General features: G+C 40.9%; 2 protein-coding genes across 2 annotated transcripts; one reads left to right on the plus strand and one right to left on the minus strand.

The window, feature by feature from the left end:
• Window positions 1-33,764: 33,764 nt before the first annotated feature.
• On the minus strand, window positions 33,765-47,428 carry rdh8a (retinol dehydrogenase 8a). The gene is made up of 6 exons (XM_077559799.1): window positions 47,090-47,428; window positions 42,813-42,974; window positions 38,269-38,448; window positions 38,056-38,149; window positions 35,044-35,227; window positions 33,765-34,963 (listed from the first exon to the last, which is right to left on the minus strand). Exons 1-6 carry the CDS (start codon window positions 47,193-47,195, stop codon window positions 34,736-34,738), a joined length of 954 nt encoding a protein of 317 aa, XP_077415925.1. The 5' UTR covers window positions 47,196-47,428; the 3' UTR covers window positions 33,765-34,735.
• A 15,822-nt stretch (window positions 47,429-63,250) lies between these two features.
• col5a3a (collagen, type V, alpha 3a) lies at window positions 63,251-121,363 on the plus strand. The gene is made up of 67 exons (XM_077559061.1): window positions 63,251-63,502; window positions 79,801-79,968; window positions 80,463-80,673; window positions 81,483-81,645; window positions 86,590-86,712; window positions 88,121-88,501; window positions 89,721-89,837; window positions 89,908-90,021; window positions 90,117-90,170; window positions 90,262-90,303; window positions 91,185-91,247; window positions 91,553-91,627; window positions 91,761-91,844; window positions 91,944-92,000; window positions 92,104-92,157; window positions 92,297-92,350; window positions 92,453-92,506; window positions 95,765-95,818; window positions 95,969-96,022; window positions 96,444-96,488; window positions 98,978-99,031; window positions 99,109-99,153; window positions 99,308-99,361; window positions 100,340-100,384; window positions 100,702-100,755; window positions 102,339-102,383; window positions 102,560-102,613; window positions 103,163-103,207; window positions 103,331-103,384; window positions 103,464-103,571; window positions 104,359-104,412; window positions 104,676-104,729; window positions 104,825-104,869; window positions 105,040-105,093; window positions 105,275-105,319; window positions 105,453-105,506; window positions 105,632-105,685; window positions 105,848-105,901; window positions 105,976-106,083; window positions 106,351-106,440; window positions 106,561-106,614; window positions 106,751-106,858; window positions 106,953-107,060; window positions 107,323-107,376; window positions 107,583-107,636; window positions 107,723-107,830; window positions 107,910-107,963; window positions 111,315-111,368; window positions 113,829-113,882; window positions 113,946-113,999; window positions 114,090-114,197; window positions 114,290-114,343; window positions 114,657-114,710; window positions 114,796-114,849; window positions 114,954-115,007; window positions 115,106-115,213; window positions 115,302-115,355; window positions 115,505-115,558; window positions 115,619-115,726; window positions 116,224-116,277; window positions 116,385-116,420; window positions 116,775-116,828; window positions 116,918-117,194; window positions 117,400-117,512; window positions 117,590-117,658; window positions 117,733-117,966; window positions 119,473-121,363. Exons 1-67 carry the CDS (start codon window positions 63,427-63,429, stop codon window positions 119,617-119,619), a joined length of 5,547 nt encoding a protein of 1,848 aa, XP_077415187.1. The 5' UTR covers window positions 63,251-63,426; the 3' UTR covers window positions 119,620-121,363.
• The last annotated feature ends 6,680 nt before the right edge of the window (window positions 121,364-128,043 follow it).

The raw sequence follows: 128,043 nt of genomic DNA on the forward strand, positions 1-128,043 counted from the left end.
GTTTAACGGCTGTAATGCATATGCCGAGTCTGGAGTGGCGCTGTTGCGCAGCCACAAGGAGTTAACGGAAAGCGTAGAAGAAGACTCAGCGAAGAAGTTGAACACTTTTTTTTCTAACTTTATTGCAATCTACAGAACAAACATGGCTTTGCATGTATCAAAACAACATGAAAAAGACGAACACAGGAGAAGTGACAATGGAGGGCGATTCAAGTTCAACACCGCTTGTTGAACGTGGGAATAAATAAAGAAGCTAAATATTTTTCTGCAAAAGCATAAGCAAGCTAAGGAGGCTGCGCAAAACGACTACGACGCGGCTGACGGTTCGCGTGCAGACACGCGAGAATTGGGGCATACGTCATCAATCTGTGACCGTCATCACTGGAGGAGTATCCTGCATATGGTGTCCAGATGGACGCGTACGGGGCGCGTTTTGAAATCTTTCCACTCTGAAGCCCGGTTTCAAAAGTGATTGGTTTCAAGCTCCAAAACTGTGCCATTGTGTGGACGAAAGGCCTAAACCAGGGGTGCTCAAGTTCGGTCCCCGAGAGCCCCTATCCAGCCTGTTTTCCATGTTTCTCTCAACTAACACACCTGATTCATGATCAGGATTGTTGTCAGGCTTCTGCTAAGCGTGCTGATTAGCTGATCATTAGATTCAGCTGTGCTGCAGGAGAGAAAACAGGCTGGATAGGGGCTCTCGAGGACCGAACTTGAGCACCCCTGGCCTAAACGGTAAGAAACTTGTGAGGATACATTGAAACTGGATTTCGTGTGGACGGGGGCCTAAATCTTAACGCTAGGTTGGCTGGCACCTGTTCCTTTGAGGAAGAAACTAGCCTTGGAGTCACCTGTTGCTTATTTTTGTTTTGCGCTCGTTTTGTGCAAGCAAGTGCAGCGCATGTCATGGGAGCTCATGACTAGCAGGTTTCTCACACCAATTGCAACCTCCGCTGATTCCAGATGTCAAATGGAAAAACACAAAAATATTGTTATTAGAAGCTGCTGTATGTTGGATTAGACACACTACATACAAACATACAGCAATCAGTATGTTTTAAACTAGCAAATTACATTCATTATGGTTGTATCTGTGTGAGTTTAAATACACTTATTTACATTTTTGCGAACTTGCGGTACTTGTTCCAATTAGTTTAGTTTTTTTGCCCTATTTATGTATACAGTAGTTTTCAAATAATAGCTTGCCCTACATCATACACATAATGATGGTTCTTATCTACAATCTATTTCATTGCATGCTCTAAAAGTAATAAAAAACAACTACACAGTCACTATATATTGCTAAAACCTTTGCATAGTACTCTATACAGAATACTGATGAAAAAAAACAACTAAAAAAAACATTGGATCTTGTTAGATTGTGCCATCGTACCTATTCGACAATTCGGAATTGATCTTAATATTGCTCAGCTCCTCTGTCAAAGAGATAACAATTTAACCATGTATTTGTTCTTGCTGTTGTAGTGCAAATGTGCTAAAGGGATAGGGCTAATGTGCTAATCAGGGAATCTAAAATATTAATGCTCCCATCGACAAATACTCTAAGATAGCAAACGTATTCTTTTTCACAATATCAGTCAAAATAAGCATGATTCTTTTATTCAAGCAATTTTGAATGACATCTTTATGGGATCTCGTACTGTGCAGGTGTACCTAATGAAATGCCTACTATCATATTTAAATCTCTATGTCATAATACAGAGTTGCAATTGGCTGAGTGTTTCACACACAGTGACGCTTACGGCTTGAGGTTCTCACAGTCGTGTTGGTGGAGGACGTGTTAAGGCAAGAAGACCCTCCAGGATCCCAGATGTGGTCCACACTCTGCTCGGTGCCAACCCCCTAATTACACCACGGACTCTGTTGTGGGAGCTAATTACTAGGAATGGCTGGGTAACTCAAACCAGCGGATGGATGCCACTTGATTTATTCAGCCTCGGCTGTCTCTGTTGCGCATGCATGCACTCTCCCCACACACATCGCAGGCAGATGCTACTGCAATAACATTTCACAATGTTTTGTCTGACTTGACAAATGCAGGAACTTATTGGACTAACGCACACAGGAAAGTTCCCATTTGGATGTTTTTGCTGTTGTCAGCACACCAGCAGAGTCTTGTAATTGTGTGAATCTTAAGACTGAAGGTCAGATTTCCCACATAGAGAAGGCAAGCCATCTTGGGGGTCTCTTTGACCTGCACTCCCATGGACGTGCTGTTTCGACAGCTTGTTCTAATTCCGCCTTGCTCGCAGAACCCCTGGAGGACAAACAGGGAAGCGGAAGCACCGTGGTCCCATATTACTCCAAAAAGAGCAGCCCAAGGGGAGCGAGGAGGAAGAGGGTCAATGCAATCATAGCCAATCTGTATGCACGGGAGTGAGGGGGTCACAAATCAGACCCACACCCTCTCATTTACCCGGGAATTCTTCTCCCTCGGATAGGGTCTAAACTCTTTGTGGTTTTTACGCAAATTATTTTGCTGTCTTTCTCTTTTGAAGTTCTCGGGGGCGTGGGGAGGGTTAATTGGGGGGGGTTGTCTACTTTCTGGGTTTCATTTCTTCATTCACAGTCATACATTCTACATACATACAATATTTCCATTTGTGCTATTTCTGCAGAAATCCTAGCTTGGTCTCTTCAATATGTTTAAGGGGGTTAGAGGGAATTCATTGATATTTAGAAGTTGGATACATTTTGATGGGTTTGGGTTCTCGAGACACACCTCATGATTTCATATTTGGCCAATCAGGGGGTGGGCTAGACCCCCCTAGACCCCCCCAGTTCACTCACATGTTCGAGAATTACAGTGTATGTATCAAACACATTTAGGATGCAGTGATACCAATTTTGCCTACATTTACCTACATTTCATATTTCATCGATACCAAGATACCATTACTTGATAATGCCATTGCCTTTGCAATTGTGATGGAAACGTGTTTTATTTAAATCAAATATTGTTGAAAAGCTTAAACTCAACAAATATTCAAATGTTTTTTTAAAGTAATAACTTTTCGTTTAAGACATTTTAAAATCCAACTGACTGTTTTTACAAACAGTTTTGCTCCACATTGCATTGAAATGTAGCCGGTAACACAAGGTATTTCAGTTATGTGGTGTCTGAGTATGATCACTAGAGGGCACAATATTAAACAAGTACATAGAGAAGAGATGAAGAAGAATGTAGAGATGAAGCACGTTGAGTCTGCTGGATACAGGTCAGGAGTACGGCTAGCAACTTACATGTGTGTATTAAGTGAGTAAATAGACATACACTACTTCTTGAGAATAGCACAAGTTATAAAATAACGCTCTGAGATTGTGACGTGAAACAGAGCAATAGCTAACTGGTACTAGCCAGAAAACAGTTAACCTGGCCTTTTCATTTTTCAGCAGTCTGCATGTCCTGTGGCACCTTACTGCCTCTCACAGTTTAGTCTTGGTAGTATGACTAACATTTGGCATATGGAGGAGAGTTTGTGATGCGTATGATGTCATATGCTTCCAACTTTGTCTAAACAGTTCGTCCAAGGCCCCTTTTCAGTTCCAAGTGTGCGATGCATGGTCCATGAAGCCATGCTTGGATGATTTTCGTTTTGAAGATGAAACACCTTTTGGATGTAACTAAAATGGTGTTCTGAGCAAGTGGGCCCTCTCTCAGGTCCAATCTGATTGGACCTCACACATGTTATTAACATTCCAATAGAAGGTCTTTCCAGAAGACTGGAAGTTCTTGGTGGATTCCATTTTCACGTCCTTTGTCAAATGAACGGTTGTTTCTATCTCCTTCTGCTTTAACAAATCCTGTTTCATCCTACCACTGTATTTCCTGGCCCAATAGTTTGTTCAAAGCAACAAGAAATCCCCACCCCCCCATGGCGTTTGATCCCACAATGACAGCAACACATGCAAAATGGTGGTTTGGCTGTGGCCTCATGTGACTCAGCCTGGCATGCAACATATGGTAATGTTTTCCATGTCGGACCGGGCACCACCACGCCTCCCCTCAAGCATGCCCCACACTGCATGCAATCAAGTGTAGCTTTTTGGTCACAAAATGAGCCCTCAGCCCTGAGTGAGGTGACTCCGTGTGGGAAAAACTGCTCGATACGACCCGGATCAATGCAGGAGAGATAACAGTGTCCACTGACCTTGGCTGACATGCGTGGAAATCCTTTATTCGTGTGTGAGAATGTCCTCGTTTTGTCCACCAAAATGAACAGCAGCAAGGTCGCCACTGCAACAAGCTACTTCTGTGCCCCTGAAAAAATAAATAAATAAATGATGTTAGGGAGTTAGGGTCAGAGGTGCAGAACAATTAAAGTGGCAGTTTTCTACTAATGTGGCGCCCTGTGGCAGTAAAAGAAAGTTTGAATTTACTTGCTGCAGCTTTGGAATAAATAACACATTTGGCCAGGAAAAAGAAATAAAAACACTGCAAATGAACTACAAACATTAAAATTCCTTTTTCAACATTACAACACTAGCCTGACATCGATCATTTGGATCTTGATTAAAATAGTTTAAAGTTGTCTTCTGTTGGCGTGTTCACAAGAACCTTCCACTGAGAAGGATCTGTTTTGTTTTGTTTTACTTAGAGGAGAAAATAGGCCCAGGGCGGAAAAGTATGTTGAAGCAAGACAGATTAATGACAGAGTCACTTGTGGTTTGCTATGAAACCAATGAAATCCGAATTGTCAGTTCATGCTTAAAAATAGAAATTAATCCTTCCTTTCAATAAAAGAAACTGAATCAGGAAAGTCTCTCTTGCCTATTCTTGCCTACTAAATACTACTAACTACTATTCCACTCTTGCCTCTCTTATCTATTTTTTCCTGAGAGAAAAATCTTGACAAAGCTCACAAATTGTGAATTTTTAGCCCATCCCAGTCGTTTTTTGCAACGTTCCCATCCACGCTGGCTGTGGGAACCAAGGGCACAGATAGCAGGATGTGGGAGCATAAGACAACCAAGTGGGGTTAAACACATAACACGGGGAGGAAAAAAGGGGGCTACGAGAGGGATTAGCACACAACTTCACCAATGATCCTTACTGTGCGTGTGTTCCAAAGTGTGTTTCAGGAATCATAAGGAGATGGAAGGATAAGATGATCTTCCACCTACGTAATACTCCACTCAGCCATGTCAACATGATCACTATCTCTTACTCAAGTGGCAATAAACCTCTGTCCGTACTAGCCTACTGTCATGTTATGTTAAGATTCAACTGTACAGAGCTGAACTACATGTACAGTCTATGGAGAGAAATATTAGGGCAGGAAGTGAAAATGGAAGATATGTTGCTTCTTTTTTTCAATTTCCAAGTCTTTTCAGGCAGATTTATTCATGTACTATTGTGTGTTATTGCACACAAGTTTTTGTCAGTAGCAACTTTGTTGGCAGAATTTTATCTACAGTATAAAAAAAAAATTGTACAAATATTTTCTTCCTCTATATATGTGTTTCTGCACATATTTCTTGTTATTCTCTTCCCTTTGTTAACCCAAAGAAGTCTCCTGACCGAAGAAGCAAAAGCATGGATATCCAAAATCCATTCCCAGACACAACTGATGGTTAGAGTCCAACACCCGATCAATCACTTCAGTGATTGATCGGGTGTGTTCCAAGAACTTTTGTCTGTTTACAGTATGCGAAGGAGAAAAGGTGCTCAGTGCTCAGTAACTGGAATGCTTGTCCTCAACCTTGGCGTTTCTCATCCATTCTCATCAAGCAGCACCAAATTCCGTTGCATGCTGTTGTGTCTGCACATATATAGCACACGTGACATACCGGAAGAGGCATCACGAGTGTGTGTAAAGACACAGAGAGAGGCAATAAGGCATATGGTGGACAGAGAGGAGTAAATGCTGGAGTCTGTTTCAAATCAATGAAGATCCCAAATGAGGCAAGATGAAAAAAGTCAGTGCCATGTGCATAGTCGACTCATGAGCTTCTGCAAATGCCCTCGTTGGCCTTTGTGGTGGTTGAAGTGGGCGACTGTGTGTGGTCTGCTTGCTGGAGGATGGAGGAGATTTTTACTCTCTTCGACAGGCAGACACGCACACACTCTCAGATGAACACAGTGCAAAAGACACACAGGGCTAATAAACAGGGCTTATTTGATCACGCTGCGGCACAGCAAGCCTGTCAAGCTTCCTTTTGTCTTAGCGAGGACACTGCCGCCTTTGCCGCCTTCACACAGACGGCCGTCTTACCCACTGGCGATTTGGCCAAGGGCTCAAAACAGTGTAACAAATCCACAAAGAAGAACATGGGCTTAACCGTGGCGAATGCTAACGTTGGGCTTCATTTCTCTCAGTCAAACAGCTGCATGAGACGCTTGTGCAACACGCTGGTGATTGGCTGCTGTTTGCGCCACATGGTCCACATCACTCGGCCCATGACTCAACTCATGAATCGCCGGAACCAGGAGTTTATAGTGGTGCAAAGTGCAGTATACATAGAGATAACACCATCTAGTAAACATGAAGAAAAGTGGAAATGAAATGGAATGGAAAGAGGACCGTCCTCTACAATGAAAGATCAATAATTGCCAAAATGTACACAGCAAATCGGTCAGTGTTAAATTTCCAGTGTTGGACCAAATATGCAGTAAGCAGTGCCATTTTAACATTGTTAGGATAAAAAGTTAGACTGTCATAGTAAATTTCCTTTAGTGTTGGGGTGGATGTTGGGTGTAACCTGAATAGCACTACCTTGAGTGTTAAAGTGACCACACCCTCATTTGAATAGCGATGCATCCAGTTATTGTTGCTGGGGCGTCATGGATCAGTGGTAGAGTGGTCGTCTCCTCACCCGGAGTGCGTGGGTTTGATCCCAGGCCAGTGTGACTGTCAAAGTATCCTTGAGTAATATACTGAACCCCCTGTTGCTCCTGATGCCGTGTCATCAGTAGTCAAAATATAAAGCGCCTTGAGGGTCTCGTAAGAAGGAAAAACACTATTGTGGCTTTCACACCAATAAGCCAAAGGGCTTAGAATTCCCGATACAGACAGTTCCTGGTCTTAAGAGGTTGTGTGTAGCCCACTAGGTTGCGTTCACACACGACAACAGTGGCAAGGTAGTTCATTCAAATGAGCCTACTTATCAGTCTCACTGATGAGACCTCCATGGTGTAGGAAAGAAACAAGCTGCACTACCCCTTCTGTCCAGCAGGTAGTTGGAACAAAAAAAAAGAAGCTATATGTAAATGAAGTACCATTTACCAGAGTTACATTTTTAACACTGACCCTAGAGCAATACACTCATAAGTTATGTGTAGTTTGGCAGAATTAAATGTTTAACAGTGACACTAGCGTAGAGTACTTTCAACACTACTCGGTATTTACCAGTGTAGATTTTTTTTAACACTATACAGCGTTGGAGTAACACTGGATAAGTGTGGAAATAGTAACATGTTGAAAAGTGTCGGATTTACACTCATTGGTGTAGACACGTCAACACTTTTCTCGTGTTAGATAGTGTTAACACTCTTAGTGTTAATCTAACACTGGTCATTTTGCTGTGATTACTTCAGTTTCCTGTGTCCATGTTTCCATGTTAAATGACCTGCTTTAAAGCAGAACAGCAATCATTTGAATAAACCAAAGTGGGATAAACACAAGGTAAGACACCAGAGCCCCCAAACCAGTCATCTGCCGTAGTGGCAAGACTAGCATTTGGACTGCTGGAAAATACAAAGAAGACAAAAAGTAGTTGTATAAGAAGTTGTCCTTGTCCTGTTTCTTGTGGTTGGTGACTTGCGGCATGTTCTACAAACACTCATCACAATCAGTTGTCTTCTATTTCTGTCCAGTAAACATGTGAGTTTCAGACTGCTTCGTAGTGGCTATCGTTCCATTTCAAGTCACAGTCATAGAATCCGTAGACCGGCTGAACTCGGATTGTTGACTACATAGGCCTATATGCTGTAAGGATTTGTGATCACAAATATTGAACAGGAATAAGTTATGTTTGTTGGCCCCGTCCATTTATTCGAGCAGATCGGCAGTAAAGTTGCTTTTACTTCTTTCCCGGTTTGCAATAAATAAATAAATAAGCAGGAAGAATTTTTTTCTGATATTTCTTCTGGGAAGTACTTTGTATAAGTCAGTAGCAACAATATTTTAGAGGTGATTATTGGGCCATTGCTGGCTGTAATCAGAAAGAGTTGAAAATACTCACATTTAGCCCGAGTATCAGTAAGTGCGTACCAGTTTGCACTTTACCAAATGACTAGAGCCCAGAATTGATTCTAACTTAACACTGGTGTCTGATCCTCATCCAAGTCTTGTAGTTTGTGGAAATTCATAATGTTAAGAAAAAGAGTTGCAAATAATACACCCAACAATGTCAGAAACAAAAGCAATTATTGGACAAAAATGTCAAGACCTATGTAGTGCAACACTTATTGTGTTACCAAAAAAAGATACAAGCGAAGCAAGCATATTGTTCCTTTGCGCATAAAGAGTATTCGCTGTGGCTTTATTCACCTCAATGGACCCTATGGCCTTCCTCTTGTGTTTCCCATAAGCTCATCTAAGACCCATGCTGACTAAAGGAAGACGCATCGCTTCATTTGTACTTAACGTATTCTGGTTGGAAAGGCTCCAACTGAGTGTCAGACCTGAGGTTCTCTTAATGAAATACCGGTTTGCTGAATCCATCTTCCAAATTCTTGAAGCCGGAACCCGGCGTTCCTCTTTGGTTTTCAGGAAACTCTAAACTGAGCCCTTGGATCGGGTGCAAACAGCGCAGTTATTTCCCACAGTCGGGACTGTACAGCAAGCAGCCAGAGCCAGATATCTGACACTAATCACTCATTAGAAGTGTAATGCCATTGTGCAGCAGGCTGGTGCGAGGAACAGTGACAGCTGCTGCTACTGCGTCCAACTCGCAGATTCTAGGAACGCGTGAACTTCCCCTAAAGATGAGTGGTTGTTTTTTTCCACGTCATTTGACTTTAGACGGCTGCTTTGTAAAAAAAAAAGAGACAGTGGTCAACATGCACAAATGGAGGCGACACATACGTGACATTACTGATCATCAGCGTGAATATCAGTTAAAACTCGTTTTTAGTGTGTCCTTAAAACGAACCATGAGGAGATTTGATGCTTTGGTCACAGATCAGCCTTGAGCTGAACAACATGTCATGAAAGTGGCATTCCGTGAGTGTCTGGAAAGAAGGGATCAGCGCTAAGCTAAAGGGGGTGGTTTTTGCAGAGGTTTTAATGCAGCACCTGTTGGGCCCTGGATTCTGCAACATCGCTGTCTGCGCAGCTGTGCTTCCGATCTCAACCTCAGCCAAGATATAGTCATAGTCATATCTCTTCTTTCTGGCCTCTCTTTTAACCGCTCGCATAACAATGGAACTGCTCTATGGGCGCTCCAACCTCAATCTAGCAATACGGAACACAACTGCGGCCGGTCCAGGAATGCAGTTCAGGAATGCGAGAATCAAGAATCCTGGATTTCAAAACATTTTGTCGCGAGTAGAAGTTTGAGGTGTCATAAATAAGTCAAAACAAACCGTAAACTCAGCTCTGTTGTTTTTTTCCACTTTCAGAGCGCTTTCAACAAACAATGAACCAAAGGCTTGTTTCTGTCAAACTTAATTGACTGATGGAAAACAATGTAAGTGAAGGGGCCGTCTACATTTAAGCCGTTTTAGCCGATTAAGTCATTTTAGCAGCCCGACAATGTAAACATTTGGAAATGCCATTTGTTATTACAGACGCTCCCCTACTTACGAACATTCGAGTTACGAACAACGGTACATACGAACGTCTGCGCGCATGTCAAAAAAATGTTCGGAAAGAGATGCTGTAAGTTAGATTTTGTATTGCGCACCTTTTTCCGAGTACTGTAGTGCTTCTTTCCGCCGCTAATACCGACGCTTGGCGCTGTGAGAGCTCACCCAGCATTGGAGGCTCAGCAACGTGTCGAGGAGGAGGAAGAAGAAGAAACGCCTGTCGCTCATAGATAAAGCCATCGCACTCTTCGAGCAGCAAGACCCAAATATTGAACGTTGCACAAAGGTTGCAAATCAATTGAATGATGCCATACAGTGCTACCGCATCATTTATGATGAAAAAAGAAGAAAACTGTGCAATCGTCGTTAGATCGCTTCTTTCGGCCAGTTTCTAGTAAATCCTCCAAGGAAGATACTCATCAACCCTCATCTTCTTCTCCGCGACCCTCAACTTCTTCCTACATTGAAGTTACGGAGGAGGAAGTAACTTTTGAAGCCCATTCCAGCGACGACGAAGAACCTCTCATGATATAAAATCCTCCTCTTCCTCCTCCTCCATCAAATCCTTAAGCATCGAGTACATCTTCCAAAAGTAAGTTAAACTTCATTTTATTTATCTTATTACGTACATGTACATACTGTGTGTGTCTCTCGCTCTCTCTCTCTAACATACGTAGTACAGTACTGTACGTATTCTCTTTAAACATTAATTATAATACAAAATATAGCACTGAAGCAACTTACGAACAAATTCACCTTACGAACGATCGCTCGGAACGTAACTCGTTCGTAAGTTGGGGAGCGTCTGTATTACATTTCTGAAGCAAAGTCTTAATTTCCAAACATGTTTATTCTCCCCACTCCATTCTTGTGATTATTGAACATTTTGGGTATACAAAACAAAGACAAATAATGTGTACGATATTTGGTTGTTGTCATAGAAACAAATGCCTAGTGTCTACTCAACATACCCATGTATTTATTTCCTTCTCTTAAATGGAAACTAGCCCCTAGCAGGTCTCCCTCAGAGCCTTGAGAGAAAAGTGTGAGCGATGTGACTTTAGGCCTCTGGGCAGTCCTTGCAAATGCCCATTTATAACCGGATTGGTCCAAACAAGCAGAGGAAGCAGGACTTGCACTTTCCCACAGTGCTGCAGGAGGCCAAATGCGACTTCTCCTTTATGACCACATGGAAAAGTGCACCCCCGCTACGAACACACAGAATGGGCGGACTGGTGGACCGTGGCCAGATAACACAGGCCGACTGGCTCTCAATCTGATTAGCCAACTTGAAGCTAGCCACGCATGCTGATAGTGGCTTACTGTATAATAAAGGCTTGGCACTTGTTTTGGTTGTTTGCTCCCAAGTCTTTACCAGCTGAACTCCCAGAAAGAAACCAGCCGTGGTATGATTCATATCGGCAACTACAAGACATGTGGTGGTGTCACATGACTTGTCAATTTTAGGATTTTTAGGAACTTGCTTGCCTTAAACTAAGGACCATTAAATAACACGAATTGTGAATGTGTTATTTAAGCTACAAGTACAGTACAGATACTGAATGCATAGTGACTAACGTACGATTATACTCTATGTTGTGGTTCGGCAAGATTGTACAACTTGACTAACTTACTGAACAAGTAATGACTTGACTCGACTTTCTTGAAATTTAGTAGACTCCATTGGTAGTATGGTGCCTGCTGTATTTTGCGTTTGATACTTATTTTATTAACTTATTTACTTACCTACTTATTCATTTAATAATATGCTTTATTTACTTATTTATTACCCACTAAAGATATTTATTCATTTATTTTTTGTTTTACGTGTCTTTATCGAATGACTGATTTTTACTCCACGTACAGCACTTTGTACTGTATGCAGCGACAGCTGTTTTAAAGTGCTTCATATATCATTGAGTTGAGAAATTTAGTTAAATTTGTTGATAATTTAAATCGTGGAACTAGTCTTACCAATTTATGTTTCTAGATGACTTAGTCAATAGCTCTAGTGACTTTTTTCCTAGTTTTTTTTCTTCTTTTTTCTTTCGAGTATCTAGTGTGAGAGACACAACCAGTTTGTCATTGGTCGTGACTTGGAAATAATCATTTCAACCACCTCCACAAAACAGGACGTTTTTCATTAGATACTTATATTTATATTTATGGCCTATAAGTGATTTTCAAATCTATTTTAAAGTGATTTTTTACCGCTTCAGCATACGTTAGTCATCAACTACGGCACGTTCCAACTTGCCTATAAATTCAGGTTTTGTCGACAATATAGGATCAAAACTCTTGTACAGCCCTTGTACAGATTTAAATGATGGCCATTTCAATGGTGCGTAATCACAAAACTGGTTGACTGCAGATTTCAACTCAATAAAAGGACAAAACGGGAGGTCAGTTTGGGAAAGGCGTGTTAATTATTCTCTCTGCCCAAACATGTCCAGGTTTGAAAATATTGCTCTTTACTGTGATGTTTTGTTCCAAATTCTATTCTGACTAAACATTTTTTTTAACTCAGTCACTGTGTCAGCACAGTACCTGCTATCATTAGTTTGTTTTCTAGAACCAAAAGCAGTCCAGCCGTATGCTACCCAAATCAACATGAGCTCTCTCTTCAATACCCTTGTCTTTGAAAGGCTACTTAGAGGTTTTTAGCTCCACAACAGCCACATGTTGTCATTCCTCATGTTGAGGTCCTATGGAAGTGGTAACCTCTGAACGCGAGTGAGTGACAGGAAGGAACCGAGTCCTTTGAGAGGATTTACTGCGAATTAACACGGTGATTGCCACGATGTGCTGCCGAGGACCCCGTACAGACGGGCGTATTACGTTTCAGACACGCACACGTCCGGATAAATTACAGCGGTGACGCTGGTCGTCGGTCACATCTGTCAACTGGGTTCCTTTGAACTTGGATTTGAACAAAATGCATGATGCCAAAAAAAGAAGCTGCATCATATTTCACAAGGAGGATCTCTGTTTACAAATCCAGATGGCATTCATTTACAAGCACTGTATGGATGAGATCGGGCATTTAGCTACATTTCCTGATTAATAATAGGGAAAATTGACAAGCATTTATTGTTATTATTTTTAATGGGATGGGAGCGAGTGATCTGTCCAGATGTTGTCCTTAGCCGCTTTCATGTTCTTTAGAACTAGTTGAGACGGACGCAACAATCTACTGTATTTCACACAATTTCTTAAGGTTAATTCAGCTATTCATTTCTCCATCCATGTTTGGGTCGTGGGTAGGCTGAAGCACATCCCTGTTGACTTCAGGCAAGAGAACTGGATTTGAACCTATTCCATTTGGTCATTTGGTTTCATTCAATTTGAAAAACAAATGATCCAGGAATTGAAATAACATAACTAAAGTCATATTTCTTTGAATGATGCGAGTTGAGAGAATGATGCAGCACGCCAATTCTCCTGAATCCATTTGGAGGGCAGCTGTGTAGCAACAACGGTTACCATCCAGCTGGCTCCAAGTCTGGGAACCGGCAAGGGGAGCTAAGATGCACTTTGGACCATTACAAGCCTATGCATGATCTCGCCCTCCCTCCCGCTCTGTTTGTCTGCTCCTTTGCTTCTCTCTCTCTCTCTCTTTCATTTCTTTCAAATAGACAAAAACACAGCAGATCACCCTGCATCGTCAATATAATCAGCGGCTCTGTTCCAGGCCTTCTTCCCCAAAAATTACAGCGCCATGTGGCGCAGGATTCCCACATGAGAGAGAGCGGCATGCGGCGAGGGCTGCATGTTCCGTTTCCTGCAGATTAACTTTGTATGCCCCGCTCTTTTACTGTGACAGGCTGAATCAATCCAATGTAAATAAGCATGCGTAACCTTCAACAAACACATGCCCCCCTAAACCCACCCCCTCTCTTAGTTGAAAGTGAGAGATTTCTACCAGTTGATGTAAACTTCCCGCGCTCTCCCCCTAAGATCTCATGCTCGCCTTTCCGACGGCGCCCGGGCTTCACCGACTTTGACTTCCCACATTTAAGAGTTACTAAAAAAAAAAAGCATCTTCAAATTGCAACCATAAGTTTCCCTCCTCTCACGCTCTTTCAATTAGAACGGGGGTCTCATAACACTGGGAACAGTTCTGTTGCCGATGCAGTTCCAATTTCGCTTATCTAAGGCAGGGAGAAGAGGCGGCATGCAGTACCACTGTATGGGATGCATGCCGAGCGGGTAAACAAGAGGAGGCTCCAAGGGGGAACCTTCAAGGTCACACTCGGACTCATCCACACAAAGAAGTAGATCCACTTAGGGAAATCATTTCCTCTTAGCGTTGACAGGATGGGAAGACTTGGGCAACAGTGAAGCACCACAAGACTGAAACTTGAAAGACACCCCTTAGAGTGGAGCCCTCCGCCAAGGTTGAATTGATAAGAAAAATGGAAGATAACATCATTATAAAAGCGGAGTACTGTATTAAGGAGAAGGCAGAGTTACCGAAGTAACTTTTTAGATAAATTGTGTTTGTCTGCGTAGTTTTAATGCAACATACTTTACCCAAATAGATTGACCTACATTCCACTTGCTACTTTCATCTGTATCGTTCTGTTGAGTTTGAGCAAGATTTCTGTTTTGGTTGTTTTTGTTTTCCCAACAATCAGCGGTGTTTGACTCCAATTCGCCAATCAAATGCTGCCAGGCAGTAAAGACATCTGAAGTCTCTGTGGCCCCACACTGAAGTGCAGAAACAGAGGAAACTACCATAATGTAAGGTTGTAAAGTCAAGACAATTTTTTTTTTTAACTGGGTTTGCCTTATATGTTATTTTACAAGATTTAATCCATTATTGTTAAAGAGCCATTGTCGGGCACAATCAGTATCAATCAATGGGCATCAATCAATAATATATCAGAAGATGTTAATGACCAGTTATTCAGTACAAATCCCCCATGCGCATATTTACTTAGATTTGTACCAAAATTAAAAGTTTTTTTTTCTCTGCATGTTGCTCTCCTCTGCAAAGTTTCCTAAAAATTGCTGTTGTTGTTTCTCAGCAATCCTGCAAACTAACCAAGAAACCGCGTCAAACTTTGTACTTAATAACAATCTTTGTGTTGGTGTGCAGAAATAAAAAATCACACTTTTATCAGTTTATATATTTACACTACAAGTTTTATCTTACCCAGGAGGATTTTTTTTATTTAAATGTTGCGGTTTGGAACTTGATCTCTGTGAGATAGTCTGACAGTTTATCCTTCATACTCATCCCTGCAGTGTGTGTGTGTGTGTGTTAGGTGTGTTATTGATGGACTTTCATTCTATGCCGGCCCATTCAAGGGGCCTCTGTGATAAACCTGACATCAGAAAGATGACACTATAACCACACGTCTTATCTGCAGTGCAAGTGTGGAAGGCCCACATGAGGGTTCGTGTGTGTGTGCGCGTGTGCGTGCCTGCGTGCACTCCTTCATGCGTAAAGGGACCAGGGCCAGAAAAGGTATCTTTGGTCACCGTGACAGATTAGACGGAGACGTCAGGGCCAAGAGGCAAGGCCAGAATACAGCTGGATAAACGTTGCTGGTTTCATAGGAGCTTGTCTAATTATGAGCTTTCACTAAATTTCAGATGTGGTTTGCTGATGCGGCCCAAACATCTGCCTCCAGCGCTTTATGCAGAATAAGCATTTGGGCATGCCGTGCCTCTTCATTCACTGATGACTCGGGAAGTGTTCTCTATCATAATTTACTCCAAGTTTCCATAACATATTTATAGTGTCATTAGGAATAAAATAGATGAAATAACCCTAATGTACATTCAGACTTCAAAAAAGCAAAAGCCTATTTCATAAATTTGATTTAAATGTACACTGGGTGGACAAATTTAGCTTGCAAATTAATCTGAAATACAAAAATGGTTCTTTTTTTAAATGTGTTTATTATTATGGTTGCACTTTGCAATAGTATACTGTATAATGGCACGGTATCGTAAGAACAAGTTATAGCAGTTCTTATAGCAGTTCTTATTGTATTGTTTTGTTATCGAGAGTCCCACCAAATTTATTGTTCAAGCCTCTATAATTTATGATGATTTCTTATGATTCTCAACATGGGGGTATGATGTAACAATTTAAAAAAATTGTAAATAATAATAATTCATTAAATTTAAAGAAAAAAAAAACTAAGGTAACATGGTGGCTGACTGGTGAGCAAGTCCGCCTCCCAGTGCAGAGGACGTGAGATCGAGTCCGGGCTTCAGCCTTCCTGGGTGGAGTTTGCATGTTCTCCCCGTGCTGGCGTGGTTTTTCTCCGGTTGCTCCGGTTTCCTCCCACATTCCAAAGACATACGTGGCAGGTTAATTGAACACTCCATCTATTGTCCATAGGTGTGTTTGTGAGTGTGGATGGTTGTTCATTCGTCTCTATGTGCCCTGCGATTGGCTGGCAACCAGTTCAGGATGAACCCCGCCTACTGCCCGAAGCCAGCTGGGATAGGCTCCAGCACCCCCTGCGATCCTTGTGAGGACTAAGCGGTTAAAAAAATGGATGGATGGATGAAAATCAGCAAGATCAAAAGACTTATATCTGGTGTACATCTCTCATAAAATATGATTTGACACATATCTCGATTTAGGGAGTGTGATACAATTCAAGGATACAATCATTTTATAATGCAATGATTCGATTCAGTTTGTCAAATCAAGACAGATTTTCTGATTCAAATCGTTTTTTTTTTTTTTTATACCCTTGGTAATGACAATTAGGGTGTAAAAATGTAACAGTTTGTTGAAATAAAGTGCAAACTGTGGAAATATGGGAACACAAAAGTCACAATGCTGGTCTTCTTTTCCAAATGAGCGTCACAAGAAAAACAAGCATGAATATTTGCTATTGATTTCATTGTGACAAAGAAAAACATAGCGATGTAACAATTATTGTAGAAGTCTAAGATAAAGTACATTCAATAATTAATTGACTCAGTCGACAAGTTTATTTTATAACATCTTGCCAGGGCCTGCAGTAGTGCCACAAGTGTCACCAGTGTCACTGGCAAGCTCATACATGTTCCATCCTCTGGCTGCACATCCGCATGAGGGTCTTAAAAGATGCCTGCAAGTATATTGAACACATCACTTTGGTACTTATATACACGTGCTAGATCCTTGCTCTTCATTAAACGTTTGGGCTTCATGCACTTTCTCAGTAACGTCAGCCAAATGAGGTCATGGTGCTGAAAATGCGCTTCCACGCTGCACTTCCATGAGCGCTTGTTGATTTTGGCGGGCGAGTCCTTCATTAGAATGAATCCAAATGGTACTTGGAATCAAATGTACTCAACTTGTTCGTGCTTGTAAGTTTCGGTGTCACACCCACAATCACAGTAGAAAAAAAAAATCAAATTACAACCTCACTCTTGGCCTCCTGCAGCGGGGTTGTGAGAGCGGAGTTTCTATGCCTGGGGTCTCTCCCACGCCCCCGCCCGCCATCGTAATTTTATGTTTGTGGGCATGCGCAAACCACAGCAACTTTGAAGGGGGGGGTTAAGTGTGCGTACACACCTTTCGCAATAAGCCTCAAAGGTTGAATAGCAGTCAGAGGTACAGCAATATGAGTATGAAAGAATGTCCAATTCAATGACTGTACAGTCGTGCAGTCGTACCCCTCCCCAGCTCAGTTTAGACTCAAAGGCCAAAAACAACTGGACAAGACCCTCTCTTGGGCTTTAATGATTGAGAGGAAAGAATATCAAAAATAAATACATGAAGTAACCCCTGAATTTTTGCGTGGGAGAGTTCAAAATTCCCCAAAATAGTCTTTGGTGGGGCTGCTGGAATGGCGGTCTGCATCCTTTCACCATACAAGGGCTTGTTCTGTGGACCCAGCTTCAACCTCCACGACACTGACCACTCTCGGGCCACAACCACTCAACTCTCTTGTTCTTGTTTCCCTTTTACAATAACTAGACACAACATGAGGAATACAATCTCATGACTACCAACATGAGCGCGGATTTAAGTGTGATTGCTAATAACGTCCAAATGAGAAGACATATTACGACCAATTGACTAATTCTATTTTAATTGTTTGCATTGGATCTCCAGAGACTTTGCAGGTGCACCTTATGAAGTATCTGTTAATTGACTGCTGGTAGACATGGGAATGTCTTTATTTCAACACAGTGTCCAAGATTCACAATTTTTTGTTAATTAAGGAGTGATCCAGGGAGGTGTTTGACCAGACGCTGCCTAGAAAATTGAAACACTCCCAAACACAGCAGACCTACTCGACAATAGAATGACTCACAAGCAGATGCTGATGAAGTCCAGACGCACTTGCTTTTCGTCACGTTTATCTGGCTGCGGTGTCGCTGCCCTCTGAAGCGCTTTCTTAGGCTTTGATCGCCATTTTCTTTCCGTGTTTTTCTTCCTCTACCTTCTTCCAGTGCTCCTTCTTTTTTTTTTTTTTTTTACTGGAGAGCTCAGTATTGTTCATTCGATTTGACATGTCATCATTGCTAGCCTTTTTTTTTTTAATATATATATATATATATATATATATATATATATATATATATATATATATATATATATATATATATTTTGTATGTGGGTGAGTATGTGTATGTGTGCGTGCGTGCGTGCGAGCATGTGTGTATTCATTAGTTCACCTAAAACCTATTAAAAAAAATCCCATACTAATAATATAATATAATAATAAATTGCCAAATGCAGAAACATCAATGTAAGTTATCACGATGTGGTGGCTCTCGCTAACAGGCAGAATTAAGTAACCAGAATTAGGTTAAAAAATTCTATATACGTAGACCATGTTTCTATAAATTTTGATATTTGGTTTTTATTTGAGGCAGATATTTTTGCCATTAAAATGTGATTTATGAGGAGGTTAGACCATTGGTCGATATTCAGAGTTTGTTTAGTTTTCCAATTGTTTATGTGGTAAGTCAGTTGTTGTTAGGTCACCTAGCAAACACAAGTTTGGAGATAAAGGTATCCTACAGTCCAAAATAGCGGAAAGTTTTTCTAAGACTTTAGTCCAAAAATACATAACCGGAGTGCATAACCATAAAGCATGAACATAAGTGTCTGTAGTGTTTTGTAAACATTGGAGACAAATGTCGGAGTCTGAGAGTCCCATTTTCTTCATCATATATTGAGTACAGACGCTCCCCTACTTACGAACATTCGAGTTACGAACAACGGTACATACGAACATGTCTGCGCGCATGTCAAAAAATGTTCGGAAAGAGATGCTGTAAGTTAGATTTTGTATTGCGCACCCTTTTCCGAGTACTGTAGTGCTTCTTTCCGCCGCTAATACCGACGCTTGGCGCTGTGAGAGCTCACCCAGCATTGGAGGCTCAGCAACGTGTCGAGGAGGAGGAAGAAGAAGAAACGCCTGTCGCTCATAGATAAAGCCATCGCACTCTTCGAGCAGCAAGACCCAAATATTGAACGTTGCACAAAGGTTGCAAATCAATTGAATGATGCCATACAGTGCTACCGCATCATTTATGATGAAAAAAGAAGAAAACTGTGCAATCGTCGTTAGATCGCTTCTTTCGGCCAGTTTCTAGTAAATCCTCCAAGGAAGATACTCATCAACCCTCATCTCTTCTCCTCGACCCTCAACTTCTTCCTACATTGAAGTTACGGAGGAGGAAGTAACTTTTGAAGCCCATTCCAGCGACGACAAAGAACATCTCATGATATAAAATCCTCCTCTTCCTCCTCCTCCATCAAATCCTTAAGCATCGAGTACATCTTCCAAAAGTAAGTTAAACTTCATTTTATTTATCTTATTACGTACATGTACATACTGTGTGTGTCTCTCGCTCTCTCTCTCTAACATACGTAGTACAGTACTGTACGTATTCTCTTTAAACATAAATTATAATACAAAATATAGCACTGAAGCAACTTACGAACAAATTCACCTTACGAACGATCGCTCGGAACGTAACTCGTTCGTAAGTTGGGGAGCGTCTGTAATGTATGTTCTGTGAATAATTTTATTTTGGATAAGTTGTAAATTTGTGTTTTGTCATTTTAAATGCGTTTTCACAAACTTGAATCCAAAAGTCAGATTCCGGACCTATAGACAAGTCTGTCTCCCATTTCGAGATGGGTAAAGACATTTTATCAGTATATGAAAGTAACTTATATATTTTTGAAAGTTTTTTTGTTGCTGTCGGAGAAAGCTTGTTAATATCTTTAGCTAAAACAGGCGGTTGGATCGTACCCCGAAGTGTTGGAATTTTTTCTTTATCATATTTTTAACTTGTAGATAATGTAAAAAAATTCCGTTTTTTATTTTGTATTTTTGGAGCAAGGATGTATATGATATAAACAGTGCTCCTTCTTGTCTAGCAACACAAACAGATGCAAAACATCAGACACAAGATCTAATAAGTCGTTTGTTCCTAAAAAGCTGCTGCATATACCGGCAGAGACTTCTATCAAATCAATGGCCATGTTACAAAAACAAGACTTCCGTGATAGAAACGTAAAGGTGCTAAACACGACTGCCAGCGACCACCTCCATCTACATAACACACTGAACAAAAGGGTTCACGCATACTGACAATCGGGCCTACTTTCCCGATCAAACCTGAATGTTGGATGTCTCTAAAAGATGATCCTGAGTGATTACTCGATGGTGTGGTTGTAACATTCAAAGCCCAAAGCCAGGTCAATAGAGCTTATAGATAAACGCAATTGATGCCCGAGAAGGGGGACTCGTAATAACAATCAGGTCCGGCGCAAACATAATCAGCTCCTCTGTGATTGAGGTTTTCCAGAGGAGCCGATCCGCGAAAGACGCATCCAAGTGATACAAAAGCATTTGGAGTCGGACCCAAGCAAAATAGTCGGTTGGCACAAGAGGACCGTAATCCCCTCGAGTTCCTCAACCTTCTAATCTGCAGACGTTTAGTAGTGTTGGCACGTCTCTCGAGCTGTCAGATCAGCAGCTAAGGGAGGGAACTCTGGATTTAATTTGCGCAAGGCCTTGCCAGAACCCTGAGAAAGAAGGCAGAGAGAGAAATGGAGCCTGTACTATTTAGTCCGTGTTCCGGTTGCATGTTGTGTTTCTTCAACTTACACTTTGTATGTGACAGCAAAAAAGAGGCAGCGTAAATCTTCCGGTGGTTCACAGTGGAAAAAAGCGTCTTAAGTGTTTATATGTTTCAGTGCGTGGGCGTGTGCCGGTGAGCGTGAAATGAAAAGTTTATTACTCCGTAACGAGCACCCAATTTCTCAGCACACAAACAGCAAACCCTGCGAAGGGAAGTAAAACAACACCTCCCGAAACAAATGAGCCGCAATATTTCTAGATGGAAATATTTTCTCACTCTCTGGTTTTTGTGTCCGGACTTGTGCAGGAGCAGTGTGTAGCCGCCCGTGAGTTGTGGGAAGAAAGTGACAGCTAACGGTGGTTTCTGTCGAGTATTTCAGGTTCCGCTCCTGATGCAAGGAGAGTCAAGTTTAGGCCTGTCCCTCTTTCTCTTCTTCTTCTCTCCGGCCTTGAGAACCAAAAAACCACCGGAGGCTGAGTGGCTTGCCTCAGAGCGTGGCAGCTTCTGCTGCAAGCCATTCCCATCCTGCTCATCTGTTTATTATTTTCCTGTGCGGGCTTGTGCCTTTATGAGGAAGCGGGGGGAATAGGTCAGGATGAGGGAATACTCTCCCATGTTTTGTTGACAAGTCTTCCAGAGACTGACTTGATAGGTTTGTGAAAGAAACCATGCGTAGGGTCTGATGGGAACTGAAAAACATGTGTTGTCCAAAAGGAGGTTTCAATTTGCACTGTACAGCATTTTCAAATGATTATGCCCCGTAGGATATAGAAATAAACCTCCTAATCAATCACATCAGCACGAAAGGCGGCTTTGTGAACACTGCACAACAGATAGCCCAAGCGCACGGCACATGGTATTCTAGAACACTTCAGGTCCTTACAGATGAGCTACACTGGGGAAGGTCCTTTTTCTGTTCCAGCATGGCTGTGACTCAATGACTCCAGTATCTGTCCAAAGTCTTTGCATTATAGAGCGGAAGCTGTTGGAGCTGGATCCATATTTGTTCTTTATTTTCACTTCCTCCATGAGTAATGTCCACATCTATTACTACTCCTCACTGATGCAAATGTATCACAGGGGTACAAATGTACAGATTTTTAACATCCAATCAATTTTTAGCGCGTTGTAGCTCAAGCTTTCTTACCTTAAGGTGACCAGATTTTCAAAATTCAAAACCGGGACATTATAATTTAGCTGGAAATCTAATGTACAATAAATTCTTATAGGAACGATTAATAACAAATTAATTCGCTAGTCAATCTGGTGTATGCTTACTTATTACTTACGTATTAATAATGAATGAATGATTAACGGTTTTACCATGTCAATTTGTTGAGCCTGACAGTTTTCAAAGCAGATTGGTAAAATAAAATGACTTATAACACATCCCACGTCACAGGATAATTGCTCAGGATAAATAATCTCTCAGAGACATTCAGCAAACAAGCCTTTGCAGACTTTGACTTGAAGAGGAGAAAAATTATAACAAATTCACTTGATTTTTGCTATGTGTGTGCCTCATTTTATAGAATCTACCAGTGACTGACACAATTATGAGCCTAACTGGAAGGGGTGTGCCCAAAAAATAGATTCTCATAAGAATTGCGATTCTCATTTAGTATGATTCAGAATCAAATGTCCCAAAATCGATTTTATTTAAATTATTTTATACTGTCTTGCCTTTGCCTGTGTGTGCCTTTATTTGGAGCGCTGTTCATGTTGTACCCGATTTGGCCACTTAGGGGCAGTGTGGTTTCACGCGGTCTAATACACTGTTAAGTTGTAGCCACATTAGAGAGTAGAAGGAAAAAGTCACGATCAAGTTATTCTAATAAAAGAAAAATTATTTTGAGGGATAAAAGTGCTGCGAGTAGGGCGCTAATTAGCATTAGCGTGTCAGACTGGAGTAGATCATTACAATTCCTTGCACATCTATCAATTGAAGCAAGAATCATTGTCAATCAAATCATTTTGAATCAAAAATCATTCCTAATCGAAAATCGATCCTGAATCGAATCGCAGACCCAAAAATCTGAATCCAATCGAATCGTGAGACATTCAAAGATTCCCACTCCTAGTAACCAGCACCTGAAAATGCGATTGTAAGGCTTTAATACTAGTTTACAGCTGGGAAAAAAAGCGCAAAAATATTTCTAAGACTCTCCAAGCATCACCATCACCATCATCATCATAAAACGATCACGCTCTTGCCTTGTGTACTTGAACACCTTGTAGTGCATGACTGGGAAGACAGCTGTTGATGTATCACATCATTGTTCTCAGCATGAATAGCGTATGAAATCCCCAATGCACTTCTCATAAGTCTTTCTCTGACACTTTATGACGTTTTTGCCTCACAAGAGGAGGTGGCGGCGCATGTGTAGACAGTTGTTTTCACTGCTGCCCTCGGGGCTCCTGCATCAGCCATACGTTTTTATGTGCAACAGAGTGTGGGTACTCCACTCCGGCGCCCTCTGACCTTCCCACAGCTTCAAGAGGGGAGGCCTTGTGACAGAAAAAGCCAGGACCCACACACGTCCTCTCAAAGTCACATTCCAGGGGACGCTTTTCCCACCGCCGAGCAAACACATCGCTGTGTTCGCTTCTGGCTTACGTTCAGGGGAGTGGGTGATCTTGAGTGGGGTCCTGTACGACACTCATAACCGATCTGACCTCTGGCAAATGCCACAGCTAGTCTATTCTGTACAGGTCAGGGGAAAAGGCAGAAGGCCTGCATGTGGGAGAAAAGGACCTTGCCACTAATATGGAATTCAAACTCTTGGCTTTGATTCCACAGGAAATACTTGGCACTTGCAACTGTCCATGTGAAAAGCTTTTGCTGCATTTATTTTTTCAACTTTAAATGCCGAGTGTACAATTTTAAATGTTAAGCAGACAATTCAACAAAACAACAAAAAATATCAAATAAATAAAAAATTAAGTATTTTATTTCATTACTCACTCGGGTTGGCTGATCTCACATTCCACAGACTATGTTTGTCCAACACCTTATTGTTTTTAAAATTCAATTCTATAACAACAAAAACAACAGGAAACGTTTGAAATGCAATGCAGAACTGATCATTTATATCACTATAAAGCAGCGCTTCTCAAATAAGGGACACATGTGACCCCAGGGAAGTTTTTTTTTTTTTTGCCATACGAGAATAAAGTGTAATTGCACATCCATTACAGTAGGTGGCAGTGGCACTCCAATTGTCAGAGGAGTGTTAGATCTTGATATGATACTAAAGTTCGGGCAGAGAGTTTGGGGGGCCAAATATTTTCTTCCTCCTGTGGGGTGTCTCAAAACACAATTGAGAAGCACTGCTATGAAGACATCAAACATCTCTTGTACAAATTTGGTGTACCTAATATTATGACCAGCGAGTGTACCTGGGCTTGTTCACTTTATGTTAAAATCAATACATACAACTTAATATTTAGAGACCAAAAAAGTTCTCATTAACTCATTCACTGCCAATGACGACTATAGACGTCAAAAATTCATGTGAACTATTTCTATTAGTTTAAAAAAAAATTCATTTCATTTCATTTTTTATGAAAACCTAGATTTTTTTTATTGTACATTTATAACAGATATAAAATTATCATGCGATTAATTAATAAACGGCCCTTATTTTTTATTTATTTCTTAATTAGGCCCGTCAGGCAATTACATTTTTTTAAATTGTAATTAATCACATGACTTCACTAGTTAACTAAAATTTGATATCTGTTCGAAATTTACAATTTTTTCCCCCTAGGTTTTCATACTCTTGTTAGCAAAAGTGGGAAAAAATGTTAAACCAATAGAAATAGTTTAAATGAATTTTTGACATCTATAGCCGTCAATGGCAGTGAATGAGTTAAAATGCGCAACCTGCATTTTCTCCTCATCACTTCATTATTTCCTGTGTAAAATTTTTTAGCGTCCTTTGGCAATATATAACATCTTAATGCACGTGGAGATTCTACTTTTGGCTTCCTTTTCCTTTATCAAACAATGTTGAACCACTTCAAGATGTTGAGTAAATTATCCTCCTTATGTTGCGGCATTTCCTCTGAGGAGGAGTTCACTTTAGCAAAGTTGTGCTGGGATTGCGGCTTGGGGGGGATATTTACACCATGTCTAATAAGTGAGATATAAAAAAAAAAAAAAATTAACTAATCAAAACTGAAACCAACATACCACATTCCAACAAGTGAAGGGTGAAAAAATAGAAGTAAAAATGAGCGTAATCTAATTTGCTGTAGTTAAAAAGACAGACGTGAGGGGGGTGGCAGATAAGGGCTGAGAGGGAAAGCGGCCAAACGACAGAGGAGTGTTTGTCTTCTGATTAGGCCCAGCCAAATGGAGGCGGCGCACCAATGGAGATAACCAACAAAGACGTCTCTTCACTGAGGACAAATCGACGAACATCTTTTCACGGTCAATAGATGGAGGCATTCTTTTGTTTTGATGAGGGGACGGGGTAAGGGAGTAGGAGGGGGCGAAAAATCAATGGACGCGCCACACAAAGATTCCCTTCATCCCGCTTGCAGTGGAGGCCATGATCAAAATATGCGCGCTGGCTGCACAGCATGCACCAAAAACATTTTCATTGCGCTTCAAGTGCTTGTCGAAGCTTCAGATGTTCAAATAAACATCGGAAGACCTTTCCGGCTACACAAAGATGCTGAGTTTATGGAAAAAGTTCAAAACAATACTCCAATGGTGCCTTGTACTGTATAATGAACTAGAGAAATGGAGTCCTTTTGGAGGATTTTTGAAGGAAAAAGGTGTGTGTGTATTTAGGGGGTGGTACTTCATAAGGACAGTCCAGGTGTGGCGCTCGGCTCTTGACGTTTGCCAGATATTTAAGGGGGCGTGTTGATGGTGATGGGCAAAAATGCTGAGGGGTGGACGGAACTGGTGTTTGAGAGCCCTGGAGGTGGTGAAAAGCCTACACTACACTTCCGAACCACCCCCCACTGAACTCCCCGAGGGACACGGTCGAACCTCCAAAACATGTAGACTGATTGAGGACCTTTCCGAGGGTGTCGAGCTGGTCCATATTTTCATGGCTAGGACGGAAACCACAATGCTCCTCCTGGACACTCTACGGCCCCCCCTTCTTAAAAATGGGGGGCCGCCACCCCAGTCTACCAGTCCAAAGGACCATCCCCGATGTCCATGGAATGTTGTAGCTGTGTGCCAACCAGGACAGCCTCACAACATCCAGAACCAATAAGGTGGTGGCTCATGGAGCTAATGCTGGCTCTAAATTATACATAGGTGAGAATGGTTGCTTGTAGAAATGAAACAACTAATCGATTCAATCGATTATTAAATTAGTTGCCAACTACCACAGATGTCCGTTTTTCCGTGTTTAGAATCATTGTGCATTAGGGCAAGCCACTATGTGGCAGTAATGAGTCACGGGTGGTTGTAGGCAACCAATAGGGCAGGAGAAGTAGCGATTAGCCAATTAGCTTATTTTGCATCACGTGATTCGGCGGAACACTCACTGCATTAAGCAAGATAGCAACGCTTGGTGAAAATGCTCAAACAAAGAAGAAGAAACGTGATAATATTGGAACTTTACAAAACAAGTCTTCTTAACTCATTCATTGCCATTGACGGCTTTAGACGTCCAAAATTATTTTAAACTATTTCGATTAGTTTAACATTTTTTCCACTTTTCTTAACAAGAGTATGAAAACCTAAAAAAAAGGTTTTATTTTACATTTAAAACAGAGTTGCCTGATGACCTAATTTTTAATGATCTTTTCTTTTTTTAAATAATCTTTTTCCAAAAAAGAAAAGATTATTAAAAATTAGGGCGTCAGGCAATTATTTTTTTAATTGTAATTAATCGCATGACTTCAATAGTTAACTCATGATTAATTTTTATATCTGGTCTAAATGTACAATATTTTCCCCCTAGGTTTTCATACCCTTGTTAACAAAAGTGGGGGAAAATGTGAAACTAATAGAAATTTTTGACGTCTATACCCGTCAATGGCACTAAATGAGTTAAGTATGGGAGCATTTTTTTCTAAATCTTTCAAAACGGAGAGTGACGTGCAAAATATGCAAGAACGAGCTGGCTTGGCATTGCAGCATGACTTCTCTGGGGTTAGCACGTCAAGCGTAAACGTTGTGTGCATTGAAACGGAGGAAGATAAAACCTTTATGGGGCCTTAAGTTGCTCATCCTGTAGCCAAGACTACAATTTGTTTGCAGGTGGTTATTGTAATCACAGAGCTTTTCACTTTTTACTGTTTACAATGATGAGCGATGTTCTTGACTGTTTGTGTTTAACTAAACTTAGACTGACTGCATATTCTCCTCTTGTTAACTTCACCTTTTTTTTTTCTTTTTTTTTACAGCTTAATGCAGTCGTTCATGCCATGGGCACCTTATTTGAAATTTAAAGCATTGTTTACAGAGTTTTGTTAACAAAGCTTGACGTATGTAAAAGCTTATTTGGTTCCTCCAGTTTTGCTGGGTTTACGAAAGGATTTTTTGTGTGTGAACTGAACGCTTGCTTGCTTTCTGAAAATATCTTATTAAAGCAGAGGGTGTAATACCGCCATGGTGAAATTAATGAGAATGTTGATGTAGGCATGTGCAAAATTGAACAAAACACCACTCCAACTATATTTTTGAAAAGAATATAACATAACAAATCGAATAAAGGCAAAACTCAGAAGTTAACAACAATCAACTAATCGAAAAGATAATCAACCAATTAATTCATTGTCAAAATAATCGTTAGTTGCAGCCCTAGTTGCTTGTCTATATTTGTCCTGTGATTGAGTTCGGGGTGTAACACTGCCTCCGGCCCAAAGTCAGCTGGGAAAGGCTCTAACCCAAAATGAATGGATAGATGGAATATTGATAACGAATCAGCAATGGTTTGTGCTGAAAAGTGCATTACTGTTGGAAGTAATGGAGAGTACAGACGCTCCCCACCTTACGAACGAGTTACGTTCCGGACGATCGTTCGTAAGGTGAATTTGTTCGTAAGTTGCTTCAGTGCTATATTTTGTATTATAATTTATATTTAAAGCCTATATAAGTATATTGAAGGTTTATATAAGTATGTTTAAGGCTTGTACAAGTAACCTGCATTGGTTTGTACTGAAAAAAACTTTTAATAAAATGGAGAGAATACGTACAGTACTGTACTGTATTACGTATGTTAGAGAGAGAGAGCGAGAGACACACACAGTATGTACATGTACGTAATAAGATAAATAAAATGAAGTTTAACTTACTTTTGGAAGATGTACTCGATGCTTAAGGAGATGATGGAGGAGGAGGAAGAGGAGGATTTTATATCATGAGAGATTCTTCGTCGTCGCTGGAATCGGCTTCAAAAGTTATTTCCTGCTTCATGGGGGGCGTTTCTTCCTCCTCCTCCTCGCCACGTTGCTCAGCCTCCAATGAGCTCTCACAGCGCCAATCGTCGGTATTAGCGGCGGAAAGAAGCACTACGCGCAATACAAAATCTAACTTACAGCATTTCTTTCCAAACATTTTTCGACATACTGTACGCGCAGAAATGTTCGTATGTACCGTTGTTTGCAACTCGAATGTTCGTAAGTAGGGTCATAATAATAACAATAATAATGTCATACTCCAGAGTCCAGACTGATAAACATTTCAGTACAGCACTGACCATGTTTCCGTCATTGTGGTACTTTTTATCTTCCAACAAGAGTTTCAGGTGCAATATTACACTGATATTACATCACTGTTCAGGATAAAAGTGCAGCATCACATTACCCGGTATCAGATGACATTGTTTCCCAGCCTTGCACAATTACTTGTAATTCTCTTGTTGGGTAATGACAACGCTGGCGCACGCACACGCACACAGGCACACGCACACACACAGGCACACACACACACACACACAGGTTTGTTTTACTATCTTTGTGGGGCCATCTCATTGACATAATGCATTTCCTAGCCCCTTCCCCTAACCCCAACCATCAAAAATGATTGCCTACCCCTATTCCTTACCCCAACCTCAACCATAACCCAATTCAAACTTAAACTCTAAAACCAGGTTTGGACCCTTAAAAAGAGGTTTAAACTTGTGGGGACCACCAAAATGTCCTCACGTGGACGGGTGGGCCCCTCAACTCTGTGAAATTCCGAAATGTTGGCCCCGCTATGTGACAAAAACAAGACCATACACACACACACACACACACACACACGCACGCAAATCACAGCCGCGGGATCTGAGAGCAGACTTAAATTGTTTGTGTTCTGGTCTGAGGAGAAAGGGACCGAGCTAATCACGTCACGCTCGCCTCAATAGTATTTCTGTCTGACAAACAATGTGTGTGACTCATCTCTTTTGAAAAATGTTCCCAAACGATCTCGCGAACAAGCGTCTGGACTTGGGACCGGAGCGAATGACCCTCCCATTTCTCGCCGTGCGTGAATAAACACGTTGGGTGTGCAAGAGGTCAGCGCACAGCGGAGGTAAAGATGGACAGAGGGGAAGAGAAGGCAGACAGACAGTGGAGTCCGTCGAGATGGATGTGCTCAGTTTGCTTCTCCCCGCCGCCTCTGTTGCTTTAATGGATGCCACAGGACAACTTGGCCTTCTCCTTGTTTTGACTTGAGAAAGACTTATAGTGGTCCCCTTATACTCCATATTAGGTCAATGTATAACACAGCTTCCTCTTATGAAGTGAATGTCATGATTTTGTACCAAAAATATGACAAAGCTCTTCTAATAGTTTAAGGCGTGAATACGTAGCTCACATTAAAAAAAGGAACATACAGCACCTTGATTAGGGGATGCAAACAGTCTGATAAGGAGCGCATACGGAGCTCGTAGTGATCTCACAGTGACACAGTTGAGTTGTGGCAGGTTCCGTCTCAATTCACATGAAACCATCATACCTTGTTAATGTATTGCATACAGTGTAGGGAGTGCATACACAAGCACAAAACTGACACTGTTGAGCAGTGTTGATTTCCAACCAAATAGTCACAATTTGGACACACCTTGAGTACATACAAATATTGTGGTGATAATTGTTGAGCTGTGGCGAGTTCCGACTCAACTCACATGAAACTGTCGTGCTTCGTTAGTGAGAGGTCGCACTGTTGCTGTTAAGCCGTGTTTCAGTTCCTACTAAATTGTCATGAAACTGTCAGACTTTAATGGAGTACAGACGCTCCCCTACTTACGAACATTCGAGTTACGAACAACTGTACATACGAACATGTCTGCGCGCATGTCAAAAAATGTTCGGAAAGAGATGCTGTAAGTTCGATTTTGTATTGCGCACCTTTTTCCGAGTACTGTAGTGCTTCTTTCCGCCGCTAATACCGACGCTTGGCGCTGTGAGAGCTCACCCAGCATTGGAGGCTCAGCAACGTGTCGAGGAGGAGGAAGAAGAAGAAACGCCTGTCGCTCATAGATAAAGCCATCGCACTCTTCGAGCAGCAAGACCCAAATATTGAACGTTGCACAAAGGTTGCAAATCAATTGAATGATGCCATACAGTGCTACCGCATCATTTATGATGAAAAAAGAAGAATCGTCGTGCAATCGTCGTTAGATCGCTTCTTTCGGCCAGTTTCTAGTAAATCCTCCAAGGAAGATACTCATCAACCCTCATCTTCTTCTCCGCGACCCTCAACTTCTTCCTACATTGAAGTTACGGAGGAGGAAGTAACTTTTGAAGCCCATTCCAGCGACGACGAAGAACCTCTCATGATATAAAATCCTCCTCTTCCTCCTCCATCAAATCCTTAAGCATCGAGTACATCTTCCAAAAGTAAGTTAAACTTCATTTTATTTATCTTATTACGTACATGTACATACTGTGTGTGTCTCTCGCTCTCTCTCTCTAACATACGTAGTACAGTACTGTACGTATTCTCTTTAAACATAAATTAGAATACAAAATATAGCACTGATGCAACTTCAAAATTTCACCTTACGAACGATCGCTCGGAACGTAACTCGTTCGTAAGTTGGGGAGCGTCTGTACATACAATACGGATCTCGTGGTGACAATGTTGAACTGTGGCGAGTTCCGACTCAACTCACGTGAAACTGTCTTACCTCATTAACTCATTCACTGCCATTGACGGCTATAGACGTCCAAAATTGATTTTAACTATTTTATATATATATAACATTTTTTATTGTACATTTAGAACAGATATAAAATGTGCGATCAATTGTGAGTTAGCTAGTGAAGTGATGTGATTAATTACGATTAAAAAAAATGATCGCCTGACGGCCCTAATTTTTAATCTTTTCTTTTCTTTTTTAATCGCGTCAGGCGATTACATTTTTTTATTGTAATTAATCACATAACTTCAATAATTAACTAACGATTAATCACAAATTTTATATCATTCTAAATGTGAATATATATATATTTTTTAGGTTTTCATACTCTTTATTAACAAAAGTAGAAAAAGTGTAAAACTAGAAATAGTTAAAAAAAAAAAATTGACGTCTATAGCCGTCAATGGCAGTGAATGAGTTAATGGAGAGCATACAGTTTACAGTGCGCATACAAAGGTTTGTAGTGACACACAGTTGAGCAGCTTTGATTTTCTACTTAATTGTCACAAACTGACAGCTTGTTTATGGAGTGCATGCAGTTTAAGGAGTACATACGGAGCTTGCAATGACACCGCTGGGCTGTTTTGCTGCCAATGAATGAAATAGTTGCAAATAAATAATGAGCTGCTACACCTAATCACTTTTTAAGGAAATATAGGATGATATATCTAGACTGTCTTTTGTGACGATATACCGCCATGTCCAGCAGAATGTCAACATAACATAAACATAACAAAAAGTATGATTTTTCTACTAAATGCTGATGAAAACATCTGGCTACCTCCAGTCACATTCAAACCTGACCTGCACCTTCTTTCTGCATGCACTTTGAATGTGAGTGATGCAATACAAACGTGAAGCTATGTCTGCTGCTGAGCCATGCTGACCTGGGATCAGGCTCAAGCACTCCGTCTAGACAGCCGCTCCTTTTAATGCTGGCATCCCCGAGCGTCGCGAGCCTTTTCTCTGCCTCGTCTGGGTCCGAGTTATCCGAGCCTGGTTCTCACAATTTCCTGACCTTGAGTCTTTGTTTTTTAGGCCATCCCGTCCTGCTCATCATCTCTCTAAAGCAGACTTAGGTGAGGTGCTCCTATAGGGTGACAATGGCTGAAATGAGGATGCTGGGAAGTGGATTAACCAGCAACACAAGCGAGCAGGCCAATTGCGTGCACGTTAAATATTCTGCCGGCATGCCAAAGACAAATATGGAGGCTCCGCTCTTTATTATGTGGACGCGCTGGTAAACAAGTTCACATTCAGCTCTGTGAGTTTAGCGCTTCTGTACATGTGACAGGGTGACAATACGGAGGAGACCTCAACATGACATGCTGCCCTCATTATGTTGCAATTAGGCTCTTGATTGTGAAACAATGGTTTGATGAGCGCCCGGTTTCAATGAGACTTCTCTACATCTCCTGTGTTCATTCAATTAGTAAACAACTCTTCCATTCAGGCAGCCCAAATTCCCACTTTCCCAAATCCGACCGACAACCCAACCCCCCCCCAATGGGACCCTGCCCTTCGCCTCCAGCGTCCCAACACTGGCATCCTCAGAACCCTCGGGACAAACAAGACTCCCCCGACTCCCCTCCCGCCCCGAACCTACTCCTACTGCCGCAGCCCCCTCCCGCACACACCCATTTGATTGTGATTGACAGTGCCTTTGTTCCATTGTGGGGAGCTGTCGCCTCTGATGAAGACACATACACAGAGGCGAGGAGCTCATTGTACGGCGCGCCGAAACAACAGGTCTGCGACCGGTTGCGTCGTCCTCTCATGGCGACGGCGACCGTGTGTGTGAGCGTGTCACGCTTTGGGTGCTACAGGGTGTCACGATCGGGACAAAAAAAAGCCTGAAGCGGGGTCCCGGTCTGGTGGGCTGAGGCGGCCAGCTGCCGAGGGGAGGCTCGGGGCCCGGCGGTGCGTCTGAGGAGGCCGTCATTAGGGCGCACCCCTCCTCGGGGATGGGAACCAGGTCACATTCTCTCACACGGCACAAAGCGGGGTGCATGCCCGAGAGGGGCGGGGAGTCCGAGGGAGGGGGGGTTTGATGGGTAGCGGGCCATGACCTCTTTATATCCATCAACAGATCACTAACTTGGCCCACGGCCGTGCACATAAAACGCATTCACACACACAAACACATGCTAATGGGCATGTGCATACGGACAAATGCTAAAAAGTTTTTCTGCACGAGGCCTCTTAGCCGAGAACTCAACTATGACGTTTTTGTTGACACTATGCACCTTCACAATAGCCTACATTGTTTTATCAAATCAGGGTTAAGATTAGATTTATTTTACGAGTTGAAAATGTAAGCAAGAGAGCTACTATCTTCAGTTTGCTTCTTTTCTCCGTAATAGAGCTAATAGCTATCAATGGATACGACAGTATAATGTTACCACTTAAGTTAGTTTGGAATTCACAACAGCTATTTCATGATCTACAACAGCAAATCCAACGAACGGAATAAATTAGCATACAATTATTTGAACTCTTTATCTGCTCTTAAAGAGCATATTCCATTTGATTGTAAACTGTATCCACTCAACTTTCTATTGGTATTCATGATTTTAATTGAATCATCAGTGACGTTTTGGCAGTGTTTATGTTCTGAGTGCCCAGAAAGGAACCCAGAAGTATAATACTATATTCACAAAACATGACTATGGTTATTATTGTATATGAATTGCAAGTGGATCTGTCCACTTGCTGGTGACTCTCTGGGGGAAAGGCTGTGAAATACTGCCATCTATCGCTTATAAAGGAGCTTCACAGCAAACTGGCCAGTCTCATGTGCCATGTTGACAAATATGCTCGAAAAGGGTAAATCAGATTTTTATTTATACAAAGGAAAAAATCTGTATGAAAATTGTATGGATATGTGATCTACCTTTAACTCATTCACTGCCATTGACATCAAAAATTCTATATTAAAATAATTTCTATTAGTTTCACATTTTTTCCCCACTTTTGTTAACAAGAGTATGAAAACCTAGATTTTTTTTGTTGGTACATTTAGAACAGATATACAATTTGTGATTAATTGTGAGTTAACTATTGAAGTCATGCGATTAATTATAATAAAAAAAAAAGATCATCTGACACCCTTAATTTTATAATAATAATAATATAATAATCTTTTGTTTTTTTAATTAGGGGCATCAGGCAATTTTTTTATTATTTTTTTTTATTTAATTTACTAACCCTAACCCTAAACCCTAACCCTATTGTAATTACAATGACTTCACTAGTCATTAACTGACGATTAATCACAAATTTTATATCTGTTCTAAACATACAATACATTTTTTTCATACTCTTGTTAACAAAAGTGTAAAAAAATGTGAAACTGTTAGAAATAGTTCAAATGAATTTTTGACGTCTATAGCCGTCAATGGCAGTGAATGAGTTAATAAGCCTTGAAATGCAACAATTGATCAAAATTTGTATTGTACAGCAGTTATGACTGACGTGACATTAGGTATGCCACACAATAAGATTTATTCCTGGTATGCTAGGCTATACGTTAGCATTATTATGACTTTAAAAAAATTATTATAATAATTACTTTGCTTCGATCTTGCGGCTGAGTTCACCGTTGTGCTTAGTCGAGTGTCCGGAGGATTTTGCCCGTTTCCTAAAGTTCATCCCCTGCTGCAGCGATGACTAAAGCCCTGGCTCTTAATCTTCAATAAAATATATTTATGTATCCGTGCATGTATCCACTGTCAGATCAAGGTGCCTTTTCTTTGCCTAATGACTGATTGCCGGCGAAAGAGGGTGATTGTCCTCAGTTAGGCGAAAGGGTGCGTCGGCGCAGGCAGCTGCACGTCAGGCACTTGAGGATGCTCATGGTGATGTGCATGAGAGGTCCCAAATTAAAGAGCAGGTTGTAGAAGGTGTTGACCGACAGCCCGCCCGTCTCGTCGGCGTACTTCAGGGCCACGATGGGCGTGTACAGGCTGTTGGTCAGATTCCTGAAGCGGGGGCTGCTCGACTCGATCACCTTCTTAGTGCACTGAAGGGGACCGAAAAAGCCACATGGGGTCAGCGATGGGATTTCTGCCACAATCCAAAAAGTACAACATTCTTACTCACTTTGGCTATGTCCTCCGCCGTCTGACCCATGGCTTCGAAGATATCTATAGACGACGGCAGGTAAACGTCTTTAAAGTAACGAACCGTGTCGGCGTCCACGCCCGGGTACTCCATCTTGGCCACATCCTCCATCATCTTTGTCTCAAACTCTGTGTGCACCGGACCCGGCTCGATCATCGACAACCTGACAAAGGATATACATGGAGGAATAAACAAAGGAAAAGAGAGTTGGGAAGGGATGAGTGCTTGACTACATTTTTATCAGCTTAATTGCTGAAGTGAATTTTGAACATTTACGGTTCAACCTTTGCAGATTACTAGGACGTGGGTAACTAAGAATACAGAGGGACGGTACATACAAAAAAATAAATTAGCAAGCACAGTGGTATACTTTTTTAAGTGAAATTGGGACAGTAAGTTAAAAATGAATTAGGCAATTATGCTACTAGGCTAACGATATGTTACATGTACAACCAATCTTTTAATGGGACCGTGTGAAGATCCCCCCCATTTTTCACTGTTCCTTCATTTTTAAAACGCACTATTAAATTAAATCACATCAACGTAAATTTTTAAATGTAATTGTAGGTCTAGTAATTGCTAATTATATTTCATGTTTCAGGTGAAGAACTTAGCCAACGTAGTAATTGGTGGCAGGCTTGCGAGGTGTGGTCTCTCTGAGGCACCAAAGTGCGCGTGCTTCAAAATACACACGCTTTGAAGTTAGATTTTTGCATTCTATTAGTTCACAACTAGATGGCCCTAAATTATACACACTGTCTGTTTAAACAATACTTAAAGCAGTCCTTCTCAAATAGGGGGCGGGCCTCATGTGAGAATAGTCTAATTGCACATCGACTACAGTAGGTGGCAGTAGCGCTCTCATTGTAGGAATGTGCCCAAGCAGTATCCATCCATCCATTTCCACAACTTTAATAAAGTTACTCAGTAGATTTATGTTTCTATGTTAATTTTCTTTAATGTTAATAAAGATACAATGTTATGCAGTGGTGCACTTACATCAATTTTACAGACAAATAATAAAAAATATTTGCGTGTTCCTGGTGTGGGGGTGGGGAGCTTTGCAACAGAAAATAATTGAGAAGCACTGACTTAAAGGGAACATAACTGTGAGCAAGCCGTTCAAAACTTGACTTGACCTTATAAAAATATCGCTAGTGTCGAGCCAAAACCTCATACGTCACAGTTTTTATAAATTTGATATCATTACAAAAATCCAATCTATGGGTCAGCCTAGACGTGTGGGTGCTATTTGTGCAAATTATTGAACAATCTAAAGTGTTGCAAATAGCTTGCTCTCTTTGATGATGCAATGTTAATGGTTGAACAAACATGAAACGTGACAGTTTTGGAGGTATAAGGGCCTGATGCCAGCAATATATACATTTTACTTACAGACATTGCATCATAATGCACATATGAGAGGATTGAGAAGGACATTGTTCCATCAGCCATACAGAAAGTCATCCTACCACCTAAACTGGGTTGGCAAATTAAACATAATACATTTCGGTAGCAACACACTAATAAATAATGTACTCTAAGCGTAAAACTAAACTTGACAAATATACACTTACGGATATTACATCTTAAAGTATGTAATTCACACAGAGAAACATTCTGTCAGATGTGCATGTTAGTATTGGTGACTGGTATCGCAGCCTTCATGACACCTAATTAGGCTTGGGGAGTAACGGAATACATGTACCGCCGTTACGTAATCAGATTGCAAAAAAAAAATATATATTCCATTACAGTTACAGGAAAAACATGCAATCAGATTACAGGTACATTTATTAAAAATGGGGATTACTGCGAGGGATTACAATTTCTACGATGAGAGAGACGGCAAGAGAGAGAGAGAGAGAGAGAGCGGGAGTGAGAGAGAGATAAGGACTGAGTGAGAGAGAGCACGTGCACGCCCGTGCGAATGTAACCGTTGCTACATGTCGGGGAGGTGGGAACGAACGAACCGACTAGTCGTGTCCTCCACATGCGGGCAGTTTGAAAAAGATTCATGGACGGGAAGAGGAAATGGCGACCGGTATTCACTGGAACTTACTCGGAGCAAAAGTTTGAGCTGAGAGTCCAGCGGCATGCTACGCGCTGTAGCTTCTTGCTAGCTAGCCCGCTAGCCTACAACCATAATGTGAGTTACACCTTACAAACAAATCTTCCTCCCACCAATTCACTATTTAAACATCATATACAACATATACACGGCTAAACTTGTGACTGGGATAAAAGTTTATATTGCAGTTGATGTCACGCATCGTCATCTTCATTGTACCTATCTATCTATCTATCTATCTATCTATCTATCTATCTATCTATCTATCTATCTATCTATCTATCTATCTATCTATCTATCTATCTATCTATCTATCTATCTATCTATCTATCTATCAATCAAACTCTGAGTTGTGGTTGCTTTCAGTGACAGTTCGAAAACAGCATATGGCCATCAATCAATCAATCAAACAATCAAACAATCAATCAATAGCCTACATGCTTTTTAATTACACAAGGATTTTTGCTATTTGTAGGCTGCCCGGGTCCCTATCACCCGCAAATAGCAGGGGCACATTGTATAGAATATATATTGTGGTGGTATTTATTTTTATTTTGTCTTCATGAGCATACTCAATATTGGAGTAATCCAAAAGTAATCCAATTACATTCCTTTAATATTATGGTACTTGGATGACGTTACTAACTACATTTTTTAGAAGGTAACTTGTAACTGTAATGGATTACATTTTAAAAGTAACACTCCCAACCCTGCACCTGATACATTGAAATGAGTATTTGCCTGATACGGACATCTGGTAGTCGTACCTTACCAACACAATTGGTTGTACACAATCACATTGCTTCCTTATCCAATTGCAATCACTCTACAATTTCTCTCTCTCTCTCTCTCAACACAACGGGTCAAGTCTAGCAACCCCCCCACCAAATAGAGGCTTCTTAACAATTCACAGACATTACCTGACGTTGAACTTCATCAGCTGCACGGCCATACTCTCGCAAAAGCCCTCCATGGCAAACTTGGAAGCCGTGTAAACGTCATTGAACACAACTCCTGTTCCAGGACCAGCAAAAAATAAATACATAAAAAAATTGAAAAAAAGAATTAGTCCCGTACCAGATACCATGCAAATATTGATCACAGAGGAGAAAGCAAGATCAATAGACGCCTACCCTGAAGTCCCATGACGCTGCTCATGACCACGATGTGTCCGGACCGCCTCTTCTTCATGTCCGGCATCACCTCTTTGATCATGCGTACGACGCCAAAGAAGTTGGTCTCGAACACTCGCTTCATCTCATCGATGCTGATGCTCTCCACCGGGCCCAGCAAGCCCACGCCTGCGTTGTTTACTGTCGGCGTCACAAAAAGGATTGCAGTGAAACTCGACTACATGTTGCTCCTCCTTTAGCTTTGCTAGATGCTACGAGATGCTGCCAAAGGAATATTGTTAATTCACAAATCGCAAGAGTTTACTGTCAAACTATCATAAAACAAGAATACTATTTTTCATACGAAAAAACACTATACCATTTTTTTTTTAGAACAAAGTAATGGCATTTCCATATATTTGAATGGGAAAAGATGATTTGAGAAGCGCTTTTAACTAAGAGCGTGGTTGAATAAAACACATTCCCATCACACACTGTAGGTGGTTGTGGTTTTCTGGGTGTCTTCATTGAGACTACCACAAGAGGTCAGCGTAAAAGCACAACAAAGCAGTGTGACGCAACGGCAGGCTTTGACAAAGGCCTTGTGGGTCTTGAGTAATGAGGTGAAGGGGCTTTGGACTTTGCACAAGATGCAAGCAGGCTTTTAAACAGAATCTTTATACGCACTCAAGCCTTAGCACATGATCTGACTTTAATATTAAAGAGCTTGTTTGGTGCATTAAAGGACAACATGTGTATTAGACCTGCTATACTGACCCTATTTCCTCATGTTGTTTGTTGCCACTACATTTCAGAGAACACATTGTGTGTGCTGGGGTATGGATGGATAATATAGATTTTAATTGTATGGAAAAAAAATAGTTGTGATCAAGATATGTTAAATAAGCCAGTGGCGGCTTTGTGCAAGCGCCATTCCTTTGCAGTCTGGACAAAGAGGAACATCTCTTGCTATGGAAGTGAGCATTGCACTCTCAAGAAGTCTACAATAAGACCACAGAAAAACATTCGATTGTTGCTCAACATTTTTGAAAAAAAAAAAGACTCTGGAGTGGTTTGAAAAGTTGCAACATTTATCAAAAAGTGTGAGAAGCATGCTGTTATTTTGTACCCTTTGTGTATTCAGAGACATCTTCTTAAGACAGCTAGGAATTGTTTAAAAATGTAAAAGAATTGCATCCATACCGTATGTCTCTTTTTCAGTGGTGCCTTGATTCATTTGTCTCCACATTCCTAATCGTTTCCAATTGAAATTCATAGAAATGCCATTATCTCATTCACCCCCAGCCATTTTTACTGAAGCAACGCCCTTCGCTCTGTTTTACTGGATTTTGACTGATTTTGCAAGGCCCACAGAATATTGTGTTCCATTGCTATAAAAACATGGAACCTACCCAAAGAAAGATTAGAGTCTCTTTTTTCCAGGAAAAAAATTCTATATTTCTATCTGTTTCCATTTTGCAGCAATTAGCATTAGAATATAGCTCAGTTTCATCATTATTCACAAACCTGGTGAAAACACTGGGGAAAAGAGCTTGTTGCAACATGGCCCTGGTTGATCTCTTATACTCTGCCGCCAACTGCTGGCTTTTTTTTTTGTAATAACTACCATTGCTTTAAGCGACCTCTTCGGGTCAGAGGCTGCATCAAAACCTTCTGTATGCTCTAGCATAAAAAAACATAAAAAAGGTATAAATACGTTTTTTGGGACCATGGCAATGAAAATTTTGAAATATAACGTTTTTATATGTTTTTGGGAGCAAATGAGTTCTGTTAACCCCCCCCCCCCATTTTTTTTTTTAATAAAATAAAAAACAAAAACCCAACATTTAACCTTTAAATTTAAACAAAGTTGAATTTGAACAATTGGATCTAAGACTGACAGATGGATATCCTGTTTAGGCCCCCTGAGATCTAGGCAGGCATTTTCCAATCATATTGCAGTGGGGTTTGTCCCGCCTAGATTTCAATTGGGATTCATAATGTCTCTCAGCGTTAATATTAGTCGTTCTATGCAGAGGCTAAAGAACACATGACTGTGAGTACTGTTCTCTGTCTACATATCTGACTCCAATCGGATTCTTCCTCAAATCCGTTTTTTAGGGCTGACTGTCCAGACTGTTAAAAGCAAGTGTATAAATCACACATTATTGATCCATCTGACAGGTTGCTGTAGCAACGACGTCAAAAGGAGGCGGCACCCAGCGTGTGTAGTTTGAAGTCATTGTGATGCTATTTACTGCTCTGCTCTTTTTCTTTCTTTCTTCTTTCAGACGACAAAAGAGCCATCCACTTTCAATCTAGATGGGCTAAAAATGGGATTTGGGCTGCCAGTCTGAACAAGGTCTTAGTTTGAAGATGGCGGGACCTTGTTTGATTTAAAGTGGAAGTCAACCTTAAACATTTCTTGACAATAATATATTCTATGCAGCCCCACTGATCTAAATATGGTATTCTGGTTAATATTACATTTGTGGAATAATAGTTATGAAGCCAAATCCAGCCGTTTTTATCCATCTCAGGGGGCGGCCATTTTGCCACTTGCTGTCGATTGAAGAGGGCATCATAGTTGCGCAGGGCTCAGACAGGCAACGACCAATCACAGCTCACCATTTGTTCTTGTTTTTTGAAGCTGCGCTGTGATTGGTTGTCACCTGAGCCCACAGCAACATTGATGCCGTCTTAAGTCGCCAGCTGAGATGGATAATAACGGCTTAATTTTGCTGCTTAAACTCATATTCTACTAACGCAATATTAACCAGAATATCATATTTAGACCAGTGGGGCTGCGTATAACATATTATTGTCAAAAACAAAAGTTGGGGTTGACTTCCCTTTAAAAAAGGTGTAATTCTCTTTGTTTCATGTTTAGTTTGAGTGCACACTTCAACTGGGAGTGGCATTAAACAGCCTGAAGCCTTTTTTTTTTTAATGAACGGTTGACTGTTTGCTTATTGTGAACTTTTAGTTACCTTCTCTCGAAATTAAAATCCAGCTTTACAGATGGCGTATCAAGATGTAATTACAACCACCGGGCGGTTGCATATTTATTTTTCAGTGGAGGGTGGGAAAAAAAAGTGTCTATTTGAGGTGCCGTTTATTTATTCAGGTGGACCATGAATTGAAGTACTATGCTAGGAGAAAGATTCTCAAAGTGTGGTACAAGTACCACTAGTAGCACTTGTGCTATGTGGCCTCTCTCTACTAGCACGTGAACTAATCTTGTTCTTTAAACCTTTAAAACATGAATTGCAAACAAACATATTAGAATTTAGTTTCTAGCTGTACATATACTTATTTCATTTTTTTTGCAGTACAGTACTTATTTACTTTCCATGTACATAACTTCAACTACAGTACTATATATATATATATTAGGGATGTTAGAAAAAAATCGATTCGGCAATATATTGCGATATTACAGTGCGCAATTCTCGAATCGATTCGATATGTGGCCGAATCGATTTTTAAACATAATTTTTTTATGGGAATATTCAACATGTCTTACTTAGGGTTAGGATTCACACATTAAGCATGGAAGAATGTTATATTAATGGAACATTAAGCCTTAACTCATTCACTGCCATTGACAGCTATGAATGTCAAAAATGCATTGAACTATTTCATTTAGTTTTCCCACTTTTATTAACAAGAGTATGAAAACCTAAAAATTGTTATTGTACATTTAGAACAGATATAAAATTTGTGATTAATCATGAGTTAACTAGTGAAGTCATGCGATTAATTACGATAAAAAATTTTATTGCCTGACGCCCCAAGTTTTTAATAATTTTTTTTTTTTATTCATTCACTGCCATTGGCGGCTATAAACGTCAAAAATTGATTTGAACAATTTCTATGTATGAGTATGAAAACCTAGAATTTGTTTTTATTGTACATCTAGAACAGATATAACATTTGTGATTAATCGTGAGTTAACTAGTGAAGTCATGCGATTTGTTACAATTAAAAAAATATTGCCTGCCCCCCCCCTAATTTTTAATAATCTTTTTTTTTATAATGAATTTATGGCAGTGAATGAGTTAATATTTTATTTCAGTGCTGTTCAAACATGAAACAGACTGCAACCTGTTTGTTAAATGCAGTGGCTCAGTTGTAAGCCTCTATTTTCAGATAAATAAATACATTTTTATACAAATCTTACAGTGTACATGTACAAGTTTACTGATTAGTATTTTCGAAATTTGATTTAAAAAAATTTTTTTTTAAATCGCAATAATCAATTTATAGATTCATATCGGGAGTAATCGGAATCTAATCGAATCGTGACCTATGAATCGTGATATGAATCGAATCGCCAGGTACTAGGCAATTCACACTCCTAATATATATATATATATATATTTTTTATTTTTTTTATTTTATTTTTTTTACAGTTTTAGCCAATAGGAGGTGTCTCACTGTCAACAAGCTCCTTTTCTTTTGGGTCATCAAATAGCCTACATTGCTGGACGACCTTATCAGATGTGCTCAAATGATAAATTGGGACATTGTGCAGATGTTAGTCATGCAGGCGTCCGACTCACTCAAGATATCAATATGACGGTCCTTCACGCTGTTAATGCACTGCTTGACAGATTCGTCGCTGCACACGTCGAGCGGCAGCAGCACCAAGTTCTTCCCGTACGCGTCTCCCGCCGCCTCCACGAGCTTGTTCTTCTTCTTCAGGTCACGCATGGTCGCGACGACTACAGGGGAGGACAATAACACAAGTTGTTTAGGCTTTTTTTATTTCTCTTTGGAATGTGTTTGTTGTCATACTTGATCAAATTATGTTAACAACATTGACCAACAGCACTAAGGTGGCACATGGGACTTTGAGCCCTTTGATGTGAGAGGCCACCGCTATGCAACTTCCTTGCTACACACCATCAAGCACACACACGCACACTAAAAGTGGCTGCCGGGGTCAAAGTTCCTGCGGCAAGCATACCTCACAGGACAAAGAGCTGATTCGGTTTGAACTTTACATGCCGTGGCCACATTAGCACACAATGACTACAGGGATCACATGATTAGCGACGACATCTATCAAGTCGGTTGTGAGGCCTCGTCCGTTTCGCTGAGTCGGCCGAGTGATGTTATCAAGGGGAGGAAAGCATTCTTACACAACGCCAGTCAGCGGAGGTAAACAAGGAGTCGGACTCGACTGATAAACCTCCAAGCGTCACCTTGGTATTTTTAGATGAAGGCAAACTGCGTTTGAGGTTTCTTACAAGTAACAATGTGGAGGAGAAACATCCAGAGCGGACGCTTCTATTATAAACGACATCACATTTTTTCACTGTTATGCTCCTTTAAAGCACATGTCTTCGTTTAAAACACATTTTGCACAGAGTTAGCTGTTGCTTAGCATTGTCACTACAATCAAAACCATGCAATGCCATACTTTTATCCTCTACATTATTTTTTGTTTTTAATTTGACGGTGACAGTTTTATTGCGTTTATTTACATCTATATGAGCAACAGTAGCATCAGAATGTGCAGTGATTGGCTAAAATCAGACACATCAGTACATATACATTAAGTAGAGTATTATGGAAAATTCACCTCTTAATTTTTTGTATGAAAATAATTGTCTCACTGGACAAGTGTGAAATTAAACAACCAAGCAAATCTTTTGATATCCAGACAGATATTTTGTTGGCTGGTCAAATTTTCTGATAATTAGCATATGTGTAAGATAACAAATCTGTGACTACTTGGCATTCGGGGTTCCTTCCTACTCACTTTTTTCTTTACGCATAGCCACTTGCCTAGTTGCAATGCCCTAGCTTTGCCCATGGTAGCAAAAGCACTACTTGCTATCAGCAGTGGCTAATGTTGACCTGTAATGCTAGCTTAGTAATGCTAACGCTGTTATTTTGTTAAAGCAGGATATGTGTTTTCTGTTACTATTTATTAGGGGTGGGAATCTTTGAATGTCTCACGATTCGATTACATTACGATTCTTGGGTGTGCGATTCGATTCAGAAACGATTTCGATAATGGGCGATTATTTTTTTAAATATTAAAAATGAATTGATTGAAAATGATTTTGCTCCAATCTATAGATGTGCAAGGAATTGTAATGATCTACTCCAGTCTGACTCGCTAATGCTAATTAGCGCGCTACTCGCTGCACTTTTATCACTCAAAAGAACGGCTCCACACTGCAAAAAAAAACACTTTTATTGGAATAACTTGATCATGACTTTTTCCTTCTACTCTCTAATGTGGCTACAACTTAACAGTGTATTAGACCGCGTGGAACCACACTGCCCCTAAGTGGCCAAATCGGGTACAACATTAACAGCGCTCCAAATAAAGGCACAAACAGACAAAGGCAAGACAGTAATCAATAATTTAAATAAAATAGATTTTGGGGAATTTAAAATCGATTGAACTGAGTGATTTAATGAGGCTACATTGCTAGCAGGTTAGACATGGCAAACTCCGTCTTTAATGACATAAGTTGTTCTTAAAGAAATTTTGGGCTGTACAACCAGATTGTATTCCTTCTTTTAATTTGACCTTGACTTTAAATGAAACAGCTGAAGTGAACTTTGAACTGCAGATTGAACTGCAGTGTTTAAGTCATTTTCGCAGCACGATTTAAAAACGTTCCTGGTTCCATGTGGCTGTTGACGTGTAACAGACCCCAAAGAGACGCGATGGAGATGTCACATTGTGTACTGTATTGAGGACATTGCTGTGTCATGTAATGTGTGCCTGTAAGAACTCATAAACGCTTTGGATATCATGTCACAACATGACGTGAATTAAGTCTCATGTAGCAATTTGCAAGGCTCTGGAGCAGGCAAGGAAATGTATGTTTGGCTATGAAACGAACAAGAGGGCCATTGTTCTCCAGGACTCCTGCAGGAATTACTGTTGGGCCGCTTTAACATTCTTGTACGAACCACACTGCGTTCCAAACACATCCGCCTCTACCGGGTCGCTCTGTCTTTAGCGAACTAAGCAATATTTAATCTTCTTTCCCAAAGGATCTAATGAAATTGTTGGGGCACCTCCACCGTTCATAGGGCGACTTCTCAAAGGAAGGCCACAGTGGGGAGAAAATACTCTGAAGGGGACCATGAAAGAAAAATAAGATTACCTTGGAGAAATTTTGTGGTTGGACAAAAATATGTACAATAGGACTGCTCTATAAGTAGTAAAGACAATGCCTTTAGAAATGCTTTAAGGTCAGAAAATCCATGCCAATGTGTGAAAACTGAGAGATTCCCTCACACAACAAAAGTTGAAAAATATTGAATAAAATGGACAAATAAGCTAAACAGCGAGTGCCAAACCACAAGTATAGTAACAATCATTATGACTTGACAGCAATACATGACAAGCTGTTTCTAACCCCTTAAATGCTTCCAATTTCATATACTGTAGGGGTGTGCCAAAAAATCAATTCTCATAAGAATCGCGATTCTCATTTAGTACGATTCTGAATCGATCTTAACTGTCCCTAAATCGATTTTATTCAAATTATTTTATACTTTCTTGCCTTTGTCTGTGTGTGCCTTTATTTTGAGCTGTTGTACCTGATTTGGCCACTGAGGGGCAGTGTGGTTCCACGCGGTCTAATACACTGTTAAGTTGTAGCCACATTACAGAGTAGAAGGAAAAAGTCACGATCAAGTTATTCCAATAAAAGTATATATTTTTTTCAGCGTGGAGCCGTTCTTTTGAGTGATAAAAGTGCCACGAGTAGCGCGCTAATTAACATTAGCGAGTCAGACTGGAGTAGATCATTACAATTCCTTGCACATTGCAAAAATCATTGTCAATCAAATCATTTAGAATGCAAAATCGTTCTCAATCGAAAATTTATTCTGAATCGAATCGCAGACCCAAAAATCGGAATCTAATCTAATCGTGAGACATTCAAAGATTCCCACCTCTAATATACTGTACAAGACAGCATTGCTCCAGAGGAAAAACAACCATTTATTGGCACATTAGAGTAACAGTGTATTACGAATAAGGTGCTGGAGTAACAAGGTGACCCAAGGTGTGCCCACGATGACACCTCATCAGTCACACCTTCTATCTCTGATTGGTTGTTTTTTCTTCAGGTGCAGTGTTTTTTATTTATTTAGCAGATTAGAGGCACAAGATGTGGCCAGAGATCATATTTATCATACGCTACTAATGTCAATTCAGAATGAGCATTTTCACAATGATGAAAGTTTTTAACTTCCAACTTAAGAGCCTCTACTGCAAAGTCACCAGGCAAGCAGGGATGGAGAAGAGCTTGAGTGACATAAGCGTGGGACACATCCCACCCACCAATGAACACTTCAAACGGGAGTGAGCCTTCGCTTGTACAGGTCTCAAACTTTACCCCCTCCTGGCTGAAGGCCTGGCACTGTAGGCTCATTAGACACGGCACTAAAGCGGGGCGAGTGGTGCATACTCCCACAATGGGCAGCGTTGAAGGGGAAAAAAATACGGGCGGAGGGGGTTATCGTTGGTTGGAGAAGTCACATGAAAGAGAAGTGACAAGCCTCCCTTTTACGGCGGTGCCTAGAAAGCCACGTCCCTCCGAAGCCCCCCGGCACGGGAAAGAAGCGGGCTTTCACATGATAATGGTTCAAGCGCAACACAAAACAGAGGGGTGACTGATTCCCGATCCTTAAAAAGGGGGGTGGGTTGTGTGGGGTGGGGGGGCTAGATACCATAACCGCGAGAGGACGTGACACCGACTGCGTAAAAAGTGCGTAAAAAAGTAACTCGTTTTTGCTAAAGCCCACTAATGTGTCTTGTGTGGTTGCTAAAAACGGAGAACGTAACAGAAAACTTTACCATGGTAACGCTTCTTCTCATCTCTGGCCAGCGTGACGGCGATTCTCAAGCCGATGCCGGAGGAGCAGCCGGTGATCAGCACAACTTTCTGCCCGCCGTTCGCCATGATGAGTGCGGATAAGGGCGCCGTGCAGCCTCGCAGCGCTCCTCGGCTCCTACGGATGCTTTCGCTCGCTCGGCCCCAACTAAAAGCGGACGGCCGCGGCGGCCATGTGAGCGTCTAATGCGGTCACATGCTCCGGCAGCGGGATCACCGCCCGCAAAGGTGGCATCGCGCGCAAGCCCACGCACGGTGACTTATTAAAAGTTACAGTCATTCCTCATAGAAAACCAGGGTTGAAAGTGGTATGTGCGCGCGCGCGCGCGCGCGTGACAGAGTGGGCAGTGCTTATGTGATGACAAAGCCGGACACGATGTGACACCTTTTTTTCCTTTTCTTTTTATAGTACAATGTTGACACGTTGGTTTGTTTATAGCAGATAGTTCCGGGTTACGTCACAGTCACTGAAACACTTTCATAAGACAACTGATTTTATTCATTCGTGTAGTTAGTCTATTTGATTTGATTAGAAGTTCAAGTTTAAAAGTTTACACAAATGATTATTTTAACATAAAGAATTATAAAATGCGCATTTAAAAAAAAATATTTGACTTTTTAATGGGAGAAAAATGAATCTGAACAGTTCTGTTAATTACCACATGTTAAAGCAACAAATATTAGGTATAAACTTGATGGAATAAAACATTTATTCTTTTAATTATTTTTTACCTTCCCCCCCCCCCATTTCTCAACCAGTTTAAATCTAAATCTAAAAATATTCAAGTTATTAGGACGTTATTAAAATTAAAATTTTTGTCACCATTCCACATGTTACAGGACAATGAATGAATATATGAATAAATAAATGACAAAAAACACACACGACATGACCTTAAAGTAACACATTTTCAACTGACTCAAACCTTTCTAACTTCCAAGTGTTCAATATTCCTGAAAAATAATTCCTACTTTTTGAGGAATTTCACATTTCTCATTCCCAAGTGAATATTAAAAAACAAACAAAAAACACATTTACAATTCTTCAATCAACTCACTCTATTTGAACATCATCATGTTCATCGTTCCACACAAATTAAGAATTTCACATTTTCCATGAACACATTTCTAAAATAATGAAGAAATTTCACAATTTTACATTTATCTTATTACTTTTTTTAAGAGTCTCACATCATACTGTACATTTCAATTCATTCTATATCTCTTCAGCATTCACACACAATGTAGTCACAAATTGCATTCTCTAGTTTACAATATGCTGCTACCAATGCCTTAGGTTGTGCTGCTATCTTGTGGTCAGAAGGTATAGCACAGGCTAAGTGAACACAGCCAAGCCTTGTGTAAGCATTTTATCAAAAATTAAATTACTGTAATCCAAAAATGAGGTAAGGGAAGTGACGACAAATCCCATCCAAGTTATCAGCGATAGATAATTTTCCAGGCTTTGCTGGCACCGTGAGCTACGTTCCGCCATGCCATCCGTGATTGATGTTGAAAGGGGTCAGAGTGCATCTGATAAAAGCTCAAACAGACTTGTTATTTTTGTCTACCGTGAGAGGTGAAAGTGCAAGAGCGCGAGTCCACCGCGTGTTGTAGTTTGCGGGGACATGATTTAATGTAATCCACCTTAAATCAGGGTCAGTGCCAGTTCTGGCAGGGACACCACTCAAGAAGGCTTAATGTTGCATCCTGCGTACGAAAAAGTCCCAAGGGCCCATGCTCGGAAGGTTGTCATTTGGGGCAGATTGTATGGCTTGTAATTTACTCCTGCTGTAGGGAATTCGCACAAATGAGCCACAATCAGAAGCAGGGATAATAGACAGATGGATGCAGCAAATTATAATTTTTTTAAATAAATTGATTTATTTTTAATAGAGAGTAAATGACTTGCTGACAATACCTCACCCATCAGCTTCTGTCCGAGTTAAGAAGACAGTACCTTATCATGATAACTCATTTTTGCTGATCTTAAAGCATTTCTCAACCCAGCAATGGGTTTCAGCTGTACTAATGGTTCTAATGTGTCATCCATTCATGTTCTGTGCTGCTTGTCCTGTTTAGTTTTGCAGTTGAGTTAGAGCCAATTCCAGTTGATTTGGGCAAAAGATGGGGTAAACCTTATATCCAACCAACCGTAACCCCACTGATGAAAACCCACAGCTCCTAAAATAGGCCTTCTCTTTATACCAGGTAAAGTCTATATGGAGGACTGCGCTGGAACTCAGCATCAACAGATGCTCGATTCAGCCAATACTTGGTAGAGTAATAAAGCTTTACCCACTTTAGGTTGTTGAGCATTATAATCTTTTGTTTTGAAGCATTTGAACAACCTGAAGTCATAGAAACTTGCCATGGATAGCAGAAATTATACTACACATTGAAGCAGTGTGACAGTCATTAAGTTTCTCAAACTACTGTTGGACTGCAGTCGGGGACAGAAAAACTTGCCAGGCAGCAATTTCGCAATGGGCAAGGGAATGATGTGCTAACAGAAATGCAAATACTAAGCCATCAAATGCAGATGCCTCACATCTGTCCGGATGATCCCTGAAGCAAATAGAAAACAGCAAATGTATACATTACACAGGGGAAAAAAACACGCAGCTGGGTTCGATTGAGTTACTTTTACCCAAGGTTAGGTTAATTATTTTGACCCAGTAGATTGGGTTGAAGATTGGATTTGTGTAGGTTTAAGATCTGAAGCTGGTCACTATTTTGGACAGTTTTGTTGTGTACTGAGTTTTGCTTGTGGATATTCTCATTCATCCAAGTCTTTTCTTTCTCAAGACATCGACTCGATTGCAACTGGACTTCTGTGTATGACTTTGAAGATGTTTTGCCTCTCATTTGAGAAGGCTTCATCAGCTCATGCAACAAAGCTCGGTTAGGATTAACCAGTTTGAGTTGGTGTGGGAAACTGTTGAGGAATGAAAATAAATTTCCTCTTTGCGTGTTCCAAAATTTGAAGACAGATTTAATGTAAGAAAAAACACCTTTGCAAAAATGTTTTTTTTAATCTAACAGAGATCTCTGGACACTCAAACAGCCTCTAATTCATCACTTAAACAGGTGGGATTCAGAGCGTCGAAATGTGTCTCTTCCGCGTGTACAATGGCTTCTTATAGTTAAAAGACCTCCTCTCTTTTATTTGTAGACAAAACATATCTCTGGGTACTTTTCCATGAGCAGATGGCGAAAACAGAGTCAGGAGTGCGTGTTCGAAACAGATTCTGTTCTCAAGGACCAAATGTGTTTTCGCACAAAGCGCTGAGAAGGAACTTTTTTAGACTAAATAGTATGGCCCAGTTTATGGTCAGATTATACCGAAATCAACACCACCTGCTCTGCACAGGACACAAAACATCTCGACAAGGTTAATATAAAGAATTAAAATGTTAATAATGTGTAACAATGGTTATTATATGAAATGAAGAATTAAAAATGTTATAATATCTATCAAAACCCAACTATTTATGCCCTAAATTGGGGGCACGTCCTTCTACCACAAACGGTATCATTATTTTGGGATGCAAAGCTTACTATCGTTCTGAAGTTGAAGTTAATTTAATGTAACATTCTTTGAAAATGTTAGTAGCGTCTGGATGGCTCTGTGGGTCATTCCGCTGGCTGGCGTCTGGGTTCAAATCAGGGGGAAGTTGCTTTTTCTTCTTGTTATTGTCATGTTTATTTTCAGTCTTGTTTACTCCCTGTCATGTTTTCCTTGTGTTTTCCCCTTGTCTTGTCATTTCCTGTTTTATTGTGAAAAGTCTGACTCCTCTCGTTTCTGGTCACTTGCCCTTCCTCGTGTGGTGTCAGTGTCAACCCTGATTGTGTCCACCTTTCCCCATTACCCTCATGTGTCATCCAATCAGTGCCCTCAGCCAGGTGTGTCTTGTCATGTCATTAGTGTTGGTGTATTTAGTCGGTTGTCTCCCCCCTGTCTGTGTCGGTTCATTTTTGCTGTTGCAACTGTCGTAAGTCTTTCGCCACGTCACGCTGACCTCTTCGCCTGATCAGGATCCATGTCATGTTGTTAGTCTCGCCTTAGTTGTTTTTTCATGTTTAGCTTCATGTTTTGTTGGTTTAGTTTATTTTGTATTTTGAAGTTAGGTTTTTTTGATTAGATATTAAAACGTCTTTTTGGACTGCACCTCTGCCTCCTTGCCCTGCCTTCACGCATCTGGGTCCTAACGCCCCCATCTTACTGACAGTTATTGGTAATGAAATTTGTATTATTTTTTTTAAACCTTTTACCTTTAACTATTTATTTATTTTTGACCCATTGTTGGATCAAAATCTTGACCCAACATACTGGGTCAAAACCTCAACTAAATGCACTGGGATATAAATAGCTCAGGATTGGCTTGGTCCCACTTGGACTAAGAGCTGGGTTAGCTAGTTTGCCATATTTGGGGTTCTTTTGACCTAACAGTTTTAAGAATGTACTGACTTTTGGCGCATCTTGTATATTTTCATTTTGCCCTTCAAAAAAAAAAACAATTGTCAATTCAAGCACATAGTAATGATGAATACAAAGCCCTCCACTGCCGTTTCTCTTAAAACATGTCAAAACGTTTGCAAAGCGTCAAGGTCATCGTTTGGCCACAGCAGGGAATTATGTAAAGGACTCACGCCGCCAGAAGGGGCTACAGTATGAAGGCCGGGAGATGTTTATGTGCTCTGGAGGTGAAAAGTAGCCACCGCTGTCGGGGAGCAGCTGCTCATTTCCATCATAACGCTGAAAGGAGATATTCTCCCAGTCATGCGGATCCATCACAAGTCACCACACTAAGCAGGCTTGTGGCGTACAGACAAGTTAAGCCTTGCTATGCGAAAATAAATCCTTCAATGTAACCCAAATGTGAATATAAAAAGCTGTTAAATTGATTTACACTCAACACGGTTGTGATCAAGCTTCTATTATTGCCACAACGCAAGCTCAAGCTTCATTTCCTATTGCTGTCTCTTTAAGCTGACATCTGTAGAAAATAAATTCAAAACTCTCTGGGATTTCCAGAAAGCTTATTGTGTGCTCAATATTTCACCTTTGCAAATAGAAAATGCAATTCCATCCGGAAAAAAAAAAGCCAAAACAAAACACCTTTCGCAAAACCAAAAAGACAAATGAGATTAGTAAGGTAATGCTACATCAGAGCATAGTTCAACAACCACGAGATACCATAACATGCAAACAAATGCGTAACAATAACGACAACAAAGAATAAAATAGCTCATCCATCTTTCAACAACCTTTTTAGAAAAAATGAGGGGGGAACCCCATCAGAATAAGCCCTTGGACAAGATTAGGGACGTTCCTAGCATTCCTTTGCATGCAAAGAAAGTGGACAGGTGTAGATGGAGATGATGAGGCAGTGCGGGCCACTTTGTGATCCAAAAAAAAGCTGCCACTGTGGAATTTCACAGAATTCAGCCATTAAGACACAAGAGTGAGCTGGCGAGACAAAGAGGAGGAGGTCACGCAAGTCCATACATGTGGACATTGCCCCCCAACACCAACCAGCAGCAGCCCCAAGCAGCCCACCTCTTCACTTTAATCTTTTTTGTTTCTTTCCACCGACAGCAGCTAAATTGTCGACAACAGCCTCTCAGCACTGACACCTGAGAGCATATTCTTTATTTCATCCACAAGCTTTATTTCAAGAGATGTTTCTCCATATCTGATGATCCCCCACACAGCCCATCCCACCACAACCCTCTTTTATAGCTTTATTGTCAATTTCCTGTGAACGGACCGGGGACGCACGTGCAGAGTTTTGCTGTCCTCAAACTGACTTCTAGCCAGCCAGTTTGAGTCTTTTTAGTGCAAAAAAAATATTACTACAGCCAAGTGCATGGACTTTGGTTTGTTTCTTAGTTAGATTAATGATGCAAAATACAAAAAAAGACAAACACAAATATGCTAAAATGAATTTAAAAAAAAAACCTTTTTTTTCTTTGTAGACCCCCCCGCCCCCATGTGACCCACCCTTCACTAAATCAAACATTTTATGGTCCTGTTATTTTCTTCTATCTATCACAACTTACTGACAGATAAGTTTATGCAAGGTGGTGACATTTTAATGTATCTAAAATAAAATACATCGAAATAAAAAATAAATTGATGTCTTTTTTTCTGGCTAGCTCATAATTTAAGACTATTTCCAACAGATGGACAGACAAACTACAGTGGATATAAAACCTCTACATAGAGCATGCCAGGATTTTTAACCTCTAATGTAACCCAGTGGGTGTGAACACTTTTACAAGGACATTCTCTCAGTTGTTTATGTTTACATTCCCTAATAAAACTTGTAGTCAGTGTGTGTACCCTCTCATGGGTGACATCAAGTGACAGTGTGCCAGAGAAGGATGACGGCCAGGGCCAAGAGTGAGCGGATCTGAGTGGAATGTTTGCTACAGGTCATCAGTGGCGCTTTCTGCTCTTTTGTGCACAGTCTGCAGGGGAGGCGTGGAATGCAAACTTGATGAGAATAGATGCAAGGAAAGAGATGGAGCAATAGAGTAGTTGGGTCGCGAGTGGAGGGGTGCTGGCTTGGAAAGGGAGTTACTCAGTGGACTGGGGGGAGGGGGGGGGTGCAATCTGTTGTTTCAGCTGCAGCAGACCAGATTCAAAAGAGCACCGCAAAGATCATCAAAAGTTTATTTAAGTTAATCAGAGTAAAATAAACTCTTGGCCAAAAATATTAGCTACACCTGCACAGCCAAATGAGTCAATACAAGGTCTGTATTAACAGAAGGCCAGTACCAAAGCCCAGCCAGACCTCAGAGCCAAATCCAATTTAAAATGTTTCAGGTGTTCTAATGGAGCTGTGATGTTTAATGCCACTCTCAGTCGAATACTGGCAAATTCAACATTAAACAAGAGAATTGCATGTTGTGTATTTAACAACCCCATAAAGTCTTCAAGTCACGTCACTGCACATTTAGGATAGGATAGAGCATGCGCAGACAGAGCGCAGACAGTCAAAATTCCGATTCATCATTTACATACAAAAATCTAATCCGTGAATCCGAAAAAAAATCCTAAATAAATCCCATTTGGATTTGGCCTGTTTATTCCGATTGTAGTGTTTAAATGGACCTTTCCATTCGGTTTGGGCTTCTAACCCGATTCTAATCTGAATACAAGGTTTCATATTTATGTGGCAGTGTCATAATATTTGAAGCAATGAGTATTTAATTGCAAATGGTGCATCGACCCATGAAGACAGACAACATAACAACTCACACAGGTATATATTCTTTATCCTCTGCAAAAAAAATTGACAGTTTACAAAGTTACACGAGTTGTGAAACTAGTCATCTGTAATTGTGTATCTCAATGCACCATTATATTGGTGTTTACACATACAAATATAGTATTCTTTCTAACTTTCTAATAGAAGTGGGTTTAGCATTTCAAGATACATTTTTACTTTATATTTAATTACTTGAGTTTGGAGTTGGAACCGTTTGCAGTGTTTAAAATGCAAGACAAGCAAAAGTATTTCAGACCTCTCTGGTCTACTCCAAAATGTGGAAATAAGATGAACAAAGTGCAGGAAACACACATTGACAGTGAAATTTGATCTTAAGCGAACAAAGTGCAAATTTGCATTCCCTAAGGAAAGACGTTGTTTACCCGCTGCACAGTCTTTTGTGCACTTTTGATTATAGCGAAAGTTACGCTGCTTTTTATACAGAAAGATGGGGTAAGAGGAACGGCTTTATTATATTTATTGTTTGTGAATTTTCATTATAGTTAGTTTTTATTTTGTTTTGATTTTTCTTTTTTAAATTTAGTTAGTTTTAATTAGTTTTTAGGGTGGTTCTGTTAGTTTTTTTTTAGTCTTAGTTATTTCAAAAATGCTTAGTTTGAGGTAGTTTCAGTATTATTATTTTTTTAAAGTGCATTACTTGTGTCCAATATTTATAATATTATATAATATTAATACTAATACTAATTATATATATATATATATATATATATATATATATATATATATATTATATAATACTAATTAATACTAATATTATAATATAAACACCATGTTAAAATAAAAAAAAGTAACGTATTTCTTTCCTAGAGTTGCATTTCGGCTAAGTTAAATGAAAAAGCAGGAGAGCCGAGACATTGGAGCCCCCCTCAAATAAATAAATAAACACATATATATATATATATATATATATATATATATAATTTTATTTTATTTTAACTAAACCAAACAATAAAGACATTTTCACCATAAATACAATTAATTTTGTAAATGTAAAATGTAGTTTCAGTTAGTTTTCTTCTTCTTTTTTTTTTTAAAAGCATTTTTATTTTTATTTTATTTCGTTTTACTTTATTTTGTTAACAAATCTTTTTTATTTATTTATTTTTTTAGTTTGAGTTATTTCGTTAGTTTAGTTAACTAAAATAACCTTGGTGGGGGCAAGCTATTTGTTGGAGTTGCTCATTGAACATTGACATGCTCCTTCCATGTTAACTTAGCTCTTCCTTCAAGACTAATGATCACAATTATCACCACAATGGCATTCCCCTTTTGTTGCACAACTGCAAAATTTCCACATTCTGAGGGTTTGTGTGTGTGCGTGTGTGTGTGCGTGTGTTTGTGTGTGTGTGTGTGTGTGTGTGTGTGTGTGTGCGAACAATTTAATTAAAAGCAGCTAGCGTTTAGCTAATGGGCACAAGTGGGAATCATTAAAAACAAAAAAGACATAGTGCCATTATATTTTATGAGCTCCAACTATGCAATCAAGCATAAGCTATATCGCAAATGAATGTCTTTAGTTACAATAGCAGGCTCATTTACTGCAGCTTAAAGCCATAAAAAGTTCATTTTGGCTCTCACACCTAAACAAAACGTTGTAGACTCAACATTTTTGCTGTATTTAGTGTATTCTAGCATCCTGAAGATGATTCCAGCATTAATTTCATTGTGCTTATGCTCATTTTTAAGATTTTGACATTTTCACCTCAAGTGTACAATCAGGGGCTGAAAACGCGTTTAAAGCAATAAAAAGTTCATTTTGGCTCTCACACCTAAACTAAACGTTGTAGACTCAAAATTTTTGCTGTATTTAGTGTATTCTAGCATCCTGAAGATGATTCCAGCATTAATTTCATTGTGCTTATGCTCATTTTTAAGATTTTGACATTTTCACCTTAAGTGCACAATCAGGCTGAAAACGCGTTTAAAGCAATAAAAAGTTCATTTTGGCTCTCACACCTAAACTAAACGTTGTAGACTCAAAATTTTTGCTGTATTTAGTGTATTCTAGCATCCTGAAGATGATTCCAGCATTAATTTCATTGTGCTTATGCTCATTTTGAAGATTTTGACATTTTCACCTTAAGTGTACAATCAGGGGCTGAAAACGCGTTTAAAGCAATAAAAAGTTCATTTTGGCTCTCACACCTAAACTAAACGTTGTAGACTCAAAATTTTTGCTGTATTTAGTGTATTCTAGCATCCTGAAGATGATTCCAGCATTAATTTCATTGTGCTTATGCTCATTTTTAAGATTTTGACATTTTCACCTAAAGTGCACAATCAGGCTGAAAACGCATTTAAAGCCATAAAAAGTTCATTTTGGCTCTCACACCTAAACAAAACGTTGTAGACTCAACATTTTTGCTGTATTTAGTGTATTCTAGCATCCTGAAGATGATTCCAGCATTAATTTCATTGTGCTTATGCTCATTTTGAAGATTTTGACATTTTCACCTTAAGTGTACAATCAGGGGCTGAAAACGCGTTTAAAGCAATAAAAAGTTCATTTTGGCTCTCACACCTAAACTAAACGTTGTAGACTCAAAATTTTTGCTGTATTTAGTGTATTCTAGCATCCTGAAGATGATTCCAGCATTAATTTCATTGTGCTTATGCTCATTTTTAAGATTTTGACATTTTCACCTAAAGTGCACAATCAGGCTGAAAACGCGTTTAAAGCAATAAAAAGTTCATTTTGGCTCTCACACCTAAACTAAACGTTGTAGACTCAAAATTTTTGCTGTATTTAGTGTATTCTAGCATCCTGAAGATGATTCCAGCATTAATTTCATTGTGCTTATGCTCATTTTGAAGATTTTGACATTTTCACCTAAAGTGCACAATCAGGCTGAAAACGCATTTAAAGCCATAAAAAGTTCATTTTGGCTCTCACACCTAAACAAAACGTTGTAGACTCAACATTTTTGCTGTATTTAGTGTATTCTAGCATCCTGAAGATGATTCCAGCATTAATTTCATTGTGCTTATGCTCATTTTTAAGATTTTGACATTTTCACCTTAAGTGTACAATCAGGGGCTGAAAACGCGTTTAAAGCAATAAAAAGTTCATTTTGGCTCTCACACCTAAACTAAACGTTGTAGACTCCAAATTTTTGCTGTATTTAGTGTATTCTAGCATCCTGAAGATGATTCCAGCATTAATTTCATTGTGCTTATGCTCATTTTTAAGATTTTGACATTTTCACCTAAAGTGCACAATCAGGCTGAAAACGCGTTTAAAGCAATAAAAAGTTCATTTTGGCTCTCACACCTAAACTAAACGTTGTAGACTCAAAATTTTTGCTGTATTTAGTGTATTCTAGCATCCTGAAGATGATTCCAGCATTAATTTCATTGTGCTTATGCTCATTTTGAAGATTTTGACATTTTCACCTTAAGTGTACAATCAGGGGCTGAAAACGCGTTTAAAGCAATAAAAAGTTCATTTTGGCTCTCACACCTAAACTAAACGTTGTAGACTCAAAATTTTTGCTGTATTTAGTGTATTCTAGCATCCTGAAGATGATTCCAGCATTAATTTCATTGTGCTTATGCTCATTTTTAAGATTTTGACATTTTCACCTAAAGTGCACAATCAGGCTGAAAACGCGTTTAAAGCAATAAAAAGTTCATTTTGGCTCTCACACCTAAACTAAACGTTGTAGACTCAAAATGTTTGCTGTATTTAGTGTATTCTAGCATCCTGAAGATGATTCCAGCATTAATTTCATTGTGCTTATGCTCATTTTTAAGATTTTGACATTTTCACCTAAAGTGCACAATCAGGGGCTGAAAACGCGTTTAAAGCAATAAAAAGTTCATTTTGGCTCTCACACCTAAACTAAACGTTGTAGACTCAAAATTTTTGCTGTATTTAGTGTATTCTAGCATCCTGAAGATGATTCCAGCATTAATTTCATTGTGCTTATGCTCATTTTGAAGATTTTGACATTTTCACCTTAAGTGTACAATCAGGGGCTGAAAACGCGTTTAAAGCAATAAAAAGTTCATTTTGGCTCTCACACCTAAACTAAACGTTGTAGACTCAAAATTTTTGCTGTATTTAGTGTATTATAGCATCCTGAAGATGATTCCAGCATTAATTTCATTGTGCTTATGCTCATTTTTAAGATTTTGACATTTTCACCTAAAGTGCACAATCAGGCTGAAAACGCGTTTAAAGCAATAAAAAGTTCATTTTGGCTCTCACACCTAAACTAAACGTTGTAGACTCAAAATTTTTGCTGTATTTAGTGTATTCTAGCATCCTGAAGATGATTCCAGCATTAATTTCATTGTGCTTATGCTCATTTTGAAGATTTTGACATTTTCACCTAAAGTGCACAATCAGGCTGAAAACGCATTTAAAGCCATAAAAAGTTCATTTTGGCTCTCACACCTAAACAAAACGTTGTAGACTCAACATTTTTGCTGTATTTAGTGTATTCTAGCATCCTGAAGATGATTCCAGCATTAATTTCATTGTGCTTATGCTCATTTTTAAGATTTTGACATTTTCACCTAAAGTGCACAATCAGGCTGAAAACGCGTTTAAAGCAATAAAAAGTTCATTTTGGCTCTCACACCTAAACTAAACCTTGTAGACTCAAAATTTTTGCTGTATTTAGTGTATTCTAGCATCCTGAAGATGATTCCAGCATTAATTTCATTGTGCTTATGCTCATTTTTAAGATTTTGACATTTTCACCTAAAGTGCACAATCAGGCTGAAAACGCGTTTAAAGCAATAAAAAGTTCATTTTGGCTCTCACACCTAAACTAAACGTTGTAGACTCAAAATTTTTGCTGTATTTAGTGTATTCTAGCATCCTGAAGATGATTCCAGCATTAATTTCATTGTGCTTATGCTCATTTTGAAGATTTTGACATTTTCACCTTAAGTGTACAATCAGGGGCTGAAAACGCGTTTAAAGCAATAAAAAGTTCATTTTGGCTCTCACACCTAAACTAAACGTTGTAGACTCAAAATTTTTGCTGTATTTAGTGTATTCTAGCATCCTGAAGATGATTCCAGCATTAATTTCATTGTGCTTATGCTCATTTTTAAGATTTTGACATTTTCACCTAAAGTGCACAATCAGGCTGAAAACGCGTTTAAAGCAATAAAAAGTTCATTTTGGCTCTCACACCTAAACTAAACGTTGTAGACTCAAAATTTTTGCTGTATTTAGTGTATTCTAGCATCCTGAAGATGATTCCAGCATTAATTTCATTGTGCTTATGCTCATTTTGAAGATTTTGACATTTTCACCTAAAGTGCACAATCAGGCTGAAAACGCATTTAAAGCCATAAAAAGTTCATTTTGGCTCTCACACCTAAACAAAACGTTGTAGACTCAACATTTTTGCTGTATTTAGTGTATTCTAGCATCCTGAAGATGATTCCAGCATTAATTTCATTGTGCTTATGCTCATTTTTAATCCTTAGTGCAATAATAGAAATAGCTGATCAATTGCCATAGTCACAATAAGGACATCAACAGGCCACATTTCCTTATGTAATATAAAACACCTTGAAATCAGCCCTGTCAGATTGATGGTGTGAAAAAATACACCCTGCCCTTGAACAAATAAAGTACACATAAATCATTTTCAAATTAAATCCGTAGCGTCAGTTGATTCTTTTTTTTCCCATTGAACCTTCCTTCACATGCATATTTTCCCTGGCTGCTTGCCTGTTGTCCTGTTCCGGCATGTTTTTTTTTTTTTCCACACACAGAGCTGATCCAGGGGAAGCTCAAAGGAAAGTCCACTCAAAAAAATCTCCTCCTAATACCCGACGTTCCTCAAGTCCACTCGAGGATGGTTAACAGTCAAACGACGCCTCACAGGTGCCCAAAATACTGACAGATGGACGACTTTGAAAAGCGATAAAATGATTAACAACGCCAGCCATCTTTGACACTCAATGTAACCTGTGTCACATTATCAACATGGGTACAATAAAAATATGTCGGGATAGAAATGGCAAAACCCAAAAATAAATAAAAAATGAAACCCATGAGTATCATTTGGCTTTGTAAATTAATGTTTCTCAAGATGTGTGCTTGTAAAAACAGAGTCTGTTGGTCTCTGCTGATTTATAATCAGTAAAAATGGGCCCCATTCATTCTTCATGCTAACCATATTTCAAAAGCATTTACTGTACTGTACAAAGGTCGTCAGCGGTTTTAGACACAGCATTTTATCAAACTTATAACAACCACATTTGCTTCAGTAACTTCTACGCAGTCGCTTGTGTGCTTGTGCATCTTTTTAATGTGTCACATTGTTGAAACATTAAACACTTGATTTTTGTGACAAAAACTGACTCAAGTACAAGTGCAATTGAATATTTTTCTAACAAGGATTCCCTTTACGTTTGCTTTTTATTTGCCGTTTTGGTCACATTCACATCTTACAGTGGTTAACTTATTTTTACACTTGTCTTGACAAGGAACAATGTTAAAAAAAAAAAAGAAGCACCCTCACAAGTTGAACTGTTCTTCACAGCATTATATCAACAGAAGTGTGATATATGAAACTCGACAGGCTTCTGGCACAGGAATGGATGAATAGCTCCGTTGCTATACATTTGTTGTGGACCTGACAAATAAATTAGGTCCAAGTTGGACTAATGTACACAGCACAAGTATTTGTCACCCACGGCTCAGACTGTCCACTGGACTCTTGGTAACTATCTGCTAAAAGCTGCTAGGAATGTGCGCGGCTCCCATTCGGGCGGCCCAAGCTGTTTATGAGAAGAGAGACAGCGGCGGGAGGTTGGCGATCCTCCAGGTCAACTGCAATATGTCCACAGACATGGCTGCTTCAGGCAAAATTCTATTTTCCCAAACACTACACACAAAAAATTCGGGCTATTTGGGTTTTTGATGAAATCACAGGACGATCCTTTCTAAGTGAACTTAATTTGACCTTCTTTAAACTTGCACACATCCTACTGTTCAATGTTTCAGTACTTTTTATGTTCTGTAACAAGGAGCTGAAAAGAAAAACAGGTGTTTTATGTTTTTTATTTTTTGCCTTTCTGTAACCCTTCCAATCTCTCTCACATTCTAATCTCAGTGGCCAATTCCCTCTGGCTTGATGCCTCTCAACGGCAATGGACTGCTGATCAGTAATTCGGTGTTGTTTTGGCCTCATGATGTCAAATTGGAACAACATATTGAAGGGTACTTACTGTTAATATTGATTCTAATTGAAATTTATTGGTCAAATTATGGATCAAACAAGTACTTTGTATTTTTTTCTTTTGTCCAATTAAGTTGACCCGGAAAAGTTTGGATTAGGACCCACTTCCCTGACGGCATCTTCTTGCAGTGCTTCAACTTAATAAATGGACTTTTGCACCATTCTAGTTAATATTGTTTAAAATCACATGCTATGTTCACAAAAGTTATGAACAGAAACGGTGATAAAGGGCAACACTGGCAGAGTCCAACCCTCACTGGAAACAAATCCGACTTACTGCTGGCAATGCGGAACAAACTCTGACACCGGTCGTACAGGGACCGAAAAGCCTGCAACAAGGGGCTCTGTACCCTGTACTCCCGAAGCACCCCACACTAGGCTCCCCGAGGGACACAGTCGAATGCCTTCTCCAAATCCACAAAACACATGTAGACTGGTTGGGCAAACTCCCATGCACCCTCAAGGACCCTGCCGAGGGTTTAGAGCTGGTCCACGGTTCCACTGCCTGAATCCGAGATTCGACTTCCCGACGGAACCTCCTCTCCAGCACCCCTGAACAGACCTTATGCAGCCCCAGTTAGAGGATCGTGAGTGAATCAGCAAAATCCAGCAGTTGCATAATCATTATCGGAAGGCGGCCATTTTGCCACTTGCTGTCAAGTGAAAATGACATCACAGTTGCTCAGTCTTCAGGTAACAACCAATCACAGCGCAGCTTCAGAAAAAGGTGAGCTGTGATTGGACATTGTTTAGCCCTGAGCAACTGTGATGTCATCTTCAGTCGACAGCAAGTGGCAAATTGGCCGGCCCCTGAGATGGATAAAAACGGCTGGATTTTGCTTCATAACTCATTGTCAAGAAATGTTTAAGGTTGACTTCCCCTTTAAAATGTAAAATATTAGATATTAAAAATACAAGAATGTGGTAATTTCCTCACATTTATCTTTGAAAGTTGTGCTCCTGGCCCAGCATCACAAAACTTGTGGCCCAACGCAGTCACGTGGTGGCCATGGCCCATCAGGTCACTGTTAACACCGTTATGTTTTGTAGCTTACAATGTGAACGTATCACCAGCATATGTCTTGTAACTACCATATTAAATTGTACATTGAACTGGAATCTCTGTCACAGTATGCATCATATTTTATCTGTAAAAGATCATTTTTGTTCATATTACAGACAGTATCATGAAGAAAATGTCAAATGTGGTGAACACTGAGGCCCCTGCTTTAGATGGCAGACTTACAATGCACTTGATTGTGCACTTTTTTTTTTTGACAGCAGATTTGCAAGCATCTCTGGAATTATGGTTATTACATCAAGCCACCAAGCAAATATCAGGTTTTATAGCGGCCAACAACCAGACTAGATTAGCAAAGATGATTAGTTTGCCAACTCTTAACTCTCTCTTGAAGTGAGACCTAGCAAATGATCCTGTAATTTAAGTGATTAACGGCGGGGGCTTCCTCTGAGCTTGGACACAATGCTTGTCCAAGACGCCCACCTATGGGAGGGGAAGGGAGGAGGAGGGGAGCAGAGGGAGGGAGTGATGGCGAGGAGGAGAATTTGAATGAGAAGCCTTTGAGAAGAGCTTGAGAGGAGCCACCACAACAAAACAACCTCTCCAACAGTCCAGCCAGTGGAATCAACCACCGGCTTTTATTTTACTTTTTTTTTTTCTTCTTTAACTTTTTCTATGCATGCATGGCTGCTTAGTGGCTGAAACTTGTGGAACTTTGTGCAGCTCCAAGTTTTGGTGGAAAGGGGGGGCCCTCAAGAGTTGGAAAGATGGACCACTTTTTAAGAAATGGGACAATACAACTCTTGACTTTTATTCTACTGCACTTCACCGCCACTCAAGCTGGTAAAGTATTGCTAAAGTAAATGTGCGTTAATGTACAAATAGCAACAAATCAGCAAATGTTTTTTTTTTCTTTCTGTAAATTTGGTTTCTTCAGAAAAAGTCTCCTCAAATTGAGATTAAAGTCTCTTAAATAATTTTATATTAAGACTTCATTAAGAATTCCCAGGAACGCATTGCAACGTTGTTGAGAAGATGGCAATCCAGACAGGCAATCCTCGTGCAGGTTGGGGTCAGGTGTGCGCTTGTGCAAACGTATGACGTCACGCTGGCGTGTGCGTGCGAGCCGCGTCGCTTGACTGCGAAAGAGTTTCACGTTGGCTTGCGAAAGAGCTCAACAACTGATTTAAAGGGAGTAGATTAAAATTCCTGGCATGGATCTGTTGCGTGCTCGCACACTGTATAAAACTGACTCACTTAGGGCTATTTGGCAGTTTTTATTGTAGCCTCCTCATTGCCTGCTCAATCATGTCTTTTGGTTACAATTATATGAAGGCTAAAATAGAGCATAACAGTGTTTAGGCTGCTACTGTTTGGGTCATTTTGTAATGTCAGACTCTTTAGTTTACCAGCATCCACCTTGTATATATTTAATCATCTGTAGCACTCTCAAGGGGTTTAATCAAGGCCGGATCAATGCAAAGGCCTAAGCCAAGGGGCCCCGTGAAGGAGTCCTTTATGGCCACACTTACTAAATACAGTGGTGCCCTAAGATACAAGTGACCCGATTTACTAGTCTTTCAAGATACAAGCTGTTAACTGATTTTTTTTGCTTAGGTGGGAGTGAACTCAATTTAAGCACATTTTAAAATAAGCAGCAGTTTAACAAATAGTGAACAATTGAAAGTGGAAAAAAAGAGGCTTCAAGTTGTTTAAGCCAGTACTAGTTGAAATTTACAACAACAACAAACAAAAAAAAAAAACAAAGCAAAATACACTGCGTGTGTTTAAAAAAAAAAAAGATTAAAGAAATGTCTCATGAGCTTAATGTTAATGCTATCTAGCATGATGTGGTGGTTTAACCCTTTTAAGCAATAGACTGAAAACAGATGATTCACTAATATGGACGGATGATAAGTCATAAAACTTTGCACAGAACAACTAATATTAGTGCTGTACTGATGAGTTCTATTAAGTGCTGCTTTTACTATAATATATGTTACAACAGTTTTTGATTTTGGGGGGAAGGCTAGAATAGATTCATGAGGTTTGCATTCATTTTAATGTGAAAAGGTTATTTGAGGTGCAAATGTTTTGAGTTGCGAGTGTGAACATTGAACAAATTAAACTTGTGTCTCAAAGCACCACTGTAATATGATACAGGGATGGGCATAATGATAAATTTTTGATCATTTATGTCTTGGAGCAACCATCCATCCATCTTCTATAGTGTTTGTCTTCAATAGCGTGACTATTTAAATTCTTCCCACTTCCCACAAAAACAAAACACTGGCTTGATTGAATCCACCGGCTGAACAAAAATAATGTGATAGACGCAGGAAGCGAGCCAAATGTTGTAATCATATTCACAGCTGCTGCAGTGTCCACTGCCGTCTTATGAGGGCCTGTGAAGTGACGCTGACTTGGACGTAGTGCTCGGATTTAAGGTGGCGCTGACTGATAACATGGCCATTGGCGGTGCACTTCTTTGCAGGTGTTAACAGTAGGAGAGTGGACTGTACACGTGTGTGTTTAGTCTGAGTGAGACTTTTATTGTGGATTTTCTGTCATTCTTAAATCAATACCTAAGTATATATATATATAGCAGAGGGGAAAAACCGCTCAACACAAATTGCTCAAAACTGGAGAAAAAACAGGGCACTCAAAAAAAGGGGACAACTAAAGGCGCTCCACTCAGTGAGGGAAAAAGGCACAAAAACAAGGCACAGGAGCAAGGCAAGGTTGTGGAAACGCTTCCATGCGAGGCGTGTGACACTTCAGCACTTGTGTGCTTGAAGTGGCTGATGCCGTCTATTAATTAGGTGGATAATCGGAGACAGGTGGAAGCAATCAGGAACTGGAACTGAGCATGGTAGGAGGAAGGGCAAGTGACCTGGAGTGAGAGTGGTGATTAGTTCTTTCAAAATAAAAACAAAAATGGATGGGCAAAAATAAGAGCAACAAAGGCCCGCTTACTGCGGCATGGCATTACCCCTCCTCTACGGCCGGCTCCCGACGACCCAGGCAAGTCGGGATGATCCCAGTAAAAATCCTCGATGAGCGAGTTGTCCACTAAGTATTGGGAGGGAACCCATTGCCGTTCTTCGGGGCTGTAACCATCCCAATCCAGCAAATATTTTTTCCCCGACCCCGGTTACGAACATCCAGCAACTTCCTGACCTTGTAAACAGGGCCGCCTTCCATCATTTCCGGGGAAGGCGGTGCTGGTTCCGTTGGGACCATGTGGCTGTCCCGGACAGGCTTCACCTGACTGACGTGGAACGTGGGGTGGGCGCGGAGGGATCGAGGCAGACGAAGGCATACGGCCGCATGACCTATGGACTTGGAGATGGGGTAGGGCCCCACGAATCTTGGGGCCAGTTTTCGGGCAGGGTACTTTGAGATGTAGGTTCTTTGCAGATAGCCAGACTCGCTGAACCGGCCGGTAGTGGGGCGCGGGTTTCCTTTTCCGGTTTGCGGCCCTCTTTACTCTGTCACCGTGGCACTGGAGAGCCAGTCGGACCGGCGACCAAATTCGGCGACATCGGCGGTTCATGGCAAGGGCGGAGGGTACGGTCAGTAAGTAGGGAGGGTTGTAACCGTGGACGCACTTGAAGGGTGAAAAACCTGTTGCGGATGTGGGCAGAGAATTATGAGCGAGTTTGACCCACACCTGATTGCCGGGTATTGGGACACCAGGCATCGGAGTCCGGTCTCAAGCTGCTGGTTGAGGCGTTCAACTTGTCCATTCGCCTCTGGATGGTAACCGGAGGTCAGGTTGGCCTTGGCTCCTAGTGCCCTACAGAACGCCCTCCAGAATCATGAAACAAACTGAGGTCCACGGTCTGATACGATGTGGCGAGAAAAACCATGGACCCGGAATACATGGTCTATCATGATCTCAGCGGTTTTCTTGGCTGATGGTAGTTTGGCTAGGGGGATGAAAATCATTTTCGAGAATCGGTCTGTAAGTATTGTGGTTTTACCGTGGGAGGCTGGGAGACCGATAAAGTCCAGGGAAATGTCGGCCCAGGGTCTGGAAGGAATGGAGAGAGGCTGGAGGAGACCCAACCGCGGTGGGGTGGACGCCTTGTTCCGGGCACATACTGGGCAAGCTTCCACATATCCACGTACCAATGTCTCCATAGCCGGCCACCAGAATCTCTGGGCAATGAAGGACAAAGTCCTGCGGACTTCGGGGTGACAGACATGAGGTACAGTATGTGCGCAGTGGATTACCTGCGGCCGCAGCCCCTCCGGTACATAGAGACGACGTGGTGGGCAATTCTTGGGAGGGTTAGAGTTCTTGAGAGCCTCCTTAACGTCGTCCTCAACTTGCCATCCTACGGCTCCCACCACAAAGTTCCGGGGAAGGATGGGTTCTGCTTCAGTCTCAGTGGGCTCGGGGGCATGGATACGTGACAGGGCGTCTGCCTTAGTGTTCTGGCTCCCCAGCCTGTAGGTCAGAGAGAACGAAAATTGGTTAAAAAACAGGGACCACCTGGCCTGTCGGGGGTTGAGTCGTTTGGCCTCCAAGTTTTGGTGATCGGTCCAAATTATGAAGTGTTGTTCTGCCCCGCTCGGCCTTTGAGAGCCGCCTGGACAAAAATGCGCAGGGATGGACCTTGCCATCTTCCTGGCAGCGTTGGGATAGGACTGGCCCGATTCCGTCTTTGGAGGCATCCACCTCCACCACAAATTTCGCGCTTAGGGTCCGGAACCTTGAGGAATCGGGGCCTCAGGAAACTTGAAGTTGCTTGAGAGCATTGAAAGCAGTATCAGTCTCCAGGGTCCGGCAGAATCGCACCTGTGGAAAGGTCAAGGCATGCAATGGGGCAGCGATGGAGCTGAAGTTCCGGACAAAGCGACGGTACAAATTGGCGAAACCCAGGAACCGTTGGACTTTCTTCCGTGATTCTGGCGCGAGTCAGTCCCTTACAGCGCTGGTCTTTCCAGACGCCATCTCTACCCTTCCTGGTGATACTACGAAACCCAAGAAGGAGATAGTGTTCACGTGGAAGAGACTCTTCTCGGCCTTCACATTCAGCTTGTGGTCTAGTAACCGTTGAAGGACTTGTGTCACGTGCTGCCGGTGGGTCGCCAGGTCTGGGGAGTATATTAAAATACTGTATCTTCCAGGTATACATACACAAAGTAATCAATGAAATCCTTTAGTACGTCATAAATCATGGCCTGGAAAACTGTGGGAGCGTTGGTGAGCCCAAAAGGCATGACTAGATACTCGTAGTGGCCCCGGGGAGTGTTAAAACCTGTTTTCCACTCTTCTCCCTCTTTAATCCGGACGAGATGGTAGGCATTCCGGAGGTCCAGCTTTGTGAAGACTTCGGCTTGTTGCAGTTGGTCGAATATGGATGACATCAGGGGCAGGGGGTAGCGATTCTTGATAGAGATATCATTCAGTGGCTGTAGTCGATACATGGTCGTAGGGAGCCATCTTTCTTACCTACAAAGAAGAATCTAGCCCCCGCCGCAGATGAGGACGGTCGTATGAGTCCGGTTTTCAAGGATGCGTCAATGTAGTCGTTCAGGGCTTTGCGTTCAGGCCCCCGAGACGGAGTACAATCTACCCTTGGGAATGGTAGACCCCGGGATCAGGTAAATGGAGCAGTCATAGGGTCAATGTGGAGGAAGAGCCATGGCCTTGGTTTTGCTGAAGACGTCACCAAGGTGATAGCAGGAGGGGACTGTGTTCAGGTCCGAATACTCGTCAGCTGTGGTGGAAGCAAGAGACACACGGTTTCCTGCAGCCGAGGGTGCACGTGCCGCTGGCTGGTTCAGTCCATGATACACGCAGTCCTCTCCCCAAGTCATGATGTGCCCAGAGCGCCAGTCTAAGTGTGGGTTGTGCAACCACAACCAAGGATGTCCTAGAACCAGGGTGTGAGACGGAGATCGGAAAACATGGAATCGAAGGCATTCTGTGTGTTGTCCTTTTTGCACTTCGAGAGGCTCTGTGATATGGGAAATGTCAAATAATACCCTGCGTTGAGTGCCCTGGCTCAGTTGCAGCTAACTGTTTCACCAGTCCCCAGTCCATGAGACTTTCGTCGGCTCCTGAGTCGATGAGGGCTGGCAGATTTGTGGTGACGGCATGGTGAGTGATCATGACAGGCGTGAGTTTTCGAGCTTTGGCTTGTTCAGGGAAAGATGCACTCACCGGAGAAGCTTGTTTGGCGGGGCAGGTGACCACCAGATGACCAGATTCACCGCAGTAGGAGCACCGGCCTTCCCGGCGGCGTTGCCGTTCCTCAGGTGTCAGTTGGGCTCGGCCTAGTTGCATAGGTTCGTCGTCGCTTCCTCGGATCCCCATCTGAGTTGGTGTCAGGGAAGGAGGAAGCCATGGAGGGGTCCCGGTCCGTTTCTCCTTTGGGTCCTGCTAGCCTGAGCGAGCTCCCGCCACCGATGGTCTGTGCGGATGGAGAGTAAGATCAGCGAGTCCAGGTCAGCCGGCAGGTCAATGGGGATCTGCGTGGTAAGACCCTTCAAATAAATATCGTAAAAGGCCATCGCGTTCCAGCCACTTTCGGATGCCAGGGTGCAAAACCGGATTGCTTAGTCGCTGACAGACTCCCTGCCTTGCCAAAGATTGCTCAGCTCTCGGGCCTTCTCTAGATCCGTATTGACGGGATCCCGGCTGAGGGCTGTACGAAAGTCGGAGGCGATTTGGCAGGTCCGAGAGTTCCTTGCCCATTCCGCGGCGGCCCATGCCCTGGCTCGTCAGGTCAGATGAGAAACCATGAAAGCCACGCAGGAACGTTCCGTGGGGAAGACCTATGGGGAATGTTCAAAGTAGGTTAGTAGTTGGTCAGGAAGTCCTGACATTGTCCAGGCTCTCCGGAGTAGCGTTCTGGGGAAGCCAGCCTCAGGCCCAGTCCGGCAAGCGAGGAAGTCGGAGCAGAGGCACAAAAACAAGGCACAGAAGCAAGGCAAGGCAAACAAGGGCTGTGAACGCTTCCATGCACGGCGTGTGACACTTCAGCACTTGGAGGTGGCTGATGCCGACAGTTGGAAGCAGTCAGGAACTGTAAGTGAGCATGGCAGGAGGAAGGGCAGGTGATCTGGAGTGAGAGTGGTGATTAGTTCTTTTAAAATAAAAACAGAAATGGATGGACCAAAATAAGAGCAACACAGGCCCGCTTACTGCGGCGTGACATATATAGATGCGTTTGCTGTTTATCTCATAAAACAGACGCTTGCTTGCAGCGTATTTTTTGCTTGCGTCACCACAACATCCTATTTCTGCCATATTATTTCGGATTTAATTTTATTTTGGCCGAATGCAGAAAATGGAAATGCAGAAAATAGCAATTTTTTGCCGAAAATTCGGTGCGGGGGAGGGAGAATGTTTGAACGTAAAAAAAAAAAAATCTGCAAAAATCTTTATTTCTTTTTTAACACTGGCTAGAAAAAAAAGCTAATATCAGCTGATTAAATGAGCTAATTGGCTGGACGCTATTTCCGATGTGTAATGTATGTATATTGGAAATTATTTTTGAAAAATGAACCTCATAGTTATGTTAGTAGCAACCAAATAAATAATATAGAGAAACTTGTCATGACAGTCGGGGTTCCTTTTAAGGTTAACTAGTAGTGTTTCCATTACAGTTCTTTTTTTCAAAATAAAAGTGATATTTTTACAACTTTGATACAGTACAATTTCGACTCGTAGGTTTTTCCATTAAAGAGTGTTTTGCTTCTGAGGCGTAATTCTTGTAATGTCCCGTCTCACTAGATCATGTAATTCTCACAAGAGAAGCTCATGAAATGTTGTCACAAGAGGTTTGTTGAGGGAACATGGACGCCCAGAGTCATTACAATTACTTTAAAGGCATCTCTCTCCTCTCAACTGGCGGGATGGGACATTTGGTGTTGTGTGTGTGTGCGCTTACATCTCTTGTATACTGCGGACGGATACAACGGATTTGAACAACGACGCTGTATGTCGCTCGACCGCTCAAACGGCTATTTCTCATGCAACGCTAATAAATTATTTGCATGTATGGAGCGGCGGGTTTGGCTCTATAGCTGAATCGCGTTGGGGTTAAAAGACTTGTTATACCCTCGAGAGGTCGTTCCAACACAAAAGCGATGTACTTCCTATTTCCTTTACTACGTAACTGGGCGTGGTCACATGACTACTGGAAATGCGGTGGGGAAAGTGTCTCTATTACACTTTCTCGAAACACTTGTGTTTCGACATGTCTCAAAAACCACCTCATGAGAACGAAAAAACTTTGTTTGTGATCATTGAGAGTTCTGTTGAACTGTTGTTCTGTTTCCATTACCAGTTTGCTTTCTGCCACATAGATGCTAATTGTTAGCTCATTTGCCTATGGTGCTTCTCATTGTATGTTGGCATTGAAATAGCAGATGCAACTGTATGTACTGTAGTATTAAATACAAGATGTGCACTTCTTTGTTTGATGTTTAGTTTCTGTCACTGAAGAAGTGTTTACCATTCTAGGGCAGTTTGCTTTAGTAGTAGACTACTATAGTGTTCGCAATGCACTCTGGGAGTGTAAAATGGTGGCTGAGTGTTCAGGCTCCTACCCCTTCAAATCGTGTTTGATTGGTTGAAATATTTATTGACAACAAAGCATGTTTACAATAATAACAACGACACAACTGCTGCCAAAGGGATAAAAACACAATAAATCCACAGGCATATTTCCATTGAGGTCCCTAGACGGTTAGAGGCTTCTTGTGTTGCAGTATGTTGTAGTGTTAAGTTACACTTAATTTGATGCAGTATGATTACAAGTTGTTTTGGCAAGAGTAATACTGCCATTTTATATTCGCAGCAGTTTTCCTGCCTCACTCTTGTAAGAACACAAATTCACTTGGCAAGAGCAAGGTTCGCGTTGCTCCTGCAACATCCCGGTCTGCTGTGAAAATGTACACACAGCCTGTTCACTGTTTGATGCTGTTTCCTTGACAATCCTGACTCAGAGGATGGGGAAAAACCTCAATTCACTTTTGATCTGGCAAAAATTAGAGGCAAACAAAAGCAAAAGAACAAAGCAGCATTTTGTCAGGTAAAAAGCAGGAAAATGGGGATTTTATAGTAGAGTCTTCTGGGTTGCTCACATTAAACAGCAGTCCCCATGCAGAATGTGTCAAATATTTTAATAGGTCAAAGTGATGATTTAATGCTTTATCGGCGACAGCACATCTGGCTCTAAAGAACGTCTTTTTCGCCCCCTCAGGCTGCATTTGTGATCAGTAGATGTTCCAGGCAGCTGTCCGTGGGACAAGTTGGCGAGCTATACCGCAGAATCCAAATGAGAACACATCGTCATTAGACAGCTTTGCGTCGCCCACTTGAGATTCCGAACCATGTCGGCTTGTGATGCCCTGAAAAGTTTTGAGTGCTCATTTCTGTGTAACAACAATTTCCCCTCTCAAGTTGTCCTCTCAATTTCATCTTCCTGTCAGGCAGCCAGAGTTCCTTTGGATTTGATCTTAAGTGTTGCTGAAGCAGTTCTCTCTGATTATAAGACAATGCTCAATTTTAAATTGTGTGTTATATGCATGTTTATTTTTGTGGCTAGACGAGATATGCATACAATACATGACAACAGGGACTGTCATGCATTGCTTCAATTTTAGTCTCTGCCATTGTGTGTTAAGATTCATGATAGTATATTATAGTGACAGCTTGGGGTTGAATGGTCATGTATGAACATGCTTGGAAAGGGCTCACATGCTTTTAGCAGTAAAAAGGTGCAATGTAGACAATTTTGAGGATCAGGTATCCTCATGTTACCCTTCCCCAAACACCATTTAAGAGTATTTAGTGATTGGAAAAGTGTGGCTAAAGCAGAGATGATGAAAAAGGATGGGTTTTTTTTCCAGAAATTCCATAGTCTGTTTTAGAGTTGAAGTAAAAACATGTGCTCGGGCCTGGAGGGGCAGGTGTTTTCTCGAAGGGTCCGGCAGCTTTTTGGCCTGCCGGCCCATCACCCTGTCAACAAACATGAGTAGTGAACAAACTTTGCAAAGTGAAGAATGCGTTCTTGATGTTATCCACAAGCATCACGATCTGTCAGCTTGTCCACAAAATGATTCTTTAGATTTCAAGTTGGCATCAAAACCCTGAATGTATGCTAAGAAGCAATTGTTCTGCAACATATCAAGTTAAATGCTCACCATGTGCATGCATGGTTGACCTAAATCCATCAGAAAAAGACAAATACTACGGAAGAAGTTGTACGCTTTCGACCAGTCTAATGAAATATTATCTCGACGCCTGCTTTCATCACCGCTCTCATATTATTACTCATGACTGCACGAAGCGTATCCGCAGAGAATATGTTCAAAATCTTTCCCAGCTCTTTCTCAACCTCTCGTCTCGACACGCTCCGACACTGTCAGCGATAACTAAAAGCAGACCCCAAAGCGGCCGCACAGTCCAGTCAGTGTGATCGTGATAACCTTTTGCTTCTCATCAAGCAAACCAGCGTCTCGTCGAGCTGTTAAAATTAGCTTATTGTTATTTTTTCATACCCTGGAACACGGGTAGAGAGTTTGAGGAGTAAACATCTGAGAGGAAATTGGACAAGGGCGGGGGTGCAAATTGCTTTGTGATGGTATTACGTTGACATAATCGGCTTTGACGAGCTTCTGAGCTTGTTTTGTCAGTGTACACAGCGGATAAACTAAATCAACACACACCTGATAAAATGTCAACTGTGAAGAACTCACGGTACAGTTTTCCACAAAATAATGTGAATTCCAGCATGTGTCATGTAAAAAAACAATAGACCGAATTGAATTACTACGCCCATCCTCATTAGTACATTTTGCTGGGTTAACCTCAACTATAAAGCGCCTTTAGTGTTCTTATGTGAGCCAGTTATGATGAAAATGTAGCAGACTAATGAAAATTATGTTTTATTATACACATCTGCATACATAACAACACAATGACAAGTCTCCTAAAATGTGTTTCCTTTCTTTTATTCCATTATTTTTCATTGGTTGGACATGAATTTGGCATGGGCTCTATTGTTGTGACCGGCCAAAATCCGGCGCAACACACGGCATATGTCTATGCGGAGGCAAGTTAGAGCCAATGTTGGTAATTTCTCAGGCCAATAAATCTGTGAGAGGCAGGGCTGCACCGACGCGGGGGAAGTCACAGCTGACTTCAACCGTGGCCAAGCAAAGTGGTTCCTTTCATTCCTTTTAAATGCGGTGCGCTAGTCACATACAAGAGTCTTGACATGGCCGTGAAGCCCACAATAGCGCAACTGCCTAGTGGGATGATTTAAAAAATATATTACAATGATTCAGAGGGCTTGATGCCAATGGTTCACATATTTTGAAATGAAATTTGTCATGTTAGACCAGCTGTTCACCCTATCAGGGTTTTGGATGTGGTCTGAGCAGGTTTAAGATTTAGATTGACTTTCTTGGACCAGAATGTCCCTCCACCAGGCATATCTATGTGCGTCTAGGAAAATAAAGCCGTGTGTGTGTAATAAGTGGCTACATGATACTAAATATTTTTTTAATATGATTTTACTGTCCACAAAAATGTATTTGATAAAACAAGTCATTTTGATGATCTGCATATTCATATTAAACATTTTGAATGTGTCCCTGAAATTTCTGCCCTGCTCATTATTGGATAACTGTCCCTTGTAAGAGCTGCTCTGCTGTGTGACATGACCAAAATTTTGTCTTTCTTCAATGGAGGTTGAATCAGTGGCTAGTGGCAGAGTTCATGCTTATATTTGGTCCTTTTCGTCATATTACGTGTAGCCTGTCCACTACTGACGTAGTCTAATTCCATACTCAGTCAGCTTGCTAAGTGAATCATGTTGCGAAGAGGTTCACCATGTTCTCATATTCTATTTAAATGTCAACATTAGCCACCTATGTTCACCCTGTCAGCAAGCTCACATACCATTCCTGTTTGCATGTACGTTGCCTGCTTGAAGTTATTATTTTTTTTTTTTTTAAGGTGGGAGCTTGACCAATATGCCTTTGGATTTGAATTAGGTCTGGGTTCTGAGTTTTTAGTCCAGAGGTGTCCAGACTATGGCCCGGAGGCCATTTGTGGCCCACCATCCATTTTTTAGCGGCCCACGACATATACTAAAAAAGACGTTTGACACGGCCTGCAAGGGTAGTTAAAAAGCAAAAAACAAAAACAGAAGAGAAAAATAGGTGCCACTACTACTAATAATTTAGTTTATATACTGTACTGTAGAGCTTAGTAAATGTGGCAATATACAAATACAACAAAAATAAGTATATTTATCTTCCAAACGCTGGTGAATAAAAATAAATGTAACTTTTAATTGAAATTTAGAAGCAAAAATAGTTTCTTTCACTTTATGCTTTGTGCCAAGGTTCCATTTATGAATATTTTACATTATTGATCCTCAAGGAAGTTTATTATTAGTTTTCTTCAGTTTTTGGGGGGTTCTGAATGTGGAGATGGGCTCCTGCTGCTGTTCAGTGCAAGAGTGGATCTAGTCTTGTGGCTTACAGGAGGGCCTTTGGCCACTCCAAAATCTCGAAAAGTCCTTAACTATTTGCCTTAGTTTCAACAGAAAGATGTTATGAAGCAGTTTATCAAATTAACTAGAAAACATAAACAATAAATTGCTTGATTGACGGATTTTAGCGTGTTTAATACATTAAAATGGAAGAATTTCAAAATGGCCCTTGTATCCTTCCATTTTTCTGTATGTGGCCCTCAAACGAAAAAGTTTGGTCACTCCCTTTTTAGACTCTCTGCATACGTCAAGATGTCTGTTAGTTTGGAATGTGAAATCCATCCTCATTTGATGTACACATGCTGCACCTATGGTCACGCAACTCCTAATCTGACACAGATATGCATCTCCAAGCAGTAAATTGAAGTTCAATGATGGTTTTTCCCCCTCCTCCGCTCTTATACAGGGTGCGGTCCAAAAAAACGATGGGAAACTCCCGCTGCCCAGATTTTCCTCTTGGCTCGCTTTCTTGTTCAATTCCCCCTGTCGCTCCCATGTGCAATAGTTCACAGTTTACAGTGTAGCATTGTACGAGGCCTAGTGGTATTTGTCAGGCTGGACGGAGATGTGTAGGTGGTGTGAGTCATGGCGGGATGATTCCGAGATGTTTTTGGGACACAAACACAGAGAACACATTATGTTCATGTATGACTCAAACATTGCGGAGGAGCTTGGACTATGTCAAGTGCCAAACGAGAAGTGGAATTGGCCCGCCGGGTGACATTTTTGAGAGGCACTCGGCTCACGGACAATAACAAATAAGCCATAGAGATAATTTACAAAGTATGCAAGTAAATTCTTACATATAGTCGTGTAAAGTTGGATTAATGGATGCTTGAGTTTCTTCCCATGTTCTCTGACCTTGTTATGCGATTTCAAAACATTCTTCAGTCTGTAGGGATGTTGGGATATTTCCATGCAGTGTAACCACAACAAAGTCAACAGTGAGCTTTTCAGGTAAAGCGGCTCCAACAAGCCATTAACATAATTGCATCCTCCTCATTCCAAGTCAGGCCTTTTCCCATGTCATGTTTGCCAGTTTATTCTGCACGCTTGGGTGTGAAATGTATTTTTTTTTTCCCCCAGCATGAATTGTAAGAGATGTAAAACTATGATAGCAACTTCTTTTTCCCGGGTTGGAATTTTTGCTTTTCCCCAAAGATTTGTCTTTTTTCACACTGTCGAACATGTGTACTCTTTTTTTCTTTATCTTAAACATGCCTGAAGGTCAACAGTGTCTTGTTGCATGAGTGTGTTTTGCTTTGGGCAATACACACTTGGGAAAAAAAGAACCGGAGAAGTCAAAGAAGAAATGTACTTCATGTAGTTCATGGTGAGCATTGACAGGTTGTCATGTTTGCAATGAACTATCGGTAAGGAAATACTCCAAAATGAGTTGCTTTTGTGAGGATCAGAGCTGCATTCGCTGGACGGGAATCCCTCACAGTTTACATGTAGGCTACACTTCCTCCCCTGATGTGGAAAAGAGATACATTTTTAATCAGCAGTACAATCTGGCACAGATGCATTTTGTTCCAGTTACTGGTGAACAGCCAATTTGCTCAAGTTGAATCTGTTCACTACTGTTAAAAGCTAAAGAAAAATAAATAAAGAAACCTTCATTACTTATACAGGCAATGGTCGAAGTAACGATTTAACATTCTCAGCTGTCATCAAAAGACATCTACCACTTTTAATGTGAAAGCATTAAAATTGATCATGAAAGCAAAATGTAAATAATTTCAATGATTTATGTAAATTTTACCCTACGAAACCTAAGCATAACTGCAATATGTTGATTGGAATGTAATCTGAAGGGGGGAAAAAATAATCAAAATTTTAAAAATGACTGGGATTCTTATACAAGTGAAACCAGACTTCAATGCAAGCGACGTCATTGTGAGCTGAAATGTACCGCTCCGTATAAATGTGGCCCTAAAATCTCTCTGCTTGGCAGACCAGATCATTTAACGAGATACCGACCTTCCACTCAATTACACGCGTTTAACTTTTCTTTCCCAACGGAAATCGATTTGTCGTCAGGAATCAAAGGAGAGCAACAAAGAGCTCACTAGGGGATCGGACTAACAAGGCAGCTGAATATAAACATTAAGGATCGGATCCCAGACATGATGTGATGCAAAAAGTCAACCGGGGACAATAAAGCGCTCTGGCAAGAAGTCCCCTTGCATTTTAATAACGCTTAGCCCCAAGCAAGACAAATATGTATCGCTGTTGCAGGAGGCAGTCACAGCCTCACTTTAACCTGCATGGCCAGAAAGTCTAGTGCTGATGCGTTTGCTGTCAATGATATGACCCAACAAAACCAACATATTGAGGTAGATAACGCCAGCATTTACAATTATTTGGGACCATATATAACCGAGGCCTTAGAATGTATGCATGTCATGGTCATTTTGTGCAAAAAATCTTGAAAATGAACATATGTTGCAGACACTTGTAGAACGATGGTCTCTATTGTTTGCACCCACAAACCCGGAGGTGTAAATGTTATATTTCTCGTCCCATTTTCCCACTGGCTGGCCGTGATTCACAGTTGATCCTATTTACTGCTTTGTTCAATGCTCGGGGATTAAGAGCACTTAAAGCCAATTGGCATAAACATTGTTTGCTGTGCAAATGCCATAAAATGTAATGTGCTACTTCTCGCTAATGGCAAAGTGGCGCCATATGGAGAACGAAAGATGAATTTGGGGGGGCAATTTCGCCCAGAGGAGGCTAGTTTTACATGCTTACAATGTTAAGTGCTAACGAGTTACTTTGAATGGTCTCCCATGCTACTCGTGCGCAATACTGGCTGCATACAAAACCCTGAGTTCGCATGAAAACATTTAGCATGCAAAAGCAACAGCTGGTGCCATAACGTTCAACTCTAAGGTCATTTTTGCACGTCCAAAGCGTGAAGAAAGCAATTTGCTGGAAAGAAAAATAACGAGAATGGAATTGTGGGTTCAATCCAGGGCACTGTGACTCAAATGGCAAAAGTGGAATGAATGAAATAATTGTGGAATGACATATTTGTGCTTGCTTGTCTACATTACAGTTATCCAGCTGGCGCTGGTTCATTGAGAATGGACTGTACCGTTTACATTCACAGTCTGGTCCTTGATGACAGAATACAAACAACAGTTTTTCACTTGAATTAACCATTGTTGCTAATTTTGTCCACTGGAGGACGAACTGACAACCATTGAAATGGTAGATGGAGTGCACTTAACGGTATATAGCGCTTTTATCTACAACGTGTGGTGCTCAAAGTGCTTTGCAAAAATGACATTCTGAAATGTGGCTGTTACTCAGGATTTGGTGCAAACATTTTGCACAAATTTTTGTTAGCAAGTTTCAGATTACTCTGATAAAATAATAAACGGGAATATTTTCATAATGTATGTATAAAGTTTGACAAGCCTGGATTAGAAGGTGCTAATAGACTGTGAAAAGATGATGGCTGGTTAAGATAAAGTAGAATGGATGTTTATAGAGTTTGGAAAGTCTGTGTGGATGACAGCCATGCTGCAGACGAAGCCTTGGGGCAACATTAAATCATGATGCACAAATGAATGAACTCTTTACATTCCATTTTAATATGATTGTTTTTTTTAATTGCCTTTTAGTTAATGTAAAATGCAGTTTTGCTTATGTATCTGTGCCAGCAACGTGTAGTGGCAGCTACAGGCTCATACAGTACACCAGACAGAAGGCTCAATTAACCCATTAGTGGTGCGTGTTGAGATTTTTCCTTTTTTTTTTTTTTCTTTTTTTTTAGAGAGAGCTCAGTATTGTTCATTCGGTAAACTTACCGATTCGACATGTCATCATCATTGCTCTCTCTCTTTTTTTCTCTTTTTCTTTTTTTGTATGTGCGTGAGAATGTGTGTGAGTATGTGCATGTGCGGGTGTGTGTGAATGTGTGCATGTGTGCGTGCGTGTGAGTGTGTACTCATTAATTCACCTAATACCTATTAAAAATCCCAGACCATTCAACTAAAAAGAATACTTCAGAATCCAGCTAGAGTTGTCAGGAGACCCGAGGAAGGATCAAAGAAAAGAAAGGAAAGTGAAATCCAGCACCGACCGTGTTGAGATTTTTCTAATATAAAATATTTGCTTTGGCTCAATAAAGCTTGGGAAGCATTGGTCTAAACCACATGTCCATTGTATCAAGACAAAAAGGCTTTACATTTCTTCTTTCCGCCATTTAAGTGTTCCAAATGTGATGCTCATGCAGCTGTCAGATGTGCCGCAATAGGATTATAGGCGGGATGGTGTACTACTCCTATTCCATAATAACACCCGTAGAAGCCCGGCCACCTGCCGCCAAATCTCCCAGGAAGATTGCCTCTTTTCCGACTCTAGAAAACAGGAAGTCTGCACACTTTTAAGACTGCCTTGCAGTCACACTAAATCCCGCTCTTTTGGCACTTAACCGAGTGAGACAACAACTCTTTAATGGCAACAATGCCGGGATGGTGAGTGGATTGCCTACATCTGCCACAAGCTCCAATAAGTGAGCGTGAGCGCGGTGGGGCTCATTTGCGTACATGCAGTCGAGTGTAACGGTACTCACCATCTCTTTCTTTCCATTCTCAGCTCATCCCATCGATGTTCTCCGGGTGTTGGGGCTGTCGGAGAACATGGAGGGGGTGTCTGTGCATCCTGGTCTCTGCAGCAGCCGTAAAGATCTGGAAGGAACACTGCAGGCCTTCAAAATAGACCAGAAAGTCCAGCTCAGTGCTCCCACTCAGCAATTTTTCCCTGGTAGTACATTTTCTTTTACATTAGCTTTGTATTAGGACTGAACATTTTTGAAAAATAATGTAATTGTAATGGTCTACTTCCCGTGTATATATATTTTTTAATTTAACAAGCACGAGCAATACATTAAACGTTATCTTTCATTCCTTTATTTAACCAGTTAAGAAACTCATTGAGATTAAAAATATCTGTTATTTCAATACACACAATCCAATTTATTATACACAAATATTTTGGCTGCATTGTTTAGGCTGGCGCTAAAATAAAGGCAAATGATCCATGAATGAATATTACATTTTTAAAAAAATATTTATATACCGGTACTTCAATTATAGACCAAAGTGAAGCCTTTTTTTTTTCTTTTCACAAATTACAGCCTTTGCGATTAGAAAATTGCATTCTAGTAGTCAATTTGAATTTGCCTAAGTGTTCAACCAGACTTCGCATGATTGAACTAAATATCTGGCGGTAAGCATTTCCTCTCCTCTTCTCTCCAGAGTCCACATTCCCTGTAAATTTCTCCCTGATGGCCACCGTGCGAGCCAGAAAGGGATCTCAGTCATTCCTACTCTCTGTCTATGACGAGCACGGGGTGCAGCAGCTGGGGCTTGAAGTGGGCCCTTCGCCCGTCTTCCTGTATCAGAGCCGGGCAGCCGGGCAGCTCGCAATGTATCCCACATTCAAGGACGTCAACCTGGCTGATGGAGAGTGGGTATTTTAAGGGCTTGGACTCCTTTCAAAAGGAAGTAAAACATGTCTGTCTCTCTTCTTCAAGCGCAATAACATGAAATTAGGCCTTATGGTTTGGCCCGTCTAAACAAGTCCTTGATTTGTTGAGGTAGGATGACTACTTTGTATGTCAGAATAGCACCCAATGAAGTGGAGACCTCAGCCAAGGTTGAACTGTTGATTGTTAGGGGGAGAGGGACTGTATTTTTTTTTTAAACAAATTCATTAATTCATTAAAATCAAATTGCAACAGATATTATCATTTTAATGGTGTGCTAGGCAGCACGAATTTTTGTAGTTGTTTGGTTCGATTAATTAGCTGACTGAAGCAGAAAGGTATAGTGAATTTAGGCAGCTAAGAGGATTGTTAATTGTACATGTAAGTTCATCAATGTCATCAACTACTTTTTAATTTTTAATTATTTGGATGACCCCCCTTCCCCTAAACAAAAAACAACTTTTGAACAGCAAGTCATGCCACCAACGTAGAAGCCCGACACAGTGCTAATCTAGCATAAACATGCTAGTGCTAATATATGGTTGGAGCTGACCAGTGTTCTATGTGAATATTTACCACAACTACACACTGTTCATATGAATGGCCATGTTTGAGAATTGTGCTTTTGTGCGTCAGTAAGAGGCCCAGAGAAACAGGGAAAAGGGTGTAATTTTGTGAAGTGAGGCTATATTCAAATTTTGCTAACGGTTTTAAAACACAATCAATAAACATCTTAAAATCACATTCTTAATGGAAAGATATGCTGCTGTCCTTTTCTCTGCTCTTCCAGGTGGCACAGGATAGCCTACAGCGTGCAGGGCCAGTCGGTCACCCTCTTTTTGGACTGTCACTTGGTAGAGACGCTAAAGCTAACACGAGGAGACGACGTCACCGTCAGCACGGAGGGTATCGTTGTATTCGGATCACGACTACTAGATGAAGGTGTATTTGAGGTAAAGCTCTCTTCCGTTTGTTGGTCAAAGGCGGTTCAACAGATTGTGTTTGACTGGAAATGAACGAGACCCCAGGAAAGGGAGATAACTTTTTAAAAATGCATGCCGGACCACGAAAATCCATTTACTGGGCTAATGTTTGATGCATAATGGCTGAAAAATGAATTACCTTGATTTTATGCATGAGTCACTTGATAGAATGTCAGAACTTAAAAATTAAATGTGTCTGGCACATGCATTAATGCTAGACTAATGCATGCATTACTTACAAAGGGGCTGGGTTTGAACTTCAGCATCAATTCGCTACCTTCACTCAGTATGTCCTGGATGAATTCGCTCCCGTAAGAGCTCATCAGTGCAAAGCATCTGATACAGTGTGGCATTTTTCGAACAGACTTCAAAGCCACTGGAGATCCGATTTGAAAGAAAATTCGTAGTTCAAGAGGCCAGAGGGTTTCGTGGGTCTCATGTCAATCAAGCGTGGGAGGAACAAAGCATTAAAAGAGGCGTTTAAAAGGGAATGAAGTATGAACGAGGAGGAGCGGATGTGCTGAGGCATGAACGGCCTCATCATATCACCTCTTTGAATGCTGAATTTATCTGTGGCGGCATGAAATCACAGTAGCCCACAGCAATTGTTACGAGGAAAGTCAGGTCAAAGCACCCACTATTTTGGGGACTTGTGCATGGGCATAGGCTACAGTGTACTCGGTTGATATGAGATACAAGAAAGCCAGAAACATTGCACGAGCCGTCTGAAGATGACAATAACTGCATGGTTGTAGACAACCACAATGAAAACCAATTGACTGGGTTAATGTTGAGTGAGTATAAATATAAATAAACTTGATTTTATGCATGAGTCACTTCAAAAAATGTTAGAATGAAATGTGTCATGCCTTATTGCATTACTCACTCAGGCAGTGCAATATAGAGCAATGTCTGGCTTCCCTTTTTTAATGAATGATACAGTAGGCTACTGTAAATGTGGCGTAAACAAACAAAAACAAACAGGTTCCACCTTAAATCGAAGCATCAACTCATTAAAACTGAGCATAACTATCTTTATTAAGACAAATCTTTATCGTAAAAGCTCATTTTACAATGAACAATTTAATTATCTTTGAGGCTTTGCTATTATTATCTACAATGTTGGCTCAGTAATTCAAAGTACGGCAACAGTGTAATTTAGTACCATCGAGTTCAGAAAAGAAAAAAGTCCACGTCTTCTTTGGCATTCCGTAAAAAGGGACCGTCGTTAAACGTGGAGAAAGTACAATGGGAGGGTTGTCCGTCTACTTTGGCCTAACGAATGTGACGGCTCCCACTTTCACCACGACAAAAGACAAACCAGATGTGCTTGGTCCCGGCGAGTAGACATCCCCACCTGTTGCCTGAGGACTTGCCCACCTTCCCCGTGCCGTTATGCAATATCACTCTGCTCCACCCAGTTTGTAAATTACTTTATGCCACCAGCTGCACCAGTGCAGTTTGCCACAGACAGACCCATTTGTTGCCACAAAGACTGGTGGTGCAAGAGGTGGGCGCCAACCGCGGCCGCATTGCATGGTCACATGTCGAAATACATATACAGTGAAAACAGCAGGGGATAAAAGAAAGTAAGGAGAAAATTAGAGGGAGAATTAATAATGAATGCAGTGTGAAGTGTCTTGAGCTCTGGGCCACAAGACCGATGACGTACCGTAATGTGGTAAAAAAAGAAAGAAAAAAAAAGGGAACATCATGGTGGAAACTCTTTACGACTTAAGATGGACCGGGTTGGTTTAAAATGGTAGAAAAAAATTTGATTTTAGCGTGTTCAACAATTAAAATGTTAGCTTCAAACAATATTTGGCTTAGCCACACATGCCTCAATTGTATCACGTCCTCTCCTCCTACTTATTACAAGCAAAGCCAGGACTTTCCGTTGTAATAGCATTGCCAAAATACGGCCCGTTTAAAATAGCAAGAAGCATCAGGCTACTTCCTGTTTGTCACTTAGCAACCTGCAGTCGCAGCCCAGTTCTGCCAGTACAGCTCTAGATGATCGGATTGCTGCCACGCTTGGCTTCTTTGCAAGTGGACTGCAATGCAAAGTACAAATCTATTCTTGAATCCTCAATATCTCCTGGATCCTTGTCAAAATGAGTTTATGCTTGGAATATGGTTTACACATCCACACATTTCCTCAGGAATCGTGAAGTCGTTTTTGTGCGATATTGCAAGCTAACAGAGTAACGGCGATTCAGCTATAACTAGAATAGCACTCGACAGAAGGCAAACCTCAGCCAGGGCAGCAAAATCTTCATCGTTTCCGTTTGATTCAAAAAACAAACATCAGCTCCTCTCCAGTGCTGCAGGTGCAGCTCCATCTGGATAATGCTCCAGTTGGCCCCAATGCAAGTAGACAGAGAATAAAATTGTATCCGCACTTTTATTTGGATCATCAGCAAAATGTTATGCTTTGCACTGTGAAAATCATTTAGCTAGTTTTTGTGTAATCAATCAGAAAAACAATTTTAGCACCGGAGAAGGTGAAGAGATTTCTTCCACTTGGGTGCATCTCTCCACGTGAAACTTCATGAGTATACATGTCTGTTTGTGTACATTAAAGCAGTAGTGTCATTAGCGTGAGCAAGGCTGGTACCAGGGGACGGCAGATTAAGAGGGTTGACCTCTGGACCGCTCTTCCCAGGCCCCAGTTCTGTGGGAGGAGGCCCGTGTTCCGGCCCAGTTCTCCCAGCGTGGGAGCTGTGCGGCGTGAGACCAAGGGGGACTTTGTGCTGAGCCACTAATGTCTCTATTACTTCCAGATTGAACCCCAAACTCTCGTTGGCAAACGCAACCATTTGCAAACATCAAAATGTCTACATGTCTACTTGAGCTTATTCATGGCTTGCCGTGGGCCTTGTTTATGTCACTCTTAACACACAGACTGTTTAGATAAGAAAATCTGATCTCTTCTGCTTTGACTTGGACTGGAAATTTAACATGTTTCTGGCACACACGTACAGTACGGGCAGTTGTTCTCGGATGCTCAGCTGTTGATTTAGCACACAGAGGCAGATTTAATAGGTCAAGGTCTGTTTAAAAGTGCAGGCAAGTTGCATTTTAAGTCACATTGAATGATGCAGTTTATTGCTGACATGCTAATGATAAGCCTTGTAAAAAGCTAAAGGCTAAATCAGGGCTGGACAAGTTTGATCCACGTCACATGCGATCCATGCTGTTGTTTACTCTGGCCCACTGAGAAATGACATTATCAAGCGTCCTGTAATGTTTGTTGCATTCATTTTTGGTTGGTTGTTTCACTATTAGTTATTCATTAAGTTTTTTTTTTTTTTATCAATTTACCCCATTACATATTGTTAATTGATTTGTCAGTTTAAAAAAAATGGTGAAACAAAGAATTCCCCATTTTGAAAAAATGTTAGTTGAATTAAAATATGAGCATTAATTATTGTTATTTTCAATATAATTAATTTCCATAGATATTTTTGCTTTTTTAATCCACAACTAACTTGCCCATCTGCCCTATTTAAAAATCAAATGTGCCCAAAAGTTTGCCCATACCTTAGCTAACCCATAATGATTATTGTTTGACCCAAATGTGGGACACATGGTGAAAATAGAACTAAAACATGGATTAGCTTTTTGCAATTTTATAGGTTAGTGCGGGGATAGCGCTACATCAAGGCTAGGAGGTGCTCAGAAATATGTGTAGTCCCAATTAAACCCCTCCAGCATTTTATATTTTAAAATATACTTATGAATAATTTTCTCAGCCCCCTATGTATCCGTGCAGCCCCCCTTTAGTACCGGGAGAGAAAAATCCTGGGGCCGTTGATTAGCAATGCACATGGAACCTGTAGATAATTGAAAATTGAATGAATAAATAATAATATTTGCACTAATTCAAATTAAATGAGCAATTAGCATCAAAAGATTGCTTCATTGGGTTAAATATATTATCCAGAAATAATGGATTTTACCTCAAATAAACTCTAGTCAGTTGGACCACAATAGACAGTAGTTGAATTAGTGTCATGTAGACTGTATTTGCACTTTCCAAAGGAGCACATCAGTGAATCAGAGTGCATTCGCCTCCAAGGTTGCTGCTGCATCTTAATTGGGGAACGATGAAGTGTGCATGATTTTTAGGGGGCAACACTTTAGTAAGGGTGAGAAACCCCGCCGGGCAAGAATAATAGGAAAACTTCTCTGTGAGAGTTTTGCCTTTGATCTCTAATTGAGATTGGATTAGAGTGGATTTACTCCCTGTTGCCTATCTCCCTCCACTCACTATGACTGCAGTTCGTCGAAGGGGGCAATGAATGCCTTTACTCTGTTGGCTTCTGGCCAAAAACTGCAAGAAAAGACACTATTTGGATAACCTTCATGCTCACTGTACTAATGCGCAAATTAGTGCTTCAACAGTCATTTAGCAAAATGCTTCAGAAAGGTATTTTTGAATGCACACACTGCTGGCAAGACCTCTTGTGAGCATCATAAGGTGATACCCCTGACTGCTAAAGCCTAATTGAAGTGTCTACAATGGAGGTAAAATGACCAAAACATCATGCAGGTAATCTGATTTAGTTTCTTTCAAATGGCTGCCCACATGTCCAGGGAAGTATATTTCAGAGGTGGGAGTGCATGTGCATGTCACAAGCCTGTAGACTTTCGCGTAAGTCCAATATGTCACAAGTTTTCATTTTCTAAAATTGGTGATTAAAGTTGGACTTGAGTCAAGTCATGTGACTCGAGTCCCCCACCTTTGATGTATATCAGAACGCAAAAGGGGATGAAAAGAAATCACACTAACTGGGCACTTTAATTTGGAACACTTGTACGGTCTGACGAGATCCAATCAGACATCATATCCCACTGTGCACCAATTACAGTTGTCATGTTTTTTTTGTTTTTTTTTTGCATTCTTTGCAGGGAGAAATTCAACAACTGCTGATTGACGATGACCCCCAGGCTTCTGCCTCTTACTGTATCAACTACATGCCAGACTGTGACTCCACTTTGCACCGCAGCAGCCAAGACCTGGACCTTCAAGGGGTTAGTACTGTCACTCACAGGGAAGATTTCCTAATTGAAAACTAAACAATATCACAATGCAGACTAGGAATGTCAAATAACGCCTTAACACAGAGTTGTATTCATTATCATAGGGGTGTTTTTTCCCCCCAGCTATTTGGGAGTTAGCGTGCAGGTGAATGGTTAGCCCACGAGCTAACTGTTAGCTCGCGAACTAGGGGCTATTCGCCCGTGAGCTAACCGTTAGCTCACGGGCTAACCTAATAGACGTTTTTTAGCGGCTATTTGGGAGTTATCCCGGGGTTAGCGTGTGGCTGAATGGTTAGCCCGCGAGCTAACAGTTAGCCCACGATTTAGTGGTTATTTGGGAGTTGGCATTATAGTTGGTACAAAAGCTGATGGCAAACAAAAAAACTTTAACATGTTACAAATCACAAAAGCTGTTTAATAAACATGTGCTTGAAGGCATTTAAGGAGTCAAGTGCTGGAGTTTTTATTATTATTTTATTATTAAAAACAATTTACACCACTTTTTTTTCTTTTCTGCAAATGTATATCGGCTTCAAATATCGGTTATCGGCCTCCCTGAATACCGATAATTGGTACCGGTATCGGTCGGCCCTGAAAAAAGCATATCGTTAACAAGAGATTGTGTCCTTGATTAAGTGTTGGCTCACATGGCCACTTTTCAGTTCATAAGCCAACAAAATGACAAATACACAAAACATACAATGAAGCACATACTGATCATTTTGATGATTGATGACTTCCTGGCCAGCAGGAAAGCATTTCCTTTAAATGAAGTGATTCTTTGTCGAGGGACTAACAGCTGAGATGAAGCAAACCAATCTTGAGCAAGACGAGCATTAAATCAGCCAAGTCAACCAGTGACACACTTCTCACGGATACTTACACTGCATCTGTGCACGTGTGTCTGCACAAAATCTGGTCAATGAAAACGATCCAGAAAGTGTCCAACTTGCTGATAATCATCTAGTTGGCTTTTCCGAAACTATTTCAGCTCTGGGATGAGCTCAGAATGCCAAATCATGTCAACATTCCCAATTGGCCGGCATCCCATTGCACACACTGACCCCGTTTAGATCGAAATCCCCAATGTTGTTTATTACTGCTACAAATTTATTGCTGTTTGTATAGTGAGATTGTAAGCGTGTGTGCGGAACACAGGTCAGTGATATGTTATAAATATTGTTTTCAGATTATAAATTATAAACATATCCATACGTTTTCTATAGGGCTTGTCCTTAGAGCCACAAATAAGTTGGATACCACCAGGAGACTTCATTTGATTTGTTCCTCATTTTTGTCAATTGCTCTATCAGAGCCAGACTGTTATTTGCTACTTTGTGCTTTTCTTCACAAGTGTTTCTTTCTCTCATTCCTCACAATGCCCTCTTTTCATGAAAAGAGGTCCCAATTGGACCGGCCGGAAGAACAACAAGCCAAAGAGGGCAGGAAGGGCAGGAAGAACAAAAAGAAGAGGGACAAGAGCTCTAAGGGCAAAGGCAAACGTAAAGGCAAGGGGAAAGGCAAAGGTAAGGGAAAGAAGAAAGGATCTAGGAAGAGAGAACCCGAGGAGGAAACTTTGGAGGACGGCTTCATTAGAGTGTCTACGATGCTGCCCGAGTACCTGTCCCAAGAGCCTTTTTTGGACATAAAAAGCACTGAAGAAACAGTCAGTCCCACTCAAGTCTACGAGGACGAGCCCCTTGTGGAGATGCCCACGAATGAACCGTCAACTGAAGCCCCCTCACCAGACATCATAGTCCAATCTCAAGTTCATGTTGAGGTAGACAACTTAACAGCTCCCCTGCATTGTTTCGGGCACAATAACCAATGAGGTATATGCCACGGAGGAGGCGGGACTTCCAACTTCCTGGTTTTCACACATCAGCTTTGTTTCCTATTCGCAACGTGTGGGCCGCGTCCAATTCTAGCGCTACTGCCTTTGTGCCCCACGGTTTCGCGTTCCCGTCGACGGGCGCGAGTGTGTAGTGTGACTGTCTCAGTTGTCCGAAGCATTTCAGAGAGTTGAGACGCTCGGTTGGGTGGGTGCAAGTGTTGGAACGCGGCCATCAGTGGCCGGAAACGACGCTGTTGTGCGAAACCCGGAAGTCCGTGGCATCTACCCCATCGCTCCCCCTGCTAATCTCACATTTCTCCAGCTGCTCGCTACTAACCAGCCAGCACCCTCATCACCCCCTAATGTAACTTTATGACACCAAATCAGAGAATATGTCTCCAGTCTTGAGTAGGCTTTCCGTCTGTGTGTTTAGCAAATACACACTAAGCATAATTTGTGTAGACCAGAGTGATCTGCATGGTATGTACAAGAGATGGGCATAATAATTACTGCTCCCCTAACTATTTGCAGATTTCTTTGGAGCCTAGTCACTGAAAAACTCGCCTATTAGGCTTGTTCACTTTCTGAAAATGCCACAAGATGGCGCCAAAGCTCAGTTTAATTCAAAATAATTAATTTGACGCCATCTTGTGGCATATTAGTGTCAAGAAAAAATGTTGAAGTGAGGGGCTTCTATTTGGCGAAAGCACTAGCTTTTATTTTTATTTTTTAGTAGTGCTTTTGCACAATCTTGTGGTATTTCTAGGCAATTATAAAACTTGTAGGGGGTGTCAATTACTTGCTAGTTGATTCATTGATTAGTTGGAATTCAGTCAAGAATTCCTTGTACTGTTCCTACAGTAGTGATGCAGTCAAATGCCCACCCCTGGTATGTACAGTATAATACAATATGTGTCTATTATGTTCTGCTTAATTAGCATAGCATCTCTTAAAATTGTGTCACGTCCCAGTAACACACAAGGAATGACTTGCCTATTAGTGCTGTAAACTAATTTCCGCTGCTATTTCTGCCTTGCAGCCGTGATTCTGATTCAGCCTCAGATTTCTTATTGGCCTGCCAGCCTGCATCAGGGATGACCACCACATCCCGCTGCCCAATTGTTCACCTGTTGCGCTAACATTTCATCTCACAATTGACCTGCAGGAGACGGAGACGGTGAAGAGCCCACAGGTGGAGAATGGCCACGACCTTTATGACAACCTTGTTGACGGCCTTGCTGTTTCTATAGTAACAGCAGGCACAAATATTACTGAATTAGAGGTTGGTTGAACAAACATGAAAAATAAATGTCACGTTCAGCATAGGTGTCAATAATAGCATTTGAAAACAGGTCCTCGAACACTACGACTACAATGATACCAAGTCAGAGTATGAGGAGTATGAAATATACGACGAAGGCTACGACTTTGCATTGCGAGAAGGAGCAGAGACGTGGGAAGGAAAGGTAAAAGCTGCAGTCAGGCATTTGAAGCCGGTGGTCAGTTTTTCCCAATGGCCAGTGTCAAGCCATTATCGTGTTCGTCTGCTTCCCTTCCTCAGGCAAGACTACCGATGGAGAAAGGACAGAAGGGCGAGCGCGGGGTAGCTGAGCCGGTGAGCTGCCGCAGGCATCGCATGAATAACATAGTAACTTCAGCTGGAAAAGCATGCAAATAAGTTGATATTGGGATTCTTTGGTTTATAGGGTGCACTAGTGGAAGGACCAGCAGGCCCGCCTGGACTGGAGGTGAGTTTCTGTGTCCATTTAGGTATTTATCAAAAAATTACAAAGGGTTATAATGATTAATTTCTAGGTGATTGTTAATAGAATCTAAATGAAAAAATATGCATAGATGCCACAAGATGGCAGCAAATATATATTTTTCCTATTAGACAAGCTTATGGCTTAAGTAGCAACCTTTGCTTTGACATAGGTCTTGGCATCAATATTCCACAAGATGGCGCCAAAGCAGTATTTTTAATCAGTGAATGGGTCAATTTTAATAAATTAATATCAAATCCTGAATATGTGAGGTTCCTTATATTATGAAATTGCATTATAACAGCTTGGGATTGAGCTGATTTTTTTAAATGTATTTTTATTTGAATTATTTTATAATTCATGGAGTGTTGATTTTTTTCTCAATAAAAAATATTGTAATAAAGTAACCTATTTTTCGATCTTCCTTCTTCTGTACAGCCGAACAGCGATACCGAAATGAAAATACATTTAAAATGAACCCCGTAAAACTAATGTATGAAATTAAATGCTACGACAAAAACGAATAACTATACTGTAAAAACTTTTAACTTTTAAAGCATTCATTAAATATGCTTTCTTTCCTAAACTTCCTCTTTACAGATGCCATCTTTGCTCTGTGTGTTGTGGTAATGACATCCACAGAGACAGAAAACATTGAAAGCAACATAATTACTATCATTTAGTAATAATACCAGCAACAACAATGTGTGTGTGTCTGTGGGGGGGGGATAAAAGTGTATCTAAGGTGCTGCATTTATAAATTAAAATAGGTGATTAATTGGAGTACGGTCTATAATTTAGAAGCCACTACACTGTATTTGAAGGATATGAAAGTTAGAGTGACAATATCTCATTATCCTTCACAGGGACTTCCTGGTCCAGTTGGACCGATTGGCCCCCCAGGACCCAGGGGAGACCCTGGAGAAGTGGTGAGTGGAGCGTATCCTATTAGACTCATATTTGACCACAGTCACCCCCCCCCCCCCCAAAAAAAATATAGTGATTACAGTGGCCCACTTTGCAGAGTCACACTGGCTGGACTGAAATATGATGACACGTTTGACCTCCTTTTTCTTTCTTGTTCAAATAAAACGTTGACAGTGCACAACAAAGTAGTGCCAGATGTTAAATTGGGAAGACGGCTGGATTGATGGTTACAATAAGCAGTTCAGATAATAGACGGATGGATGGGTGTCTTTTATGAATTCTTTGTATGCTTGTCATGTATTTTAAGGGCCCAGCAGGACGTCCTGGTCTTCCTGGGGTTGACGGAATCCCAGGTCCACAAGGAACCTTGCTCATGCTACCTGTAAGACTTGCCACCTTGCCACACATACAACCAACACAGATCCTCCCTCACCAGTATTGACCACAAGGAGGGGCTGTTTGACTGAGCTTAATCCACTCTAGGAGAATCCTCCTGACTTTACTCTTGCCCTCAGTTCCAGTTTAGAGGTGATTCCCAAAAGGGACCAGTGGTGTCCCCCCAGGAGGCCCAAGCGCAAGCTATTATTCAACAGGCCCAGGTACATCTCCTAGCTAATCTTGTGTATGGATCATCCTGCCATTCTAGCAATTGATGATGATCCAAAGACATTTGTCATGTCATTGTGCCTTCCTTGCAGCTGTCAATGAAGGGACCTCCGGGTCCGGGGGGTCTTACAGGGCGACCAGGCCCACTGGTAAGTCAAATTGTCCTGATACAGTAGCTCTTTTTTTAAAGGATCAATGCTCAATCTTATATTGCTTCACATGTCAATAACTTGCTCCTCATCTATCTGACAGGGTGTTCCAGGTACGGCTGGCTCCAAAGGAAACGTTGGCGACCCCGGCCCTCCGGTAATGAGCAGACATGTTTATCTCCCCACAAGCTTCCATCTGCCGCTCGCTTTCCTTGTCGCTGTATTGATTTTCCTTTCATCTAGCTCGCTCCCCACCTTTTCACACGTTCACGTTTCCATTTATCGTGTCCATACAGGGACCTCAAGGACTGGCAGGACTTCAAGGGGGTAACGGGAAACCAGGAAAAAGGGTGAGCTATGGGATGTAAATCTATATGGCATCACATGATAAATGAATGAATAAATAAATAAGCAATATCTTATTTATTTTTACTGGCTCGTGCTTTGTTCAGGGACATGCTGGAACAGATGGCGGGCGTGGAGCTCCAGGTGAAACTGGTGTGAAGGTATGGCACCACAGTGCTGCATTGCAGTGGTGAGATGCTTGTTTAATTGGACTGCAAGGAATATTCATGGCAGAAATTAGTTTCTGGACTCTGTTGAGCACAGAGGATACAGGTTTTCTTCTAAATAATGGAATTGTATGGTAAAGACTGCAATTTTTAGGTAACAGCTGGGCCATTTGTGTGGATGACATTTAGCGGGTGAAGGGTTAAATAGTCCCATGCAGCTCGAGTTAGTCTGTACTGTTCTACATATTCTGAAGGACACATAACACAGCAGACAGAGAATGAAATCAGACTGGATAAATAAATAAAAACTCTAAACATCCGCGCGTACTGGAAGCAGAGCAGCCAAGAAAAATAGAGACTTTAGGGAATAACTGAAGACAATTTCATGTCACAGATTTATGTTGTTCGAATAGGTCAGAGCTACCATGCCAAACTTGCTCAAACATGCCTTCAGTGTGCACTGGGGACAGAAAAGGTCACTTCCGCAAACATGGAAACATAAAACTGCCCAAAATACTTGATCTCGATGAAGATGTTTTCTAGGCAGCACAGTGAGACAATGGTTATCATATTCTGCAACGCAGTTTTGAGTTCTAATCTTGGAACCGACCCTCATGTGTTCCTGGTTTCCATTATTGTTTTAAAACTTTGAATGTTTTTTTTTTCCACTTTCAACTTGCTGAGGGGTCCGATAAGTCCAACTCCTACTTACCATCGAAACAAAATACTGTAATATGATTTGTCCTAATTCTTTTTCAATACTGTTATTTGTGCCACGTGTTTTAATACATGTTATTCTATGAAACAGGTCTCAGACTAAAGGCCCATGGACCACATTTGATCATCAATGACATGTTATGTGGCCTGCGAATGCTTGGACCAATTACACTTGAAAGCAATTTTGAAAACAGAAAAAAAAATTCTGTTGAGTTCGATTTCTCTGCTGTTTAAAACTAAAATTGGCATGCTGATTCCAAACTAATATATTTATTTATTAGTGATGCACCGAATATGTGGCCACCGAAATTTTTTGCCATTAGGCCGAAATGAAATTAAAGCCGAAAGAATATGGCCGAAATAGGATGTTGAGGTGACGCAAGCAAAAAAACGCTGCAAGCAAGCGTCTGTTTGAATTAAACAGCGAACATGGGGGTGACTGTCCGCCTTTTCTTCTCGCTGGCTTTCACCGGTCGGTCGCAACAGCTCTCCAAGTCATTGCGCACACGGTGGAGGGGGGCATCACTTGGTGTACACCATTTAAGAGGGTCGAAAAAAAGACAGAACTGCCATGTACTGCAGTACAGGTGAGCCACTCTTTCTCCCGCAGCGCCTTCCCTTTTTTTTTTTTTCATAAAAGCCCCTTGAACGCTTCCACTTTTTCACCGACATCCTGGTGGCCGTGCTAAATACTTTAGCTAATGCTAGCACTATTGCTATCAACAGTTTTAAACACGGAAACACTTACCGCTATCTCCGGATGGCGCCAGACCTGTACAGGACGCTGTGTGACTTTGCAGTCCATTCCCGAAGCCGATTAGCTGGTGCGAACAATTGTATTTATTTATTTTTAAATGTTGGTGAATGTGTGAATGTGCCGATTTTAAGTGCGCCGCACCTTGTCCCGCCACACGCATCAGTGCCGCCTGTGCGGACTACATTGACTATAAGGAGCAATCGCACCGCCAGAAAATGCTCAGCCCTCGTTTGGTGTCTAATGTACCATTAGCCAACATGTCTGTAGTGTGGGAACATTTCTATTTATATTGTGCTTGGTTAGAAAGCCAGTGCTAAATAAATATTTTATGATAACATTACAATTTTAATTAATTATAATAAATGCAATGAAAGTAAAACTTGGCATAATTTTTTTTCAGCGTTTCGTTTTTTGGCCAAACATTTTTCATTTCGGTTTTCGGTTTCGACCAACCATTTCGGTGCATCCCTAATATCTCGCGTTCTCTCTCTCTCGTCCTCATTCTCTCTCTCTCGTTCTCGCTCTCGTTCTCGTTCTCGTTCTCGTTCTCGTTCTCGTTCTCGTTCTCGTTCTCGTTCTCGTTCTCGTTCTCGTTCTCATTCTCGTTCTCTCGTTCTCTCGTTCTCGTTCTCTCGTTCTCTTTCTCTCTCTTTCTCTTTCACTCTCTTTTTCTCTCTCTTTCTCTTTCACTCTCTCTTTCTCTCTCTTTCTCTTTTTCTCTCTCTTTCTCTTTTTCTCTCTTTTTCTCTCTCTTTCTCTTTTTCTCTCTTTTTCTCTCTCTTTCTCTTTTTCTCTCTTTTTCTCTCTCTTTCTCTTTTTCTCTCTTTCTCTCTCTTTCTCTTTTTCTCTCTTTCTCTCTCTTTCTCTTTTTCTCTCTCTTTCTCTCTCTTTCTCTTTTTCTCTCTCTTTTTCTCTCTCTTTTTCTCTCTCTCTCTCTCTCTCTCTCTTTTTCTCTCTCTATAAACTGATTAACTGTAATAAGAATAGTTGATTATATGGACTCATCTTTAGATATGTATGTGACAAATTGTTTGTGTAGTCACAAATGAGTTGTGTGCAGCTCCTAATAGCTCAGTACTGCAAATTCAATATCTGCAAACAGAAAGCTAGCATAGTAGCAATTAAGAGGATGAGTGATGGCTTTTCTTTTAACCTTGTAAGTTCTTTTTCATGTAATGCTGTTTTTATTTAGTTTTCAAATCTTCTAATTAATTGCAACTATTCCATCTTCGTGTTTTATTTACATACAGTAAATGCACACTTATTTATTTGTTTGTTTATAAAGAAAACAGGGACCTACAGCTCAAAAACTTGACGTGATAGAGAAAAACTGAAATCAGTTTTGGATTACGCACCCAAGAATTTTTTGAACACAGCTGTCAGACCAAGCTCATAACATATAGTGGCAATGATCAGGATTTTGATTTTATTAGGGATTACACACAAAACATATGAGGTAAAGGTCTAACAACTACCACAACCTATTTTGTAACATTAAATGCAGTGCAGTTCAGCTTGCGTCTAGCATATATCAAATGTCTCCTAAAAAATCCAAATTCAAGATGCTGATGTTTCTTTCTAAATGTCATTAAATCTGTACTTGTTAACACAAAATAAAAGCTGTTTGTTTTGAATTTTGTTTTCTTACTGTGCCGCATGTGAAAATATGGGGCGTGCCCAACAGTGATATTTGGCGTACTGCCCCTTGAGGAAGACCCTAACTACGATGTGACCCAAAATCAAAACAAGTTTGACAACCTTGCTCTATAACCTCGCAGGGTGATCGAGGTTTTGACGGTCTGCCGGGACTCCCGGGAAACCAGGGACACAAAGTACGTTTTTATTCCTTTGCACACAAATATATATTTGCACATGTAAAATGTTGTGAAATCTGCTGTGTACACAGCGTAGCATCTGTTCAAAGCTTCGCTCCCACGGAGAGAAGTGTTTTTAAATTTACTGCAGCTTTTGTATCTTCATAGGGGGACAGAGGAAAGCCCGGTCCTTATGGGCCTGCCGGAGAGCCGGGAGAAAGGGTGAGAGCGTCAAGACAATTTCTCCAAAATCGACAAAATGCACCATGTAGCTTTTGTTTGTTCTATTTTTGTCAAGATCAAAAGAGATTTAATACCGTGATAAAGCGATCAATACGATGCACCATATAATGCTACAGCAACACACACCCAAGCAGGCTGCTTTGAATTGAAGCTACTCCTAAATCCAGCACAAAGAAAGATGTACAAGTATATGCGATACAAAAAAATATGACACTGGGATTTCTGTCTGGATGGTATCATTGATCCAGATGCTGGCAAAATAAATTTTGTTTCTTAGTTATAAATGTCAAACAAACATATATAAGAGATGCGGGATCATGAAAATGAGATATACACCTCAATGTTTGTGATTAGGATGGCATCCATGCTGAAAATCTGTTGCCTTCTTTGTATTTGCCAGGGACCAGATGGACCTGTTGGCCCAAGAGGGCAACCTGGTGAACCTGTGAGTAAAACACAAACACACATACCTGCTTTTCTACACACACTCTTCTTAATTAATACTACTACTACGTACTTAAACAGGACGTTATTAGGTTTGATTGTTATTTGATACAAATATAAGCATGTCAAATGACATGAGCTGATTGGTAATTTGGTACATTAATCAAGTTGTCTTAATGAACAACAGACATGCAACTTAATAAGAACAGAAATATATTCCCTAGGAGGAAGGTTGGAAATCAAATACTTATAACTTAACCTGAAATTTCGAGTTGACTCCCACACATTCCCAATCATTTCCTAATAAGTATCATAAATAGCATATATATATATATATATATATATATATATATATATATATATATATATATATATATATATATATATATATATTAGTATGTGGTAGGCTATATTTGTATTACTTTTGTTGGTACTTTTTTTTATTGCTGCTACACATTGCACCGTATTCTAAAATTGTACAAATTATTATTTAGATAGCATCCATATATGTAATGTTCCCGTTTTCGTAACCTGTTATTGATCAATGGGACTTGTATTTCTGTAATTTAAATATTAGGGAAGCGGAAGTTGCATAATTCCATGTATATTGATGGAAGATGGGTGTGAGATTCAATAAGTTCTCTTCTTTCCACTCCTTTTTTTGAGTAGCACATGTTGAGCTTGCTTTATTGCCACTTGTGTACATGATGCTGTTTTTTTTTTTTTGTCATGATTATTTTCTGATTGTTTATTATAATGTATTGCTATGTTTGGCTTTTTGGAGCATATTTGTTTGATCAGCTCAAAAACAAACAAATAAAATCTAAATCAAAGTTTTGTACTGTGAAATGCAGCTTCTGACCCTTTCATTCAAGTTGGATAACATTAAATAGAAAATTTTATGTTATGCAAAATAGGGTTGTTGTGTTGTAATGTTGGCCACAGGGTTAGGGTTATGTGTGTAATGATGATTTGCTATATAGTTTCTGTTAAGTGAATCTTCCCTGCTATTTGCATGGGATAGGAACTGGGCCCAACCTTGAATAGCAACATTTTTTAAAATGACATACACTCATTGTAATTGCCATAAAGTGACCCCCCCCCCCCATTTGGGGGGGATGTATTATTGTATTTATATATTTTTTTATAGTCTTATTCTTCTTCATATTATTATTATTATTATCATCATTAAAATTACATGAAATTAATGATATTTTTCTATTCTAATTTCTAGTTCCTGACCGTAAAACTGCCACAAAAGGGTGGCCGATACTGGTATCGGCCGCCGTCGCAAGTGCCGATGCCTTGAAATAAGGCTGGGTATCAGCCCAATATCGATACCTGGCCCTACTATTTTTATTATGTTTTTCTTTTTATATCTGCTTTTTATTTTATTTTCTATCATGTATTTTTATTTTATTTATTTTTTCTCTTTGGGAGGAAATGGAGGGATCATTGTTTTGTTGATTGTGGTGTATTTTTGAGAATTCAATTTGAAGATAAAGTGACTTGGAAAACCACAAATGTTAAACAATGTGGATAAGCAAGGTGTTCAGTAAATATTATGATGCGTAGGTTACCTCCAAAAATCCACGAATAGGTGAATCCACAAATGCTAAACCTGAAATATGCAGAGGTCAACTGTATATTGTAATGATCATGAACATGTATTATATTATGGAGGATGTACGAATGATGGATTGATAGCCATATTTTTTCGCTTCACAACTCAGACGTAGACTTTGCATGCTAGCTTTGCATCAAGTGAACAAATTTGCATTGGAAAAGACCACACACCTTTGGTTAAAAAGCAAAGTGACATATAAAATATCATCAAGGCAGATTATCATAGCTCCTAAGTGCCTCTTAGAGAAACAGGAGGCAGCCTGAGATGTTAGCAGCGCCAATGGTGAGCGTGTCATTTCTTTTGTGCATCTCTGCAGCAAAAACACGGGCTGATTGCTCTCCATCTTCCTCCCAGTAGGAGCTTTATGCTCAGCGGGCGGCTGTCCCTCCAAATGCATCACCCTGCGTGGCGAGGAAATAAAGTGCCATAAGACATGCTCGCAGAGCTGTGTTAAACTACAGAGGCTGTTTTCAACAGCCAGAATGAAAAGGACAAAAAAAAAAAAAAAACTGTGACAGCCGGAGACAAATGCCAGGCAGAAATTGGGTTTGCTGGGAACGTGATAGAGGCAGAGTGAAGAGATAAAAATCATGGCCGCAATGATTATATTTCCATATCAATCATATCCCAGGAGATCACAGATGTGGCTTTGGAACAGGTGGCTTGGCCAGCCTACAAAGAGTATGTAGGGGGTGGAGGGGGTTGGCAAAAAAAAAAAGGCACACAAATATACACGCGCAAATACAAGATTACACAAATGTTGATGTTAACTCTGTTTACATTTGAAGTCCCTTCATGTTTTCAGTGCAGTATTCCTCGCATCATGTCATAATATATGCAAATAAATTGATGATTCGCCCCAGGGTTCACGGGGTCTTGCTGGGCCAAGAGGGCCACCGGGACCACTTGGCCAACCTGTAAGTCGACATTACTTAAATTTAGAAAGCAGTGTACAATTTTTTAATATTATATCAATTATTATCCCCATTTTCAGGGAATTCAAGGAGCAGACGGTGCACAGGGGTCAAAGGGAAACCAGGTCAGTCTGTTAATAACATAACACCAATGACTGTTTTCTGGCATGTGCAATATGTGTGGCTACTAACATGAATTTGGTGGGTCGAATCTACTCACCGCTAGTGATGATGCTGATTTTCTGAATATCACTCAGAAATGATGATGCTTGTTTGCAGGGTCCGCATGGAGAAGTAGGACCTCCAGGACAACAAGGAAATCCTGGACCACAGGTACTGCACACTACCAAAACCCAAACCTGTAATACTTAGAGAAAATAACATTTCAATTATGCCAAATATTTTTAATTGAAATTATTTGGATAAACTTTCTCAATTCAAAATATTGCCTACATTCCTTAACAGTTATAATACAAGGATGTCTTATCTACGGAAGAGGATTAGGGCCAGTGAAGAGAGCAAATAAAAGTTTTGCAGGATTCTGACTTTATTCTCAGAATTCTCACCTTTAAAGGCAGAATTCTGACTTTAAAGTGAGAATTCTCACTTTAATTTCAGAATTCTGACTTTTTTCTCAAAGTCAGAATTCTGAGAATAAAGTCAGAATTCTCACTTTAAAGTGAGAATTGTGACAATTCTCACTTTAAAATCAGAATTCTGTGATCAAAGTCAGAATTCTGAGAATAAAGTCAGAATTCTCACTTTAAAGTGAGAATTGTGACAATTCTCACTTTAAAATCAGAATTCTGTGATCAAAGTCAGAATTCTGAGAATAAAGTCAGAATTCTCACTTTAAAGTGAGAATTGTGACAATTCTCACTTTAAAATCAGAATTCTGTGATGAAAGTCAGAATTCTGAGATTAAAGTCAGAATTCTGATTTAAAAAAAAAAAAAGAATTCTGAGAATAAAGTGAGAATCTTGCCAAACTTTTTTTTCTCTCTTCACTGGCTCTAATCCTCTTCCGTACTTATCAAAGTGGAAGTAATATGAATGAATACCTGTATACAAATTGAATGAATTCATTATACAATATATTGTAATTTTCTAGTAATACATTTGTAATGCTAAAAATACATTAATAATGATTATAAAACCAGTTCAAGTTTCTTTTTTCATTTCAATAAAGCATCCAACTTTGTCTGGTATGAGTCCATCTGCTTACTATTCCGGACTCACATACACACAAATATCTCAGCTCATCACTGCATCTTGTGACATTTAACCTGACGGATGCTTTGCTCTGGCGCAGGGATTGCCCGGCCCCCAGGGTCCCATCGGATTGCCGGGAGAGAAGGTGGGAAGCATTTCTTTCGCTCATTGCCAGAATTGAACCCATGTGACCTTGTGTGCTGTCACTGCACTGGCCCACGGGAGGGGACAGTACAACTCAACTAGCGCTGGCTCCCATTATGACAGGATTGATACTGACAGGAAATCAATGGCAAAGAAAAATACACAGGCGCATGGACATGAAGGACGGCCTCGGCCTTTGACCTTCAAGAGGCTGGACTGATAAAAGCAAAAGAATGGGACCAAGTCATTGTTAATATTTGTGTGCTTGATTGATTTGTTGCACATGTGATGTAAGCTATGCTATTCTGTCCAATACAGGGTGCCCGGGGGAACCAGGGCATGCAAGGACTATCGGGCATTGATGGACCGCTTGTAAGTACACACACAGATACACTGCGTCCATACATACTGACCATGCATGTAACTATTGTGCAGTTGCGGATAACGACACTGTTCAATATACAATTAAAGGGAACTGAGGAAAATTTTGTAATTTTGTAATATGTTTTGTCTATATACGTAGTATATGGATAGCTGGAAAAGAGCAAACACTTTTCAGGACGTGTCCTTATCAGGGTCACGGTAAATGGACTGCTTTTTATATGGCACTTTCATCTACACCGTATGGTGCCCAAAGCACTTTACAATGCCTCACATTCACCTTTCACACACACACATTCATACACTTGCTGCTGCCATGTCCACTGGGAGCAAACCGGGGTTCAGTGTCTTGCTCAAGGATGCTTCGACATTGTCACAAGGGCTGAGGATCGAACCCACAACCTCACAGTTGGGAGACGTCCACTCTACCACTGAGCCCCAACGGGTGAGCAGGAGCCTATCCCAGCTGGCTTCGGGCAAGAGGCGAGGTGCACCCTGGATTGGTTGGCAGTTAATCGCAGGGCATGTAGAAAAAATATTCACATTCGCATTCACACCTATAGACTTTTCTCATTTTTCCTAATTTCTTAGGGGTGCGTGTGTAAAACGGGGACCAATGATTTGGGCCATGGTATGAGTTGTCCCCTTACCCACCAGAAGAACTTGCGAGGCCTCATTTGCATTAGCGGTTATCCACCACAACTGAGACGTGCATAGTTCATGGCTGACGGAGAAAGGCATAATAGCAAGAGTATATATATATATAATGCTAATTCCTTACCAAAACAATCCCAAAGTGGTGTTTTCCTACATTTGCCCCTCTATGAGAAATTCTACCTCATTCTGCTCTCCGAGCACCAGCCCCTCCCAACCTGAGAAAACAAGCAGGTGCCCACTCTTATGATGTCATTAGGTGCAGACCCACCCTGCGCCGCCTCTGCGGACTAAGCACACGCCCACTTTCTCTGAAACCTCCATGCTCGCAGGATAGTGATAAAAGTAGCCTTTATCTGTAGACATTCTGTCCAAATGAATTTAAAGCAATCAATTATCCATCACATTTGCAATGCCAAAGTGCAATAACAATTGGCCGTCTTAAATTCCGTTTGTTGCTAACACGCTACAAGTAAAATTTCGGGTTCGCATCACACTTATAGTCCCCCCAGGGACTTTAAAAAAAATGATACTAGCGTGTATGGTACAGTAAATGTGGAAGAGACGACTCCCATTTCCTATATTCGCTGTGGTGAAAATTGTTTCTAGATATGAACAAGTTACAAGAGACCTCAATGATTCCACTGTACTGTATTTGAGGGTGGGAAAAGTCTTCTATTTCCTGATCTAAATTGCAGTGGGACACATTTGAATGCCTCTCACTCGATGCTCCTTTTAATTACCCTGCAAAGCTTTGTTTCAAGCAATTGCATTCTAATGGGGGCTTCACTCTCACTAACACCGACTTTTCCTCTTTTCAATTGCCTTGTTGCAGTCGGGGGAATTCCATTAAGCGCAGTGCAATGACGGCACATTTACAATGGTGCTAACTTAAGCTGATATCTGTTTTCTTGCTGCAGGGTCACCCAGGAAGAGAGGGACCCCAAGGAGAGAAAGGCTCCCAAGTGGGTAACTGCACATTACAGGCTTGTTCACGCTACACTCTGCCAGGAATAACAAACTCACTTTATTTACAACTCGGAAATGTCATAAACTGCCGCTGAATGCAATGATGCCCTCATTAAAATGCCTCTCACTGTTCCTTCCTCTTGCTATAAATATTATGACATGTCATATGCAGGGAGTTCTAGGTGCCCAGGGGCCAATTGGGTACCCGGGGACCCGCGGCGTCAAGGTGAGACAAAGGATGCAATAATGATTGTGATATTTAATAACCACCCTCACTAAAAGTCATTCTTCACATATAATCACTGTTGTCTTTGAGTGACAAGTGATAATTGAAGGCAAATACCTTGTAGTCAACAAATGGCTAATCAAAAAATCGAATCAGATTCGATGCAGGCAACATCTCGACTTATTAGTGATTTGACACGGACAAATTTACCATAACCAATAATTAGAAATAAGTAAAAGTAAAATGAACAAACTACAGCATATTTTATTGAACTATTAGAGAAATATTTATAGCATTTGTTTCTGTTGCTCCTCTTGCTCTAATCTCTAATGCAGTTAAATAGGCTTTAAAAACTAATCAGTTAAGCACCGCAGTAAAAAAATACAAAGTAATCACATCAGATCTCATTAGATTGTGCAGCTGATGTGCCAGTGAATTCAGCTACAGAGAGAAAACAATACAATGCTTTCAATGATTAACATTAACATTGCTTGTGGAAGTTAGTGACATTAAATATGGTTTTGTTTTGTTTTTTACCCTTTTTTTAAGGGAGCAGATGGCGTCAGAGGTCTAAAGGGTAGCAAAGGAGAAAAGGTGGGTTACACTTGGGTTATAGGTGTCTGGTTGCTTGAAATCAGTCAGCCGTTATCCTATGGATTTACTATCACAATCCAGTGATGCATTTATCATTCAAGATCTCTCTTGTCTCCTCATTAGGGAGAGGATGGCTTCCCTGGCTTCAAAGGCGACATGGGCCTCAAGGGAGACAGAGTGAGCGCATCCTTATAACATCTCCACTTAGTTTATACAAGTCTGCAAAACAAACTTTTACTTTTTTTTTAACCTTTAGGGCGACAGTGGGGCTCTGGGTCCTCGTGGAGAGGACGGAACGGAAGGGCTGAAGGGCCAACAGGGAGCCATGGGGGATTTAGGACCGCATGGGACTGCTGGAGAGAAGGTATAGTACAGGTATATATTTGGTACTAGGCCGCCCAGACAGACTCGATTTTTATTTTTTTAGCAGAGAATATATGTCATGAACTCACTTTACAACAAGCAGCCGTTTGACAAATAGTGAACAAATATTCACACAAGAGGCTTCAAGCTGTTGCTAACAAACAATGCAAAATGCGGTGGGCTAACGGATAGCATCTATGTGGCAGTTTTATGCTTTAAGCAATGAGTATTTAAACACAAAAAAATTGTGTATGTAGATAGAAAATATTACAGGAACATGTTTGTTATCCTCTTAGAAATACGCCTAATATTACTGCAGCTCAGTGAATAACTTACAGTAGTTGTGAAACTCTTCTTCATTCATGTCTGCGTAACCGTACTACATTGCTCCCCCGTTGGCCAAGTCGCGCACACCAAAAGGAGCCGCAATAAATTCATCATGATACACACTGTTTAGTTCTTTGTTGTACACTCACGGAACACTACCATCTGCAGTGCAGTGGTTTGCATTCACTGCTCAAGAAAGCCTCTTTTCAACTGCATTTGGGTGGCCGAATGTCAAGGATGGAAAAACCGTCACAAAACCTGTCAGGATTATTTAATTATTATCTAATTATGTGTAATATCCAAAAGGTCAGCTTTACTGCAACAATACAATAGAAGGCTATTTCCACAAAAGACAGACAAATCTTACTGCGATTAGGTTGTGCTCCTTTTAGTTAACATATCGCATCTGACTTTATTTTTTTAAATCTATATCTCCTTGTTTATTTGATTGTTTTTTGTAGGGTCACCTTGGAGTACCAGGACTGCCTGGATACCCAGGACGTCAAGGGTCAAAGGTAATCGATTATTGAAGCGGCTCAATGTTATTTCCGTCCTTGTTCAGTTAAACACAAAATGATGATAGACGACTTATTAAAATTGGCCAATCTATGAATAGGTCTTCAGAACCACCCATTCATCACATGCTGATGAATGAGGGTATTTAACGTTGTGTTGTTTTGGATTAAATTAGCTGTAATTTGATATAATAGTTAATTATACACTGAAGAGACACTGGAGTCTTTGCGCAAGGATGATTAACCTCACTTGGTCTCCCCAGGGATCCATTGGCTTCCTTGGTGCGGCAGGATCTCCAGGAGAGAAGGGACGCAGGGTGAGGAGACTTGCATTAATTTAAATCCACATCCCACCGCTTCAAATACAAATATGTAGACCCAGTAAAAATCGATTATTAACTTTTCAATCCAGGGTCCAGCTGGCCAGTCTGGATCTGGAGGCCAGAGAGGTCCTAATGTGAGTACAGCTCTGTTTTTACGCATTATGATAAATAATCTAAAACAAAATGACCATGATTAGATTGTGATAGTAGTGCGGCCACTCTAGCGTTTACTTCCATATTCTGCGTTTTGCCACTGAGAGATAAATTATTCAAATGCTTATTCGCCTTTTGTTTTTGCCGAAAGGGGGCCCGAGGAGGAAGAGGAGCAAGAGGACCCACTGGGAAGTCTGGAGAAAAGGTGATAAGGCTTAAGAAAAACAAGATAAAGACACATATACCCCAATCTTAACAAATTACAAAAACAAATTACAACATCACATTCGCATACTGTAAACATAAACCTTAAGTGAGCAAAACAATAGAGATAGCTAGAGGAAGTTCAGAAGAGAAGTTCATGTTTGTTTGTTTTTTGGCGTTAGGGTTCGTCCGGACAAGATGGCTCTCAAGGATCCCCTGGAGAACAGGTAACATCTTGACTCATGGCCAGTAGCTTGGCACATTGGATAGTAGACCCATGTGACAAATTAGAATTGCACATGCTCCAGAAAACACAATCATTGGCTGGAAACAATTTTTTTTTATTTACCCTTTTTTTAGGGTCCCCAAGGCCCACAGGGAATGCACGGTGAAACAGGATCAAAAGGACCAAATGTGAGTAGACTTTTCAGTTTTTATGTTATTGTTCTTTTAAACTTAACTTTTTAGAATAAATTTTGTTCCAGGTTTTTATTTTTTATTTTTTATTTTTATGATAACAAAATATACTATGTGTTTAGGGTCCACCTGGAAAAGATGGAGTTCCGGGTCATCCTGGCCAAAGAGGGGAGCCAGTAAGTCATCTACTGTTCTATTACACCTACATTTTATTATTGCTTTAAAATGTTGCCCTCAGACCCTAACAATAAATTGCCAAAGAGCTGAGAGTCGTATATAGTCACTAATAAACAGCAGGTGAAGCAAAAGTCATAACACTAAATGTTCTTTCTTATAAGGGCTTCCAAGGCAAAAATGGCCCCTCTGGTCCCCCGGGTGTTGTCGGACCACAGGTCAGAGGATTTTACCCGATGTTATCTGTCAGCCTACCCAACCAGTGATAAAATTGTCGGAATGTCCCCTTCAGGGCAAGACCGGTGAAACGGGGCCAAATGGCGACAGAGGCCATCCGGGTTCACCAGGACCACCCGGTGAGCAAGGGTTACCTGGATCGGCTGGAAAGGAGGGAGCCAAAGTGAGTAGTTTTCATTGTATTGTCAGGATCATAATTACTTTGCGGGCCGGTCCTTTCATTTAAAGTCCAGGGACGTTGTCAATAACTTTGAAACATTATCTTATCTACCATTAGCAATCTAACTTTGAATTTGCCAATGAATAAAGCTCACAGATAGATTAGTATTCTTTCTTCAAACAATTCTCGACTTGATGTGAAGACTGCAGAAGTTGCTGGTGTCTGCTGTCCACTCGTTCGAGTTTTTATGTGTATGTATGTGCTTTCTAGGGAGACCTGGGCCCACCAGGAGCACCCGGAAAGAGTGGCCCTGTAGGGATCCAGGGATTTAGGGGAAGCAGAGGGATCCCTGGTGCACCGGTATTGCCTAAATTATGCGGACATTTGCAGCATTTGGATCACAATGGCTGAGATTACTTGACGTCACAATGCTGAAAATCAAAAGAGCTTGATTGCAAAGTTGTTTGCGTCTTCCGCCAGGGTCCTGCGGGCTTAAAAGGAGCAGAGGGTGTACCTGGTATTCCGGGACTTATCGTAAGTTGGATTTTGAGCTATTTCTCTTCATCTCTTTTGTCTAGGCAGCTTCTCCATTGTAACGTTTGTATATTGGAAGAAGAAAAGGAGCATACACTCTGAATGACATCATCTCTCTCTCTCTTGCAACCCCCAGGGTGCCACCGGAGAGAGGGGACCAGCTGGGCCAGCAGGTGCTATCGGGCAGCCAGGACGGTCCGGCAATGTTGGCCCCGTGGGGCCAATGGGAGAGAAGGGCGAACCAGTAAGACTCCAAACTTGCCGAATTGAGCTTACACGACCATTCTGATCCAATGTGAGAGGAAAACCCTGATGATGTGCGCTCTCTTTGTTCCAAGGGAGAGAAGGGACCCACCGGGCCTGCCGGGAATGATGGGGAACAAGGACCTGTTGGACTGCCAGGACCTTTGGGACCAGCTGGGCCTCCAGGCGAGGACGGAGACAAGGTATTCAACACTGCAATGACAGGCACGAAGTTGTAATTTGAAGGATACTCATCACTTAGGTGGTATCCTCAAAGTTCCTGCTTGGTAACATACCTGTCCCAGTTTGGCTTTGGAAGAGATGACTCTGAGTCCAATATTAGCCCTATGACAAAAGTCAGTGTATTGTATCGATCCACAGAGAAGAAATCAACTACTCCGGCAGCCTTATTTGTGACAATGAAGACTGTGTGTGTTGATGACATGAATGGATGTGTCTCCGTAGGGTGAAATAGGAGGCCCGGGCCAGAAGGGAAGCAAGGGAGACAAAGGAGAAGCAGTGAGTGTGAATCCCATTTCAATAATCTCAGTATTATGCAAGTGACTTGCATCAGCAGGAGGCAGAGGACATCCTGGCTCATAATTGGTTTGGGATAATTCATTATGATAACAGTTTGTCTGTACAATGCACCCCGCCGCTATAATGAGCAGATGGCTTTAATCATGTCTTCAGCGGAAGTATTTAACAGTCATTCTGTTTTTTAGGGACCCCCAGGATCTATTGGAATTCAAGGACCTGCGGGCCAGCCAGGAGTGACTGTAATCACCATAACTCACAATACAGCGCGTGAATGGCGGCTCCTTTGGTTTGTTTCGTAGCCTTGATCCGGCTTTGTATGTTTCAGGGTGCAGATGGCGAGCCAGGGCCTCGTGGGCAGCAGGGAATGAATGGAGCCAAAGGAGATGAAGGATTGAGAGGCTTTAAGGGGGCAAATGGTCCTACGGGCTTACAGGTTACAAGAAGGGCAACTGATTGAACGTATTGAAGATGAAGTTATAAATTAATATCTAAATCTCCGTCTTTCTGCACAGGGAATGCCAGGACTGCCAGGGGAGAAAGGCGAAAGTGGCCATGTGGGCTCTATTGTAAGTAAAATTAATGCATTAAACACTCTAAAATATTTATTTTGATAGGAATGGAGACTCAGTGACTATTCTGAACTACTGTTGAGGTGCAAATCTCTCAATAATATCATAAAAACGATAGCCTGATGTGATTAATAAAAAAACGGAATGAATTCTGACCAATCAGTCTGTCAGTCAGCTTTGTTTAGTTTTCGCTGTGCTTCTTTATTACAGGCATGTGTTAGATTTGATTGGCACAAATAAAAACTTCAACAAAATCCACTAACTCTTTCACTTTATAGACCTCATCCCAACGTATGAAATATTAGGCATAGGGTGTTGTCTCTCTTAAAAGGAACCTCAATTGTAATGACAAGTTTGCTCTATATTATTTATTTGTTTTTCACTAACATAACATAAAAAAAAACATTTTCAGTTTAATACATTTTGTTGAAACTTTATTTGGACGTTCGCCGACATTGTTATTTACGGCGCAACGCATTCATTGCGCAGTGATGTAGAATGCCGGCTCGCTCGCTGTGGGTTTGGGGTACTTCCTGCTCCAAAAATTGCATGGGAAGTCAATGAGTAAACCAAATCTAATAAACGTTATGAAAAGGAGAAAAGGACTGTAATAGTAAAATATCCTAACTCTAATTTATGGGGAAGGGTACTCTTTTTTCATACAAAAGCTCTACATATGCATTGACCGTATGCATGTTTCTGGAGTAAACCAGCTCCCCGCAGTTTACAATGAGAACACAAATGGACCTCGGACTTGTTTGTTTTCTGACTATATATTGCTTGTTTGTACTTTGTTATAAAAATAATAAAAAAATAAATACATTAACATACACATTAAAAAAAGAAATGCACTTGAATCTGCAAAATAATAATATTGTATGTACAGGTCTGTTTATGGGTGAAGGGCAGACACAATATAAAACATTTTAACAAAACAAATTGACTTTAGCACTGTTTGTCTCTGCCTTTTTACATCTTGTCTTTAATACAAATATATAAATAAAAAATACACTTCGCACGCCACACACATTAGTTAAGATAGCCAATAGCAGCACAACAGAGACATTAATATTCACACTTGTTTCCCTCATTCTACTAAAAAATGACAGTGATGGGCATAAGCCTTCAGTCTGACCACCTGCGACGTTTCCTACCTTTGGAGGAAACTTTAGCTAACTATCTACCAAGTAGCATGATTACAACAGCAACAAAAAAAAAAAGAAGCAGACTAGTAATGAGAATAATGTGTTGGTAGAGTAATAAACCTTTCACATATGCTGGTGGAAGTAAGGAACTTACAATTTCACCCGACTAGACAATCACACTAGGGAGGAACCGTTGGAAGACGATCAGCGTGCTCTGACGTTGCAACAGCGGGGATGGGAGGGAGCGGAGGGCTTCTAACCATTTTCTAATCAAATGGGGGTGTACTGTATTTTTGTTGTTTAAATATTACTTTTAAACTCTATGGTTTATATACATACTATATCATTTTCTAGCTTGTTAAAAAGAACACACAGTAAAAATATGCCTATATACTCTAAAATTTTAGGGGTGCTATTGTTGACTTCAGCGCCCCCAAAAAAGGGCTAAATACGTCTGCTACGCACTGAATGCTTTGCTACGTAAATAAAGTTTTTACAAAATGTATTAAACTGGAAATGATTTTTGAATAATGAATCTCACAGTTATGTTAGTAACAACCTAATAAATAATATTGTATAATAGTATAGTCGGGGTTCCTTTTAAAATCTTGTTACATAAAAGCCCCACCCTCCTTTTATTTCTCTGGATGAGGCTGTGTTCCTGTATATTCCAAGTGAGCTATGTTTAGAGCAGATGTACACTAATCTGCATCTGTGATAATCTGACGTCAGTTCAACATGAAAGTTGGAATTTGATTGTCCAGAGCCTCCCTTTTGTATCTGTATCCGAGTGTATCTGATATTTGCTGAAGGTGACTACGTCTACTTACATTCAGTTGATCATTTACAAAAACATTTTTTTGTCCGCCTAAAATCATACACAAAAGGATTCTTATATAAAATGAAGAATGATGATGTCAATGAATGAATTTATGCTATTCTTGAATGACAAATGACAGGTTGTGCTCCTGCTGCATGCATTACTCTGGGTAGATTAATCTCAGTATTGTTCAGACTTGATGCAAGATGGCAGGCTGAGGAGCATGTCTAGGTTTGCTTCACTGATCTATTGGGACAATGCACAGGCAAACTAATTCAAAGGTACTCTCCTGGAGAGAACAAGCTAAAGTCTGCCTACTGCAATATCCTCACAATTCAAACAACAATTTCATGTTCTAATGTGCAGAATACAGCAGAGCATGACACTCGTGTGTAGCTGGGCAAATATTGAGCGTGCGTACTGCGTTGACATGACAACAATCCAATCCACGTTTGCAAGTAACGGGACTTCACTGGACACCAAGCCCCCACGTGTAGTCACAAATGTGACGGAGGAGAGTAAAATACAGAAAGCGAAAGCCTGTTTCTGATTGAAAGGAAGGTTCCCTTTGGTGAAAGTGAAAAAGATGAGATAAAAGTGACGGAGAGGAAGCAGCGAAGCAATGGAGTGGAAGGAAGAGGCGGGCCGCTGACTGCGAGAAGGAAGGAAGACGCCGTGACAGCTGCTAATCAGATTAGCCTCAGCCTTGGCTGACTAATGAGCATCCTCCTTTGTGACAGTCGTCTCGGTGTGCCGTCAACCATGAATACACGCTCGGCAAAATTCTCTCCAGCCCCTTCACTTCCTCGGCCAGATTATGTAGCAAGATGGAGCCAAAACTGAAAGACAGAGTCAGAGAGCGGGAGGCTGCCAAGGACACTTGGGAGACCTTCGTGTATGTCTGACTGTTACAGATCAAGACTTGTCACCAGTATGTCCCCATTGGATGGTGTGTGTGTGTGTGTGTGTGTTTCCTCCAGTCTCAAGCGAGATAGTGTTCCTTTCTCTCTGGACATCACACTTTTCCTTATGTTTACTCAAGTGAAAGACAGTTGGGATTAATCGCTTGGCACCTTTGTCGAGCGGGGCAATGAGTAGTCCAATCACGTTCAGACTGACTGCTGGCTGAGACAATATGGTCCTGTTCATAACAGCTTTATTATTATTACTAAGAAGAAAGAGTGAGATAGAGGTGGCGGGGCAAATGAGAAAAAGTCTATGCATGGAGGGCAACGACCTGTCTGGACGTCTTTATCGTGTCGCTCATGTTATGATATCCAGAAGTCTTTTTCTAGTGAGTTCACATGATATTTGATTGATGCGATACATGTTCATTTTCGGCGCGAAGATGCTGATGAAAACATTTGAACTCTCTCTTCACAGGGACCCCCAGGACAGCACGGACCACGAGGGCCCCAGGGGCTAATTGGTGCAGAGGTAGATGGATCCTTGTGTTTTTGTTATTGTTTTCATTTGGATCATAACTATACATTGGGACCAATCCTCTCTTATTTCGGCCACTAAAAACCTCAATACAGTTTACAATACAGAGGGTTATCCATTCATAGCGGTACTGACTTTACAAATTGTGTACACCAAACTAGTTTGCACAGAATGTACATAGCACAAGAAGGAACTTATGTTATTGCCATACTTACCATTTCTAGTTTAAAACCCCAGTGGACATGACATATCCGCGTGTTTAAACCAATAAAAGAAACAATTTGGATGATGTCAACACTTTTGGTTCATTATTGTATCTTAACTAACCAATCAGAATCGCAAGTTGGTTTGCATGATGTTCATGTTAAGAATGTTGCATATAAGCTTGGTAAGTTTACAACACGTTACAGCCATATTATCTTGGTGTTCACTATAACAACTACCCACCCCCCACCCAAAAAAAAAATCTATATTGTTCTTATGTGGAGTCAAACTCAGAACACACACAAAAAAAGAAATTTTGCCCAGCAGAAAAAATGCGGGTCTGAAGGAGCTACTTGTATTATTAATTAATCATATTTATAGTCTCTAGTCCTTTTCATATACTGTAGTTATGAGTTTCAACTGGGTCGGTTACTAATCGGCAGTGGTGGGCATTCCGTCAATATTGACGTCAATCCGTCAATGAGAGACATCCGTTTTTTGACAATTGACAAATGACAGGAAAATTTGAACTAAGCATTGCAATCCAATCATTTGTCAGAATGCCCATTTTAACTCATTCACTGCCATTGACGGCTATAGATGTAAAAAATTCATTTGAACTATTTCTATTAGTTTAGCATTTTTTCCCACTTTTGTTAACAAGAGTATGAAAACCTAGAAAAAAAACTATTGTACATTTAGAACAGATATAACATTTGTGATTAATTGTGATTTAACTAGTGAAGTCATGCGATTAATTACGAAAAAAATTACGGCCCTAATTTTTAATAATCCTTTCTTTAAAAAAAAAAGAAAAAGAAAAGATTATTAAAAATTAGGAGCGTCAGGCGATTCAATTTTTTAATCCTAATTAATCGCATGACTTCACTACTTAACTCATGATTATTCACCAATTTTATTTCTGTTCTAAATGTACCCCAAAAAAATGTTTCTAGGTTTTCATACTCTTGTTAACAAAAGTGGGAAAAAATGTTAAACAAATAGAAATAGTTCAAATGAATTTTTGACGTCTATAGCCGTCAATGGCAGTGAATGACAAAAGATGGAAACATTGACGGATGCCCATTACACTGAGGAATGACAAATGACGGATTGACAATGCGGTTTGAATTATTGACGGAAAGTTGTCCCGACTGGTGACTATTGACGAATGGCAGACGCTCAAATGTCACTGACGCACACACTTCTGCTGATAGATGTTTTGTGACTGCCACAGCAACAGAACTTTGTTGTGAACTGATATATCAATGTAGTTTTCCCCATTCTAGGTTAAAAAAAAAAGCAAAATGTAAAACATAAACAAACCTAAGATCAGGTTTTGTGTAGGCTAAAGCCTTGAACTGATAATCAGATTCATCATTTGTCAGGATGTTTGTTACTACCACAACAGCTCCCAAGAGTTTTCACCCAACCCACCTGAGAATTTTTTTTTTCCAGAGCTAAGCCAGAGATACGGAGGAAAAAAGCTGTCTGAGTGACTCATAAAGAAAACGTGTTGGCTTGCCACCAAAGGAATCAAACATTGAAATAACTAGTCTAGAACAAAAGCTGCATCAAAAATTTGTGATTCATTAAAAGAATTTATTTGAATTTGAGAGTGTACATAATGACCAGACATTCAGTGTTATAATCATGATTATCTTTCCAGTATGTGGTATTGTCGTTTCGACCACACTCTCCCGTCTATCTACCTTTGAGACTTGAATTATTAACGCAGTATAAAGATTTTCACTGACACAGTTATATTTGCAGCTTCATTAATCATTTACAACTATTTGACTGTCAACCCTGAGAGGCGGTTATATTTACCCGGGTAATGGCTGTCCATCTGCATACAATGTCTCACTCTGCTCAATTATTCAACATTCAAGTGCAGTAAGCCATGATACATAAATGGACTGATACGTGTTCAAGTGGAATGCCGCGTGGGCGGCATGACGTGAGGAAAAGCAGCGCTTCGGTGCCTTTTTGGTTGGAGATTTTTTTTTGTGCTTAGTTTGTCTGAAAATGCAGCAAGAATTCAAATATGCATAAAGTGTCGTCCTCGACTGAAAGGACAAATAGCACCTGCCTCACAACAAATCCACGAAGCTAACCTGACATTTCATGTTGTATTTTTTTTCCAGCTAAATAGACAGCTAGCATACTAGCGTTTTTTTTTTTTGTGTGACATCAAATAAATATTGGAAAGTTGTCCTTTGCTCTTATTTTGTGATGTTCTGTATTCAGGGCGCAGCGGGAATGCCGGGTGGAGTTGGTCAACCAGGACCTCCTGGAGAGAAGGTCAGCATGTCACATAAGCAAAATCCTTATGCGTTTGTGTTTCCAACACGCTTTCTTTTGTAGGGTGAGGACGGCGAGGCCGGGGACCCGGGACCAGTTGGCGAGACTGGTGCTGCTGTGAGTCAATACTGGCCGTCTTTCTCAACCATGACTCCATTTTTATTACTCTCTGTGCAGCTTTTGTGACATATTTGGCTGATGTTTTAGGGTGTCAAAGGAGACATAGGGGAGAAGGGCGACTCTGGACCACCTGGTACAGCAGGACCTCCGGGAATTAGAGGACGACCGGGAGAAGATGGAACTAAGGGCAACATTGTTCGTTTGTCTGATTTACCACATTGACTTTGATATTATGAAGTTAAACAATCATGTCCAGTGTTGTATTACTGACTGGTTTGCCTCCCAAGGGCCCTGTTGGATTCCCAGGAGATGCAGGACCTCGCGGCGAAATTGGTCCCACTGTAAGCAACTCGTGCCCTTTTCCACTACACGGCTCTGCTCACAATTACATTGACATTTGGTACAATAAGTTCTTTCTATTCTAGTACCTGATCATTCAACATTCCAAGCGTGGAGAATCAATGTAAATCCCTGCTAATCTAATTGGCCAAAAAGATTTTCTCCCAACACTTCACTGTAACATTTGATGATAGAAATGACAACGAACACAAACACTAACTTAGCTTATCCTGTTGCCATGCGTTGGCGCGGGACGCTGCAGTATTACACTCCACAGTTTTGCTGCAGCACAAACGGTCATTGTTTATCATTTAGGGACAAGATGGTGGACCTGGACCTAAAGGTGATGACGGAGAAACAGGCAAAGTGGTGAGTTTTCTGAAGGAGGCGTTAACTTGGATCCGTGTTTTCCCACACCAACTTTTTGTAATCAAATGGCCATTATCATCTGCAGGGCCCCTCAGGAGCCTCTGGAGAGCCAGGTCCTCCAGGACCGCCAGGACGAAGGGTGAGATTCATTTGTTATATGTGTTTGTGTATTTTGTATGTGCGCACATGCTCAACAAGTTGAGTCTTCTTTTCATCAACATATTCTTGAATTTACTACCTCAGGGTCACATGGGTGCTGCAGGACTTGAAGGCAAGCAAGGAATGAAAGGGGCCAAGGTGGGCGTGACGGCTTTGAGCTCAGCGGTCATCGATGTAAATTTTCTGATGTGTCGTCTTCATGTTGATGTCCATCCCTTGTCTCTTTTGCTCGGTAGGGAACAACAGGTACTCCAGGTCCAGTGGGTAGGACGGGCCCTGTAGGACCGCAAGGCCATCCCGGGAGGCCGGGTCCAGATGGGCTTCACGGCATCCCAGGCCCTGCGGTCAGTACAAATTTGGATCTTGAAAAAAAACAGTTGATAGCCCTACATCTCACTTGAACTCCATTGTATTTATTCCTTTGGTCTCCAGGGTGAGCAAGGGTTAACCGGTCCACAAGGACAAACTGGACCACCCGGGCCAATAGTGAGTAAATTGAGCTGGTAATGGAGTTAATGAATTGAGAGTCAATTTGAAATGCTTTTTGAAAAAAGGTGTCATGCACAATTAAATCAGTTCTCCCCATTTGAATCTGCATAATAAAGGTGGCTAACTAACATGTCTGATATTATCAGGGACCACCGGGACTTCAAGGATTGAAGGGGGACCATGGAATAGATGGAGAGAAAGTAAGTATGCTAGTCAAGTCAGTGTCATATGAAGACGTTTAACCCTGCATCGGCCTGCAGGGTCATGGTGGGTTGCTTGGCCTCGTGGGCCCCCCGGGAGAACCTGGTGAGAAGGGTGACAGAGGCCTGCCTGGCATTGACGGACCGCACGGGACCAAAGGAGATGAGGTACAAATGCTTGTGATATTGGATATATCGTACAGTGGTGTCTTGAGATACGAGTGAGACAACTCAGAGGTTTTTTTTTTTTACATCATCGCACGTGCACAAAATTACAGAGCAACGGAATTGGTTAACAGGCACAACCCGTCCAAGAAAATGTGGGAGCCAGTAGAAAGCGGTGAAATAAGGTTGTGTAAGTGTATTTTATTGTGGATGTGTGTGGGTATCAGTGTCCCAGCTAATAAGCACAACGTCTCATTGCCGTGGAGACAACCTCCAGTCCATGGGCACAGGAAAAAGCTGCTGGAAACGCATATAACCCTTTAAGAAACACAAATGCTACACCAACACATTTAAATATTCAATAAAACAGCACTCATGGGCTCTTTATCCTCTGCAGGGATCTAAAAGGACCCAACGTCCATGAACAGCATGCTGTACTATAATCATAACGTGATAATTAAGTTGCCTAAAAGTACATTCTTGTACCATATACATTTTAGGGTGTGAATGGCCCAGCTGGTCCCACCGGACCACCAGGACCACCTGGTCTGTCAGTAAGTTACATTTATAACTGGATTTAGGAAATAGAATTATTATCCAGTCCAATAATAATTGTTAAAATCTTGCTCACAAATGTTCCCGTTACGTCTTCTGTTCTTAGGGTGCCGGTGGAGAAAAAGGATCCAAGGGCAACATGGTGAGTCCAAACGAGGGCTTTCAATTTGTGACATGGTTGCTTATGTTGAAACACCTCTCCAGGTGTTAGAAATGTGCTGCAGACACGAAAGACAGTGTGTGTCAAGGGCTTCATGTTCAAGGGCTTATAATCATAAGCGTCCACTGTTTGTCCATTGGGCTTCTTGTAATGGGATTTGTGTGGGATGTCTTTTGAAACCGGCTATACTGTGAGCTCTGACCGCTAACTGCAGAAGCACACAGCTGCATAATCTTGTTACGTAGCAGCCATATGTGCCTGGCTGATGCTCGGTGCTTTTGAAGGCAGCAGGTGGCAAATGATTGACGTGTGATGTTCTCCTTTTGTGTTCTTCAGGGTGCTGTTGGTCCCTCTGGTGATTCGGGCCCTATTGGCCTCCCAGGACCTCCAGTCAGTACCTGTGATGATCAGTATCATGGCCTCCTGGACCCGTTTGTTTTTTACTCATTTCGATTTTGTGTGTGTGTGAAACCCCGCAGGGACCCGCCGCAACTGTGGTCCAACCGTTGCCGATCCGGGAGGGCAGGAAGAAGAAAAGACGAAACTCGTCTAGAGAGGAGGAGGCGGTTATCAATATGGAAGACTATCTGCAAGCAGATCAGCCTTTAGTGGGAGAGGACGGAATGGAAGAAGTCTTTGCCACGCTTTCGTCCATGAAAACCGAGGTGGAGCTAATGAGGAGGCCCCTGGGCACCTTTGAGAGCCCGGCACGCACCTGCAAGGAGCTCATGATGGTTCAGCCCGATTTCAAAGATGGTGAGGCAATGCCTCGTTGCACTCGCTGTGCTGTCTTTTCTTGTCCACAAAAGATTTGAATCTGGCGCAAATGCCAAAAAGGAGCAGAAATAATATGATCAAATAATTATCTTGAAACGGTAACCAGTGATGAAAATGAGCTTGACATCTTTTGTCCTGCTATCCTCTCTCTATTATGGATGACTTTCCTACGTGTGTTTGTTAGGAGACTACTGGATTGATCCTAACCAAGGCTGCAACCGAGATGCCCTCAAGGTCTACTGCAACTTCACAGCTGGCGGCGATACCTGCCTGGACCCTGACGAGAAGATCGAAATGGTGCGTTTTCAACAATGCACGCCGCATTTGCCTGCCAAGCAACTCGGTCTGCAATTGTTCCCTGTGCTGGTCTTTAGGTGAAATTAGCAGCGTGGAGCAAAGACAAACCAGGAGGCTGGTACAGTCAATACAGAAGAGGCAGGAAGGTACAAACTGAAGATCTTCGAACAAAAGCTCCGTCTGTGATCAAAGCTAACAATTACGTGTTCGTACCCGCCAGTTCTCCTACAACGACATGGACGGCAACACCGTACAAGTTGTCCAGCTGACCTTCCTCAAACTACTGAGCGCCACGGCCAAGCAGCGCTTCACGTACACCTGCCAGAACTCGGCAGGGTGGTATGACAGCACGTCGCGTTCCTACCGCTACGCCCTGCGCTTCCGGGCCGGCAATGACGAGGAGCTGACGCAGGACAAAAGCTCCTTCATTCGCGCCGTGTACGACGGATGCCAGGTCAGTGCTGAGATCGTCATGTCACATGACATGTTTAGCTTGTTCTGAGCCTATTCCACCTGGTGGATACATTCGGGTTTTCAATAAACTGAACATGTGTAAGGATGGGAAAAACATACAAACGGCACACAACAAGGCTGGAGCTGGGATTCGAACCTCATAAATGTCAAGCACACGTATCCAAACTGTCACCGGGCTGCTGTACGAACATTTTTGGATGACCGGTTTAATTTTTTGTGTTTACAAATCACAATCAATCACGGGCAATGCTATCATTGACACACAGATTGCCCTATGATTACATTACTAGTAAAGTATAACAACAACAAATTTGAACTGGAAATTGGAAACCGAATCGAATTATTACATTTTAAAATATACCGTCCTTGAATTGTATCATCCCCAATGTAACAAGACTTGGGCTGCAACAATTTTTTAAATAACCGATTAATCTTTCAATTATTTAGTCAATTAATCGATTAATTTATTTATCCGTCCTTTTGTTAAAAAATAGCACATTAACTCATTTGCTCCCAAAAACATATAAATACGTTCTATTTTAAATATTGCCGTGGTCCCAAAAACGTATATATATATTGTTCATGTTTTTTTTATGCTAGAGCATACAGAAGGCTTTGAGGCAGCCTCTGACCTGAAGAGGACCCTTATAGCAATGGTAGTTGTTACAAAAAACGGCCAGCAGGTGGCAGCAGAGTATAAGAGATCAACCAGGGCCATGTTGCAAAAAAGCTGATTTCCCCACAGATTTGTGAATAATAATGAAACTTAGCTATATTCTAATGCTAATTGCTGCAAATCAGAAACACATAGAAATATACTTTTTTCCTGATGAAAGAAGAGACTGATTTTTTTTTGGTAGGTTCCATGTTTTTATAGCAATAGAACACAATATTCTGTGGGCCTTGCAAAATCAGTCAAAATAAGTAAATCAGTAAAACAGCCGGGAGCAAAGGGGGTTGCTTCAGTGAAAACGGCTGGGATGGGCTGAGTTATTTTCAATTTGAAAGGTGCACAAACAAATTTGAATATGAGCCACCAACTGGTTTGTCAAAAAATATTAATTTGATTAATTGATTTTTTTTTTGTTGGATAACCAGTTAATCGTTTCACCTCTAACCAAGATACATTTGTACTAGTAATTATGAGAGCTACACACCATGTATAAATCGTTATAAATTGGTTTATTACTGATGATTTGTTGTTTGTTTGAATTGAATTTATGTGAATAGTTTGGGCTTTGGAGAGCTTGTACATGTTGCTTGTTAAAAAACATGACACAAGCTACAGCCATATCAAATCTAATCATAATCTTGCTGAATTATCGTACCACATGTATCCAGATATGCATTGAATCATCTTTTACTGGAGAGATGCACAATCAGACTGTGCACGAAAGAAGAATGCAGGCGGATTGAATATATTTCCAAATCCCAACACAACCATTTTATAGGTCACATAATAACCGCTTCAACATTTGTCTTTCAGGTGCGCAAAGGTCAGGAAAGCACCGTTCTGGAGGTGGACTCCCCCTTGGCCGAGCTGCTGCCCATTATGGATGTGTCCGCCACAGACTTTGGCAACAGCAACCAAAAGTTTGGATTCCAAGTTGGACGCGTGTGCTTCACTGGCTGAGAAGACAACAACCACCAGAAAACGAAAAAATAAACGAGACCACTGAACACTGCAAAACCAAAGAAACGGGAGTTTTACCACTGCCCCGAGCAATATTTATTGTTATATTATGTTGTATATTATTTAAGACTTTCTTCACAGCCCACGTTGGGAATTCCTTTGGCTTTACAACAACAAGAAGACATTCATCAGTTGCCACAAAGCACCAAAGGGAAATAAGATGTGTTTATATGTTAGGTTGTTTTTTTCTTCTTCGTTTTTATTTTCGATTTCCTTCCTCTTCAAATGGTCCAGTGCAAGAAGGAACTTATGAACTACCTGATGTTGTCAACGACTGGCACCGAGTAATTCCCAGACACATTCATTTGCATGCTAGCGGGTTATTATACTGACAATCGCATAGCGGCGTGGAACTAGCCGAGCATATTAATTCTACACGCGCACCATTCTTCATTTTCTGTTTGTAGGAGTGATGAATTCTTCTGTTTACCCTTCAAGCACAGTTTGCTAAACGTGATTAGCATTTAGTAGCTAAATGCGGGCTATACAGAACTATGTAGTGGCGCCTTTGTTTCCTATTGCTTTAAGTCCTCATTTACAAATCAGTGTATCCACACGTACTGTATTTGTCTCCTCACTGCGAGGACATTCCAGGGCAAGAATTAAGAGCATGCTGATTAAAAACAAGCATCTCCACCGTGCTCCTTTATACCAAGAGACATGTCATGCAACTCTTGTCACTTTACAGCCTCACTTGCAGGCATTTGTTTCTTTGGATTATTTATATGTTGAAATAGGTACGTGTTATTTGCTCTTCGCCGGTGCTATTTTTATTTTGTTTTGTTTGTGTGCTTCTGTGGGCTGGATCACGGGACGAATAGGCAGGGAGGCGGCTATCGCTCCTTCAGCAGAAAGAATCACCCTCTGAGGGAGGCTGGGGACGACTGCTGAAGGCGAGGGGGGGAGGGGGAGGATGGGTTTGCACATCTTCTGGCTGATTGGGCCAATTTCACAGGGCCAGTGAAGGTCGCTGGGGACATCTCAGTGCAGCGTGGATTGCAGCTTTAAAGGGAAACTCCACTCTTGCATTGAACTCGTCTTGTACTATTTGATAAGAAGCATGAAAGCAGACTTCCGTATGAAAAGGAGCTGAGGCCACAATGAAAGTAGGGCCCGACCGATTAATGGCCTGGCCGATATTTGTTTTTTCGGGGGGGTTATGATTTTTTTTATTACTACACATTACAACATAGGATAAAGACAATTGCATTCAAGCACCCACCTCAAAAAAACAAAACAAAATCAGCCAATGTTTGCCGATATTTCTCTCTGTTGTAAAGGTAAACATACTAAAGGATTAATTAAGTTGTTTTATTCATAATGTATTTTTAATTAATCAACCAATTAATTGGTTATTGGGATTTTTATTGCACCAATTATCGGAATCGGTCTCAATCTAAATAAACCTCATCAGTCGGGCCCTAATTAAAAGTGTGCCGATTATTATAAGGTGATCACTACATGTTAACATCTTTAAATGAACAAATGGTGCTACGTAACTTTTGTTGACATCAAAATATGCATCCAGCCTGCGTGATTTGAAACTGGTCCAGCCCTGTGTTACACCTCCTGTGTTGAGTTTTTTTGTGGTTTTCCATACTGTCCAGTTATTCTTTCACTTTGAGATGTTTATCCTGAACAAAACAAAAAAACTGTGGCGTGAATAAAGGCGTTGGGGAAACCATTTGAGTAATGTTCTTCTGACCTCCTAGACGGTCTAGATGGAGAATGACAACCACCAGACGATGTCTGCAGTGTTCTGCGTATTGACTTCATTTATTTCAATTAGCCCGTTTCAGGCCTCCAGAGGGAAGGAGGAGGCTGAGTTGAAGGGAGATGAAGAGAAAGGTCAGAAATGACAAAACATTCTGCTCTGACTTATTTGGCAGACCTCGTGACACATTTTTTTATATCAGTAAATATCCGATTTTAATCACATTTTCCCTCTGAATTCTACCCATCCATCTGTCGCTGCTCTACACATTCGGTAATTGCTCAGCCCTTCATCCTCACTGTCTTATCTGCAGACGCAGCACACGCTCACTTTATAAAGGCTTTTCCTCTCACACACACACATGATAAATCAAGACACTCAACCCCTTTGGCACACACTTTCAAAAGCTAGTAGGAAGAAAAACATGCTATCATGTGCCCCTTTCTTCTTCCTTTGAACTCTTAACCACACCGAGCTCTGCAACAGCAAAGTCCAGGTTACAATACTGAGGTCACAAATATAACAATGTATGGGGTAAGGAACTGCGCAAGACATAAGAATATGTGAAACCGTGTCTATGTAAAACTATTGTTAATGAGCATCTTGGCATCAAGAAACTATATTGAAGTGATGGGAGGAGCTACATTTAGTCAAAAAGTGTTTTTGCCGCCGTCTTGTGGCATCAAAAGGCAATTACAAACCCTGTAGTGTGGGCGTCAATTGCTCACGGTTAAGGAAGCGAACCCACAACGCCTACATCTAAGACAAGTGATGGTGCCACTTTGCCACCCAGGGCTCCACTGCTTTCACTATTCACAGCAAGGGTTCGCTGTACCACGAACAAAACCAAAAAACGTAAGTTAAGTAAGTAAGTAAACTTTATTTCTATAGCGCTTTTCACAGGCAGAAGTCACAAAGCGGTTACCAAAAAAAAGGACAGCAATAAAATACAATGCCATAAAACAAAAACATACTGTATACATAAAGAAACATGTAAAATATATGTATATACAGCATAAATATAAGAGCAGTGAGGCAAAAAAAAGAATAAAATACTCATTAATTGCCATTGACGGCTATTGACGTCAAAAATTCATTTCCACTTTTGTTAACAAGAGTATGACAACCTAGAAAAAATGTGTTATTGTACATTTAGAACAGATTTAAATGTATTATTAATCAAGAGTTAACTATTGAAGTCATGTGATTAATTACAATTAAAAATTAGGAGCATCGGGCGATTAAAATCGTAATTAATTGCATGACTTTATGAGTTAATTCACGATTAATCATAAATTTTATATCTGTTCTAAATGTACAATAAGAAAATTCTAGGTTATCATACTCTTGTTAACAAAAGTAAAAAAAAATGTTAAACTAATGGAAATAGTTCAAATGAATTTTTGACGTCTATAACAGTCAATGGCAGTGAATGAGTTAAAAATAAAGTTTTAAAATGTTTTTTAAAAGTCTCTACACAATCCAGGGAACGCAGAGGGAGAGGGAGTTCATTCCAGAGACGTGGAGCTACTGCTTTAAAAGATCTGTCCGACGGTCCATGATCAGGTTCTGGTTTGCAGACCTCAGGTTCCGTGCAGATGTGTATGGCTGGATTAGGCCAGTAATGTAACATTGAGCATGTCCAAAAAATAGTCTTTACGACAACAACAACAACAACAACAACAATGAATAAATAAAAATGTGAAGTGCCATCCATTGATTTCAGAACCATTTGGTTGAACATGAGCAGTTCATTTTGCTCCAATATGCTTAGACTTGTAATTCTGCAGTTAAAACTTTGTTTCATGTAAAGGGACAAAAAGATTAGAATTGGGTCAGTGTCCTAATAAGTATTTATTGACCTGATTGTACATTTTCTGAAAAAAATACTAAAGCTCGAAATAAGTTGTTTCACACCACTGGTTTTGTGTCCCTTTAAAACGCATTGAATAATAAAACAAAGAATCAAAAGCTGAGACAACTGCCAAAAGAAAGTAGAAGAAGAACAGTTGAGCCGGTCCCAGAAAACTTTACTTGGCTCACGTCACCTACGGGGCTAGTCAGGGGCCAAGGGAAGCTCTATGCTACTTGCGCTATAGTAGCTAGCTAGATAGCTCGCTAGCATCAAGCTTCCAGGTGACTATTAGTGCGCTTAAACATGTGCTTGCGCCTATGTCAGTAATTATCGAATAAGGTGGTGAATAAGCTACAGTATCATTTAACATGGGTGATGACAAGAAAATATGGGGAAGTCATGCTAAATGCTAAAATAAGCTAAGATTGGCAAGGCTAGTGGATTTAACACCAGAATTAAGTGCTTGGGTGATGAGGTCCACTTTTCACAGATGTATGACAGTAACGGCGTTAAAGCGGAGAACATGGAACAGCAAAATAGCACTTCAAAAGTCGTACACGTTTCACACAAATTTGAACGGCAACTGCGCACTACCCTCCAGTGCTGCTGCATAAAAAACTGGAGCAGTCATTTTGGTCTATATTTGTCATTGTGGATCTACTTTCAGGCAGAGAACATAACTTAGCTGCTGTGTTGTCGGTTCAGCCTCTGTTTGCTCTCTGGCTCACGTCGCAGCCTCATTGGATTTAGGGCTGAAACTGTCGATAGCCTCTTTCAGATGGCCGTGATCATGATTCTGCTCCTCTCTCTCTCGCTCTGTCTCTTTTCTGCCTCATCAACAATACGAACTAATCTAAAACTATTTTATATTGAACATGCCTGCTTGTGCGTTGTATTATGCTTTTACTGGGAGAAAAAAAAGGTTATTTGGAGAACTGTTTTAAAGTCACTTATACTCAGGGTTGGGAGGGTTACTTTTAAAATGTAATCCATTACAGTTACAAGTTACCTGCTAAAAAATGTAGCTAGTAACGTAATCCAAGTACCATAATATTAAAGTAATGTAACTAGATTACTTTTGGATTACTCCAATATTAAGTATGCTCATGAAGACAAAATAAAAATCACCACAATATGTATTCTATACAATGTGCCCCTGCTATTTGTGGGTGATAGGAACCCGGGCAGCCTACCATAGCAAAAATCGTAATGTAATTAAAAAGCATGTAGGCTATTTATTGATTGCTTGATTGATTGCTTGATTGATTGCTTGATTGATTGATTGATTGATTGATTGATTGATTGATTGATTGATTGATTGATTGATTGATTGAAGGCCATATGCTGTTTTCGAACTGTCACTGAAAGCAACCGGTCGCCATTTCCTCCTCCTGCCCTTGAAACTTTTTCAAACTGCTTGCGTGTGGAGGACACGACTAGTCAGTTAGTTCGTTCCCACCTCCCCGACAACGGTCCCACTCGCGCGGGCGTGCACGCACTCTCTCTGTCTCTCTCTCTCTCACCCTCTTTCACACTCTCGCTCATTTTAGAAATTGTAATCCGTCAAAGTAAACCTCATTTTTAACTCTTTCCCTGCCACTGACGTTTAAAGACGTCAAGTAAAAACCTACGGAGCACTGAAAATGACGTCAAAAGACGTCATCCAATGATTTTTATTTTTTTTTTGAAACGGGTAGAGGAAACCCTTACGCATGTCTGGTGAAAGTTTCCAGCCTGTCTGTTGTGCCTAATGACTATTTTTGGCCCCTAGAGGGCAGCGATGACTCTCTTTTGACAAGATCTGGTGGGTGTCAGTAGAGGCGGAGCTAGAGCGTCGAGCAGGAGATGAGAATGGAAGACAAAGGAAAAATGGCGGCCGGTCGCGAGGAGCTCACGCCCGAGCCGTTTTTTTCAAAGACCAAAAGCATCGCTGAGAGAGCACATTGTTGACGACGATGATCATCATCGATGATGAAGATGAGGGTGGTGACTCCGTGGTTGGGAAGCATTGACGCGGCAGTAGAAGACGTTAGATGGAGCTAGATGGAGGAGGGAAATGGTTGCAAGCAGCTCTACACTTACAAGACGAAAGGCATCGACCAACGCTAAAATAGTACATTGATGACGACGATGATCATCATCGATGATGATGAAGGTGAATCCGAGCTTGACGGCGAAATTGGAACCGCTGACGCGGCGGCTATGACGGTGTCGTAACGCGGAGCGCAACCGAGCACGCACAGGCGGACGTTCGATCGGACGACGGAGAGTGCCCCGAGTCCAATGCATATTCATCGGAGGAAGTGTGTACAGTCTGCTACTTGCTTTTTATTCCCCGGAAAAAAAGGCCGTCAAGAAAGTGTAACGTTTGCACGCAAAACGGACCAATGCGAAAGTGAAAGTAAACTGTTGTGCGAGTCCTGGCGTCTCCTTGCACGCAGGAGAGCGTTACAAAAGGAAAAACTGTATTTGAAACATCCACATAATTGTAAGTAGTACCACAGTTGCACACATTTGTAAATAGTTTGCGAAATTGTTTTGTCAAATTGTTACACTGTTGAATGGAAATAAACGTATTTTGCAATCAAAAAACACTTTTTCATTGTTGGTGAAAGCGTTTTACAGAAGTAAAGCACTATTTAGGTGTTTGTGGCATCATTCATGGACAAAAAGAAGTGTACAATTCACTAGAGTGCATGAAATAACATCGTTTCACAAAAAGCTCTTTTTCTCCATTTTTTGTTTCAAAACAGAGAATTTCGGTGAAAGTAACCATTTTCTATTGTTGATATCTGAAGAACGGAATAAGGTAGAAACAAACTTTTTTTTCTGATGAAAGCTGAGAGTCCAATCTTTCATTTGGTAGTATGTGTGTTTCCATAGTCCAAACACAACATTTTCTGTGGACCTTGAAAGATCACTCAAAATGCTTAAATCGGCTGGCAGTGGGGACAACCCATTTCTGAAAACGTCTGGCAGTGAAAGAGTTAATAAATGTACCTGTAATCTGATTACATGTTTTTTCCTGTATCTAATGGAATACAGTTACATCTTTTTTTTGCAATCTGATTACGTAACGGCGGTACATGTATTCCGTTACTCCCCAAGCCTGCTTATACTTGAATCCAATTGTGAAAAGCAGACATTATTTTTCACATGGCTGGTGCATGTGTGAGTCCACATGCATATTCAGCTTCTTGGAAAAGTCCCAGCAAGTCTATTATCCCGGAAAGGGAATAATTTAGACCAGTGAAGGGGACAGAAAGCAAAGCCCTGCGTGACAGTAGCATGAAACGACACTTTTATAGCGAGCGACTCCTCATTAAAGGAAAGGGAGGCCGTGCGTCCAAGCTTATCCCGCATAGTGTGGAAGATATTAACGTAATATCGGACGAGGAAGTGAGGGAAGAAGCTTGTATGAACAAGTTAGGCCAATTTCGACATGCACAGCTGTTCATAAATCCTGAGCAGGCAGCACTAATGAAGAACCTTCGCTCTGATCTGCAGTGTGTGCATGTGTGAGTGGTGGAGAGAAATAGCAAGATGAAGTCGTCCCTCAATAAAGATGCCCCGCCCATAAATCGCCACAATGAGCAGCAGAGACAGTGATGCAGCTGTGGTTCAAACCTCAAGTCAAAAAGTCTGAGAAAGTCATCACGCACTTGATCAAACACCCCGAAAGCACAGCCTCTTCCTTATCCTCTAAATTCCTCTCCCTCACTTTCCTGTCCTTCTCAATCGCCGCTCCAAAGAATTATCGATGGCCCTTCCCCTCCCTCAACCCCCGCCGAGGATCACTTCCTGTGACAGTGAATGCCGAGCGCAGCGTTGCTCATAAAGCCATCAAGCTGAGTTAAATGCGTGATGAAGAAGGAAAAGGTTTTTAAACAAAGACGGCGTCAGAGTTTTGTGTCTCTGTGGTGGCAATGAAATCAATAGTGGGCAGTTAGAAAGCAACCAAGGGACCTTCTGCACCAATAAAAATCCACTTATAAAGTAACCTCTTGAGGGGACACTTTATTCATAAAAATAAGCTTATTATCATCGTCAAATCTGTTCAGATGGACCTATAAAAGCACATGACACCAATAATAAAGGAGCCTTGTGACACATCAAAAATATATGGCCAGTGAGAAAAAGGTTGAAGGTGGGAGCTCGGAATATGATTGGGTAATAGCCATAAAAGATATGCAGCAAATATATTGGAACCTGGGTGATGATAGTTTGGGATTTTTCATTATCCTTTCTTTGTTTTGACTTTTGTTAGTTTTATTATTATTATTATTATTATTATTATTATTCACTTATAGTTTTAATGAGTTTTTAGATCTGGTTTTCTAGTTTTTATTGACTTTTTTTTTTCCAAAAATGCTTTGTTTTAGTCTAATTTCCATTAGTTTTAGTATTAGCTTTAGTGACAAGCACAAGCTAAAACTAAAAAAGTTCCTAAAAATTGTGTAATTATGGTTGGGCAAGTACCAAAACCAGGTATCGTATCGGGCCGATGCCAGGCCATATTTCAAGGTATCGTTACTCGCAACGGTGAACGGTTTAAGTGGCAGACGGCCATGCATCTTCAGACAGTGAAGGGCTTGATAAGCCACGCACTCAGGGTGACAAGTTGACGTTATTATATTGATCTTACAGAAATGTAAATGGCCATAGAGGGAGAGATCAGGGGAGGAACGTATATGATCTAAAAATATGATCCTTTGTGGTTGTTCAGCAAAATGAAAAAAAAAAACCTACCATGGAATTTTTTGGGACATAAATAATTGTCCAATGTAATTACACA

The sequence above is a fragment of the Vanacampus margaritifer genome, chromosome 2 (assembly GCF_051991255.1).
Source record: "Vanacampus margaritifer isolate UIUO_Vmar chromosome 2, RoL_Vmar_1.0, whole genome shotgun sequence".
Lineage (NCBI taxonomy): Eukaryota > Metazoa > Chordata > Actinopteri > Syngnathiformes > Syngnathidae > Vanacampus > Vanacampus margaritifer.

What these genes read in the sequence shown, in the direction of transcription:
- rdh8a (XM_077559799.1), bottom strand. Translation starts at nt 47,195, where the DNA reads ATGGCGAACGGCGGGCAGAAAGTTGTGCTGATCACCGGCTGCTCCTCC. An exon ending in CAGCGTCATGGGACTTCAGG is followed by an intron (nt 38,150 to 38,268) that starts GTAGGCGTCTAT and finishes GTCCTGGAACAG; the next exon opens with GAGTTGTGTTCAATGACGTT. An exon ending in CGGCGGAGGACATAGCCAAA is followed by an intron (nt 34,964 to 35,043) that starts GTGAGTAAGAAT and finishes GGTCCCCTTCAG; the next exon opens with TGCACTAAGAAGGTGATCGA.
- col5a3a (XM_077559061.1), top strand. Translation starts at nt 63,427, where the DNA reads ATGGACCACTTTTTAAGAAATGGGACAATACAACTCTTGACTTTTATT. An exon ending in AGGGGTCAAAGGGAAACCAG is followed by an intron (nt 99,154 to 99,307) that starts GTCAGTCTGTTA and finishes GCTTGTTTGCAG; the next exon opens with GGTCCGCATGGAGAAGTAGG. An exon ending in TCGGATTGCCGGGAGAGAAG is followed by an intron (nt 100,385 to 100,701) that starts GTGGGAAGCATT and finishes TGTCCAATACAG; the next exon opens with GGTGCCCGGGGGAACCAGGG.